The sequence below is a fragment of the Sceloporus occidentalis genome, unplaced genomic scaffold (genome assembly GCF_023333645.1).
Source record: "Sceloporus occidentalis isolate IW3139 unplaced genomic scaffold, rSceOcc1.0.p SCAF_50, whole genome shotgun sequence".
NCBI classification, from domain to species: Eukaryota; Metazoa; Chordata; class Lepidosauria; order Squamata; family Phrynosomatidae; genus Sceloporus; species Sceloporus occidentalis.
In genome coordinates, this window is record NW_028317030.1 from 3,275,283 (window position 1) to 3,383,731 (window position 108,449).

Below are 108,449 nucleotides of genomic sequence, written 5' to 3' on the forward strand. Positions count from 1 at the left end.
ATATGACGTAACTTTTCAGAACATCCTAGAGGTTCATATTCTTCTCCTTAAGGGAACATTCATTATTGACTTTGAAAATTGCTACAGGGGTTCTTTGGAGTTAGAAAATATGACTTTTGTCTCTATTTTCCTCCTGCCTGTGTCTGGACAACAAAAGGGGGATCAAGAAAATGAGACAGAAGTCTTATTTTCTAACACCAATACCAAAAAAAAAATAAAAAAATCCTATTACGGAATTATTGTATTTAAGTAAAATATTACAGGAAACATTTCAAACAGAAAAGTAAACTGGTTGTTAAAAAAAATACAAACAAGAAAAGAGAAAAACTTTTGGAAATAATATTTATTGTATTAATTTCCGATTTGCAAAAAATAAATCTTTCAAAAAAAAAAAATTGGCAAAAAAAATCCAAGCACAAGAGAGGTAGTGAGAGTGCGCATGCGTTATGAAGCGATCTTGAAAAGGACTGGACGGCAGTCTTCCTCAATGCGATTGTTACTTTATCTTAAAAGGCAGTATAGTAATTTTCCATGGTGCTCACAATATCGCTGTTATTCTCCAGGGCGCCTATAACCCTCTGTAATACCACCTCCCGTACGTTCGGGCCGAGGCTCTGCCGAACACAGTTTAGGATGTGCAGGAAGTGGCAGCCTTTTTCCGCATCTAATGGGAGGAAAAATATTTTAGTAAATACCAAAAATGCTTGGTTTCAATGAGATATTTAATTTATTGCAACATAAATGGATACCAAATGTATCACTGCTACATTATTTAAACATTTTCATGACTGGTTAATTAAGTCTTCTGATATAAAAGTTAATTATAATGGGTTATAAACTTTACTAGTTTATTTAACTCATTTAGAGAAGCATCTCATATGGAAGTAAATTTTTTTTCGGGGGAATACTCTCTATGGTGGGCGCACCGAATATAATTGTGTTATCAAACGGTGACACCTAGTGGCCAAGCTTGGAAGCACAAAAAAATCTTATTTTTTGATGACATTGTTTTTTTAAAAAAAAATGTATTTGCTAATAATAAAAATATCAGTTTGTAGGCATCATATGGGCAAAATGATGCAACATTCCAATTTTGGCAAGAAGTACTTGGCCCTTAGTGCCAAACTGGATATTCTCATTCAAAGGAATACATGGGAGTGGCCTGGACAGAATGACTAAATTCTAGACAATAAGTCCAAAATTATCCTATATCATAAGATACACAGCCCCCAAAACTTACGTTTCTGCCTTTTACAGTCCTCTTGAATGACATTCAGAGTTAGTTTGTATAATTCTTTATCATGATCAGTTACCTGCAAGAGAAGCAGACGCTGCCCAGTACATATCATATATTGATTTTCGTTAAGCTAAAGGAGTACAGCCCTGTAAGAGTTATAAATGTATACATAGCATTTTCCCAGGGATGTATAAAATTTACATATATTCCTTTCTCAGGCATATTGCCAAACGGAATGAGAAACTGCGGCCACATCCTTCCCTTATCTTCGTTTCGACTTCTGGGTGCACGTTCTGTTCACTAAGAAAGATAAAATCACTTCTTGTTTCTGCATCAGCTGAACTGGCTGAATGGGTTAACAAGCAAAAATTAACCAATCTCATCATATGGAAACCCAGCCAATGTAAAAAAAGCAACATCTTTACATCATTGCGTGTTTTGGGGGGATTTTATTTTCTTACTTGGTAAACATCTCGATTTTGTCCTTTCAGGAAGACGATGCCCTGCTCGAGAAGCAAGCGAATGGCTCCTTTAAATAGGTTATCAATTTCCTTGGCGCTGGAATTCATTTTTATGTCTGCCTGCAAAACCGAGAGACATTGTTACAACTTCTTCACCGCAAAGCCTCTTCCTTCTATATATACGGTTTAATAAACTAGTGTACAGAGGATCGCACACGTCTTATGATCCCTTTAACAAATGAAGTCAATGGCAATCCTATCTATAAACAGGCAACCTGAAGGCACAAACCTTGGCATCGGTACACGAACTCCTAGTGACTGCCAGCAAACAGGCAACACCTTCTAATTCCCTCTGATAGAAATTCTGGATTTTGTTCTCTGCGAGGAAGACTTTAATTTTTTCACTGAGCAGAGAGATGAGGCTTGACGTGGAAATGACGTCCTGATCACTGTAATATCAGAAATAAATAATCACTACTCGGGGGACTCGACTATTTTCATGCTGAAGAGTTTTTTGGGGGGCGCAAGGTGGAAAACCTTTTTTGCCACCACGTTTCCATTTTATAAATAGAGCCCATTCTCCAGCTAAAAAGATTCGGGAGGTTAGCAACCAAAAGGGTGAATGGCTTTTAGTTATGTGATAGAGCCACATATATATATATATATAATTGATCAGAAATCCAGCCCAGACGGGGTTAATGATTATTGAATAAATGACTATTGTAGCTGGAAATGGCTGATTTTTAATGGAATATCTTCTTACGTGTACAGAGGCATTTATCACTCCCATCACTCCTGTGTTCCAATGGCCCTTTATCACTCCCATCACTCCTGTGTTCCAACGGCACGCTGTGTTCAAAAGGCTAATTGCTCGTTAGAAAACCCTTTTGCAAATTATGTTACAAACATTTTTTTTCCCTTGATGTGCTCTCTTACTTTGCCCTCTCCCTCTAACGAATAATCTATTATTTTATTAGCTTTGTATCTGTACCGATTTGTTGTTGATACAAACTACCGTATAACCACATCCCATGCATACGTAAATAAATACATAAAAAGGGATAATAAACGTACGTTTTCTCCCCTGATGGATCCTTCAAGTGTTTGGGGATTTCAAAAACCTTGTCGTAGACATTTCTGTACAGATACAAAACATCAAACATCCTAGCGATCTGCATATTGAGCATCGGATCATCCACTTTGCCTAGAAAAAAAAAATATAAATATATAATAAATCTGTATAGTATATTAAACAAAAGATAAACGTCAAACTCAATACAACACAATCAGGATGTTAGTCATTGTTTCATGTAGATATTAAATATATCTCATTATATTAATATATTATATATTTATTCTTATAATACATTTTTGGATTGTTTAGTTAGCAAATCACAATTCCAAATTGTCAATAAAAAAAAATCATGTTAGTGAAGCTTTTAACACCACGTTGCGGAATTAGACAGATCAGTGGAGTTGAAATGATTACTTACAGAAACTCGATGCCACTATTTCTCTCTGGTTCCGGAACACCTTGATGTAACCCCGAACCCGGATAACATCCCCTATCTCCATCTTGGCTTGTTTGCTCTCCTCTCTGTACAGTTCTTGCATCAGGTCATCGAGACCCTTTGGTTCAGACGCGCTCTGGTGAGACGGGACCGCTGGGAAAACGTTAGGAGCATAAAAAATATTAGCGAGGCGGAAACCTAAGCCATACATAAAATTATGGAAAATCTCCATTAAAAATGATTTCCTGCATCATTGTATATTTTTGGGTCAAAGACGGTTATGATCCCAGCAAGAAACGTAATGGTAGATAAAAGGGAACCCTGTCTGAAGAAACATCATATAAGTTTGAGACTTTCATCATTTACTCATTAATGGAATGAATGCAACACTCAATGCTCCTCTATGAAAAGTAATCGTCCCCTCGGATTCAGCAGCCAGTTACGTCTCCTTTAGCGGCAATAACTGCAATCAAATGCTTCTCGGCCTTTTGGCTAAGATCAAGTGTAGTTCCTCTTTGGGAAGGGGGGGGACTATGCTGATCCTCTGGCCTTAGGGTTCGGGATAGCAGATGGAGCCTGAGGTGGAATTGCCCTGGCAGAAATGCTGGAGTCACCGTGTGTGGTATTGCGCGCCACTGCACACGGTGAGCGCACGTTCTCACTGGCGGCCTGTCAGCACTACCTTTTCCCCAGGTACCTTCTGGTCCTGGGGTTAAGACTTTATTTTTGAATCCGGCAGGCCAGCAATGGCCTGTCCCTAAATTATTTTTCTTAATTTATATATTCACTTCGTTTACACGAGTGCCAATTAATTTGCCCCCCTTTTGGAATTCACGGCTTTCAAATTCACGGCTTGGCCCTCACTATTCTATGGCACACGATTTTGTACTCACGTTTTGGACACTGTTTTCTTTTTAAGAGGCAGTGAAGCCTGGACTTTGCTGGAGGAGGATTGGGAGCCTTCCGGCCCCTTCCTCCCTTCCAAAAAAGCCAGCAAGGAGTCTTACTCTTCGGGGTGAGACTCAAGATCCGACCCTCCCATGGGGGGGGGGGGTTGGAATTTGTCCGAGTTCTCCGTGAGGGAACTCAGTATCGTAGTCTGGCTTCTGCTGCCTTGTGCACAGAATGCGGCACCTCGGGCTTCCAGAAAAAAAAACAAACAAAAAAAAAAAAAATCAAATGCTTCCTGAGCGTATCGATCGGTCTCACGGCGCAGTGAAGGCTCCCAACGTGGCTTTTACCCGGGGATGCTTGTGGGTTTCCAAGCACGAGGCGCTCTGGTTCCAGGTCTGCCACAAAGTAACGATGAGGTTTTGGCTGATTGTCAGATGGAATGACGTTCTCCTGAGGAAATTCTCCTCAGCCTTCAACGATGGCATGACGCGGCAAACACCGTGCTTGAACACGGGTATGAGGATTTTAATGTGAATTGCATGTGAATTGCAGTATTTGCAACAGATACCAGGGCCCATGGCACACAAACTTGTGACTTACTTGCCCATAGGACATAGTTGAAGGGTGTCTGAGGAGCTTTTTGGGAAACTCTAGATGAGCATCAAGGTTCTTCTTAAGGAGTAATGATTTCTACCTTGCTAATCTTGTGACTAGATAGGCCTGTAGATACCCGGATGCTGAGAAAATGACCGGTGGGCTGCTGGCCATACAGCTGGATATACCCGGCCATACACTAGATGTAAACGACCAGGACCATCGCCAGTCCGGCCCTGGTCTTAGGGATGTCCCAGGGCTGGCCCAGATCAAGCCTAAAATGTTTACTGAGGTCTAGCACAAAAGCACCAAACGCTGGTTTCATTTGTTCTCTCGGACGCTCTCTATCACTTTTTATTATTTAAAAAAAATAAATCTTTGCAATATATCTTTAGGACTGGTGCATGACTCAAGCCAAGGACATGGGTTAGATGTTAAATCTAGGTGCCCTGGTGCAGTGTGTCCCATGCCAGGAATGTGGATCTTACCGAAAAATATTCTCAAAACTGAATTTATTTTTTTTTTGTGTGTAAAATAATAGGTTATCAGGAAAATGTCAGTTTTTGAAACGCTCCGCTTGTGATTGATTCGCAGACGGGTTTATTTTTAGCCGCAGGAAATGGTCCGTGCGTAAAATCAGCAAAGAGCTTGTTTGCATCTGGACTCAAAACAAAGTGAGGAAGGACAGAAGCGCGCAAACATCTATTTGGTTTGTTACACAAACATTGTTCATGCAAACATAAATTAAAGACATTTAAAAAGAAATGACATCACTATAAAAGCCATCAATCTATCAAAAACGTGCGGAGTCATCGATACATTTAGCGGAGTAATTATCATTATTTAGGGGTTTTATATAGCGCCATCATATTCCGTAGCGCTGTACAATAGGTAGACAGGACATAACAAGTAGTATGTAACATAACAATTTGACTCGGAAGGCCCTACTCTAAATAATTTATAATCTAGAGGATTCTTATAAATAATACAAGCGACGCATGTGGTGGTCACAACTTAGGTTCTGGAAGAGCATGAACATTCAAGGGATTCTCACGCCATTAACATCGTCACCAATAGTTAATCTTTTCATTTTGTATTGTTCTTTACATAAACTGGTGGCTTAATACTACTTAAAGCAACAATCAAGAAAATCCATTTATGGGCTGATTTTTATTCTTATAAAAGCAGTTTCCTGGTGGATTCAGCACAAGGAGGTATTATGGAGGTGTATACACGAGCCCACCACTAGGTGGCAGGCTTTTTTCCCCCTTAGAGCATTACTTATAACAGTACAGGTACTTAGGAACATTGCTGGATTTTAATAAAGAAAAGCAAACATTGAGTTCGTACACGTTTGAAACGATACCCAGCTTGCCCTTCTGTACCAATAAGTCTTAAATGTTATTGTCATTTGAAATTGCCTGTTCGATTCACTGTCCCCCTATTGTAACAAAGCTTTGGAATCTGTTGGCAGTATATAAATTATTGTAATGTAGATTGTGAAAATGAGACAGGTTATGTTATCTAACCTGATGAGGACCCAATATTCATGGTGTTCTTCCAACAAGTGCAGCCGATAACCCCTGTGCTGTCATCCACTGTAAGAGACAGAAAAACACCTGTTGTTACTCCATAACTATACACATACAATTTTCTTTCTGCCTTGAGAATGCGTTGCTTTCTCTTAATGAGTTAACAACAATATTCCCTTTTAAAAGCCGGGAAGGTTGTAAAAAACATTCAGTTTTGCATATTAAGGTTATCCAGGCTATTTGCATACGGGGGTGATGCTACCATATATGGAGATTAAGAAGCGCCTTAGGCCCCCTAGTGGTCAAAAGGATAATCACAGGGATTCTTCATAAATGTATATCTCTGTAATGTATACATATATATATATTATTCATTAAAATTATTTGTGTTCCTCGGTTTACGAATAATTATTCTATGCCTTGCGTGTGTTAAAGTGCGGCCCCTGTAGGCTTATGATTAGGTATAAAAACAAGCTACGTTGTATTTTTTTCTATAAAACAAAGTAACCACCAAGCCTGTAAAGGCTCGTAAAGATGCGTTCAGCTTTTCTGCTTTCACTGGTAACATATAAACACGGCCGAGCAGGAAGTTATCCCATTAGCTGGCGTCGAAAAGAAAGAAGAGGAGGAAAAAGGACGGGCAGGGCAGCTTGGCGAGGGGCCTAAAAATATCAGGGAGGTGAAAGAAGGTTTTAAACAATGGCAACGCTACAAGTGTTTACGGGCAAGCATGGCCCGCCGTATGGCTCCATGCTGAGGTTTAAACGAGCTAATCCAGTTTAGCAATCTGATCCGATGAGTAGATTACGGTAAACCTGCGCATGGCTTCGAGAACACGGAGAAGGGAATCCATCGTACAATCTGTTTATTTACATGCAACAAAGTCGTGTTTAGAAAGATCAAGTAACACTCAGAGCAGAAGACTCAAGCAGAACCTTTCACCCCACTGGTGTAATATACAAGGGGCCACAGTCCCGGTCTATCAACAAGAAGAATCCAGATCCAATAAATAATCATTAATAATAATTAAGTAAACTTGTGTATTTGAAATGAATGGAAAAGAATTCAAGAAAGTATTTGTTATACAAGCAGAAATATATTTTTATGGACATAAAAGCAGATAATAACGTACTAAAGAAAATAATTTATAACGGTTAAATCTGCCCCCTCCTTCTAATATTCAGTTAATAATCATTTATTAAAATGAACTACAAGGAAGCAAATAGAATAATACATATAATAAAAACTACAAAAAAGTACCTCCATAGCTGTAAAAGTTCTCCTTCTCTCTAACACAGACCACCGTCCCTAAAATATCCACCTGCTTTATGGGGTGTCCCTTGTAGAAAAAAATACCTGTAAGTGTATGGATTAGAGAAAATTTTAAGAAATTAAACATAAAAAAGTAAAAAAAAAAGAAAAAACATACTAACAATAAGAAATGGCTGTATCAATGTACGGTGTGATATATTAGGAAATGAAAGGGGAGCTCACGCCACTTTCGGATTTTACGCAGCATATTTATAGTGTGAGTAGGGTACACGGCCCATGTGTACCAAGTAGGGTTTTGGTAATTGAAGCCAAAAACTTAAATCCAGGGTTGTGCGTCAGGCTTCGATCACTAAGTGGCCCGAGCTAATGTCAGACTCTGTACTTGAAGCCAGAGTATTGCGGCAAATAAAGAGGCACTTTTCTATTTTTGGGACAGTACGTGGCTTGCGTTCTGGGACGTTCAACCTAATTTGTGGCATAAATATTTATGTGTTGCAATGGCTGGAAGAGTACATAGTATTTAATTATAAAGCTACTAAAATAGCATATACGGTATTTATATATATATATATATATATATTAATATATTTAATATATACAAAAAATGGTGGGAGTTTCCCTTAAAACCTATAGTTACCCCTCTGGATTCTTTCCATCTGCTTTTTTGTAGGTACTTATTTTGTGTCCCTTAAATTATCCTCTGTACAGTATTGTGATATACTTCCTTAAAGGGACACAACTTTGAGGAATAATTAATTATGATTATATCTTGTGCTTCTCAATTTGTGGCAATGTGACGGGAGCCAGTTACTCACACAATCGGGTGCTAGGTTTAGTTTTTTCAAATATTTGGAATCCTCCTGCAGGAGGCCATTTTTTCTGTTGTGGGACCGCCCACCCCTTCCTCCCTGGTGAGAATACTCCAAGCTCCAAAGAATCATGGAACGTTTTCAGATCACATAAATCAGTTTAATTTGAGGGTATCTATTACAACAGAACAAAATGTCATTTTCAACACTTTAAGCACATAAGGATGACTACACATCCTCATTTCATACAGCACTAAATAAGTATATAAGATATATATATATATATATATATATATATATATATATATATATATATATATATATAACACTTTCAAAAAGATGGTCAGCACTCTAGGTCTTTAAATTGACAATTTCATTTTATTCAAAGTCAAGTCGACGTTTCAGTCATTACTGACTTTCATCAGGACATGATGAAAGTCAGTAATAACTGAAACGTCGACTTGACTTTGAATAAAATGAAATTGTCAATTTAAAGACCTAGAGTGCTGACCATCTTTTTGAAAGTGTTTTATATGGAAACTGCTGGTTACTAGCACCGGGCTTGGAATATTTGGAATGGTGTGCAATGGACTCTGTGAGTAAATATATATATATATATATATAAATGTGTGTGCAGAAACAGTTACCTGGAACTTGATGGGACTCCCTTAACTCCAGTATGTCTTTAATGTACAATTTGGCAAATGCTAGAAATACTGGATCTAGACCCCATAAAAGCGACGGGATCTCCTCCATAGACGCCGGCTGCAGTTGGATACCCAGTAGGAGTTATCTGCCAAGACGAAAGCCGGGCGTTATTCGGTGAGAATATATACAAAGGATGTTAGATGAAGGCAGTGGAAAGGCAAATATTTGAATGGATGGGAAAGTGAAGCAAATCCGGAATCCCTTTGGCTGGGAAGCAAATGATGGGACGTTCCTCTTGCGTCTTTTCTAATTTCATTTGTTCAATAAATGGCCCTGCGACATCCCAGCTGTTTAGATTCAGAGAGTGATCTTGGACCTGCTGGGGCAGATTTGGAGGTTCTGCCTTCCACGGATGTCACATCTGCTCTGGAAGGAGAGGGGGCAGGGGCATTGCTATCGAGCGGCTCATATGCGGCAACGGGGGGGGGGGCATATGCTCCTCTTACCCCATGCAGCCCAGTAGTCACCTTCTGCCACAGATCTAAGATGTGATGGGAAATATTAAAGATTTTAAAGCAAATATTTCCAAAACAATTGTGTTGATTGAGCATTAAAAAACCCCATAAAGTTACAGGTAGTTTTAATAAAACTATACTAAAAGTTACAAGGGCAACAGTTAAAAACGGTCCCGTTGACTAGTAGCGTTACGGTCGCACTCCCTATTTTGCGGCAGAGGGGCAACCATGGCAGGTACTGAGCGTAGCGGTACTATATCATAACCCAGATCACTCACGACATCATCACATTCTATGTCAATTACCCAAGACGGAATGTTGGTAAGCAAAGCCTAATAAAATAATAATAGATAAATTGCTTCTGTTTTCAGATTACTACATTGTTTCAAATTGTTAATGATACGTTCTGTTTAAAGATGTTGTATTTGCTCTTTCCCACACCCAATCATTATTGTGTATACAGAAGTACACCACCCAACATCAATTCAAATGGGAGGCCCAAAGCTAACCAGTTCTGCAACATTTAGCTAAATGCATTCAATAGATTTTAATTTTAGAAATGAAAAGTTATATAAACTCCTTGCCGATAACTCCCAAGTGTCCAGTTTTGCACGGGACAGTCCCAATTTCTATCCTGCTGAGCCGACTCACTGCCCATTTTTCAGGGCACTGCTGATTTTGGGCCAGTTGGGGAGATCAGAGGATCACTCCAGTCCAGACCGGTCCAAGGGTTTTTAGAATTGTTCTAGGACTTTATCCTAACGCTACCATATGGCGATATCTTTAAGTGAACAGATTTTTAAGGCGTCTCCAGACATTTCTACCCCTCTAACAGGGCTTGTGTTCCATAAACAGGTTGGAAACTCATCCAATATTAAAGACCATTATAAATTCTAGTACCAGAGGGCACAGCATTATAACCTATTACATACAAGTAACATAATGGAGTGTGTGTTTTTTAAAATTGGCTATCCACTGCAACATTAATGATCTAAAATAAAACATATTGTCTCAATTCATCAGGGTTGAACTGGGGTTTATTCACTAAGGGGAGAGTTGCGGCTTTAACGCTCCTACTTGGCTGTTAATTACAAAGCTTCTCCTGCAAGGACGGCTGAGCTGAACCTGCACAGCGAATAACTCAACAAGTGAGGAGACCGTGAAGAAATCTCACTGATTTAACTATACAGTATACAGGGCCGGCCAAGCTCTTCCTGCAGCAGAAGCTCACTGGGGTTGGACCTTCATAATTTGGTGAATAAACCCCAATGTGTTTGTACATCCGAGATGTGGCCGCTGCGATCAGATGTTCAGGTTGTCTTTGTGGCTACAACTAATGCCTTCGGCGCTGACTGTACTCTACCTGCCCTGACCTGAGGCTCACATGGAAGCCTGCTGCCCCTGAGCTCATAATCACATGCAATTAAAGCTTGTTTATCAACTCAATAATAGTTTGTGTTGCTCTGCATAAATAAAAAAAAAAAATATATATATATAGTTCTAATTTATAATTGATAAAAGTTATGATCTAGCTGAGCATCTCAGGAGCGGCCCTTAAACGGATCATTAACCCTAGCAGTGCTTACAGCCTCTTATAAGGCTTGGGATAAACCATCTTCTTACAGAACAAGTTTGTGTTCCACGTATAACTCCTCTCGAGCGACATCAGCCAAGACCACGCGGCTGAGCCTGAGCGCTTACAAAACGAGGATCTGCACTCCGACATGTATTGCGTTCAAAATCTATTTCTAGCGATGACAACATCCAGACGACTACAGCAATCGTCCTTAAGTGTTGAGAAATGCGCTTTGCTTCGCGTTTACTTCCTGTTTCATCACACGCATTCTACATTGTATTACATTAAAAGGGAACTGTTGCTGTCACAGTCTTAAAACTTTTTTTTTTTTTTAAGCTGTTTACAGAGAAGCTGCAGTTCCAGGGTTGTAAGGTTTAGGGGAAGGAGAAAGAAGACGACATCAAAACAAGAAATTGAAATAATTCTAATAATGTGACATTAATATAGAAACAATTTTAAACTTAATATCTCCAAAATAATTTTGGGAAAAAAAGTACAAGGTATAGTTTCCGTTTCTGCTGATACCTTTGACCTTTTTTGACAACAAAAGTAAAACTACAGCCTCCTTAATCAGTTCTATGTTTGCTGCTTTGTATCTATAGTAGATCCTCTTAACTAGGAATTCTCCTCGTCGCAGTCAGCGGCAACAATGGACCCCAGTAAATATTTACTATCACCTTCCCCCTGCTTTAAGTGTAATTAATCATCGGAGAACGTCTTCACATCCTTTTTCCAGTAATTCTTCTATTTATTTGCCGAGTCGGAGTTTATGCCGGACTATGTAGTAGTCTCCTACAGCTATTTTATATCCCTTTATTTTTTTTTCCGAAGGTCGTAAGGAATATGAATGTAATATTTTGTTGTGAATAGTCGCATAACTAGTGACCTTATAATGTATTTGTATGTATCACACAAGTACTTGCCAAGTCTTATTGACCTACTGCTTATGTTGCCGATACAACGCTGTATGTAGGTGGACGAGAACCTCTGAGTTTCCTCGCTATACTTCGGAACATCCTGTACTTAGAGCCTTTTTCAGCAGTTATTAAACTTCGAAGAGGAGCAAATAATCCTTAGACTTTCCCACAACAAGCTAAACAAAACTGCTCCAGTTATTGACCGATGGGGTAGAATCAACACAATATCCAAGTGTTGGTTTCTTGGGTGCAACCTGGACCAGGCCGGGGATGATGAAGTAGCGCTGGTGCTTTAAGGCCAGCGGCTGCCTGAGGACATATCCCGGGCGGCACGCTACTTAGGCATAAAAATGTAGAATGCGGCCTCGTATATCCAGCCACATCCACCACACGCCGCAGCACCCGGATTGCCTCTGGAGTGCGTTGCTCCGTCGGGCAGGAGCCCACCAGGTATTTGCATGGTGCGCCAGATGGTCTACATACCTGGTTTGACCCGGAGATCTCTGGGTGAAGAACCGCTTCTCCTGGTCAACACCCGAATCCTCCGGGTCGTGGGGTCTTGGCACACCCGCTCCCCGCCCATTAGCCCAGTGGACAGTCCTGGATAGTAGAGCATCACTCAAACTGGCAGAGCTACAGCACATGGCGCTGGAGAATGAATTCAGGACCACAATATCCTGCCGAAAAGCAGTACAGCGGTAGAGCTCGTCGGGGGAGTGGGATAGAGGGGCAAAATCAGGACTGTCCTGGGCAAAAAAAAAATCAAATCATCATCGAAAGACGATCACGTGGCTTTCCAAGAAATACCTTTTCCTGGAACATGTGGACATCAGTGAGCTCTTAGCTCTTTTTTGTCTGCATGAATAATTGTTTCAGTTGTCTTTGTGGAGCAATACCTGACCCATGACACCTGTCCTCTCGTACAAATACAACTAGATATACGGTAATCTCCTACACCTGGTAACCCAAAGGCACGTATGGTTGAGCATGAAAAACCTGAATACAGCTCTACAAAATATGCAGAGAGCAGCAGCACAGAACAAAAACTATAGAGCTAAACTACTGGAACAGACTCCCAGCAGAGGTGGGAATTCAAACATAGGCATAAAAGCTATCCTGATGAGACCAAGGACTGATCAGGGTTAAAGGGTTAAAGGTTTAACCGCGAAGGTTAAAGTCAAAAGTAGACAATACAGAAACGAAGATAATTTACAAAGCAAGCAGGGCATTTGATCTGGATCAAGGGGGTCTAAACCCTAGAAAACGTGGGGTCATCACGGCTGTTGGACCCCTGCAGCGTGTGATTTCACACATAGGTGTCCAGCTGCATGTCGAGAATGTGCCATTAATGCAGTTACACAAAGAACTTCGGCCGCCGCTCGCTTACACAAAGAGAGGAGTTACTTTGGCAAACAAATCCTAACGCGATCTATTAGCAGGTACTCAAAGTAGACGGCAGCCGCGCCGAGATGTGACGCTTAAGCCGTCCAGTCAGAATCTAAGAAAAATAAAGCAGGGGCAGTGGACTCGTTTATGGGGCCGCAAGGTACACAAGCACATATTCAACGTATATTAGCTAAAAATATTGATTGAAAAAAAGCCGGGAGGGTGCCGCGCATGCTCTGTGTGCGTGTAAATGTAACACTTTAGTCCCAGAACAAATATATGAGTGATCTCAGGGATACATGTATATGAGCTTTACATACAGTGACCCAGCTGCCTGCAAATACCATCGCTGCCACAGTCTGACCCCACAAACTGCGAGAGACTGTTGGCCGGTATGCTTAATATTGTGCGCTCACAACAGGTTGTCGGTTCCCGTTATGTTTGTTATAAAGTAATTGTGAATGAAGTGGAGATCTGATGAAAAAACACAAACACCCTTCTCCTAGAGCATAACCCCCCAGCACTCTATACAGTAACAACCCCCCAGTGCTGTATACAGTAATATAACCTCCCAGCACTGTATACAGTAACAACCCCCCAGTGCTGTATACAGTAATACAACCTCCCAGCGCTGTATACAGTAATATAACCCCCCAGCACTGTATACAGTAATATAACCCCCCAGCACTGTATACAGTAATATAACCCCCAGCACAGTATACAGTAATATAACCCCCCAGCACAGTATACAGTAATATAACCTCCCAGCGCTGTATACAGTAATATAACCCCCCCAGTGCTGTATACAATAATATAACCCCGGGCACTGTATACAATAATATAACCCCCAGGGCTGTATAACCTCCCAGTGCTGTATACAGTAATATAACCCCCAGCGCTATATACAGTAATATAACCCTCCAGTGCTGTATACAGTAATATAACCTCCCAGCACTGTACACAGTAATATAACCCCCCAATGCTGTATACAGTAATATAACCCCCAGCCCTGTATACAGTAATATAACCTCCCAGCGCTGCATACAGTAATAACCCCCAGCGCTATATACGGTTTTATCTCATTCTCCTCCAATAATCCCCCTTTATCTGCAGACCACCATTGTTAAGTCATGCAAAATTTTGGGTGACTTTGCCTGATCAAACACCACACTGAGCTGATGCTTTATGGCAATGCTAATGAAGTCCCTTCCTCCATAGACTGTCAGTCAGAGTTCCCAGCTGGGTCATTAAGACGTAGTCCTTGCCCTGTTTTCCATAGGTAGTATGACAAGATGCCAGGGTCTTTTAAAGCTTCCTATGGAGCCCGTGCTGCACCGGAACAATCCTCCATAGAGTAAATGGGTCGGTTATGTGGATCTCTCTTATAACAGCCCCACTGAGGATTTGCCCACATTGGGGCAAATCACCCTAGACTAGAGGACAATCTGCCCCCAGGCTTTAACAGAGGAACTGCTGCCCGCCTGGCCCTGTCACCCCAGGCCTCGTCAACGTGTTGTTAAATTAGAAGAAACATCCATAGGCTTTCCTATTCCCCCCCGGTTATTTCTCAGCAACTTGGGTTTTTTTTTTATCCTCAGGAATATCTCGGCCTCCTTCTCCCCTCTGTGACTAAAACCTCCCAGCCAGGTCCTCTTTATAAACCTGTTTAAAAATAGTAATGGGCGTATATCCAGCGGCTTATTGCACCATGCGCGAATGAGTAAAACAAGAGGGCACGGCAGAGGGATGTCTGTGACATTGTTAATAAAGCTCGATTGAAGAAAAAAAGGAAGACTCTGTTACTAGGGAAACTAGTGCGTGCGCGCGGCCCGTGGATAGTGGGGATGTGCATGAACGCGCGGCGCCAGGCCCGGAGGGTAAGAGGGAAGCGATAAGCGGTCTGGGAACAGCAGGCTCCGAATTATCCGTCGGGGAACGGCTTCACCGGCCTGGAGAATCTCCTACCTGCTCCGTGTTGCTCCGCCTGGTCCTAACGCCGCCTCCTCACAGGATATTGCGTGGCCGCGCCCGCTCTATGGGCTGGGCTAGTGTGCGGCTATCACACGGCTAGGAGGCCTGGTACCCGGGCGATCGCCGCGGGCTCCTGACAGCTGTCAAATCGGGTACCTGTTGCGGATGTGTTTTTGTGCCGCTTTGCCCGCCTTTTAGGCCTTTCCTTGGATCTCCGCAAAGAGAGGGGCGTCTGAGTGTTTTCTTTACCCCCTTCAGTGGGCGATATGAGGCCAGCTGCCCCCTGCTGACACAGACCGTCTGCAATCACAGCATCCGGAGGCTCCGAGCGTAGGCTCTGGTGAGGCTGCTTGGCCTCCCGCCGGTCACAGCCATGTCCTTCTTTAATTTCCGTAAGATCTTCAAGCTCGGCGGGGAGAAGAAGAAGAAGCAGTACGAGCATGTGAAGAGGGACCAGAACCCCGAGGAGTACTGGGAGATCATCGGGGAGCTGGGGGATGGAGCCTTCGGCAAGGTGTACAAGGTAAGCGCTGATGGGGGGGAAAGGAGTGCAGGAGAGACGTTTATGCCGAAGGAGGAGGAGAAATGTTAGAACAAGAGGCCATGATCTAAAACTAGAGGATCAGAGGCTTACATGGAACTATTTATTCACTGATGGGGTGGTAGGTGAGTGGAACAACCTCCCAGCAGAAGTGGTAGAGGTTGATACAGCGAGGGATTATAAGCATGCATGAGGTATGGATACGGCTCCCGAATCTAAGACAAGACCAACGTCTGATCATCAAATTCTGTATGAGATGATGTAGAGGAGAGCCAGAAAAGCATTGATTCTTAAAAAGATATGAGGGCGAGAGGTCATACTCTGAAACTAGAAAGTTTTATTTCAAAGAGTCGTAATTGGAGCAGCCTTCCAGCAGAAGTGGTAGAGGCTAATACAATGAGGATAGACGTAAGGATACCCAGAAGAGAGACAGATATTAGGAAATCCGAGTCGGTGGGCTGAACGGGGCTTTTATCTGCCATCAAATTCTGATTCAAGCCCAAAAACGAGGGTGATAAAAGCTCGATATACCGTGATCCATAATGTCCTGGATACGATGAGACGGTATGAGGGTATACTCGGCACTTCTCCCGGCATCATCCAGCTGCCACATTTATATGTATAATTCTTATTAACCTTTTGAAGCCATAGTGCATAGAATATTGTGTTTGGGGAAATATCTGAAGCTTGCGCCCCTGTGCCGGGGACGTTCGAATGCTTTATTCGCAGGGCTGTGGCCGAGATAAGCTAATATTGGTTGTTTTGGAGAAGCCGCTGGGCTGCCGCTCGTTCGGAGGAGGTGTTGGGGAAGAAAGGCTTGTCATGTATATTATTTTTCTATGAGTCACGGAACCTCTCCCTTATCACACCTGCCCCACTCCCAAAATTCACTCGATGAGCCGCACTGGCAGTGAGGGGGGAGATCCTTGTTATGTTGGCATGGATGAGATGTAAGGAAAAGATTTACTTTACTGAGTGGGTGGTAGATGCGTGGAACATCCTGCCAGTAGAAGTGGTAGAGGCTAATACAGACTGCTGAGCGATCTTGGTGTTTACGGAGAGACTAGATGCGCCGAATGGGTCTGATCTGCCCTCATTCTATGTTTTTATGCATTAAAATGCTGTGAATGTATAGATTTCAGGGCATTACGGGCCGGTGTGACGCTGGACGGGCTTTTCATGAATTGCTGCTGAATGTCGCCCGCTGACCCCGGTCCTGTTTGATTATGATGTCGTTTGGAAGGGTAGTTTTTTCCCCGTTTCCTGAAAGCCTGCTAAATGTCCCGAAAAGCGTGATTGGGGCGGTTGAGGAAGTGACGTTGCCCCCGGCCCCCTTGTCTCTGGATACGTCCTGCGACGCGCCCCCTGCAAGTAACTCGCGAGCGACTAATGAAAGTGTCTCTTGTTTTGGGAAAGCGGTGGAATGCGGTGCGACTGTCACTAGAAACCCGAAACCCGACCCCAGACAGAGGGTAGAGACTCACCCCCCCCCCACCGCTTCCTTCTCTCCCTTCCCTCCAACCAGCGCTGGAAGCCGTGCCTGCGCAGCCCTTGTGATCGTCTCCGCCAGCAGAGCCCGTCACATACTCTATAGACACATTTCCTTTGTAAAAGTAGATATTGATCTTTTTATTATTTATTTTAGAATTATTTTATGGAATTTTATTTTTTTAATTTATGGAACCAAGAAGGCTGCTGACACGGTGAATGATTTCCAGTTTAAACCCCCCCAGGAAGGACAAGGAAGGGGGTCTCGATAATAGAGCGCAGGGGAGAAGAAAGACGGGATAGAAGCGTTTAAATACTTAAAGGGATTCGGCGGAAGTTTATTACAGGAGGAGAAATGTTAAGACGAGAGGTCATAGTCTAAGACTAGAGGGTCAGAGGCTTAGATTAATGTAGGGATGTTTTAATATATGGGGAGGGTGGAGCAGGCTCCCAGCAGAAGCGGTAGAGGTTAACACAGCGAGGGGACTTAAACCTGCATGGGATCGGCATTCGGCTCCTGAATCTCAGACGAAACCAATGACTGATTAAGGTCTTTACAGCAGAGTTATGAAATAAATAAATAATAAGGTCGGATTCTGTTATCTGCCCGGCTGTTTTTTATTTTTTTTTGCGTTCTTTTTGCTCGTTACATTAATTGGTCGAAGAAAGAGAGTTTGGCATGAAATTGAAGCAGACGAATCGCAAATCTTACCAGCTGGCTGCTAATGTAAAATATGATAATCTAATGACCTGTAACCCCATCAGTAATAAACTACTCTGCAGTATATTTTGGGAATATGCCCACTGCTTGCATTCTGTATTACGGATCGCGAAGGTAGATGACTTCTTTCTCTCCGAGCCGGTGGAGATACGGGGAGCGGTTTCTTATTACTAAAGGCATCCCAGATCTCTTCCTGTCCAGACATTTCCTGTTCTGCTTTAAAACAAACACACTTGTTGTCATCGAGCATTTACATTTTATTAGTTAGTATGCAAATGTAATAGAACGCAGCTGCCTGCACCCTCCGACGTGTCCGGCCGCTGACCCGGAGCTCTCGTGAAATATCTGGAGAAGGATGTTCTGCGTCGCCGGCTGGGAGGATTCTGCAACGCTTGTCGCAATTGTATATGCTAATCAGGCCGGTCCTATTAGAGATTGTGGCCCCTCTGGGCCCTGCACCCGATAGAATGCAGAGTGTAAAAGCCGACGTCTCCATTTACAGAGCAGTATAAAAGCGATTGTCGGTCGTGGCCCCCTATGTAGTTATTCTGAAGAGTGACAGGGTTGGTTGTTGCTTGCGAAGGCAAATTCCTGCCTGGACCTTCACCCTTCAATGGACAGGCCTATGTTTGGCGTTTCGGTAAACATTTACTGAAGGGTAGAAGGGACTTCTTTCATGGACGCTCCTCAGAACTGCTACAAGAAGCGCTGATGTGCGAAATGCGGCAAGCGTGAAGTCTGCCGAGGCTGTCCATTGCTGCTGTCCAAGCTTTCTGATTACACCTCATTTGTTGCCGTATTGATCTCTGTGAATTTAGTTAATTAAAGGCCATGATCCACAGAGCGTGAAAACCGGGGTTCAATGGATGTATAATAAACACGCAGAGGGTTGCATATAAAATCTGTTTCAAATGGTATTTTATCATATAGCCACCAACTGAAATGTCCTTGCTAGCCACATAGAATTTGGTCTATAGATGGCATGGGTGCCGTCATGGTGCCGTAAACGCCCACCTAAAGTGCTTTACTTCCTGCACAGGGTCCTATATCCTTTAGAAAACCTTTTAAAAAGCTCTTAAATAGACAGGAAGGGGATGTGGGCTCTCCGCTGGATGCATCATCTTATCAGCGTAAGACAGGAAATGAAAATTCACACCTTTTTAATACAAATATATGTTCTTAAACTACTGTTTTTAGTACATTAATTCTACATATAGACGTTAGGCCTGTTCCGGTAGCTCCTGATGGCCTTGAGGTGACATCTGCCACATCGCGAGAAGTCAGCGGACGTTCCCCAGCTGTGCCGGCCGTGGCAGCGAGAGGCTTGGCCTGGGGTTGTAGACCCGTCCCTGGTGTCTCTGGGAAAGCTGGGGGAGGTTAGGAAGCTTCTTGTCCTCTATCCTCCTCAGCGGCGCATGGTTTTGGGATCGGTTACAGGTGGATCAAAAGTGTTTATCGCTCAGATCTATGGGAATTTAATAGCCATCCGTACACACGTTTCGCGAAAGTGTTAGAACTTGTGACTAGTGGAGCCGTTTTAGTCAAGTCTCAGTCCTTCGCGACTTTTAATATGCATTCATTAAATCTGGAGAAGCTGCAGCGCAATTCCGCCTCCACCAAAGTGCTCTCATTGACATCTGCTGCACGGGGGCTATCATTAGACAACGTGGTCTGTTGGAAATAGGTAACTGCTACCAACATGTATTGACATTCTATGTCTGAGCATGACCTGGTCCAGGTCCGAAGACCCTAATTGCTGATAAAAAAAAAAATAATTCTGATTATAAGAGCGTTCGCAAGGTAGAAGTAAGGAGTATTAGGAGCGATGCTGTGTATCGGCGCTTTGTATCCTCTTAGTGCTCCGGATGAAGAGGTATAAACTCTGTGTCATAGAGGCACCGTGCCCCCCCCCGGGGATTTTCACTAACGAGGGACAAGAAGACTTTGCCTGTTGGAAAGCGCTACGTTACACCAGATAAATCACCATGGAAGCCGAGTGCCGTTGTATCACTTAAGTTGTTTTACGCAGGACTGTAGTGGAAACATTACAGACTTTCTTCTACCTTCTTCCTTTTTCTGCCCGACCACGACCCACCAGTCTAGACCCTCATCAGGTCTTCATTAGTCTTAATATTTACATCGTAGATTTGTTTTACTTTCTCTTTTCAGATGAAAACGAATTCAGGAACCAGATTAATCCCGAACAAAGTAGTTATCAGATGACTCTCGCTAAGCGTAACCACAATTACTCCAAGAAAACTTCAGGCGGAAGCTGAGAATACAGATAGTCGCCGATAGTCCGCTTACCCCGGTCTCATGCTGCGATTCTTCCTTCGCTTTATTTCTTTTATCTTTTTGAAGTGAACTTTTATCTTTGTGACAATATCTGAAGTTCACATAGATTTGTGGCTAACACCGTGTGTCATCATAATGTAGCAGACAACACAATCGTGATGTAATGCAGACATTACGATGAAGTCGTATTGTTTGGGTTTTGTTGTAGCCGATACTCTGTGCTTTTTCCCTTTTGGTCCAAAGGAGGATTGCAACATTCCTGCAAGGAGCGCAGTTATTACAACATTTGTTATGTTGCCATGGCGAAAGCAGATATTTGCCGAGGCTTGCAGAAGTCGAGTAATAAGTACTCTGTCATTCTGGATGAGAGGGTGGGGATCTGATGAGAAATGATCGAGGAGTGTTAATTAAAAAGTAATATCTGTGTTCTAGACATCATCCCGTGTGTGTTTGAGTCGTGACGTTCCAGGAGGAGACACAGGAACAAAAGGGGGAAAACCATGTCACTGTGCAATATGATCTAGAACAGGGGTGTCCAACCTGTGGCCCCCCCTGCTGCTGCAGGACTACATCTCCCATAATGCTCTTTCAGCTAAGTGCCTGATAGAGGAGTATGGGAGATGTAGTACTGCAACAGCTGGAGGGCCGCAGGTTCGACAGCCCTGATCTAGAATGATAAAGACGACATATCCATAATCACACCAGTCAATAAAATACATGTAAGGCTCGGTTGCTGACATGGTCGTTGCTCTCTCTATATGAATGGCAGTTGGGTAACGTTGGGACGGTCTCTTCTGGCAGATGGCATCGTCATGCTTACTTACCTTTATTTTTTACGTCATTAAATGCTGCCCCCGTATGTCTGAATCTGAAATCCATCATGTGTTTAGATATAAATGTTAAAATCCATAAAATATCCGATCGGCTACATTAATTAATTATGCTTTTTTTTCAGGCTCAGAATAAAGAAACTGGTATTTTAGCAGCAGCGAAAGTTATCGATACAAAATCAGAAGATGAGCTGGAAGATTACATGGTGGAAATTGATATTTTGGCCTCATGCGATCATCCGCACATCGTGAAACTGCTGGATGCCTTTTACTATGAGAATAACCTGTGGGTGAGTGGTTTAGTAGATGGAGCCTTGTTTAGCAAGCTGATATATTTTTATATATTGATATTCGGAGAATTTAGACCATTGTAATATCAGGGCTCTTTAATCCATCTGGAGAAAAATACTTTATCTAATTTTTACCTATACATCATGTTGCTGACGAGCATTTAGAGATTTTCCAAATCTGCTGTTTTTTTATTTTTAATTTTTTTAAATTTTTTATATATTGAATTTTTTGTAACTGTTCCTTTTTGTTTGCTTGTAGATTCTTATTGAATTTTGTGCTGGGGGAGCAGTGGATGCAGTTATGTTGGGTAAGTCTGATCTTTCAAGTATTTTTTTAATCAACATACACACACACATACAGACACAGAGACACACACACACACTCCTGGAACTTCACGACTCGAACACACACTCCTGGAACTTCACGACTCGAACACACACACACACACACACACACACACACACACAGACACACTGCAATATTACGAGCCAAACCATTAAAATCATTTCTGTGCTCAGATTAAAGTAACTCCTTTTTATTGAATTTAAAGCCCTTTTCATCTGTATGATGATTATAGCCGCCACCTTAACACAAGCTCTATCCTAGTATTTTACCCATTATTCCAAACCATTAAGTCGTTCCTGCCCGTTGAAGCGGAGTAGAAGGAACGGACCGAGTATTCAGGTCAGGGAAGTGACTTGCTGTGTAATTCTTATCCTGCAAAACATAGGAATCTCATGTCGGCTATGATTTAAAAATCCCTGACTTCTTAAATAAACGTGTGCAGTTATCCTGCGTTGCCAGTTGACATATTTCAGATGGCAACGTTTGATGTGCTCAGTGACCCATGCTTGTGTAGCCGGAGAGGCTTAAAGTGGCAATCTAATGTCCCAGGGAGCCCCATAAATGAACAATGCATATAAAAACACTTTGTAAGTTATTTCGGATATGTTATTTAAGGTTTAAAAAGCAAAACTATAGTTAGTGAGACCTGCAGCTTCCCATCCCATCTGTGTCCTGACCTTTCACGCCACTGATTAGACCCCCGCAGCATTCACGGGGCCAGCGCTGCAGCTGACTGGGGTTGAGCACAACATGTAGAAGGAGATTTTCTCATGCATGGAAAATAGATGGCCGGAAGGGGCAAATGCATATGGGGGGGGGGGTTCTGCGTTTACAGGAGGGCCCCTACATACATTTAAAGGGACCTCTCGGCTGTCATACGCATGGAGGTGCACATGATGGATGAAGTGTCCCTTTAACATGCCATGACACTTCAAACCCGGTGGGAATTCAAGGCCAGGCATGGGGGCATTAGTTTTTTGTATTAAGAATAGTCCTGTGTGGGTAACTAAAGAGGGTAACTAGACCGTCTAGACCCACAGACAATATCGCTACAATTTTTTATTTCTTTTAATCTTTTTTTTTTTTTTTTTTTTCCCTTTTCTTTCCAGAGCTCGAGAGGCCTTTGACGGAGCCGCAGATACGGGTGGTTTGTAAGCAGACTTTGGAGGCCATGCTGTATTTACATGAAAATAAAATAATTCATCGAGATTTGAAGGCGGGAAATATACTTCTCTCGCTAGAGGGCGATGTCAAATTGGGTAAGTGTTGTAAAAGTATGAAACTCAAACTTTATCAAATAAACACCATCCTAAAAAATAAAGGGAAATTAACTGTAAGGTCACATGGGCTTCCACCATTTAATAGCCCGCCATTATAAAGCCCACCCCTCCGACGCTCTAAGGAATAGTGTTTAGGAAAACACCTTTGTCTGCTTTTTGTATTTTTTGCCTTTATTTGGGGGGAGTGTTGTTTTTTTGCGAGAGATGCAGTGTTCTGCTGTACTCCCCCCTCCTATTCATACGTTTATTAAAAGAGGATTCAAGAATGCGGGATAAAAACCTCAAACTGTGCACTTTGTGTTCTCTGCCCTGTGACTAATTCTGTGGGGGGTGGGGGGTGGGGATTGTAGCTGATAAAAAAAAATAAAAAAAAAATAAAAAAAGATATGGCAGGAACAGGTTAAACTAGAGATTTTAGAACACAGATTCTGTCACCGTAAAAGATTATTTGTGTCGAAAAAAATAATTCATTAGTGGGCTAAATTCAAATGGCTTTACCAACTAAGTTATGATATTTAATATGATATTTATTTTTTTTTTAAAGCTGATTTTGGAGTATCTGCTAAGAATACCCGAACCTTACAGAGAAGAGACTCCTTTATCGGTACACCGTACTGGTAAGGCTTGTTGTATTTTTTCTTTTTTTTTCTTTATTCTGACGGTGTTCTGTGAAAACTATACATTAATGGTTTTTCCCCTGAATTTCCAGGATGGCCCCGGAAGTTGTGATGTGCGAAACGTCAAAGGATAAGCCATATGATTTCAAAGCTGACGTTTGGTCTCTTGGAGTCACGTTGATCGAGATGGCTCAGATCGAACCTCCGCATCACGAGCTCAATCCAATGCGAGTTCTGTTAAAGATTGCGAAGTCCGATCCTCCTACCTTAGCTCAACCATCAAAGTGGTAAGTGTTCCACATCTTTAGTTCATGCTTTAGATGCCAGCAAAGTGCTTTTTTGGCCTTCTGAAAGGAAACTTTTTTTTTTTTTTTTCTTCCTACGTCTCTTGCATACCCCTTTCAGTGTTTCTGTGTGAAATACTCAGCAGGACACCAAAGCCCCGGTCTGCTTTATAATAGATTATCTTCAGATCGGTGCACAGTTTGCGTTGGATGTTTGTAAACAGGTGCTGACGTTCTTAGGACAAAGCAGCGGAGGAGAGGATCGCAGATAATAGTTGTGAACAGAAAACCAGTTTAAAATTGTACCCTTAACAAGACTACTGTTGTGCGGTACGCCTGTACTGCCGAATGCAGCTCACCGGGTCTGTATTAGACTTGTGCATTCGGATTCGTGCAAATCTGCAAGTCGTACAAAGCCCCAGAAACTCAGAAAGCTCAGAGTTTTCATCTGACATTCGTGGGTCCACATTCACGCACTCTCTCACGCTCTCTAAATGTTTCCTCACCTTCTCTGCCAACCACTTCCTCTTCCACATCTTCTATCCTTAATCTGGTATCCTCTTTCTTCATCGGCATCTCCGTGGACGTAACCCAGCCACTTCCGCTAAAATGGCAGCACTGCATCTTGCCCGATCCTCCAATCAAGGGAGAGGATGTCACCGCAAGCTCCTACTGAGGTCAATATGATGGCGATTGCGGTCCTCTCCCTCCAATGGAGGATCGGGGAATACGTCACCCCAGTGCCGCCATTTTGTCAGAAGTTGCTGAGTTATGTCTGCGGAGATGCAGAGGAACAAAGAAGATTAAGGATTGAAGAGAAGGGAGAAGATGATGCGGAAGTGGTCGGCAGAAAAGGTAGGGAAACGTTTAGACAGGGTGAAAATGAGAGTGAATGAGTGCACCGGGCAAAGAATTTCCTTCCCAAATTAAAAATGCCCCCAAATTTTCAGCCAAATTAAATGGGCAGGGAACAAACTCACAAATGTGTCCCAATCTTTTTGGCCCATTGGCACGTCTAGTCTGTAAATTAACACATCTAAAGTAATTTTGATTGTTCTCTTTTTTTTTTTTTGTCTGCTTTGACCACAAAAAATCTTCAGACATTATGTGATGTTATTTACCACTCCATTTCATAAAACATTGACAGATCTGCTCAATTCAGTGCTGTTCACAGAAAAAAAAAAATCCATTTGTGGTCAGGGCTTACATCATGGGTAAGATATGTTAGAGAATCATTAAGAAGATTGTCAGACAAATTGAAGAAAGCTCAGTGTGTTCTATTGTTTAATGAACAAACTGATGATTACTGCATTTCTAGTCGCTCCACTTGTAACATTGTCGTATAATCTGGGAATTGTGACTTTAATACGGCTTTTTATTATTATTTAAGGTCTCTAGATTTCAGTGATTTCCTAAAGAAATGTCTAGAGAAAAATCTTGATGCCCGATGGACTACAGCCCAGTTACTACAGGTAGTGGAACCAGAAAAAAAGCAATTTATTCTACCGCAAACCACCTTGTGTGCTTTACAAATGTTTGATTTTTTTATATTTAATATTTTTTTTGTTTGTTTAGCACCCTTTTGTGTCTACCGTGACTTCCAACAAACCCGTCCGAGAACTGATTGCAGAAGCCAAGGCTGAGGTACTGGAGGAAGTAGAAGATGCCAAGGAAGAGGAGGAAGATTTTTCAGAAGACCATTCTTTGGTAGGAGCTTTGGAGGCTGCGTATACCGATGTCTGTGCTGACCGACCGACGATGTTATTGGGGATTGGTAGCTAAAATATCACATGCAAAACATACTTACACATTTAAATGTAAAAGCAAACTAAATGGCACTGAATCTTCGATTGCTAGATACAGGATTCCACAATTATTTTATAATTAAATACTACAATGCGATTAAAACCATCATGTATTCTATTTGCTGTAGTTTTTTATTAGCTAACAGGAATTTTGCCTGGTATGCGTTTTTAGCTTGTATGCAAATAATTATGTACTGTAATTGATTAAGAGAACTTCCTATACTTTTATACCTATAACATTTTACTATTTGTTCTGTAGCCTGTCCCAGACAATAAGAGAGCTTCTTCAGACCTCAGCATTGCAAGCTTGGAAGACGACAAACTTTCCCAGAATGCTTCAAGTCTAGAACCGGTCTCAGAAAACGCAGCACCCGTTGAAGTTGAGAGTAAAGTGTCCGATCAAGATATAAAATCTAAACCAAATCAAGACGTACAACCTGAACCGACAAAGGAGGTCGAGAGCGCTGAAGACCTCTCCAAGAAACCGATCAGTCGAGAGGTCTCAGAGAATGGAATACCAGATGTTCCCACCGTACCGGCAAATGACGCTACCGTAACAATAAGCGAAGGGGAGAATGAGTTGCCTTCTGTGGATCCAACCAAAGAAAATGACGTTAAACCAGCGCACGAAGAAATACAAGCTGTTCCTGAACAAGATAACGAGGAGAGAACCCTTTCCGATAAAGATAAGAATGCAGTTGTTCCTCCTCAGGAATCTCATTCTCTAGTAACAGAGGAGATACAAAATGAAGTAAAACCAGAAAGTGTAACATCTGAGGTACCGTGTGAAGAAGAGGTTCCTGAAATGACAAATAATCTACCAAAAGAAGAACCTGTCGATGAAAAGAAAGACGGGGAGGAAGCAGTCAAAGAAGATATTCCAAGTGGAGAGGTAACTAATGAACTATCGGATTCTGTTGTTGCTAATGATGTCCGTGAACAACAGCCTGAGGTGTCTGAAGAGTTGCCTTTAGAGGAGAAGGTTAAAGTAGATCCTGGTGCAAAACATGCCTTGGCTGAATGGGTGGTTGACAGCGGAGACACCCCTAAAAAGACTGAAGCGGAGCCAGTTGTAAGCACTACCTCTGTAGATGAAGTTGCCCCGGCATCAGAAAAGCCAAGTGAAAACAGTGTCGCTGATCTGGTTGCTACATCTCAACCAACTGAACCTAAGATCTCAGAAAACACTATCCAAGTTCCTCAAGATCCTGTCCAAGAGAAGAATGAGGAAGCATCTACAGCTTCTCTGCCTGATAAAGAGAGCGTGCAGGGCCTACCCGAAGAAAACACTGTTCATGCCAGCGTTCCGACTGACCCTGCCATTGAAACAAAGCCAGAAGAACATCCAGCATCCGTGCCCAGCATCAGCGTGGTGACGGCTGAAAGCGAAGGAGAAAATCACGTGCCGTCTGCAGGCTCATCTGAAAACCCCCAAACAATCGGGGAGAATCCAAAGGAAAGCGACTCTGACTCTGGTACCGGCTCTACGGTTGACAGCGGGAGCATGGATTTGAACTTGTCTATATCCAGTTTTCTTACCAAAAGTAAAGAGTCCGGCTCATTATCTGTACAGGTTAGAATCTTACAATGTCTCCAGCCACTACTGCTAGCTCTCTGGCTATTGGGGGTTTTATATGTATTGTAGCATAACTAATTTTCAGAAAGAAATAGCGTAAAAAAGTCTGTGAATAAAAAAAAAAAGTATCCTTTGTTTTCCTCCAAATTCCCTTTTTTATTTTTTTTTTGATTGATTTTTTTTTTTTTTTTTTTACTATTTAAGACCGGGCTTTAGAAGTTAGCTTTCTTCCTTTAAATTGTGACCCTTCATGATTTTTTTGTTTTGTTTTATACGCATAGGAAAGCAAGAGACAGAAGAAAACTTTAAAGAAAACTCGCAAGTTTATGGTTGATGGCATTGAAGTAAGCGTCACAACCTCAAAAATAGTTACTGACAATGACTCCAAGAACGAAGAGATGAGATTCCTCCGGTATGTTTTAAGAAAATCTGTTTTGCCTTTTTTTTTTAATAAATAGTTAATAATTTAATAAGTATTTAAGCATCATCCTTAAATGAGAAAGTTGTCGATGTTCATATAAGTCCATGTTTGTTTTTTATCGAGCCTCATGGCAACTGCGGCTGCAGCTACCAGATCAAAATCAGCGGTTCGAGGGTAAAAAGTGAAAAATAGAAATAATTTTACTTCCTCTAAAGAACACACCTTGAGAAAGCTAAAAAGTGATAATGTCCCGCGGGGTCATCGCTCTTTGAATTGCTTTATTAAACGGCTATTCAGATTCTTCTTGTTACTTATTGTTTTTTTATAGCGCCGTGATATTCCGCAGCTACGTACAATGGGTAAACGGCAAATAACAAGTAGTATGTAATATAACAAATAGATTTACAGGAGCAAGAGGTAAGGAGGGCCCTGCTCAAAGAGCTTACAATCTAGAGAGTGCTCTAGCCCTACGTGTATTATTCCCATGCTGCCAGTATGTTTCTGATAATGATGCTAGTAATTGTGTTGTACGGGAAACTAGACATGAGGAATATCTTTGCTTGAAAGAGATGAGACGGGGTTAATATTCCTCTTGACCGTAATCGGGTACCAAATTTGAACCCCATCCTTGTATCTTTACACTTCATTTTGATTGTATAGTGTGTGTGTGTGGGGGGGGGGTACAATCCCTATATAAATAAATACATTTCATAAATAAATATTCTGACCGTATATTAAATTGGTGTTATTAAACATAATTTTTTTAAATATGTTAAAAAAACAACAACAGTAAGACCACGTAGTCCTGTCTTGTGTTATCAATGAAACTGCATATTCTCTTCCCTTTCTCATGTGACATTGCGGCTTGTGGTAACTCATTCATTCGCTTTTCTGAAGGCGGCAGGAACTGAGGGAGCTGCGGCTTTTACAGAAGGAAGAGCAGAGAGCCCAGCAGCTTCTTAGCAACAAGTTATTACAGCAGCGAGAGCAGATCTTCCGACGGTTTGAACAGGAAATGACGGTAACGCTACTTTTACTTCTTTTAGTGCAAAAATGTTTTGTTTTCCTGTTCTTCAAAAGTTCCCCTTTAAATGTACATTGGAAGCTTCTAAATGCTCAGCGTATGGGCTTTTTGTATGATTTATATAGCCTGAAATATAACAAATAGATAATCCAGCTATTGTGTGCCCCCCCCCAAAGAAAAAGACAAGTAGGAATAATGTAATCAATATGTCAGCAAACAAAAATAAGTAAGATAAGTGAATGCAGACAAACAGCTGTTCTATACTAAATACCCCAGCAAAAAAAGGACCAACGTTTTGCATCCCGCTAAACTAACCAGAAACAATGAAAAAAGAAGAAGCTGTGAACAAATAGTTTTCTATGACTTATTTTATCCTGGTGGATGATCCAGAATCTTCTCGCACTACCCTACAAAATAGTTTTGTTTGAGTGCAAATGTATGTTTTTGACAGTAATTTTCTTCTTTTTTTTTTTAAATTGGCGCTAATATTCACAACCAATCTAGCCTTGACAACTTTTATTGTTTTGGAGCAACCCCCATGATCCTCAGACAACCCATTTCTGGACACAGGGAAGCAAAGATTAATGGTCTTTTAAGTACAAAGATCTGCTAGCTAGCTATAAAGGGAGCAACTAAGCGCGTAGCGGAAACGGGACAAATTACCTTTTTTTCCTTTTTAGGGCAAGAAACGTCATTACGATCAGGACATTGAAAATCTGGAAAAGCAGCAGAAGCAAACCATTGAGCGCCTAGAACAGGAGCACACCACACGCCTGCGCGATGAAGCCAAGCGAATCAAATCCGAACAGGAAAAGGAACTCTCTAAATTCCAGAACGTGTTAAAAAACCGAAAGAAGGAGGTAAGGTCCCCGCTGAGAGGCATCTTTAATCTTAAATTCGCTGATCGGTATCCATTGTTGTACTGAGTTCTTTAAAACATGTTCTCGCTATTTAAAGTCACCCTCTGCTTCTGAGTTTGACTTGAATCTGAGATGACGTACCGGTCTGAAAAGTGGAACGGTGTTCATAATAATTTGGGCTATAATTCTCCAGATTTGGACAAGCAACGGGATCGAAGTAACTTTGACTTCTAAAAACCAAAGGATTTTAAATCCTCGTTAATATCCGTCTGCCCCTTTCTCCCGCGGATTAGTTTGTCTGATATGTGATAATATGACCGCCAATGAAAACCAGGCATGCCTTGAAGTGTTACCGATCCCTGTGTATTTTACTGTTTTAATTACTAAATTAATTTCACGTACCCTCTGATTGAGACAGTTTATACTCGAAATAGATACGTTCTATGTTCTCATTCTTTCACCTTACATGAATGTATGACATAAGCAGCGTATGTCTGTCAGTGGATATAAATGCTTTAATCAGCATATATTAATTTTATTTTATTTGTTTTTTAACTATCTATTACAAAATGGTGCCGTTTTTATTTTCTCAAAGGTTAATTACGATGTTCCTTTTTCTCCCCACCTCTTCACTATATTATACCGAGTTTGCTCTTTTTCCCTGGTGGCCGGGATCTATGGGTGTTGGTGACAAGTTTTCATCATAGCGTCATTTACAAAACTTTTTCGCGGTGAAATGGATAAAGGTGTTTTTTCCTCTCCTGGGATGGGGCTTGGAGGCTGTGTTCTCAGTACACAAGTTTAACTTAAGAAATCTTGATAGTCCTTTAGCTGGCCCTGTTATCAAGGTGATATATATATATATATATATATATATATATATATATATGTGTGTGTATATATATATATATATGTATATATATAATAAAGACAGATATCTTTAATAATACACCATTTCATAACTAACACCTGCTACAGAATCTCTCCCATTTCATACATCAGAAAGCCCTGCCTTAGAACATATTTGCCTTAATTGCACTTTTTAACTGAGCGTTTACTCAGTTCACGTTTATTGATATAGCGCTAGCAGATTCCGTAGCGCTGTTACGATAGCGGACGTTGAAGATATTTAAAATGGCAATAACATTATCTCGTTACGACATCTATACAGAGGAGGGCCCTGCTCCCGAGAGCTTATACTCTATTTTGCCGAATGGTTTCTATACGGGGAATTTATTTTCTTTTGTTAAACTTGGTGTACAATACATCTCAGGAGGCTGCTGAGATTCTCCTGCCTTTCTTCAGTCGGTATCGCTCCATAATCTTGCATGCGATCCGTTCATCTAGATCACTCATTACATCATACAGACTCTAGTAGGGTCACCAGCGTGTATATTATGACCCTTTTTTATTCTACTAATGTAGGCGCAGCACACAGCAGTTAAAGGTAACGTTAAACCGTTATCGGTCAACGGTTTCCATTTCCAGGTCAGCTCCCATCTAATCAGTCAATCACTTTAGACATCATTAGCACACACGGGCTACTCAACACGGGCTCGGGCTTCTGTCTCCCAACTACAGAGGTGCTCTCTGGTTTTGGCTTTACTCTGGCTGACGTGCTTCTTGTAAGCGCTTGCTCTACGAAAAAAAGGTCATTTTTTTCCCCACCTTCTGCATGCTCGTACTAGGTTTTAAATGACGTGGAGAAAGCACCAAAAGAGCTGAGAAAAGAGCTCACGAAACGCAGGAAAGAAGAGCTTGCGCAATCCCAGCACGCTCAGGTAACAGCCGTCGCTTTGTGCTACTAAACCCCCGAGAAGAAGCCTAATGCTTTCCCTGAGTGACTCGTAAAAGCCGTCTGTCGGCAAACCGTCGAGTGTTATGACTAACCCCGGACCGATTGCTGATCACGTAGCCTGCCGTAGCGCACTGACTGTCGGCTTAAAGTGGATCTGTCACAGAAAGCAATATGGACATATTTATCCTTATGTATATACCGGGGGAGCGGTCATCCCCCATGGTCCCCGCCTCGCGATTTTCATCACTTTCCCCTAAATTGTTACCTCCGTTTGGAGATGGAGACCAATAGCGGTTACATGGGCTGGAAAATAAAAGCTCCGTGCTACTTGGTTTTAATAAATCAAATTCTGCTAAAAGCTGGCCAGGTGACAGTTCCTCTTTGACCATTTAACATTCTTAGTGCTTCAAACTAGTTATACGATAAAATTGGGTTTCATTGATTTTCTGTTTTTTGGTTAAAATCTTAAAATGCGCCATACCTTTTAAGGAAGAATGAATGTCAGAATGTCTTTGTAATAAAACAAACGTCTGGTGAGAAGAAGACTACCCTCAGAAAGTAATGGTGCTTGTATTGAAGCAATTGTGTATAAAACACAGCACCCCCCACCCCCAACAGATGGTTTATTCACTAAGGGGGGAGTCAGTAGGGGAGTTGCAGTTTCATCGCACCGACTATACTTTATAGATTACGAAGAGCCAACGCCAGTGACCGCCTGCTGCCAGAATAGTTTGGATGACCAAACCATATAACCAAGCCTTGATTGAACTATACATTACACAGGGCCAGATCAGCCCTTCCTGCAGAGAAGTTTGCCTGGAATGGTCATTTATAATGCAGTGAATTCAGGGAGTTGGGACCATAACTGTCCTGGCAATAATTTCTCCTTTAGTGAATAAACTCCAATGTCTAACTTCGCTAATGGTTTAAACCAAGACCAGTGTGCATTATATCATTATTATTATTATTATTTTATATCGCAATCATATTCCATAGCGATGTACAATAAGGTCTAAAAAGTAGTAATGATTGGAAACATGACATCTAAGTGTTCTGCAGCAGCTGCTTTTTCTTTTTTTTTTTATTCAGAGGGTGAAATATCTAGAATTGTCTGTAGGTTTTTCTTAGCGGCATTAAAAAGCGCGTGGATTCTAAACATCAGCGATTTGGAAAGAAGACGCCTTTAAGGAAAACTCATTAGTTTGTAAATTGAATCTGGATGGTATTTTTTTCCTGCACCGTGAATACCTGTGTGTGATACTTTACTTTTCTATGTATTTTTACCCCAAATACTTGTCTGATGCGAGGTAAATACCGAGGATCAGAAATAAATGCTTGTTGGGGGGCTGTGTTCTGCTCCGCAGGGTGTAGCCCAGGTTATGGTTCAGACGTTTCAGTTGTCCTCGTGTACTCTGTTCAACGCTCAGATGCAGGATGTGAGTGGGCACTCGGAGGTCTGGGTCCGTTGCACGGGATTTTGTGTTTGGCCTGGTTGAGATTTAGGCGACGTTAATGCACGACCCTATCTCTATTACGTGTGTTTTCTGATGTGTGCCTAGGAGAGTCTGTCCGTTAAAATGTTCAGCCAATGTCCATTTCGCTGCATGTTCTCTTAGAACGTAAACTCTGGCCCCCCAAAAGGTTAGCTTAAGGAAAAGGGCCTTAATGCCCCGCGAAGAGGCAGTTGTGCCAACATGCTGTTGGGTTATTCCATGGCTGCTTGCGCAGGTCTCCACATAGTCATGTCCACCAAACCCCCCCGACGCTACTCCCTCGGCAGCCTGATCCTCCCCGTCAGCATGGTGGCAGCAAAGGAAGGGGGGCTTAGTATTCCCACAGACAATAAAATTTCTCCCCAATTTCAATATCCATCTCTAACACGATATAATATTTGTATCCGTGATATGCAGTAGGGGGTACTTGATACCTGCCCCCTAAGTTTGCAGTTTGCTGTGAAACAAAATCTTTGTGCCAAAATGAAAGTTTTCGGATTTCTACAGCCGTTCTTTTAAATAACGCAGATCTTAGAAGCAGCGATCTCTGTGGGGTGAGATGCCGCGCATGTCTCATGCATCTCTTGCTGCAACACAGAAAAAAATGGCTGCCGCAATGTATTTTTTCATTGTATTATTCGATTTGAGCCGACGTTTTTAGCGCAAAACTAAAAAATCTTGGGTTCCGTCCTTTAGTTGGTTTACCTTTTTTGGCGTTTTTAAGTGGTGTGTGGTGTGTGTTTTTGAATCTGGGAAAGGTCATTTAAACGCAGTCCCTAACTTATTCTATTCTAACAGGAGCAGGAATTTGTGCTGAAGCAGCAGCAGGAGCTCGATGGATCCCTGAAGAAGATTATTCACCAGCAGAAGACCGAGCTGGCCAACATTGAGCGAGATTGTCTGAATCACAAGCAGCAGCTTATGAGAGGTACGTCCCGAAGACCAAACATAGACTAGACTTCAACTGGGGGGCATAAACCCAAAAATAACCTGGAAGCCCCTCTGTAGCTAAAAAGCCTTTCAAAGCCTCATCTCGAGTAGGCAACATGTAGTGCTTCTGAGCATTCTTAGCCAGATGTAGGCAGGAGAGCTGCTATCTAGGCTTGATGTTCCACCTGGTGACCTTCGCTGCTTCTTGCCATCACTTGGCGATGGATCGTTGATCGTAAAGTAGTGCGGGAGGGCAGGTTAGTCGAGGAACCGAGCGAATCAAGAATGTTTCGGGCTTAGAGAACAGACAGGTGATGAGGTGGGCAGAGGACCTCTGTGTTCTGAAGATGAAGTGAAGGAGACCTGCCATGCCTGCTTTATTTCTTATGTATATTTTTTTTCTGACCAGCCCGGGAAGCTGCGATTTGGGAATTAGAAGAAAGACACCTACAAGAGAAGCATCAGCTGCTAAAACAGCAATTGAAGGATCAGTATTTTATGCAGCGGCACCAGTTACTGAAGAGACACGAGAAGGTTTGCATCTTCCTTTCAGGCTGTAGACCTTTAGAAGTTTTTTTCAGAGGAACACCAACCCCCCCCCCCCCCCCCCCTGTTAAAACGCTTTTTGTCAGCTTTCCAGCCTTTGGGGTGGAAGAAGCTTTTCCCTCCCGTCCTTTGCTGCGCGCATCACGTGTTATGTATTCTTTGCGGTGTAGGAGATGGAACAGATGCAGAGGTATAACCAGCGGCTCATCGAAGAGTTGAAGAATAAGCAGGCTCAAGAAAGGGGTCGGCTGCCGAAAATTCAACGCAGCGACGCAAAGACCCGCATGGCCATGTTCAAAAAAAGTCTACGGATTAATTCAGTCGGATCGCCCGAACAAGATAGAGAGAAGATTAAACAGGTACACTTTTCTTTAACCCTTTGTGTGACTGGGGGTCGACGTATATTTATCCACCGATAGGTTTTTGTTGTTTTGCTATAGTGATATACAGGAGTCAACTTTATAAACTGCTTACAATTTACCTAGGGGGAGATTAATATTTATATATATATATATATTACACAAACACTAACTTTTTTCTCTATTTTTTTTATACTGTTGGATCAATTAGCTGGCTTCTCTCCTCCTCAATAATATAAAAGTTTTAATGCAGTTTTCAGCCTGGGGGGGCTCGGAGAAGACTGCCCGACAGGCACTCCACAAAAAGGTGTTTTTGGCAATTTCTTATCCCAAAGCACAGGGCCCACGCCGTCTCTATGCAGGAGGCACGGAACTGGAATCCTAAGCCTTGGATTGCGTGCTACGCATCTCCTAGTGTTCTAGGGGTTAACGCTTTAATGTATAGGGTGTTTTCCATTGTGCTGAAGAGACCTATACCTTCCCTGTTTCTTTTCCCCCTTTCGGTTTGCGCCGTAGTTTGCCGTTCAAGAAGAAAAAAGACAGAAGAACGAAAGACTGGCTCAGCATCAAAAGCACGAGAACCAAATGCGAGATTTGCAGCTACAATGCGATGCCAACGTCCGGGAGCTTCAGCAGTTACAGGTCCGGTATATCGACACCGTGTATTAAAAGGGACGAGGTAACCCGTACTGACGGTCCCTTCCCAAATAAACCCACCTTATATTTATTCCATGGGAGCAGCGATCTTACCTTCCTCCGCAAATTAAGGGGCGGGTTGTTTATGGTTTGCCTTCCAGTATTTGACATATTGGCTGCCATTTTGAAATATGGTGCTTTTAAAATAACCAAGCTATTAATTACGGCAGACAGCCGGTATGTGTTCGATTTTCAGCCGCTAGCATGCGAGTTGGTATGTTGATGACAATGAGCGGCTATGAGAATGAAGGCATGATGTTGATCTTCTGTTGGTTATCGTGTTACCAACATTATGAAATGGTTTGGAAAATCTGGGCAGAATGGAGGATGCCGGTCAGGATGCACCATGACTGTATAACGGCCCCTCGAACCACTTTCTATAAAAACCTTCGTTATTACTCACGGATTGGCTTGAGGTTTTGAAATAATGGTCCTGTTGGTCGTGACCATGCTAACCAAAGTGGCCGCCATACTTTCATTGGGTGGAAATAAAACCTAATTCACGATATACGGTTTTAATTATTTAACTTTTGTTTTGCCAGAATGAGAAATGCCATCTGTTGATAGAACACGAAACGCAGAAGCTGAAAGAGTTGGACGAAGAACACGTTCTGGAGCTCAAGGAGTGGAGAGAGAAGCTAAGACCCAGGAAAAAGGTGACCACAAAATAAGAATTTTTATGTTTTCCCATAAAATATTTCATCCTCTAGGCTTGGACGGATCTTGTAGGTTCTTGCGGAGCGTTGGTAGAAATTTGTTCTTTGTTTTCCCGACAGGCCCTCGAAGAGGAGTTTACGCGGAAACTGCAGGAGCAGGAAATATTTTTTAAAATGAGCGGCGACTCTGAATGCCTTAACCCCGCCACGCACAGCCGCATCTCCAAGTTCTACCCCATCCCGAGCTTCGGTTCATCTGGAACATAACAACGCTATGCCTGGAGGTCTCTTCTGTGTCACTACAGCTCCAGAACACTGGCAGAGTCGTAGTTTTATTCTCCTTTTATACTATTTCACCGTAGATTAAAAAAAAAACAAAGGATGGAATTTTTTTTTTTATAAATTCCGTTTCGAGACTGATTTTTATTTTAATTATTTCAGATCATTTTATAGCATTTGCTGTAAGACAAAAAAAGCTTTAAAAAAAAAAAAAAAGTTTGTGAAAACCACTGCTTTTCGGTATGAAGATATTCCGCCATCTTTGAATACTATTTAATATGGAAAAAATACGAACGCTTATTTTTGGCCTACATTTCTTCGGATTCGGTATTTGACGCAATCCCTAAGCCTGAACGCAGCAAGTTTTCCAGTACCGCGACGTCAACGAGACTTGTGTGGCTGATTTGTACCACTAATGTTACAACGTTCCCCTTTTCTGAAAGTTTCTTTGCTTACAAATGTATTTTAGTTTTTTTAGACTACTTTATTGATGTATTATAATCCTCGGATTGATTTTGCGTCGTTGCATGTTCTGATCACGCAAACACCATCTTTCACCAAAATCTGCAAGATTGATGACGCGTCGCGATCCGTCGTGGACGGCACGTGAGGACGCCATTCTGTTCATTGGTACTTTTCAAGGCGCTTTTCCGGGGATCCTTGCGTTAATATTATATTTTTTAACCCCTTAGGCACAATGGGTTGTCGTTTAAACCCATCAAAAACAATGCATTGTGAGCTTGTCCATGTACGGGCTTTGTCACGAAGGGGTTAATATTGCTTAAGGACCTGGTGAAATGGTAAAGGTAAATGTATCTTCCATGGAAAAGTAATTAATTGGTTAATTCATTTGGTTATGTTACTACATGGACTATTCCGGGTCCACAGATCCACCTGCTCTCTCTAGATTATATTTAAATTTTTATTGTTTTATTATCTCCGAGCAGACAATTTAATTTTTTTTTCTTTTCCATGGCTTTGTCGTTACAAAATACTTTGGCTCATCGTTCTTTTTTTAGCTGCTTTCTATTTCGTTGTTGTGTCCTTCCAAAACGGTAGTCGTGTAATCGTATAATTATTATGTCTATCCTACCAAAAATTCACATACGACTCAAATTGTAGGGGAAGAAGAGTTTTTTTTTTTTGTTGTTTTTTTTTGTTGTTTTTTTTTGTTAATGGCTTCCAACGGGAGCATTTGATTCGGTTCAAATTGCTTCTATGAGAGCAAACCTCAAATTTTTGGTTTTATATTTATACCTATGGAGTATTGAATGAAATACGTCCTGATAATACACTCCCTTTAGGATTAACCATTTCTAGCCCAAGACTTCAATGATCCAGCGCCTAAAACGAGGAAACAAGTTTTAATGAGATGGTTTAGTTTTATTTAAAAATAATGTGTTTTTTTCTGGTAATTCTTCTCGTACGCAGAAAATAAGGAAAAAGCCACTGCCAGGGCAAGGATAATACTGTTTTTTTTTTTTTTTATGTTTTGCACTAATATCTTAACGGCAAGCACACCAGAGAACGGTTTTCCCCAAATCTAGTCCATATTTAATATCACTTATTAAGGGTGAGAAGCGTCTTACACTTTTTTTTTTAAGAGCTTTGAACCGTGTTACAGATCGCTAAGGTGCTCAAATGGTTAAATGAAGCTTTAGGCTCTTTCTTGGCAAACGCTTTCTGAACTGCCACATTCTGGACGCCATGTATATGTTGAACATTTTTTTTTTTCTCATTTGTTTTTCATTTTGCATATATATATATATCGTTACTTGGCTATATTACACCTGTATTGTATTTTTTTTTTTCCTGCAGTGGCATTAATAGGTTTATATTGTAGAAAATATTATCTAGTAGAAGTGAAGTCTGTGCTCTTGTAATTTCAGAGCTAAATTAAACTTTATGTGAACAGTATTATCCACTTGGATTTATATTATAAAATGCTCTTGCCCATGCACGGTTGCATCTGTGTCGTCTTCTTTTGTCATTATCGTCTGGTAAGAAGGTGTATGATGTCACAATCCTCCATAAGAAAAAATAATGAAGTAAACGGAGTAATTCTTATTGTCGTCACCATCATTCAGGTTTTAGAAAAATTGTCAAAAAATGCAATTTCCCATTTTTTTGGTTGGTTCCACAAGCTTATTCTTTAGGTAGGCTTATGGGGGATCACCATTCCCCCTGATGACGTTCTATGTAATCACACAACACAAAAATGTTATCAGATTTTTTATTTTTTTTGTGAAAGTCCCGTGAAGGAAATTATGTGATTAAGACATAAAGAATAAATTAAGAAGAAGAAATGCAGTCATTTTTGGTATTCTATTGGGTCTGCGTGTTATCTGTGAAACGGGAAAATATTTAACTAAGATGTGTCACAAGACTTATAATAAGTACATTTAATTTTATTGTAAACTTGCTAGTAAAAACCTAAATTCATATTTGTTTTTAGAAAAGATGGCCCAAGCGCCGTATTCTAAGGAAGAAGAGACGCAGAACTACGCAGGATATACGCAAGAATGAACAAATAGCCTCTGTCTATCTGATGTGGATAGTGGATGCGGATTTTGTGTCATTAGCAGGAAAAGCAGTATTTTTTTTTAAAAAGTTCCCTTTTAATGCCCTCCACAGGGGAGTTTTTCACCCTGTTGAGGGAGTAGATACCCAGAGGCCTCTTTTGAGTAGAAGGGCCACAGGTCCAAGTTACCCAGCAAAGGGCAACTTTCATGGGGTTGTAAAGTGGTCAGGGCTGAGACCATCCACCCACCACACCAAGAGCCCACATGGCAGCTGTGATGGAGGGCTGGGTTGTAAAAGCATAGGCATTGTTTTTACAGCTCTTGGGCCAGGCAGGGGAGATAAGATGATTCTTCCAACTGATCGCTGCCGCTCGCAAAAGATAGACGGTGCCCAAAATCTGGCGCTGTCCATAAGAACCCTGGCCGCTTGGTATGATGTTATGGAGGTTACACTGTTTTGTGATTGGATTTCATAGATTTAGGTGACCTGGAAGAGAGGTAATTGAGTCACTGCTGGCACCGCCTATGAAGGTTGTGGCCAGCTTTAGAGTGGAAATGACTCTTTTGTGGTAAAGACATTCTATTCTTTGGGTACGTATTTTATTTGAAAAGTGAATTATTCCCGTGTAATTTCTGAGGCCTTTATCTGAATTGGTGCAGTCATAGAAAGGTTGATGAATGTCATTCCGCATTGAAGTCCTGCCAACTGCCAGAGCAGGAAGTTGTAACTCACTTCCTGTGCTCCGCGGGCATTATTTCAGCAGACTTCACCAGACGCTATTCTTCACTTCCCTTGATCTTTCAATCTTTCAAGACTGTTTTGGAATCCTACGGACAGCCCAAGCAGGAAGTTGTAAAGAACTTCCTGTGCTCCGCATGCATTATTTTAGCAGACCGTAAAGGAACCTCCTGTAATAGTGTTAATTAGGAGTAAATCAGATTTAATGGACTCAAGTACATTTTCCACCGTAGCGTCCTGCACATGTACACAATATCTCTCTCACACACACACACTATCTCGCACGCACGCACGCACGCACACACAATCTCACTCTCGTTCTCACGCTTTCATTCTCGCTCTCTCTCACTGTGTGTGTGTTCTACTGATGTTTCTCCATAATTTGTTCTTACAACCCCTTGCTTTGTATGCACTGGTCCAAATACAAGTGTCCTCATCAGTTGTGTATGATTGACCTGTTGTGTGTTTTGTGGGCATACTCTTCATAAGTAGATCTCATTAAACCAAGCAATGGTTCAAAACCGTCCCTTCACAGCCATAAAGAAACGAGAAATATAATTCAATCAAGTTTATTGAACAAACTGTTGACACTTTTATATCAGGAGACAAAATCAAAGGGTTTTCTCTTACAGGTCTTGTCTTTCTAGAGAGAAAAATCTTAATTTAAAAGGAAACCATACCATCAACAATCACACTTATTGTGTAAAAAGCTAACAATATATATATATACGGTGTGTGTATATATATATATATGTATAGGTGTTATAACGAAACAGTGATGACCCATTTTGTTTTGTAAATTACATAATACGAGGCAATTTTAGTGTCCGTTATAAATGAATGCACAAAAACAGCAATTATTGATAGTTTTTGCTCCGAGGCATCTATTCTAGGTCTTCTTTGGCTTAAGTCTGGGGGCCTATGTAAAATTCCCCAGACCTTGTTCATAATGCCATATGTAATGCCTTCACCAACAGAGGGCAAAAGGTGGCATAAATCTCGCCTTCCATCAATAGATACCCAGGAAAGGGTCCACCAGGGGGTAGAGCAACCATGCCACCATTTGTTTAGAATGAACCAGTGAAAGCTGAAGTTGTTATTGCGCCAATTACTGGTTTTAATACTAATTTCACACAGTCGGAACTGAAGACTATGAAACACTCAGACCATCGCTGGAATAAAAGACTAGTCCACAGACAAAACGTTATTTAAAAAATATCTTTACATGTACAAAGTTTATTATAAACCAAAAATCTGTCAAATATAAATGGTATGAAGTTAAAAAATAAATCAAACAATCCTATAAAGATATTATTCTGTTAGACGGATCCACATAACCTTGGGGTGGAAGAAAGATGGATTTGAGGCTGCTGAGCTGCAGTTCCCATAAATCTAAGCCAACCCTTTGGCTGGTGGTCCACCTTATGGTTAGCTGAGGTTCATGAGGGATTTAGGTCGATCACTTCTGGAGGTCTACCTTTGGTCAACCCTCCATAGTGAGCTGATGCACTGTTACCTGGTCTATCACCTGGTTACCTGGTCTAGCCTCATGAGGAGCTCCCATGAACCTCAGCTAATGTTGACTGGAGGCCAGCCTAGGGCTAGCTGGGCTTTATGGGGGTTTTATGTCAATAACTGCTGGAGGTCTACCTTTGGCCAACACCTCTATAGCAAGCTGATGCACCCGATCTAGCACCAGGTCCCGTTTATGATGGTGCTGTGAGTGATACTCTGTATGTACATATATGTATGTATATATGTCTATATGTATATATATCTATATAGATATATATCTGTGAACATTAATCTAGATCATTTCGACCATGCAGTGATGCTCCAATTGTCTACTCATTTCACAGCAAAACACTGCAAAAAATGCGGCATTTAACAAATACACTAGTCACATATCTCAAATGAGTATCTTGAGTAAACTTTATGGTCACGACTGTAATTGCATAATCCCTGATAAATATAAATTAAGCATTGTCTTTGGAGGTGCTTGTGGGCCAGTATTTACAATTAATGTTTGTGGGAGGGGCTAATCTCAGCCAATGGTTATTCACAATTTAAGGTGAATCGTAGTTGATGTCACTTCAAATTCCGACGCTTCTTCTTTTACGTTTCCCCACATATATTTGTTCTCCTAAAATTAAAAAACAGAAAATATATATTTTGTTACAAAAACCCTGGTTAACACGTGCAAATAATCACATCGTAGATGCCCCAATGACACCTTACCTTTCTCTCCTTTTTGCCCCCTTGATCCTGGTTGTCCGCTAAAACCTTGAGGTCCCCTGTCACCTGTAAAGACGGGACAAGGACAGCGGTAATATCTTTTTTTAGAATGATGCACTGCAGGGGTAGCATCGTGACACCATTTTTACACAAAGTAAACCCTCTCTTGGAAAATATATACGGTACATATATATATATATATATATATATATATATATATATATACCCGATATCATTTCAGTATCCCTGCTTCATTATGGGGCCATGTTAATGTAGCTGTTCCAAATCAATAGGGTTCATTCATACCATCAGCGTATTATTTACCTTTGGCCCCTGGGAACCCTCTTTCTCCTTTTTGTCCTGGTGGACCTTGTATAGTTCCATAAGCTGTAAAGGGAAAACACATTTACTTTACATTAATTTCTTTAAGGAACACGACTACCACCCTGACTCCATGTCAAGCGTGGATAACAACCCTGTATCTCTTTCTTGTCTGCCACCCCAAAACATTGTGTTGCAGATACATGACATTCTAAGAATATCTTCTCTCTTTATTATGAAATTGTTTGTTCTTGGTCTTAGATTCGGGAGCCCATATCCCTATCCCGTGCATGTTTAAATCCCCTTACTGTAGTAATCCCTGCCACTTCAGCTGGGAGGCTTTTACACCTTTCCACCACCCTTTCAATAAAGTAAAATTAAAGTAACACTACATTTAGACCCTTCAGTTTTATGCCTAATTTTGCCACATATATATTTAGATCTGTTCCGGATTTTTTACTTACTTCTAAAGACCTCCATGAGATCGGTTGTTATGTTAGCATGAGTTGCATAGACTTGGCAGATTCCTGGTGGTCCGGGGGGTCCGGGGGGTCCTGGGATCACCGTCCTTTGCATGTTGAAAGAGACATCTTGCAGTAGGCCTTGACCTACAGAAAAAAAATGATCATTGTCAAGACTCTACATGTATATGTTGTATATCGCTCTTTGCATCTAGAGGGTCATTATTGTGCATTAAAACTGAGTGGGGTTTTAAATCGACCTTCATGGGGCATTTTTTTAGTTCAATAAATCTATGATATCTTAACTTTTTTCCCAAAAATGAGAAATTACCTTATCCATACAATCCTTAATTAAGCGAAATTGCTTAACCATTCTTACCGGCAACCTTTTTTAATAAAGATATATCAGATATTATTTAAAAAATGTTTAAAAATTCTTTTAAGGGGGTATTTCAGCTTAGACCCAAATATCCTAAAGCAATGATGCTTCTCAAATATATCTCCAGGTTTTAAGCTTTATAAATGAATTAGTGGTGACATGTCTAGAATAAATCAACAATAATTCAATATAACACTAGTTTTGTGAGCTAGCATTGCAGTTTTCGGGACATGGCTGATTCACTTTAAAGAACATGTTCCTGTTGGTACATGAATGGGTTAATTTGTTTCTTGTCGGTGCCATAGGTCAGGCAATCACACATTAATCAGATATCAAATAGTAACAATGTATTAGCTAGACTCACTCTGGATTTGTTCCGTCACACGGGAGGCCACTTCGTTGTAATCTATTGCGAATGAAGAAAATGATGACCCTGATGATGACCCTGATGATGACCCTGATGATGATAACCCTGATGATGACCCTGATGATGACCCTGATGATGACCCTGATGATGATAATCCTGATGATGATAACGACCCTGATGATAACGACCCTGACGATAACAATGAAGATGAAATAACGCCACTGTCTCCTTTAGCCCCTCGTAGGCCTTGAGGTCCTGGTGGTCCTGGTGGCCCTGGGGGTCCGGTGATATACCTCCGAATGCTGTCACCTGGATAAAATAACCACAGATTAAACTCACAGCCTGAGACCATCTTATCTTCTACACGTATATAGTTTCAAGTCAACTACTTTCTGAAATCCTACTTAATGAGAATAAAACTGATTCTGCGGAAATTGTTACTAGATACACTACCTATCTGATAGATCTATGAGGATAAAGGTGGGAATGTTAGAACAAAAGACGATGTACCTATATCAGTAAAGATCTCTCTAATGTCTCACTTATCTATAAATGGTTGTTCCAGTCATTGGAATGCTTAATACAATTGTTTCCAATAAAAAGAAATGTAGATGTTCTTACTTGTCAGGTACTCAATGAGTTCGGTGCGTAACCGATCACCATGAATGTTCTCAGCATAAGAGACCAAGCTGCCACCATTACCACCATTACCAGGGGGTCCCTGAGGTCCTGGGGGCCCTGGTGGTCCTGGTGGTCCTCCGATATAACCAACATCTGGAGCAAAAGATAAACATTATTTAATGCCGTCTCTTAATGAATCAGTTCTGTCAACATATGGAGCCATCATATAAGCAGCTGGAATATATCCTTAAACATTTCACCAAGGAAAATTGCTAAGTCAAAGGATCAATGTTATCAGTAGTGTTTGATGGCCAGAAATATTTCTTTAATAAAGAAAAAATATTGTCTTCCCAGGAACATAATTGTCATGCGACACAAAGCAGCTAAACTGTTGCTAAACTAAAAGACTTCTTAAAGGTTTCTGGGTTGTAATTAATCTTCAGAGGAAAGAATAAAATGTCCGATAGACTAAGGCTTATTTGCTTAACATTCTAAAGAGTGCGATTAAAGTGGAACAGCAGCTGTAGAAGATACATTTGGAGACACATAGACATTATGCCATTGTTGGCCAATGAAATTGGAGAGATGCTGGCTTTCCAATCACTTACTTTGTAAGTAGGCGGAAATTTCCTCTGTATCGAAGCTGGTTCTGCTGGTGGCTGGATTGCCAGGTGGTCCCATAGGACCAGGTGGCCCTGGCCGACCTGATGTCCCTGGACGGCCTGGTTGTCCCGGTGGGCCTGGTGGTCCAACAAGTCCTCGGAACTCAGAGGCTGGATTAAAAAAAAAAAATACACAACCATTCTAATGAGCTTCGTCATCATACGCTGCCAATTATCCATTATTATTTGTGTGAGATCCAACTGGATCCACAGGGGCGCTGGAAATTAGACTAGATCAACAGTGGTTCTGATCACCTTCACCTACCAAACCTAAATGTAACAATTAATTAACGAACATGCCAGAGGATGCAACTACTGCGTTGTCTAAGTGGAACTGCATCTTAAATAGATGTCAGTACAAGTCTTCTTGGATAAAATCAGAATGCTTTAAACTCCTTTTAAAGGCGCTAACAACATTGTCACCATGTCACCTATTATTTAGATTTAGGCTCAAGTAAACCGTACCTTGAAGTAAAGCTGTGATGTCTCCATAGCCAGACCCAGGTAGTCCTGGTAGTCCCGGTGGCCCCGGTGGTCCTGGAAGACCGATCTGCATCCCAGAGCCTAGAAGAAAGGTTAGACTTAACCCAAAGAGAAAATAATGGACTCCCTAAACCAAATCTAAAAGCTCTATGCTCTATGTCAGCCATGTATGAATACCACCTGGAAATTGTTAAACAGCATTCAAAAGTGTAGGAAGTTATGGCAGTGTTAGAAAAATGCTTATGTAATCATAAATATTATTGCTGACAAAGACAGTAGAAAATGTCTAGTCTATGATGTATCACGAGTTGCGCCAACATATCTACTAAGAGGCGTAACAACCAACAGGCAGTCTATGTTAAAAACGTCAGCTATGATTGGCTAATTCCAGCATCAGTAATAAAACTAAAGCTTCTGTCCCATTTCCCCCTCAACCGCCTAATCGTAGACTTCTTCTCTGTACCAGTGTGTCCTACCATGTCTTAACCATATTGTCAATTCCAATGTTGTTTAGAATTCACTCTCCCATCTTAGAGCTCCGGAATCTGCTGACGCTCTGTGAATAAAATGTAATTTAATGTGCGGTAAAACTTACTCTGCAGCATTGACAGGATTTCATCATAGGTGACGGCTGGACCCAAAAATCCTGCTTGGCTAGCCTCTCCAGAAGTGAATCCAGAGCCTGAGAAAAAATTTTACTCGGATTATCTCAATGAAATAATAAATACCGATAAATAACGTCAACATTTTTATTAAAAAATATAATAAAGCAGAATGCAGTAACATTGAATAACATTGAATAGCTCTGAGTCTGAGTGTTTTGGGGTCCCGTGGCACGCATTCAGAGTCACATTCCTATTTAGATGAAGCAGATCTTTAATACCATGATGCACCATGCCGGCGGCCATCTTTATTGCCAAAAAGGTTGACTGGTGATTGTAAACTTAATTGTAAACTTTATTTTTTAAGGTCTGCACTAAACAACTCTTTCATACAAACTAAGGTAATATTTTCTTTTTATTGCACAAATACAGAACAATGTTTCCAAGCCTCAGAGATCCCTTTCTCAGATCTAAATCCCATTGGATTATCTGGGATCCATTGAGCAATTTCATTTGTTTATATACAATATTATATGGATTGTATGAAATAAGAAAAAAGGTAGCAACTAATTTATTCTGCAAACGGCAAGTAGATCTTACCTCTTAAGTAGCTCATGACGCGACTTGCCAACTCGGCATAATCCACCTCTTGGCCGCTGTCTCCTTTAGGTCCAGGGGGGCCTTGGGGACCAACCAGATAATTTCGGACGTTTTCACCTTAATAAAAAAAGCAAAACGCATTAATTACTAAATAACAATAAAATAGCCAGGTTAAAAAAATGGCGTCTGCATTGGTGCTGTATTTTGTCCATGGAGTGAATATCCTGATGGAAGGCGTTCTACAGCCAACAACATTTTGGTATTAAAAAGGTTGATTTATGGACCATTTTAATCTTTTCTGTGTCCGAAAAAAATCAGCTATACAAAAAAGCGAAGACCCTAGGTTAGTATCACGTAACGTATCCAATGTGTACAGTAATACTGGACATATTACTTACTCTGAAGGTACTGAGCAATGTACTGTTGGACTTCTTCTGCGCCGCGTCCAGAGGTACCAGGTTGACCTGGAGGTCCGGCAGGTCCTGGAGGACCGGGAGGGCCTGGCGGGCCAGAAGTGCCTTGGCCAGGTCTTCCACTTGCTGGTGAACCTAAAGAGAGAAGCCGGTTAGAACACGAAACAGGTCTCTGGACCGGGTATCATCCTCCAACCGTAGCTACCTGGAATTACCAACCTGCTTTATGTCATACATTTGAAAATTACTCATTATGACGTAATTGACTTTAATTCATCATTATTATCTGTGGCTTTTGGCTCATTGCCATCATTTTAGAAAGTTTAACTAAATGACCATTTCCAAAGTGATTGTTTGCATACTGATAATGAAAGTACTCTGCTGTTATTGAATGAATGTATTTAATGGCTGGGTTACCGACAATTTAAAGAAATGCTAATTGTGTATATTTGGGAGTATTTTTTATATCCGAAACCATAACATGACTTATACAAACCTCGTGAACTTCCTGGAATACCGGGAGCTCCTGGAATACCGGCTTCACCTGTAAGTATTACAAAATATTGTTACATATATGAGAGCACGTAATATTTTCACATGTAATTTATGTAACGTTTTTGATAGCTGTGATATTTAAAAGGTTAAAAAGAGACTGAAACTATTATATTACATGTTTGGATGTCTACGGTACATTAGGACTAATAAAATCCTTTAAATCATTGCTTTTTCACTTCCTGCCAAACAGCTTCTTGTTCTTTTATAGAAACAAACCATCTTTTTGTTAGATTACGCTTCTAAATAATGGATAATTATCACTATTGGAGGAACCGTATACATTAAGAAAATTAGACCAATGCATCTAACGTAGAGCAACGTGCATCTAACGTCCTACACTCCGCTAGGATCCAGATAAACACAATTCAATCGATTAACTTGGAAAAAGGGCACTAATGGAATAAGTGGTAAAAAAATATATATATTTTGAGTCACAGCTGCGTACCTCTTTCTCCTGGTGGCCCGGGTTGTCCGGGTATTCCTGGGGAGCCTGGTGGACCTGCAGGCCCAACGGATGCTGGTCCTTTTAATGGCAACACATAAAAAAAATGTATTAAAATATTTATTTTAGCTGCGAAAGGAAACAGATTCAATGTGTCTGCGCAGGGGCTCACCATCACGTCCTGGAGCTCCGGGAAGTCCTGGTTGACCTGGATCACCGGGCTGACCTGAATGATCAAGAAATAGCGGTTAAAGTGGCAAATTCTTACATTTTCCACTCAGCCGTGAGAATATACATTATATACATGTATGCTGATGTTCTGCTGCTGCTTCTTTTTGATACCTTGTTACATTTATGGTTTTCTACAAATATTCTCCAGATCTTTAGCTGTTGAAGACCAACAAGCTTGACTGTATTTATTGCCTATGGGCAGACTGGACGGACCAAGCGGGTCTTACTTGCTGTCCAATACCAATGTTTCTGCGTTTGAAGAAAGTTTGTGGCTTTTTGTGGCATTTTAGGGATTAAGGATATATTTAAAACATTTTATTCATTTATTGTTTTAAGGATATGGGTGAAGAAGGATGATAGAAGTATAAAACTCGGGAAAGCTGGTAGCTATTTGCAGCATCCTTAGCCAGCAATACAAGTAAACCACGCTGAATCTGAATAATGTATATCACATCAGCTAACATTAAATATAATTCAATATAATATTGTTTTGTATTTACCTGGTTGGCCTCTGCTACCTGGATCACCTGTTGGAAAATAACATTTAAAAATCATATATATATATACAATTCCTGTCTTTGTACAGAAAGTTTTTATAAGAAAATGACTTTTACTACATTAAATGACACTAAATATTAAATTCACTTTTTCTCCGTTTTCAACGGTTTTCTCCGTTAATTTTTTTACCGTTGTCTCCCTTGGTTCCTGGTTGGCCTGGTAAACCTGGAGGTCCTGGTGGACCAGTGAAGAAGCTTTCTGTAGAGAAAACAAAAAAAACCAACATTTTTATGCTGTTCTGCCAATAACGTTTATGTAGAAGATGATCAGATCATATGGTATAGTGAAGTATTACCTGATGAGGGTACAAAGTTTCCTGGTGGACCCTGTGGTCCTGGTGGTCCAGGTGGTCCGGGTTGGCCAGAAGCGCCTGTTTTGGATTCACCTAAAAAGCACAACCGCAACATTCAGATACAAATATTGATCCGTTTACTGAGAAGTAGCAGCGACATAACTAATGTAGAGTTGAACAAAATACAATCCCAAAACTCTATTTTTACAATAATGTACTGAGAATGATCAAAGTCCTACCTGGTGGCCCTTGAGGACCAATTGGACCTGGTGGTCCCTGAGCACCTGATTGTCCGGGTGGTCCCTGAATTGAGGCTCCTGCACATACAGCAAACAAATAATGAAAGTCAACTAATTTTCATGAATACATTCTATCAAGAAATAGGATGAAATAAATGCAAGAAAGAAGGTTCAATTTGATGCCCAGATTATATTGTTCATAAGCCAAGAGTAATATAAGAACCATTTGGCCCATATAGTTGCCCATTTTTCCTGATGTAAGAACTCAGCCCTCAATCAGTCGTTGGTCTCGTCTTAGCTTCAGGAGCCGTATGTGTATCCCATGCATGATTAAATTCTTTCACTATATTAGTCTCTACCTCTGGGTCCTCCATTTTTCTGCTGCCCTCTTTGTGTCTCGCAGAATCCCAAGACAGAATCTACTTACCTGGGGGACCTGGTGGTCCGGGAGGTCCAGGGGCTCCAGGCATGCTCTGTGCTGCAAAAGTATCTAAGAAGAAAGAAAATATATTTCATATAGATATGCATAGACAGTGGATATTATATATATATATATATATATTACACATTCATAAATTGCATTGGTGTAAAGCGAAAAGATCACTACATTGCTACTAATACAATAACCAAATATGGGTTTTCAAGATTAAAATATTAAATCTTCTCTAAATCACTCGCACTTTCTAGAATGCTGACAAGTTGCTTCTGTTCATTTATTTATTGATATCTCTGAATTATTCTTGCAATAACTAGGCAATAGAAGTTTATAAAAACGGTAGAAATAGCCTTCCTCCCATGGCGAAAGAGACTTGGAAGAAAGAGAACGTTGAAATAAATCATATTTTTGTTTTTGGCCGTCGATATTCCCGTGGGGCGCGCATTCTTCTCCATCACCGTGCGTCTTTCTCTCTGGGTGCGTTGCCGGTCAGGTGAAACTCTACACTGTTTCACTGTTTTCTGTGTGTTGAGGAACTATTATAAATACTAAATTCTCTGAATATTCTCATCAGGGTCAGCAAGTTGACTTCAGAATCTGTTGGAACCTTATAAATATATGAAAGTGGAATTCATTATTAATCACGTACTTTCTGGTCGTGAAACAGTAATTCCTGGTTCACCGGGTTCTCCTCTGGCTCCTTTGGCACCTGAAATCAAGGATGTAGAATCAGGACGAGGTCATTGTGGCGGATGTAAGCTGGTGCATTGTGGATTTAGGTGGAAACTTTTTGAAATAATATTTACCTGGTTGTCCTGGAAGACCAGCCGGTCCAACTGGGCCTAGAGGGAACAAAAGGAAGAGATGATACGGATTTATCTGAGAAAATGGTGTATCGCTCTCTGCGGTCAAAGACCCCCAGCAGGTTCCACAACCTTCCAAGGTGGTCCTCAGGAAAACACAAGGAGTGCGAAGCAAAGCATTGGGGGGTTTGGAAGACAAATGCGCACAGGGAATAGAAAGAAGAAGAGGCCTGTTGATGGATAGGTTTGGCTCCTCCATGCACAAAACATATCAGAAACATGGAATTCAAGGACCCAAATGCCAATGGACCAATTTTGTTATTTTCTACCAGGGAAATATTAACGTTATACATTTTATCAAACATAAAATGTATAAAAAAAATACATATTTTTACAAATATAAATGTTATGGTTTATTATAACTTTTAAGAAACTTTTTTCAGTTATGTTTTCCTTGTGCCATGGCAAAGCAAGGCAGACAAAATAATTATGTATTGAATGAATGACCTGTACGACTTGACCTTCTTGAGGCCTGTACAAACCAAATGAAGGCGTTTCTACGTACCTGGGACACCTGGGGAACCTGGTGGTCCAACAGGTCCAGAAGGTCCGGGAGGTCCAGGCAGAGCATATGTGTTACCCTCTAAAAAGAAAAACAAATAATGGTTCCCCGTGAATTACTACGTAACAACGGACACATTTTTATCAAACTTGATCCTTTTGTGTCTATAAACAAGAGGAGAGGCCCTAGTAACTGCGGTATGTGGGTGGTTTATCAGTAATGGGGCAGATTTCGTGCTCAGTTCTAGGTATTTAAGGTGCTGTTCCACCTATTGTGATAAATATAACACTTTTTATTACTAAATGTCATTTTGCTGACTTCCAGAGCCCTTTCTAGGAATGATTCTTTCACCATGTAAAATGTTGCCTTTTTTCATAATTGTTGAGGGAATTCTTATCTGTCACATGACACCAAAGCAAGCACTTATATTGTGTTGCCATAACAACTGAAAAAAGGCTCTTTAAAATGTTGTTTTTATGTAATTAGAGCTTTAGAGGAGAATATCAGAGTGTCAGACATGCTAGGGTTCATTTGCTTAGCATGTTGAAGAGGGAAACTTATACTTAACTCATACTAAACAGCAACTTGTTTACTGATCTTTGCAAATAAATATCATTTGTATCATATATTAAAACCGTTCAGCGCAAGAGGAGCGAAGTGGCCCCTTTAACTGGTTTTGTTTTCTTAGCTCAAGTTCGTTAGCATCACAAACCTTGGCTGATGACTCTTCCTGGTTCTCCTGCATCACCTACAAGACATCAGTGGAGAACATGCGTGAATTGTCATACGGTCACGGACTACGTCACCAAGTCTTCTTCAAGTTAGTACACAGCCTGGCTTTATTTACAGAGTCTGTCATGGTTACCCTATCCTCCCCAAATTGGCTGGACCAACTTCTGCCAGTCTAGAAAACCTCCTATAATCATACTAGATGAGCAGAAGACATCTGACATCAGATTCTAGTCTACAGACCCCCCCCCAACTATTTCAATAACAGGATACACTTTGAGTTTAGATCCAAGACTATCAATCCTTGGAATTGGTACCCAAAAGTTTAAAGATCCAGTAACTAGGTAACCATAACAAATTATGGAAGCATCGATTTCCAAAGCTCCCTTCACTACATTTACACCAAAATCCTCTTTACCTTTAGCTCCTGCTCTGCCAGGGGTGCCGGGAGGTCCTGAAACACCAACAGATATGTTTGTTTAGATACCACTCTGATGTCACTAATTCTTCCTATGTATAGGAGAACAATCTCTATATATGGTGCTATGATGTAATCATAGTGTAGGCGCTGGAATTGATGATTTGCGTGTATGTGGAAGTCTATGGGGATGTAGCTACATTGCAGCTCAGCTCGAGGAGTACACTGTATTGATATATAAAAGAGCAGAATAAGTTAACTAATTTAGAGCCACTATATATATGTATATATATATATATATATATATATATAGTCCCTCTGGCCAGATTGCTATAAGAAGCAATGACCTCAGGACTGTCAACTATGTAACTTTTCATGTAATTACGGACACCTAAGATAGTTTTGATTGTTTTATTCAGTCAGTGGAGTTTTACCTGGTGGGCCCTGTGCTCCTGGAAGTCCTAAAAATACAGAAAAAAAAATAAACATGAAATATGAATTTATGTATTATCCAGGCGCTGCAGAGTAAAGGAAACATGGCCCTCGGAAAGTACAATCTTAAACAAGCATTCTGTTGGATCCTCTTACACGGAATGAATAATTGAGGGGACAGTGACACAAAAAGCATTATGTGGAATTGGATACAATCTGCTTTGTTAGTAAATTAATTATTTATGCTGTAAACTTTCACTGGCTTAATTCACGGCCCCCAAACTCCCTCCGGCGTCCCAAAGAAAATTGCCTTTAACTCGACATATATTACATTCCCATAAAACATGTGCCATAAATCGGGATCGCCGACTTGACTGCCTATATAAACGAAAACTGAATTTGCCGTGCGTGGAAGCAATCAGGCAATTATGAATTGTTAATGAATTAATGATCCCAGAATGACGTAGCATAACTACGTTTAATTTTTGGTATACGCTATTGGCCATAGGCTTGGATACGGTCTATTCCTGCGTTTCTGATGAGCTCAGGACTCATACACTGGACTTTTGCACCGTATGGAATAATTGTTGTCTAAATCAGCTTTTGGATAAAGCCCTCACCTGGCATGCCGGGATCCCCGGACGATCCTGGTGGTCCTCTTGCTCCTGGTAGTCCGATAGTTCCTTGTTCACCTTAAACGTGCACATCGTTAGTCAACATCACTTCATAACACATTGAGAGCAAATATTGGGGTTATTTCTAAATTGATATTTGCTGCACATCAACACCCGTTATCTAACTGCAACCCACGCTGGTCTCGCATGGATGATCACCATGTTTATGGGATCCTTATTCCCTGACCGGTGAACTCGACGTATAACGAGAACTGAGAGTTTTCTTTTAAATTATGTATCTGGAACTATTTTTTGCCATCACCACAACGAGGTCTGAGCAAGTTGTCGGCCAAAGCTGGACCCAAAGAGAGTTACGTATATGGAGCAAGACTTCACTGAACTTGTTCTGCCTTTCTGGCCCTACTCTCTCCTCTCTTTATTCCCGCCTTATCTTCTATCCACACCTGTTCGTTGCTTAGTCAACATCAGTTCACCTTTGCCATTATGGCATTACAGAGCTTACCTCTTGGACCTTGGTGACCATCTGGGCCTGGTGGACCTATAAGAAAATGCACAATTAGTCACTGTGTAAAATTAGACAAATAGATTCATTGGGGGTTTTCATTGCCTTCTATTAGATCAGGGATGCTCAAACTGCGGCCCTCCAGCTGCTGCAGGACTACATCTCCCATAATGCTCCTTCAGCTAAGGGGCTGGCTGAGGAGTATGGGAGATGTAGTCCTGCAGCAGCTGGAGGGCCGCAGTTTGAACACCCCTGTATTAGATCAAAAGCAAGAAGGATAGGTGGAAGGGTTGAACTTGATGGACTTAGGTCCTTTTTTTTTTTTAACCTAAATTACAATGTTACAATGTTATGTTATGTTTTGTTCGTGGACCTTGTTAAGTTCAGTTGATGAATTGGCCCAATTTGGAACTGGCGACATCCTTGGGATTTCCCTAAAGCAATAACTAAAATATTTTGCGTATACGTGGCTGGCTAATACTCCCATAAATGTTACCTGAATAGAAAATAATTATTCCACCTTGTAGAATTTGTTAATTTAATGTAATTTTTGGTATAACATTATAAGCTCTAACAAAAAGGCTTTTTATACAGTAAAAACAGAAAAAAAGTTATAATATCAATTTTAACTTTGGCATTTAACTACTGATAATAATAATAATAACAGGGAATTAAAAATGATGTGCGGTGTTGTAAGGGACTCTTAATAACAATCCTTTCATCTTACTAGAGCCTGGGATAAATATATAAAATATTGATGATCTTTTAGAAGAATAATCAGCACTTAGTCAGTAAGGTCTTTAAAATTGTGAGTATGGCTCCCCCTGCTGGCTAAAATGGATTTTGCAGGAAATCAGGTTTTTTGAGACCACAAACTGGAAATGGTCAATTAGGTCAATTAAGATACAAAATCACGCATTATGTCACTGCAGTAATACCAGCTACACAATCAACAGGCTAATTAGTGGTGTAAATATCAAGGCGTGTAATGATATAATAGCGGATCACTTAGGTATGCGAATTAAAGGCTATAATATGGGGGTGTGATAATATAACATAAAGTCATATTTTAATTTAAATACAATTTCGCACAAACCAACACCTGGAAGCAGCCTTACACTCATTAAAGGTGCAGTTCCACTTAGACAAGCATTCATTGCATGCTCTAGTATGTATAGTTAAGCATATAAATAACAAATCTGTCATTTGATTCCTTCCTCTGTAAAATATAAAAACAACTCAAAAACTTTTTTTAAAAAAGCTTTATTCAGTTGCTATGGAAATAACCTATGAATGCCTACTGTTGTACCACATGACAATTATGTTGTACAAGATAAAATATGTATTGTTGGATAGGGTTTTGGCAATAAGATGAGACTTATTTCTAATGATAATTTTCCTTCAAAATATAAATTTTTGATAATATTACACACACATGATGTCTTGTAACTGTGTATAATGTTTCATACAAAATAATTCATGTTTGCGAAGCATTGTACATGTTGGGAAGCTAACCTGCCGATCCTTTAGCGCCGGCCTCTCCAGTTGGACCTGGCAATCCCCGTGGTCCTGGTTCTCCTGAAAATATAAGGTAATAATGTTATATAAAAATATATATTATTTTATATGTTCAATAAAAGAAATCGAATCCAGCACCAAAACCGTATTTAGATCTTAAGCATTCATTGATGTTATCTGACCCCCGGCAATTAAATATATATAATAAGTGACATGTGCAAAGGGCTGTGTCTATCAGATCCTTCCAGCATTTGTTAAACTCCCAACACCCTCATCCAGCCAAAGCCGGTACGTTATTTGTAGTCAAACTATTACTTGTAGTTAAGAAACAGTAAGAAGGCTGTTCGGACCGATTCACTGGTACAGACTTTGCCTATTTACATAGCCGGGAACTCTCCGAGTGAAGCCCTGTATCCCCAGGTTACCGTTTCTTACTCACTCCCCGTCCGGCCCCCGCCTAATCTCCACCCATTACTGTCTATGTCCCACCCATTCGCCACCCTATGCACAGCTAGCCTCTTAGATATGCTCAAAGAGGGGGAGCTCCGGGTGGCCTTCCCTGGGATGTTGGCGGGTATGCCTATTAGTTTGTGATAATTTATCAGCATTTGGGGTTTTTTTATTTTCCTATGACTTCCTTACGTGCAATCGCTTTATTTACTGACCTGTAAGACCTCTGGATCCCTTTTCACCTTGGTCACCTAAAAAAAAAGGAACATTTACTTAATATCGACATGAAAACATAACTTTTGTTCGTTTAAAGTAAAACAGTAACAATTCATATTGAGAAATAACTTTTTCAAAGACAGCATGGGTTGGCTAAACAGATAAAGCAAGATGGAGGTTTGTCAAGGAGTGTAGGGCCAGGCAAGTCACGGTGGGGTGAAAGATGGTGGGCCCAAACTTGGTTTACTGCCTATGTCTACAAGAAACCAAGTTATTTCACTTCGATGTGTGGAAATAGCCGTACCTTTAATCCCTGGCACTCCCGTAGCTCCTTTATCACCTGGTTTAAAAATGAAAATATTATTGTTATTTCATGAGAAAGACAGAGAATGCAGAGTTTTATTCAGGGTTTCTGTCATTTTGTTTCCAATTAGAAAAAAGTAGCACAAACTTTGCGTTCTTAGAGCTAAGCGTTTGTACACAGGAAGTTGTCATATGTTGTCGGAAAACTCAGCAGGAAGTGAAGGAATGTAAAACAAAATGGCTTCCCCAAGGACACAGATTTACAAACCTATTTTCTGTTACACAAATTAATTCTCTATTAGTAGCTCATTTCTACATTTTTTCCAAAACTATAACATGAGATTGTCCATATGTTACATTTCCAAAGGGTCTCACCTTTAGGTCCTTGTACTCCGGGTTCTCCCCTATATCCCTGAAGACCTGGAGCACCTTTAAGGAGATAAGCCATTTTTTAAGCGTTCTAGTTACATAAATCAAGATTTTTTATTATGGCCTTCTTGTCCATTAGTCATCAGGCTGTATGTGCTTATCAATTAACTCTTTAATACTTTAATGGCGATCAAAGGTTTAAAACATAATGTGTGATATTTCACTGTAAGGAACTACTTCTATAAGCCAAGAATTGTTATTTTAACCCATCTCTATTACATTATACAAAGACACAGACACAAAAGTTCATAAATACATACATACCTGCAAGTCCTTGTGGACCTTGTGGACCCATTGAACCTGTAGACGTGAGCAAGAACAACACAATTATCCACCAATGGAGACGGCTACAGAATATGAATATATCACGAAAAGCTTGTTTTTCTTTTTTTTTTTTTTTTTTTGCTGTTCACTGTGTTTTTTTTCTTGGCAGTCCACAAGAACCAATCAGGGATATGGAACATAAACGTAATAAATAAAAATAATAAAATTTAAACAAATGTATTTTAATTATCTTAAATAAATTTAGTTCAATTATTTTAAATACATTTAGTTAAATTAAAAGCCGTGATGAAGACAGTTGCCCTTTATGTAAACTTATTTACCTTTAAGTCCCATTGACCCTGGCTGGCCTGCTGCCCCTGGCATTCCTGGTTCTCCAGCCATACCTACAAAACAAAAAACAGCACCACGCATTGAGAAAACCATGGCAACCATAATAAATACAATAAGCCATAAATATCAATGTTTACCTATAGCAAATCTGGTGAAAAGCATTAAACTTGGATTGATCAGCACACCCCCTATGGGTTGTGCTGATTGCTTTACATTTTACACTTTGCACAAAAATTGCTCTTTTTTTTGTCCCAAGATGTCTAGATATGAAATGCATTACGGGGTAATTATCACGAATAAAGTAGGGAATGTTGACCCAGGATGAGTCCGACGGCCTTGGAGCCAAGAAGGATTTTTTTGCCTTTGAGATGACATTATTGTCTCGGTGAGGTTTTTTTGCCTTCTTCTCGGTCAACTAATATGGGTTTGTGGAATCAAGATTGTAAGCTTGTGAGCCGAGCCTCTCCACCTGTGTGCATGTCTTAGTCTGTCGATTTTAGTCTTGTGAGACCCCTTGAATATATGTATTGTATTAAGCGCTGCGTAAACTGTTGGCGCTATATAAATAAAAGATAATAATAATAATAATGATCGTTGATCCTGATGGACTATATGTCTTTTTCTAACCTCTATGAGTAATATTGCCCCATGTAGCAACGACCATCTTAATAATTACTGTAGGTTTGCATTTATTACCCTTCGTATATTAACATTGGGGGGGTGATAAACATACCTCTGTCTCCTTTTTCTCCAATGCCTGGCAGACCAGGTTCACCGCGGGGCCCTGGAATCCCATCTCGTCCTCTTTGCCCAGCTGGGCCCTCGATACCAGTATCCCCTACGGAGAAACATTATTTAATATCCCATAGAAATAATAAGAAGAATACTCTCTCCATCATTAGGTCATTAGCTGGAGTTAAAGCTGAATTTACTTTATTTTAATTCAAAGTGAGCATTCCAGCCGACGATATAATAAAATATGATCCTCGTTAGGAGAAACTACAGACATGTACTAAATTTAATGGTCCTCTTCCATTTAGACTTCCATCTTAGTAGATCTGTAATTTTATCCTTTCTTCTGAAGGTTAAATTACATTTAAAAAAACCCACTTTTTTCATGGTTGCTTGGCAACAACCTATCAGTGTCTGCTTTTGTGTCACGTGACAATTAAATGTTCCCAGCAAAAATTACAAATGGAACAAAAATTTTACAAAAATTATTATTTTTTTCTGGGGAGGGTTGGGCAAAAGTGTGACAACAAGTAGCGTGGGGGGAACAGCATCTTTAAAGATGAATCTAGAATTTAGTACAAATTTAATTAAGGGATGTAAATGTAAAGGGACCTCTTGCTATTACTTCTAAGTATAATTAGAGATGACGGATAAGCTATGTATAAACCAGTTTAAAAAGGTCTCACCAGCACTGCCTTTCTGTCCTTTTGGTCCTTCTGGTCCAGGATGTCCGATAAGACCAGGAGCTCCTGTTAGAAAGAAAGACCAGGTCCAAATGACATTTGGAACAATAAAGGAATGGGGGGATCACAGCACAAACAGATAAATACAAATTTTGCATTAGTAAATAACTAGGAATTCATTATTGAAAATTAACCCTATCATAATTGATGAGACTCCATAGATCAAAGGCTCCCTGTGTCACTTTATCAGTGCATATGGTAGCGCCCCCTATAGGCAGTAGCAGTTTTCTACGGGAATCATTACAGATCATTGTCACAAATAATGTAAATGAAATTGTATTTCTTTTGTGCTTGCTGACGAGCTTCAATATTTTTAATAAATATAAAAAATATCCTATTTGGTACTTTTAATAAAATTATGCGCTATTTCCGTTGGCGTAACGGTTACAACAATTTCCTTACAATGTATCTCGCATATCGCGTTATCTCTTACCTTGTGGTCCGGGAAGGCCTCTCTCTCCTGTAAAAATAAATATCAATGATATCAGCAATTGGTCTTTTTTCTGATGAAGGCCCTGCTGGGTCGAAACGTTGGCTTCATTTTATATAAAACCAACTTTTAGTGAGTATCTAGTCATTTCTTTTAGGCTATTTTTTATAGGGATTTACAGGTCTATCCCCTCACCATTAACCCCTTTTATTTATTTTTTGTTTCCTTGGTTTGATTTCTCATATCAATCTGTAATCTGAGGTCATGATTCATTATTAACCTCTTAAATGCATGTTTAGTAATTTCATTCAGATTAATATAAAATACTATATTAGTATACTTGATGTTGATCAGGGGAATATACAATTAGGTTATGGTATAAATTGTGTTTGAATGCCATTGAGGCAAGATTATAATTTTTTTTGGTCTTCTGGATTAACAAAATTTAATTTAATTTTGAATTTAATGTGATTCTGATTACACTCACCTCTGTCTCCATGCATACCCATATCACCTAAACAAGTGAAAGAAAAAAGTTTACATGAGAACATAGAACTTGATGACAGATATGAATCTATATCAATTCTACCTTTTCAGCTACTATCTACCTTTTCTAAACTATCGACTAAACTATTATTTTTACTATAATTTCACGATCTCAACGTCATCGCTTTCCAGAAAGCAATCCTGTGTGCTGTCCATTAGCCGGTACGTCACCACCCCTTAGTGATCTCATCAAGTAGTACAAATGTGTAAAATATCTTCTATAGGGGGGATCAGGGGAGTGAGGACTGGAGATTAGTCCTCGCCGAGACTGTCAATGACGGAGTAGTCTCTTAGCAAGCTGAGGATCAGCCTACAACACTCTCGGACCCCCACACTCTCGGACCCCCCATCCTCCAGGTGCAAGTCCACTATATAAGCTCCCCTCGAACTGCTAAATGTTTTACAACGTATGACATGGCACATATTAAATACTAAAGCTCTGTATTCTTATCATTATTGCTCTTATTATTGTTGATTACATTTACATGATTTGGTAACACTAATGATTTATGGCTAAGGGATTCTCTTACCTTTCTGTCCCGGTTCACCCTTTTCACCAACAAACATTCCTGGAAAAACAATTGTACAGAATAACATTAATTAAGGGCAGCGGGGATCACTCTTTAATATTGTTACTTATCCATATTCCTATTTTTTTAATAATAAAATAATAATAACAGTTTTTACCTAAAAAAGAAAAAAAACACAAGTCTGTTTTTGTTGGAGGTACATTTAGCCGGAGTGATGGGAGTGATACTATTATGTCTCATGATCATTTTTCCGTAAGAAAATGTTAACTTTGTTTCCAGATGTTTTAAGCCAATAAAACCTGAATAAAACAGTTATGTTGGAACTAATGGTATAATTAAACAGTTCCGATGGCATGAATGAGGGTGTAATAAAAAGAAATAGGTATCAAACTTTAGTAAGATAAATATGTTACCTCTTTCCGTCTGCATTCTTTCCCTGACATATTGCCAAAACAGTGCTTTGTTCTGATCGCTGAGCGCTGCTGTGCCGGTACCGGTGCCGGTACCGGTGCCGGTGCTACTTGATAAGTCTATGGTGTTCGATGAACCGACCGGCGCGCTTCCTAACGCAGACACGCTTTCTCGAGACTGTAAGAATTCCGCTACGGCCCTGTTGGTCGGGCTGCTCTTTTCGAGGCTGTCTACACGGGACTGGAGATTTTTCACGTCCTGCCCTAAAAAGGCCAGAAAAAAATAAATTGGCAGACAAATGATTGATACATTTGGCAATATTAACAATTAAATTAGCGGATATTTAGCGGTGCGTTCAAATCATTTATACAATGATTTTTTCATATAAGTTTTTTTTGAAGATGATACATTGTTTTAATGGAGAATCTTATGCCATTTAATAATTATTCCCTACTAATAAATAATAAATCATAAATAAATAATACGTGTGCATTATAGTATTTATTGCTTTGAGACTGCACTGAGAATTTAATAGAATAAAAGCAAAATGTTTTTTTTTATTTTAAGCAGGCAGAGATTTATTGCTTCTGTCTGCATTGGGAAAAGGATTGTAATAAGAAAAGGGGCGCCCGGCTAATACTTACAAAGAGATATCAGCCCGAAGAGAAGACCGAGGAGGCACAGAAGTCCCAGAAGTAAACCGAGCATCCACATCCACCACCTGCAACAGGAGCCACAAGGTCCACAGATGGCATCTGCATCGCTCGTGGCCCGTCCGCCATCGTAGTGATCCACAGCTTTCAATGCATCAGCTCGGTGTATCTCTGATCCAAGATAAAAATATTGAGGGTTAATTAATATTTAATAATAATTAATATATATATATAGATATATATATATATATACACACATTTAACTGGTACAGCACTGTGTAATTTGTTGGCGCTTAATAAATAATAATAATAATAATAATAAATAATAATAATACATACTAATAAATAATAATAAAAGGTTATATATACATATATATATATATATATATATACAGAGAGAGAGAGAGAGAGATATGCTTACCTGCATACGTGGCTTTATCTTTAGTTACTTTCAATCCTCCTATAGCAAAAAAAAACGTCATTAGTGTCATAGTAATTCGAAATAATTAGAATTTGGATCTTTTAACCCCTTAATGACAAAGCCCGTACATGTACGGGCTCAAAATGCATTGTTTTCAATGGGTTTAGGGACCGCCCATTGTCCTTAAGGGGTTAATGGAACTACTTCTTACCATTAGCTTCAGCTTTATAAAACGTGTCTGCGCTTGTGGTCATTTGTTTCTCTTTCTTTATTGCATCTTCCCCATAGGAGCCTAGAACACAGATTTGCGGTGTTATATACGTTATATAGTAGGCTTGATGTTTTTGGATGTAATCAGAAGGTAAAGTGATGGCGACGTGTACCTGAAGTACCCCCGCTGGAGGCTGTGAAGACTTTGCCAGTGTCTTTGGACATTATTAGCATGTCTCCTTCTTTTTTGGAAGGGCTCTTCTCCTTCTCGAGAAGGAGGAACTTGTAATCCTTGCTGAGAATTTCATCACCTTGGGTCTTTCCAGTGGTAACTGTGCAGGAAGATATACGATAAAAAGTTTAAAGGGTAGATACAGATAAATAGAAAGTGCTACATTTGTACAAATAAATATACTGGAGGCTAAGATGTTTTTTTTCCGTCTTAGTGATAATAACGACAGCGGAGGGGAGCGGGTCACCATTAAATGTTGGGCAATATACATTACCGTTCTAAAGTTGGGGTCACTTGGCTTTTTTCATGGAGAACAAGAGAATTTCTGGCTGTAACATAATTGCAAAAGGGTTTCTAACGATCAATTAGCTTTTTAAACTTAAACTTGGATCAGCGAACACAACGTGCCATTGGAACACAGGAGTGATGGGAGTGATAAAGGGCCATTGGAGCACAGGAGTGATGGGAGTGATAAAGGGCCATTGGAACACAGGAGTGATGGGAGTGATAAAGGGCCATTGGAACACAGGAGTGATGGGAGTGATAAAGACCCATTGGAACACAGGAGTTATGGGAGTGATAAAGGCCCATTGGAACACAGGAGTGATGGGAGTGATAAAGGGCCATTGGAACACAGGAGTGATGGGAGTGATAAAGGCCCATTGGAACACAGGAGTTATGGGAGTGATAAAGGCCCATTGGAACACAGGAGTGATGGGAGTGATAAAGGGCCATTGGAACACAGGAGTGATGGGAGAGATAAAGGGCCATTGAAACACAGGAGTGATGGGAGTGATAAAGGGCCATTGGAACACAGGAGTGATGGGAGAGAAAAAGGGCCATTGGAACACAGGAGTGATGGGAGTGATAAAGGGCCACTGGAACACAGGAGTGATGGGAGTGATAAAGGGCCACTGGAACACAGGAGTAATGGGAGTGATAAAGGGCCATTGGAACACAGGAGTGATGGGAGTGATAAAGGGCCATTGGAACACATTTTTAAGTGACCCCAACCTTTGAACGGTAGTTAATAGGAAACTACATTTTCCTTCCAGATGGGTGAAAATTATGGGAGACGTAATTCATAAACAGACAGAAATACAAAAATCCACGAGCAGGCCTTGGCTAGCCATAGGAGACTGGTATACGGTACTCACCAGTTGATGTGGTAACTGTGGTACTCATCCCACCAGAACTCTGTGAAGCATTCTTCTTTACCCCGTATCCTGTATGAGAAAAAACATTTTGGTAATTAACCCTTCCTAAACAAGTGTCCAAACACTTTTCTGACGATGATAGTTTTGTGAGGGATATGTCGTTTTGGTCACACTTACCTGAAGTGGCGGTTGTACTGGTGGTGTTAGTGACTGGGCCTGGTCCTTGACCGGTCACAGAGATTGGGGCAAGATTGTTCTGAACACCATATACTGTGAAACAAGAAATATATGATGATTTACCTGTGAATGTAATTAATTGCCATGACTTGGTCAACGTAGTGATAATGGAACTTATGAGAAAGAACTGGATATTAAATATATTCTCTATGAGGCTTCTTTAATTGGCCGCTGACCAGAGTTCTAATTTAGAACGTTGGCACGGTCACATAAACTGTGAAGCTTTATTACAGAACACCTCTCAACTATGGCATCCTTGGCTAGCTTTTTATATAAAAGAAGTGAACTTATTGTTCTTTGTCAAGATAATTAATAAAAGCTGATTGCCGACACTTACGTGCAGAGGAAGAGTTATACCCGGAATTCAGAGATGGAGAGCTTGGTGCAAGGTTATTGGGCATTCCAAATACTACAAAAAGAAATAAAAATATCATAAAAACATCTTCTCAATAAAAAAAAGCCAATGTGGGGTTGATATTGACCCACCCACACACACCCATTGTCTCTTAATAGGCATGGTCTATGTACCTGATCCTGTAGACTGGGCATTCATCATAGATGCCCCATAGCTCATGTTGTTGTGATAACCCATGGATGATCCTGCTGGGAGCGTGGAGGTCCACATGTATGGGAGGGCAGCATCCAGTATCGTTGTGTCGTACGTTCCTGAAACTGAGATCAAAGAAAAGTTAGAAAACCCATCATGTGAAGAACAAGACTGTAAATGGGAGATGAGTACCAATGGATGACCAAAGGAAAGAGACAAGTCCAAAACATATCTGTCGATAGACCCTCACCTGACTGGGAGCTTTCTGTTACTATTTTTGTTTCCACGACAGGTTTTTTGGGAATAGGGAGGGTGTTTGTTGGAGATCTAGTGGGGCTGACACTGGTGGAACGTCCACCTTTCAGCAGTTTCTTCACATCATCAAGTTCTGTCCCTGGAGAAACAAGAAACATTGTGTTCATAGTCACAATCCCTTCAAATAACTGGAAATGGGACTTCTTTGCCTTTTGAACATTACTCTGTTGTTGTATTTTAGAAAAAGGCATGAAAGACAAGCAATAACAGTGGCAATAAATGATGGCAATAAAAACTTTTAGAAGGACATGCCAGATCGAAAACTCGGTTGCATTTTAGGACAATAGGTTGCAGTTGACGAACAGTAATGCCTTTGGCTTTTAGCATGCGTGGACACCGGTGATCCAAGCCTACATTTGATGTTTTAAGAAAAAAAAAACCTGGATGATGAGAATTATAGTTCAATAAGACCTGAGGGGAGCTAAAAACAATGTTTCACACCCATTCTGGTAACGCATTACTGTTACTCGGAATAGCGATGATACGTACATCTTGTGGAGGGTGATGCACTCTGGAGGCGAGTACGGATTTCAGTCTCTGTAAACAGAAAATCACAAATTACAAAACCAAAATATCAACTTTTTTTTTTTAACGAGATGATAACTTGTGGTTATTTATTTACATTGATTTTATAAGGATAGTAAATTGATGTTCATTGTTTTCTTTACTAACGTCTTAATTCAATCCAATAAATATTTAAGTCAAAGTTTCTAGAAGTTGCCTTTTTTTCCGATTAATGATAAATACGGTATAAGTGCTCACCTCTGCTCTGAGTGCGCCCCCTTGTGGAAGAAGATGCTATATAAAAAAATAAAAGAATACAATATATGAAAATCGGAAGAAGAAAGTTGCACAAAAATGTTAAGATAATTTTATACACAATACATATTTATGGCTTCATATTTTTGACTATCCCTGGGATGCCGTACTAGATAGACTATGGAACACCTTAAAGATGCCCTGTCCTATAGGACACGATGTTAATGCATGAGAGCACCATTATCTATAAAGTTAATATTGAAGGTGCTGTTCCACTTAGACAAAATATTATTTGCACTCTCTAGGATATAAACTTATCAGATATCTCATCAAATTATTTTATCACATAAAAACATAAACACGTAAAAAGCTTTTTCCGGTTCGTTGGCGACAGCCTATCAATGCTAGCTTTTGTGTCACATGATAATAAAAAAGTCCCCGGCAAAAAAAAAAAAAATTATCAATAAAATAAAACTTGATTAAACTATTATTTCTGGGAAGGATTTGGACATTTAACTACTAGGAATGATGTGCCTAGTGTTGCATTTGGTTGCAAAAGTGCTCAATTTAGCAGAAGAGGTGGAACAGCACCCCCAAAGAGGCTGGCTTTGGAACCCCTGGAAATGATATAATGCTTACCAAGGTTCAAAAACACTGATTTTTGCTAATTATATTTTTGTAGCTAATGATCTTTAAACATAAACATACCCATTTCTTTTCTAGTGTATTCCGGTGAAGAGTTCCCACTGGAACTTCCTAGGGTGGGGTAAAAGAAATACATTTGATTTGTGTTTTTTTTTTACAATATCTGTTGCAATAAGTTGCTCTTCTATATAGCAAAACACTTTATTTAGTACGTTTTTGTTGCTTTATATACCAGTTTGGACAAAAAATAATTTCTCAATCCGCATATTGGAAGTAAACAATTTGGAGAGAAAGAGGCGACCAGCATTATTTTATTATAATTTTTTTTGCTTATTCCGGGAAAGCACAGGGGAACCATATATCCCACGGAAAGCAAATGTTACAAATATATTACAAAAAAACTAAAATAAAAAGGTGTTGGCGGTGGTGGGAGTGATTTATTGATTGCCAAGCAGAGATACATGTTTATATTACAATTAGAAATGACAGCTTTGATCCCTTCATACCTTCGTATCCTCCCTGGCGAGAGGTGGAGGTGTAAGTTTTCCTTTCGAAGGTTGAATTTGGGGAGACGGTGAGCGTGGAACTTGGGGACTGAGGGTATCGGGATCCAGATGTGCTAGTGTTTAATCTTGAACTTCCACCTATTGCAGAATAGCAACCATGAACCATGTGTTATAAGGACATTACTCCAGATACGTACATAAGAAATTAAGGACTGCATGTAATGTTGAAAATATCAGAATTGTCCCTGTCCTTCCGCCTCTAAGACTGAGTCAACTGCTGAATGTTCTCGGGTACGTCCTACAGACACCTACCTGATGTGACGTAGCTGGTGCTGCTTTGAACCACGGACTTTTTTTCCATTCCACCCCCTCCGGTCTGGTAGGAAAGTTTGGAGCCACTACTGTTCGCCCCTTCTGTTCAGACACAAAATGGAGAGAGGGGACATTCACTATATTCATTTGGTATTTACTAAGCCGGGAGATTGCAGGAGACCTTCATCTTCCTGATATCACTTTGTATTATTAGGTCCAACTCAAGTGGGCTTCGCCTTCAAGAAGGACCAAGTTGGCCTTCAACGCATAGTGAGATGGGGAATTTGAGCTTCCACAAGCTCCCTGGTTAGTGAATATACCCGAGGATGGAAAAGGGGTGATTCGCTGATCGTCCTGCACCCTTATGAAGGAAATAAACATCTGAAATCACATATTAGTTGAATAGGGATAGTCGTAAATTCAGAATCAATCAAATAATTACAATTTGTTTTCCATGTGATAAGTCCCTTGGTGATTTAAAAAAATATATATAATAAATATAAAAAATATATATAAAAAATAAATATATTAATATTTAAATATATAATTTACTTAAATATTTAAATATTTAAATAAATCACACCTTAATTAGACCTTCATCTTATCTACCACCCTCTTAGTAAAGTAAAAATAAAAAATAGATATCCTTACTGGATGAATATCCTAGGACTGGCCTTTCATAATGTATGATTAACAAGCCACTTGTCCCTCACCATTCATATTTCATATTTTAATATGAAAAGGTGTCAACTTACTTGGTGGTAAAGATACAAGTCTTGATGAGGATGTTACGGTTTCCGTATAGGCTGTAAAATCAAAATTCTGTTATTGTAACCACATTTTGTTTTTCCATGAAATTTCAAGTACTTCAATATGGCAAATTGTAACATATATATTTTTGTTTTGTATTTAATATTTTTTGCAAGCTTGAAATATACATTTAAATATTACAATTAAATAAAATAAAAAAAATATATATAAAATAATAAAATTACATAAAAAGTGCCCTGTGCTAATCCATACATTTTTATAACTAATTCTGTGTTGGATTCACTCATTTTGGAACAATACTTGCTCGTTAATATATATTTAGAGTATAGTGTAGGAATGTTGAAACTCACTTCTTCCAGTGACTTCCCCGCCGTCGCGATAACTTTTCTTACTTATGCTATCCATTCCATAGTCACCTGAAATAAATCAAATTTTTTGAAACAAAATACCTTCAAATCAGGAGATTTTATAGACAAATATTATATGATAGACAGATTTAATAAACCTAATAATCTTGAGTTACAGACATTGCCTTATCTGGGAACTCATCAGGTTTGACCTGCTTCTCCGGGTCAACATCCGAATACTCCGGGTCGTGGGAGGAGGGTCTTGACACACCCCACTCCCTGCCCCTTTCCCCCTTAAATGGCGGTGTTTCCCACAATGTCAGCGGGAACGCCCACTGACATCAGCAGGACCGCCCACTGACATCATCAGGATTGCCCACCCGCAAGGGTAGGCTCCGGGTAGCCGGAGCCTAGAAGTTCCCAGGGATGATCACGACGAATGCATTAGCAACCTTTATTGTTCAAATTCTATGTCATTTTTTCATCTTACAGTTAAAAAAAAAATCATAACAGATTTCCTCTTAAAATTGTACTTCAGTAATAAAACACATATACAGGGCCTGAACTGGCCATCTGACCCACATAACAAATGCCCCGGTGGGCCGCTGCCCAACCATTCCATATACCCCCGAACTGCCGCTCTATGTGAGCTTAAAGAAGTAATGTGTGGCCTGTCATAAACAGCCGTCGGCCACCCTGACGCCATTGGGTGGCAGCTGGCCTTGAAGTGCCATGGCCTCATGGTTATACCCAGTCCGGCCCTATATTTCATTATTTGTGACTACAATATAAAGATTTTAAGTGAAATGACGCTTATATCTTATAGCCTCAACTGACTGAGGAAAATAAGACATTTCATACTTTAAACAAACAAGATAATTTCTATTGACCATATATGGTAAAAATTATATACTATTAAAAAGAAACTATTCTCCAACATGTCAGGACTTCATAGCTGGGTTATTCTGAATTTAGCTGCTATAAGCTGCACATTTTTGTCAAATCTTCCCCGAGGCGCAGAAAACACATTCCTTCTATTATCATTGGACCCAATTGCTTTCTTAATAGACACAGCGGACAAGGTGGGCCGTTGTCCCTGTCCCTTCTGGAATGAGCGTCAGATTTCAGGATTAACCAAACTGCCACGAAGAGCCAATGGGCTGTATTCACCATAACGAGACTTCATAATGAATCATGACGAGTGAACCTCAGTGAGCATCTCCTGCGTAAAGAACTTTGTCCTCTACAGTGCATAGTCATGTAGATTGGGATAGCCGTGTTAGTCCAGTAGTGTAAACTGGACTTGAGGTTGATATTCTTGAAAGCGCCCACCTTAAAATATGATAGTCCAATAAAAATGTATTATTTTATGATGCGTAGTTTAATCACTGAGGATTTTTGAAGATGACCTCACCAATTCAGCCATACATTATGCAGGCCTAGCTGGTGAAACCTATCTTGGTCACCCATTAATGATACTTTTGTCTTGGTTTTCAGGCCTGCAGTCCTATTAATCTGCTCCACTGTCCTGTTTTTCTGGGTAGCGGGGATCATGGACTAGTTGAGGAAATCCTGACCGGACAAGAGAGACGTAAAATCATAGCCCTGAATGTGGCCGCCTCGCAACACTCTGAAGCTGAGAGGGTCTGAGGTAGCTCTTCTGGCAAGGTCCTGTCCTGACCCTGCCTCTGACCACCTCCGGACCCAATAAAGATGCACTGGCCTGGACCTCCGAAATGTTGGAGGGGTATGCTTTATAAGACATAGCGAAGGTGAAACCACAACTTCCCAGCGAACTCCAGCGTTGGTGAATACACCCCAACTTTTTCCAACATTAAGACAAAGTTATGAATAACTTTTTGGGGTTGGTGAGATGTCTCACTTCTGTTGGACTCTCTTCTCCTGACATTCATAAAAAGCCAGCTGAACTTTCCAGTCTTTCGCAAACCTGACATTGATACTGATATTAACAACGGTCACCTTATGTTGACAACCAACCTGGTTCAAGGTAATCACTGTCTTTCCCTGCAAGTCAAATAGGTGGGTGTATTCCTAAGCATGCGTCACCAGTGATAAAGCAGGGCACCAGTGCGTACGTAACACTGAGACTCTATAGTGATCTTCATCCACAGTATACTCATAAAATAGGATTATTCTGCAAAATGCATTGGTCTTTCAAAAATATGCAAATCTTCATATCATATAATGTTAAAACAACCTTAACCATTGTAACCTGAAATAAAGGCGGACAGAGAAGGATACCGGATATGGAGAATAAATAATTAAATATTTCTCTTTAATGGAAATCTGAGATCCCAGATCCCTCCAGCTCTTGAAAAGTTAAAGGTTTTATTTTATCGATCAGTAAATCCATTCTTTTGATGAAAGAGACTAATAAGCTTTGTGGGTCTAAACATGGCTACTCTGACAATCACAGATTTAATGCCCAGGCTTTCTAATTTTGGAAGATTTACTCATAGGTCAAGCAATTTTATCAAATTATTTCTATTTATTGATCTTGAGAAGATGAGAGACCTTCTTGTTGCACTCCAGCTGCCGTCAAGTACAACTCCCACCATACCCTGGCTTACTGGCTTCTGTATTCTGAGACAGCAAGGACGGGAATATCTTATTTCACCCAATTTCAGAAATCCTTTTCATCAATGTACATGTAAATCGTGAACACAAATACAGATTTTACCAAAATTCTCAATAATCAACAAAAGGGAAGCAGGATAAAATATACCCATATGTGAACCAGAGTGCCTTGGTTAAAATGACTAATAGGACTAGGACCATGATCAGGCATCGCTGCAATAACGCCTGCTATATTTCTGATTTTTTTTCTAGATAGATTTTGTATTTGCCCAAAAAAAAAAACCACGCCAGAATTTTAACTACAAGTCATCACTAGTGCTAACGCGAGTCAAAGCAAAGTCAACTCTCACCTTGAGCAAAGACACATGGCTACACATGTCAAAACAAATATATATTCTCTTTGGATACTAAGTTAGCCAAAAGATATCAACTTGACTCTACTTGTCTCCTGTTTTTTTCCACTACTAATGCGGTAATATCATTGGATTTATAATCATTCCTGCCTCTTTCAGTAAAGAAAAAATCTCTTCAATGCTGAGTCCTAGAAAGACGGGGGCAACGTAGAGTCTGATAGCTCAACAGTGAAATGCGTCAAGTTAGAAGGTCGGCTTGCTCCCGGTAATTATCTGTCATATTATGAGATACACCAAAAGGGTTTTCTGCTCTTCTACTGCTAAATTTACAGAGGGACAATACAAAGATGGTCTCCATCACAAGATGCAGTCTTGGATTTAATTTAACTCTGCCGTGCAAAGCCATTAAATGCAATAAGTTCATAGTTTATTTAACTGGAAGAATCTGAAAAAGAGACCTCTTAGGTTCCAAAAGTTTATGTATCTTTATATCTGTGTTGGCCCAAATAAAATGTATTAACTTCAACTAAAGACTCTATGGCCTCTTGGGCTAATATGGCTATATCCATTTCGTATTATCAAAGCCTTGCCTGACTGATCTAAGATGACCCAACTTGGCTCCATTGGGGAATTAGCACCGGATGTATGTGGTTCCTATCGAGTTTCACTGTTCCATAGAACTCTTAGACTAACTTCCAGGTGCAGAACAATCATGCAAAGAATAATATCCCACTAAGTAGTTCCCCGAAGCATTATCACCTTAGAGATGCATTCTAAGTACCTTTGTCCTAAATTACACTTTTCACTTATTAAAAAAATAACTTCTCTTTGAATATTATTCTGCAAACTGTGATACATTTTACAATCTCTCTAAACCATAAAGACAGCAGTGACCCAAATGATAGAAATGTCATACAAATCTAAGTGAATGTTTAGAACCTCAAGACCATCAAGTAAGTAGATATACGGCAGTAGGTACTACTAGCCAGCATAGACCTCACCAATACAGTGATTTGCCCCTGGTAAGGTGGCACAGGGGCTACAACCCCCTGTCTGATGCCCTAGACTAGTTTACTGGTGTAACCCTTTAAACCAAAAAAAGATGGATCAAGAGAAACTTGACGCATGGTTTTTGGATGCCAGCAAGGATCATTGTGAAAACTTGGAAACCAAGATGCACAGTAAATCAATCAGACCCCGCGAATCCCTATCTTTGTAAATTGCCTTGCAAGACCTGAGTATAGGCCAGAATGGCCAACATGACCAAGAATGATAAAAAAACATCAGATCTCCTCAAATTGCTGATCATTTAAGAGAAAAAAAAAAGCTCTGGATGCCCATTAATTTATTAATAAAGTCGGGTTACTTGAGCCACAGAATGATAGATGTTCTTCAAAACCCTTTTGAAACCCTCTTGGAATAATCCATGACCAGTGCATCTGGTTTCCATGATGTTTATTGCTAGCGTTTGTTTTTATATATATCTTGCTTCCCTTTCTAAAAATTGTCAGCCTGTAAAGGAACGTATATTATGGTCCAATAAGAGTCATTGATCGGTAAAATGATCATTACTTTCTTGTTAACAAGGAATTATGTGTATGTCGGGGCTGAGGTCTTGGTGCCGGAGCAGATAGAGGACCATTGTCCCAGTACACCTTTATATGGGGGGGTTTAGGGTTTGTCTTGAGTTCCATAAGTCCTACTTCAGACGTATTAACTTTTCTGGTTAGGTAGACCCATTATTTAGTGTCCTACTGAAATAGTATTTGTCTCTCATCTAAATCATATTTGTATCGCTCCGTTGACATCCCATTTTCCGAACAGTGCTTTTAAGAGCAGTACCTACCTCTTACAGTATCTGCCAGATAATCAATTTGTACAAGCCATGGATATAAATGTTCCAAAATCTATTAGCTGACAGGAGGTCCATTTTTATAACGAGTAATCAGGGTCACAGAGGTAACAAGCAGAGTGTCAAGATTAGACAGTCTACGGTGATTTAATTTCTAGTGTGCCCTTCCTAAATCGATGCTTGAATACAGGTGATCCACTCCCTATTTAACAGAGATCCAGCTGTGACATTCATTTGCTGCCATAGAAAACACAAGGGTTAATAGGGTACATTTCCTATATTTTTGTGATTGTATCAGAAGGAAATAATCCGCAAAACAGAAACTGCTTCCTTTTGCTCAGCATTCATTGCTTTTTTTCATATCAAGCGTTCAGAATATTAACTAAAATTCAGTAAGTTAATATTATCAGATAATAAACACACGGAAAGTCCAATAGTCCGCTGACTCACTTGGCTTCATAACAAGTAATAAGACGTGAAAACAATCCGAAAACTAACTTGAGTAACCTCAGCAACATATACTTTCTGGGGCAAAGATATAGATATATATTAACTTATATAGCAATTAATCATATGGCAAATGTGATAATACTGTCAGTATACTCAATACTCACTGATACTATTACCATAAAATCATATTTCTATTCTAATCACACTACAAGAATATACTTTGTCCTGAATACAAATTCTATAGATGAAACACCTATAATATATATATATATATATATATATATATATATATATATATATATTTATATATATATACAGAAATATATATATATATATATAGATACAGCAATATATATATATTTACAGAAATATATATACATATATATATATATACAGAAATATATATATATCTCTAAATATATAAATATACAGGGGAAAAAAATATATATATACAAAAATTAAAAATTCACATAATTTGTATCACTTGCCAATGTTCCCAAAATTCAATGAAACGGGGGTATATATATATATTTATGTTTACATACCTGGTGTATATCCACAAGAGAAGAACCTCTGGAAACAATTGAGGCCAAATTAATGTCTTCTTCTCCCAAACTTTTCCTTTTTATAAATGTTTGCCCTCCTACACCTATTTACACGTCCTCCAAGGTGTGTTGACGCTGACTGATTCTTTAAGAATGTTGAATTTTTCTTTTTATTGAATGACTGTATCCCATGTTCCCTGCAGTCCCTTCTTTTGCAGACAAGTCTTGACAAAGGTGTGGCATGGTTTTAAGTTTTTTTTCGCCCCACCCAATAAACTTTCAACAAAAAAAAAAATCTGCCTCCAGGTTGCAAACTCTGAGCGGAGTTGCACCTGCCTGTATAGACAGATTAAATATACAAAGAAAGGCTGGAGAAGAGAAGAAAACCTATACACTAAGGGAATGAGTTTTATTCTACTTAAACATTTAAGGGAGCCTTAACACAATGCAGCGTCTAGAGATGTCACGCAAAGTTATTTTATATCGTCACTTTAAATTGACAAGCACATTGATGATGTCATTCATATGACCTCATGCGCATGTACCTGGATATGGGTTTTTTTGAGCAGTCTGCCTTTATCCATTAAAAAAAATTATAATTACAAATTAGTAGTGGTATTTGGTTGCCGTGGTAATGTTCTATCATGCACAAAATATGTATTTTGGGATGGGACTTGCAGAATAGGCAGAGCCTAAATGTTAAGGGGTTGTAATGTTGAGGGTGTTCCGTAAACTCCCTCTAGGAACAAGTTGTAGCAAATGAAATTGTCATCATCAGTTTGTCATTAAAGATTGTTACGTGTTTCATTGTGATGATTGGCTAAAGTTTGCCATGGAGCCCTGCTTGCTGATCACAGTGTGATGGCACCCACGATATAGGAAAAATTTTAAGCACAAATTTTACTACAGGTTCTTTTTATCTATCATCGCTGATTATTATTATGCTTTATGTATTTATATGATTTTAAAAGAAGGCCCTACTTCTAAAATGATGTAGAATTTTCGCCGGCTTCATCAAATATGGAAAAGGGGAATATTGGTTTAACAAACATTTGGTAAAAATGGCAAAAATAAATCTGGTCCTTATTTCTTGAAAACCCCCAGGCCTGAAGGGGTTATAGAGACTTTTATTACAGATTATCTAGCAGGAAAAGTATTTTGCAGCATCTAAATGTTCCTTCTCACCTCCCTAATAATCACGCACATTTACGCAGACACACCCTGGCAAACCACACACTGACACAGACACTCTCAGTTTTCTGGGCTTTGCAAGAGGGCAGGAGAGTGGGTTATACATTGTAGCGAGGCAGACAAGCACTTTGCTCAATCATTTTTAAATAAACTTAAAAAAAAAAAATTTTATGCTTCAATTACATAAGACCCTAAACTTGACCATTGTGCTTATAATGGCAACCACTATTCAACCTTCGATGCAAAGGAAATATGCACTGCAAAGTACATGTATGATCGTTCCTGCTCCGTGTTCAAGCACATGTGACTGCTGACCTAATATTAACAGTCATCCCAGAGATGGAAGCACTTGGACAGAATTAGTAAAAATCAAAAACATATTTTTCATTGTTCCATTTAAAAAAAGGTGAGTGCAACTGTCTCTTTAAGAAGAAATAATAACATAGAACATAATCATAGGAGAAACATAGAATTTTACAGCAGATAAGACTCATTCGGCCCGTCTAGTCTGCCCGTCGTTCGTATACATCGCATTCTAAATACATAGACATTAATATAAGTTTGGTCCCCCCTTTGCAGCCACTGTTCTGGGAAGAGTTTTTCCAGAAGATTCTGTGTGATTTTTTGGCCATTCATCCAGTAATGGGGTTGAGGTCAGGGCTATATATATATATATTTAATTAATGTCACAAAATGCTTTTTTTCATATGTAGCATTTAATATTTAATTGAATTTAAAGTAACTTCAATATCAAAAACACATTAAAACATTTTTTTTTGCATTTAGGGTCGTTTAGTACCGGTACATTACATAACATCTTCAAATATATTATAGAACACTCTTCTTGGGATGGAAGCCGGAAACGATTGCTCCAGACCCCCGGGTTATTTGAGTCATTACATTTTTTTTTTATGAACTATTTGACGTCGGTAAAAGGTGGGACTAGAAAAAATATGCTAGAACTTTTCCTCAACCATAAATGGGAACCGGAACTTTTTGTAATGGAATTGATTGTAATCGAACAGAAGGGCTTCTCTAAACACCCTGGTTTGGTAGTTATAATGAAAATGTTTTTGGGGTAACAGAATGTGTGATAAAGATAATCAAAAGGGAAAAACGGGAAAAGTTCCCCTAAATAACATTAAAATGTTGAAAAATTAGTGTTTAGTTATTATTTATACAGGTTAATATTGTTTATAAGGGGTGAGCCTAGGGCTAGTGGTGCATGGATGCTGTATTTCTTTGGCACCCCCTGGGACGTAAAAGACATGCACATACTAACATGTAAGCTCGCTCTAACACCCACTCATTCTCGTACCATACACTAAAACATACACACATTGTCTTCATCCTTTCTTTCCCCTAAATCTAGGTCACCTCTTACACTCTAACACAAAACACTGACACACAATCATCATGCACTAACATAAACACACTGAAATCAAATACTAAGACACATATGCTAACGGAATTCACTAACATACACACAAACACTCTAACACCATTTGCTGACACACATGCTAACATCATACACTAACACACACCCTAACACCCCATACTAACACAGTAACACATGCACACTCTAACACCTTACACTTACACATTCAGACACTACACAATGTACTTGCACATACATACACACATACACTCTAACACCATACACTTAAACATATGTACATACACATACCCACTATAACACCATATGCTTACACATACATACATACAGGCATTATCACTTATACATACATACATACAGACACACACACACTCTACCCTGCTCTATGCCCCCCCCACATTGTGCGGACGTCTAGATGCCACGCATGTGTGGCACCCACCTAAGCGCTGGTGGGACCTGCCTGAAGTCACTTGTCCTTTTAAAGCCTTTATTTCGAGAAGCAGATGTCACATCAGCGTGAGAAGAGACCTCTGACCCCATTCGCAAAGATCCCTACTTGGGGCTCTGCATTACAATAGGATGGGACAAAAGTGTGAACAAAAGAAAATATACATGTCTGTATTCAAATAAAAAATGTCTAATGTTAAAAGAACTGGACATGAAAAAAATGTTTTAATGCGTTTTTCCCACTTCGGGGGGCACGATGAAGCTTGCAGTCCTCGCTTATATACAAGATGTATGTATGCTGTCATGTTTGGTAATAATTACTATGAAGACTGTGCTGTGACACGAGCCTCTGTACAGAACAGGCTCTGACATGATTATATTGCTTGTGTCTTACGGGAGAAGATGATTAAAAATACTCTTTGTTAATTTATCGCTATATTTGCTAAGGGATGAGTGCACTTAGGGTAATTCCATAAAATATTTAAACAGCCATTACAGTGTCCACTAGTTCTGTAGAGATTTCATTTAGTTCAGCACCTTGTTGTTCAACCTCGAGCAACGAAGGATGGGGGTCAACAGAGGACAATGTACGGAAGGTTGATGAATTGCGAATTCACCATGAACTCCAACTCGGTACCTGCAATTTACTGCATACACTGTCTTTCAAATTTAGCATATGTAATACTTGGAGGTTAGTGAACAGCTCCCATACCCTCCTCTGTAAGACAGCTTGGCCCCTCAGCTGAGGATACAATCAGTAAACCACAAAAGGCTGTGGACCTCACAGCTGTGCTTCCACCCGTGACCACTGCAGAAGAAAGGAGCCAGTGTCGAAGATCTACAGGGTCCCTTCACACAGGACCAACCAGAACAACCAAAAAGCAGAAGAACTTGCGCACAGGGTTCAGCGCAAGAGTAAGCGCCATGGATACTAGCGCTGGCATATCCATAAAATATACCCGCGTCGGACACTTGTGTGCAAGGTCTTCTTTTGCATTTTGGCAGAAGATAATGTAATCTTATTTTGGCTATTTTTGATAGCTGGGTATGTAGCAGGGAGGAAAAATAAATAGCTTGGTCCAAAACTGCACACAGCTATGTACACATAAAGGCTTAAGGTATTATAAAGCCATTAAAATGAGTTATCAGGTAACAGAGGAACGAGAAATCTATGCTAACAGAGGCATGGATTTCTTTCTATCCTTTGGTCACCCAGCACACTGGTTGTATTTGTATTAGAATACATTTCTAGTATGTAGAGAATCTACGGGACCTGATTAACTGTGGAGTACATGGTCCTTCAGGAATTGCCCCATGGCCTCGGAGTTCAGGGCCTTGCTTATTTACCTAACCCTACCCGTGGTCAGCTACATGGACCTGAATCATTGATACCCCATGCATGTGGTTATAAGGGATGAATCATGAGCATTATTATTAATCATATTCGATTACTTTGCTTCTGCTAACCCCAGGCTATGTTTTGAATGCCAGAAAATGTCCTATGTTCAGATGAGTCACCTCTGAAATGATTTAACCTATGTAAGAGGAATGCAGCGAGGGAAACATGGTGATAAAAGGCTGCGGCATTGGTAACATTAGGGAAATATGATTAAAATGTAACCAGCTGTAATAAAATATAATGTGGAACATGATGATCGACAGAGAGCATTGAGTTTATACACCTATTGTAGTTCTGCCTGGACATGATAGGTAAAATGTATCAGTCATGAAAGTTTATTAACACAGAACGATAATTAGGGCTTTTCCGGAAATCCAAGTTGCCCTCACTATCAGATTATATCATTTGCTACCCCCTCAATTGACCAGCAGTGTAAATTAGGTTTGTGCCTCTGGTTCAGGCCCAAAAACTCCACTTAGTTTAATAAAATAGCAACAAGTGATATACTGTAGCACCAATATTAATATCTGTACGCAAAACTTTAGTGAAATATCCGGACTTAACTTCTCTTCAAGGACAACCAGGTGGAGGAACCCTCTCTCCTTACAATAAAAGTGATTGATGGTCACTGGAGCCCAAACACTCTCCTACCATGACATCTGAAATCAAGTCTCCATTTGTAAATACTAACTCCAGAACAGCATCCTTCCTTGTGGGCTTCCCTACCAATTGCCTAAGAGACAGTCCCTGTAAGTAATTTAGGATGTCTCTACTCCTGACTGACCCTGCTGCGTGGTTCCTCCTATTATACTTAGCTTAATATGCAATCAGATGATGTTTATGAAGACTTCATAACTACATCTCGTCCTACGAGCATCTTCACGGATTGCACCAAGCTTTGGGCTTGACTATAGCTCATTGCTTATTGGCATTCTGTATGCTCCCTAGACATATCTTGCCATAAAGAGCCAGCTCGGTGTGGTGATTGTTCAGGAAATTCCAGTAGCATATCACATGACTGACAACAATGGCCGCCTCCTGGTTTGCGGACAAAGGATGTTTATTGGAACTAAATAAGATAAAACCAGGTTTTTGTGAATACTGACCAACATTACTGAATGCGGTACTGGCGTTTATTGCTCGAGGACTTCCCCTTAAAAGAACTTTGGGACGGTAAATTGTATCCAAACCACCTTTGTTATTTTTCCTCTCAAAATGTTAAACAAAAATCTATTCTACTATTAGTTTTCAGGCTTTGTTTTCCTTTTCCCTACAACGTGTGTATTTGTAATCAATAAGGATAAAATGTTTGAAGGATGACACATCTTCTGGAGATGCGCTACTGGTGATTAACCGAAAGTATGCATTTTTTAAAATATCTCTGATAAAAATCAAAAGTATCTTGATTCTTGACATATTTTACCATTGTTGCACCTGCGCTCCTAAGGCGTTTACTCTATTTCCAGTAGAGACTTGTAGGAAAAACCAGTGACAGTCATTATAATGAGAAAACACATTCCACAAAGTATCACAAGATAGCAACATAACTTTAAAACCTGAAAAAGCTCTTATTATTGTTAATTAATAATTTATCAGTGTCCCTATGCCACTGGTCCTATACCTTTCATCCAAGCATTTTTTAATGGTGGTATTGAACCTACTCTGCTGCATTCCCAGTACTGTTGAATGACCAAACCCTCCCAAGAAATAATTATTTAAGCACATAAGATTTTATTTAATTGCAGGGAAAACGTCATTGTCATGTGACAATGAAGAGCTCATAGAATGTCTTGACACTTGGGACGAATCTGTGGTTAATGGAAAGTCTATTGATAACCTTGCAGGAACTCGTACAAGAACACATGCTGAGCCATTGTTGAAGTCTGTATATTTTTTCGATGGGTCAAGCTTTTAGAAGTTGCAGAACTGACCAGTTTAGAGTCTGCAGGGAAGTCTGTGCTTGACGGAAAGCAAAGTGGATTCATGGCCAAAATAAATGCCAGTTTAGGATAGCTGGCATTTATTTTATGATTGACAGGTACCATCAGCAAAAAAAAATGTCTCTTACATTTCTGAAGGTCTAGTTCTCAAACTGTTTGACCGCAAATCAGTTAAATGGAGAGAAAATATAACCTACTGGGCAGAGCTGCCATCAGGCTGCCATCAGGGCCAAACAAGGGGGCTCTCACGCAGGGCCGCATTGAGGCGGGTGACACGGCACCCAGTAAAAGGGGCACCCAGTGCAAGTGTGACCCCCACGTAGCAGGGAGACAGCAGTGGGTGGGTGTCAATTTATGGCGTTATCATGAGTGTATGTGTCAGCTTATGGTGTTGGAGTGTCGGTGGTGAGGCTAGGATTAGGAGAGGAAGAGAAGGAGAAAGAATGTGAGTGTGTATGTATGAATGTATGTATGTATGTGTACAGTGTTAGCGTGAATAGGTGTTAGAGCGAGTTAGTATGTATGCGTGTTAAAAGCATAAGGTGTGCTAATGAGAGGAATATAAGGCTGGGTGATGGAGCATGGGCAGAGCAATGGGCGAAATAATGGGATAGACATAGGGGCCCCAGCTTTTAGTCTGTACTGGATCCCAAGATTTCTTATCGCTGCCCTGTAACCGGAGTTTGGCATTTTCTGTATATATAAGATTCCATGCGACCAACAAAGAAAGAGATCTGTCATTCCCAGTAACGGTATGAAGGGAAGTGACAATTGTGCAGCTTTGGATAAGTACATTTTGCGTACAAATATAGAGTTGTATTTTTTTTGTATGAGTCTTGCTAAGGTATTTATACAGCTTTCAAAGCACTGACTCGGAGCCAAATAAAAGGACATTTATGAAAAAAGAATGAAATGTGATACCTCCAAACACAGAGCTGCTGAACTTCCATATGATCCACAAAAAGAAGAGCATCAGGTTACTGAGAAATACGCTCTGTAGTCTGAACAACAATAATTGACTCTATGCAAAGACCTTTATACAAAACCTGGTTTGATCTAATATGAAGTAGTATTCTTTACAGAGAAACTTACAGAGGAAACAGGCAGACTTGATGGGGCCGAATGGGTCAGATCAGTCGTCAAATTCACATTTACATTTAATATGTTTTTCAGCAACAGCGTATCCGTGTCTGGTTTTTATCTCACATGACCAGTGTCCCCAGCAAAAATACAAATCAAGCAATATTTTACATGATTTTATTTAGTCTAAAGGTTTGGGCAATAATGTTTGGTGTTTCTAATGTGGTATCTGGTTACAAAAGTAACAGAGTGCGTAGAACTGCAACTTGAAGTATTAGACAATCGTTTCTTTTAAGGCTAAACAAAAATCTTGTATTCGTTTAGGATGAATATGAATGAGAACCTTGCGCAAGCACAGTCCTGAGAATGAGACTTATTCAGCCGAACCTAATGTGGATTTGTCATTTGGATTTTTCCCTTAATATTTATAAAAAATAAGTATAGTTATAATAATACTAAATTGTTGTTTCTGCTGCTGTAGAAAGTATTTAACCCTGTATTCGTATGACATCTATATATATATCTTAGTAGAGAGTTATCACTTATTGCAGTACCATTTCAACCAAAAAAAAACATGTTTTACTATAAAAAGCTTCTTGTAAAGTCTTTTTTTAAACAGGTATATTTTAGATACATCAGAGCTTCAAAGTACCAAAATTTAAATCGTCATCTCTCAAATTAAAACAGTTCCCTGTGTGTTTTTGTCCTGAAGGCGAGAAAAACTTGTAGTCAAACTAAGTATAGGTTCCTTTTTTTATCAGATTTTAATGAGTCGCTCTAAGCACGTGTTACATACTGCTTTGTGCGCATTCCCTTTAACAATTAACCCTTTATACGGGGTTGTCCCCGGCACTGAAAGATGTCATTGTGTGACTGATTTTCTGCTTGCCAAGGTGGGGTAAAAAAACACGACTTCAAAGCGTATGAACTGAAAGGAGGGTGTGTATTCTTCTCTTTCATAACAAAAGGTTTGAGAGAGATCACATGTATGATATCAAAGAGTTTGGCGTATGAGAGGTATGGTGGTCTGGGCTTTAGCAGGGGTGCCTTTGTGAATGCTTGGCGTACCAGGCCAGTATTTGGCATCGGCAGACCAACTGATCTCCAAGTACACAATTGGAACCTATGCATTATACTTTCAAACATTAAAGGGACTGCCTGAGACCCCCCGCCATAGAACAATGCATATTAAGTGTTTAAATTGAGTATGGATTAGCACATCAGCACCTTTAAGCATTAGAGAATCGATTCTTTAAAGGGGACAGTCCACTGCTCCCCAAGAACCTTGCATCGGTGCTGTGGCTGGATGGAGATGAATGCAACTACTACAAAGTAAAGGACTCAGGGGGCCAAATGTCTAGATAAGATCCATCTATACATTTGGATGCAAAAACTGTAATTACAATGCAATACTTAGCCAGGACCGGAAAGGCAATCACGAGACGGTCCTGCCACTTTAAGGCCAGCGGCCGCCTTATGATGTTGATGTTGTTGACGGATACATTTGCACGGCAACAAACTACATTTTAATGCTCACCTAGCGTACAGACGGGCATTCCCAGCTTCTGGCCGCACATCTGCCGCTAGGGCGAGTATGGTGTGTCGATGGCCAGCTGCCCACTTGGCATTTGCCTGGTGCGCCAGTCTTGGCCTGCACTAAACTATCATATGCACTAAAGTTCATATGAGGGCCGGCATTTGGCTATGATTGTAGTTCCCGGAGTTATCTGCACTTTACTGCATGTTTTTGTACAGAATTGGGAGGTACAAGCAAAATAATAGACTGCATCTTAAAAAAAAGATGAATCCATCAAGTTAAATATGAAACATGTTTGTTCTAAGAATAAGGGTGTTTCCCTATTACACAAACAAGGCAAAGGTTTACGAATGGATAACCATTCTACGTTCACTGCCTTTTGGGCATGTGAATAATCGGGAGCCCTTTTCGCAGGTAAGTCTTACTAAGTGTACGGGGAGGAAGAATATAAAAGTCTCGGTTTTTCACGTTGCCCGCGGCTGCTTCTGAGATCGCTTTATTGCAAGACGCATCACGCCAAGGCATTGTACTCAGGTAATCGTCTCGGCGAAGTCCCGAACTTGTAACTGCAGGTACGGAATAGTCTCGTATTTTGGGTTTAATGCCAGCATCAAAAGCTGTGCCAAGTTGATGAGCAGACTTCCCGGCAGTGGAGATTTAACACTATCAGGCAGGCATCCAAATGGGCACAGAGAGGTCTGTAGAAGTACCTATAATATGTAGCCACAATTTTCCGACGAATAAACGTAAAAACGTCATAAATTACACAGTTGTTTTCCATTGTTGGTGAATATTTAATAATCTGATATTACACAAAAACATTTTGCTTATAAAACTATAAAATGTACTGTGTAATGTGGACAAGAAGAAGAGAACAGTTGCAACAGATACCAAGATTAATAAAAAATGGACTTTATAAGCATCAACGTGCTTATCTTTGACACTGCTCTAGGGCTGGCTGAGGGTAGCGCACCATACAAATCTACCGTCATTACTGCGTCGTGCTGGGATATGACATCATGCCTTCACGGCACAATCTCTATTGGTCATTAATACATTAGGAAGGAATGTTATCTAATTAGTAATCAGAGAGAGAAATCCCCACCTGCACATAGAGAGAGACAATATCCCGGGATATAAATCTTCCTGGACACACATTCATTAACACCCACTAATTAACAAATTGGAATGTTTGCTTCCTTATCTATGATGACCATCTTGTGACAGCATCTTGAGACAAGCTTGGTTTTGACCGAGTTTAATAAGTCTTTTATTGGACTTAAGGTATATTTCCATCTACAAGAAATTTTTTTGACTTTGGTCATTTGGGATGTGGGGAGAAGCTCGCTGGGGTTTGCCCATCATAAGGCGTTGTGGTGTCTGGGAGTTGGAACATCTTGAGTATCTTGGCTTCCATGATCTGTGCGAAGCGTTCTTCTTAAACTTTCTCATCTGACAGATACGTTGTTACATCTTGGCTTTTCATGTTATAACTTTCATTCTGCTCTACGTGAACAAAAAACGTATTTGGTACCCCTGGTTTTGTCTGCGGTCCCCTACATGTCCCCTTCATTCTTGGGGAAGGAATTTACTGGGACTTTCTAATGCCAGGCAGAAACAGTGCTGTGACGTCTGAATCTTATCAGATACTTTTTATTTCTTTGGCTTCCCTGCTGATCCGCAACTGAAGCTTCTGCCTGGATATCAAAACGTCTGAATGTCTGCACAAGAAATGTATCCCATATTTATTTGCAACAAGAAATCACGTTGAATGAGTTGAATTAGTATCTATTATATATATATATATATATATAGCTGGGCATATTTCCAGTGGGATCTTATTTGACATCCTAATTTATTTATTTTATATACCGTATTTGCTCGATTATAAGACGAGGTTTTTTTCAGAGCAAATGCTCTGAAAAATACCCCTCGTCTTCTAATCGGGGTCGTCTTCTAATCAGACCTCAAATAGAGGTCTGATTATGAGACTAAGATCCAGATCCCCCGCACCGCTGCAGGGGACCTGGATCCTCCTGTCTCCCCCCCCCACACTTACTTACCGGTGCTTCCTGCTGTATTGCCGGGGCAGCGGGTTGACGTCTACGCGATCCGCGTAGACAACGTCCGCTGCAGCCGGAAGGAGGTGTGGCTAGCAGCGGGGGTTGTCTGCGTCCGTCGCGGATACCTTCCCCGACTGTCAGAAATCAGAGTTCCCCGCACAGGTGCCGGAACTCTGATCTCTGACAGCCGGGAAAGGTATCCGCGACGGACGCAGACAACCCCCCGCTGCCAACTCCACCTCCTTCCGGCTGCAGCGGAAGGAGACGTCAACCCGCTGCCCCGGCAATACAGCAGGAATTTGGAAGCACCGGTAAGTGTGTGTGCGTGTGTGTGTTAAATGGGGGACATAGGGCATTTCTGGAATGCCTTATACCCCTATATGCCACTCTGGCACTTAGGGGGTTAAAAGGCATATTATGGGGCAGAGTGGCATATAGGGAGTTATAAGGCATTTCAGGAAGCAGAGTGGCGTTAAGGGGGCATTTAATAGAGCACTCTGCCTCCTGAAATGCCTTATAGAGTGCTCTATACAATGCCTTTTAACTCCCTTAATGCCACTGCCTCCTGGAATGCCTTATACCTCCCTATATGCCACTCTGCCCCATAATATGCATTTTAACCCCCTAAATGCCAGAATGGGATATAGGGGTATAAGGCATTTCTGGAGGCAGAGTGGCACATAGGGGGTCAAAAGGCATACCATGGGGCACAGTGGCATATAGAGGGTTAAAAGGCATATCATGGGCCACAGTGCCATATTGGTGTGGCAAGCCTGGGGGCAGATGTGCGTAACTGGGGGACAGGTTGGAAAATACAAGGAAATAAAAACAAAAAAAATATTTTTCTCAATCATAGCTTTTATTTAAAAAAATAGTTTACATGAATTAACATTTACTGGTAAAACTTTTTTCCTTTAGGGTCGTCTTATATTCAGGCTTTTTCTTTTTTTCCTAAGTTAATATTCAGATTTTGGGGGGTCGTCTTATAATCAGGGTCGTCTTATAATCGAGCAAATACGGTAATTTATACCTGTCTCAAGCGGACGGATATAACTACTTAAATGGGTGCGGCTGTATGACTAACAGACCACTGGCTGGGCTTCTCGGTTCTTGCTGGCGGCATATGTCTAGTGACTAACGATCAGAACCGTAAGTGTTTGGTAACCAACCATGATCTTGCCATGCTTATGGCATTTCTACAGAAAAGGCAAAATGCAGACGCACCTCGGGGTTATAATTATTTGCCCCGGCATTGATATTAACCGGAATTCACTGCATGACATCATTTAGATACAAATGGCTAGCACACGTGACTGCTTATCACTTAATATGTTATTTATTTTTTTGTGAGTTGGAGTAGAGTTCTGATTTTGAAGGGGCTCTTGATGCCTCATTGCCAGATCCAAAATGCAAATCATTGAAACATGATAACAATCTATTGTAGGTACATTCTACAATTCTCTTTATAACATTTGAGGCACTTTAATAGCCAGTGGGAGAGGATTTTAGGTTTAGATCAACAATAAAATTGGAAATTTTTTTTTTGGGGGGGATAATATACAGTGCTTGTCTGTTTTACAGTACAGTTGGTTAATGTCATTTTAGACTCCCTGATGGGTCTACTGAAGAAGAAAGCATATTAAAGTTCTCTTTGAGCATTATCATAGGTATTCCTCAAACACCAAAAAATAAATAAAACAGCTTTCCTGAGCTGGAAGCTGCAGCTCTGCAGCTGCCTTCCTCCTACGCTGTCCGATGATTCTTGTACTGATTGGCCGCTTGCCGACTGTAGCTGACTGGCGGCAATTATATCACGTGTAGACACATGCGTTCCACCAAAAACATCTCTGGCACAGAAAATAGTTAGGGGGACAGGCAAAAGGGCAAATGCATATGGGGGGATTCTGCAAAATACCCCCTGGTGTTTGCAGGGGGCATCATGAAAATTTAAAGGGACCTATCACCTATCATAAGCATTAAAGTCCATATGATGGCTAACGTGTCCCTTTAAGAATGTTTTTAAAATAAATCTCTGATTCTAGTTGTAAATTACTTTAATTATCCATAGAACTCAGCATAGATTATGGGTGTAATTTCACAGCTGGCACCCTCTCCTTGGCACAGAGAATAATATAACAGCATTTCAGGGCATGGAAGTCTGAGAACATTAAAATAAAAAGGTCAGTGGATGATAGTAATTATTTTTAATAATTCATATGAATGTTGATGGTTGTTTCTGTTTTAGGTGTATTTTTGGAAAATGGTTAATATTCTTGCAAGCAGATGAGTAAAAGTTTTGTGCTTAAAATAGTTTAATCAAACCTTGAATATGTATATATATATATATATATATATATATATATATATGTATATGTATATATATATATATATATATATATATATATATATATACAGGAAAACAAGTCAGCTGAAATGCTCACTAAAATTGTCTTAAAAGGGATGTGCCTTAAGGCTTCAAGTTCAAACAAAGAAAGAGCGCGTAATAGGCAAGTTTCATAAATCTTAATATTCGGATCGTGATTTATTGCCTTTTTAAGATCACGTTTCCATCCAGATCACCATTGTGGCAAGTGTTTGTAAAGAAGTAAGAAAGAAATTATTATTTTTAATCGTTATGGACAATAGCATGGTGGCAGGTCCAGAGGGACTTGCTGCTGAATGGGTCGGTTACATGAGAGATCTTTGATCTCCCCAACTAAGCTGGCACAACCTCCATACAACACTTTAAAATGTGCTTCAGAGAGCGTAGAGATATGACATCATATCCTGGCACTCCGCAGAGAGGATGGCGGCTGTGGAGGGGTAGTGCCCGGGGTAAGTACGTCACTGGGCACTTGTAAATATACATTTATCTACACCGCTTAACATTTGGAGAAGACAAAGGGAAAAACATCTGGGAGGAAACTGAGTGAGGAGGAGCCTCTAGTGGGAGGGAACTGAGTGAGGAGTAGGCAAAACATACAATGGGAGTAGGTGGGATGTGGGAGGGGAGTGGGCGTGACCACATGTCACAACTCTGTTCAGAGAAAGGAGATATTGACCTGGAGACCAGGGTAAGCAGGGCTTTATCTGGAGACTCTAGGTTAAAGCCACAGAGTTTCCAGGTATGTAAATGTAGTGTATTGTGTATACTATTGTGTGTACCTGAGATGTTACATAAAAGAACATCAGTGTACACTATGTGTTACAGTACACAACCTACAATCCATAGAATATAGTTACAGGAACAGGAAACTGAATGAAACGTGGTCTGATCTTCCCAATTCCAGAACATTTAGGAAAAATTGGTGCAAAGACACAATTCTAAAACCCACATGAGGAACAATTAACTGTAGGCTCACAACCCTAGTTGTTTCTTTCAGAAATCCCAAATAATTATTTGAGGAATCTCTATCAAAGGCGTATTATTTAGCTTGTATCTGGTAGTCAAGAAAGATTCCAGCAAAAAAACCCAAAAAACGAAAGCAAGATTAGCTACTTAAGAGACAACCCTGTAGGAGCAGAGGTCATGCTAAGATCATCAGACGTCAAGAGGGACTGGGCAAGGTGTTTATTTAGGGATAAGAGAGTAGATATAGGTAGAGAAACCACCATGAAGAGCTTTGTAGGTGAAAGTCAAGATGTTGAACCCTGAAGCGTACAGGCAGACAGTGAAGAGGCTGGAAGAGCGGAGAGGTGTTAGCGGAACGATAGGTAAGGAAGATAAGCCTGGCAGCAACATTCATGATGCATTGTAAGGGGCAAGACAGGTATGAGGGACACCAACTAAGACTAAGTTGCAATGGTCAAGACACTAGACGGCATGGACAAGAGCTTTAGTTACATCATGTGATACAAAAGAGCGAATACAGAACAGAAATGGAGTACATGTCTGTTTCCAGTGTTAAAATGTTAAAAATCCACACTTAGCCACAGAAAGGACTGGAAAGAGAACAAAGATTCACCGATACTGGAAAAAATGGCGCATGTTTGCTTCTTTAACAGAAGAAGATCATTAATCAGGTTTCTCGATAACACAAGATTCTGGTGTTGTTTCCAAAATATTACACACTCTGTGTCTATCAGTCCCGGTGTTCTAAAAGAGCTTTGTTTTGTTTTGTAAGGGCAGAAATAAAGTGTTCTGTGTCGCAGATCAGCTATCAAAGGTTATAAGCAAGTCAGAACATTTGAGAAGACTTGTTTGGAAGTCTGCTGCCAGCAAAAACGCCGCCTTAGGGGAAAGCTCAGGAGTTACAGGGTGACCGCGGCAGCTGGTAAGGCATAAAAAACACTCCACCTTGAGCCTCAAGCTCTTAAAAAATGTGCAGCGTCTGCACTATGCTCTACGCATCACCATATATCACAGGCCTTCACAACATCACCAGGGTCTTCACAAAAAACGTGAAATAAGGTAACTTCTATCACACGCCTCTCAGGTTCAAAAAACAATAGCTGAAGAAAATCCCCTGCCCTGTTTTATCATTTCTGATGTTCATACCTGGAATAGGATTGGATATACTTTAAAAAGGGGGGCCTTTTCACTAAAAATAAATACCGGTAGGATGATATAATTGACCCAGGGAGAACCAAAAAGGCATCAGATAAGTGTTAAAAATACAATCGCGCCTCCTATTGTGACATTTTTTTATAGAACTACTTGCTATTTTTACACATTTAGACATTTGTTTCATGCTTTGTACAAAACCGTGCGCATGGAATTTCACGTTTCTCCACGTGATATACGGTCCCACCAGCAACAATTATACCATTATTCACACGGAGGACCGCAGGCATGTTACAACTAAACGCTGCACCGCGTGGAACACGTGAAGTTCCGACTACTGAAAAAAAAACAGAACTTGACGGCATAAAAGAACCCCAGCCCATCCGGTCTGCCTAATGCTCCTTCATAGGTATTGCCGTAGATTATAGATATATAGACATATCCATGTTTAACCCCTTCCTGACCAAGGTTTTTTAACGTTGGGTTTTTTTTACAATTAAGGACCAAAGTATTTTAGCACTTTTGCTATGTCTTTGTTCACCTGTGATTTCGCTCTCACTCGTTTAGAATACTAACGTAAATTATAATTTATTTTTTTGTAGAATCAGAGCTTTTTAAGTGGAACCCTATTTACACATATAAAACTATATTTGATAGAGCTAATACATAAAATGGTGAACAAAATGGCAAAGAAAACCATTTATTGCTTTGGATTTATTTCACAGGATTCGTGTTACTGCTAAGTAAACACCCAACTTATATTCAGCAACATACCCCATGGACAGGAATATCTCACAGGAGTACGAGATTTTGAGTAGCATTTTTTCGTTTTAATTAACTTTTTAGTTTTTTTTATTGGTTTTTTTTTGAAGTTTTTATTATTTTGTTTTTACTTCTTTCAACTCTTTTTTGCACTGGTCTCATGGAAAAGTAGTGCAATGTGGCTTCAGATTCTTCTGCGGTCTTCATAAACTTCAGGGATCTCTCTTGTAAATAGCAGTTACCCCAAATTTGTGGGAGCAACTCGAAGTAGGAGACCTCTAATTATTTACTTTTGTGGGGTTTTTTTGTTTTTTTTAAGGAGGCCCGTATACTCTAATCAGCGACCAGGGAGTTCCTGATGACACCTTGTGTGATCAGGGACAGGAGGACTTATCTGAGGCCCCAGAAGGTCTTATTTACTATATCCAATGCTTCCCACAGTAAACGAACGCCTGAACGTCTGTTCAGGTATATACATGCTGCCAGTGTAACAGTGCTCGCGCCACACTATCTCTCTCAGCTTAGAGCCAATGCTGGCTGCCCTGACCGAAGGGAGACTTGCGCAGACGACTCTCACTGTCACGAAAAAACTCTTTTTTAAGGATGGCATAGTAAATTGTGTCTACCTTAAATGCTGATCTTGATACATACAACTACAATAAGGTTGTATGAAAAAATGTTCCTATGTATTAGATCGCATGGGAAATGTTGTATTGCTTGACAAAATTTTGAGATAGATTTATGGGGAAAAAAAAATTATATAGTGTTTTGTTTTTTTACACAATGCTGCCTCCAACCTCATGTTTGGTAATGTTGGAGAGTTCTATGGACAGTTATGGGCTTCGCTGCATTTTGGGGGAACCAAGACCTCAATATGTTCTAGATGATTCCTCTACGTCAAGGTTCTAAAATCTTAAAGACAAATTATTATGATTTCATTATACTGCCATATGTTCTAAAATCAGAATTCTATAAAATATTTTCATTGTAATCTTTAAGATATCTGAAGCCACGTTAATTAAAAGCAAGGTTGAACTTGATGGACATGTGACTTCTTTTTGCCTAAAGAGTACCTAATGTTTCTATGATTAAAGGCACATAGGGTTCATTTACTTAACCGTGAGTTTAGTGAGATAGTAGTAGTTAAACTCAGTTCAGGTTAAGTGAGAGCTCGAAATTAATTGGAGAAGCGCGGAGCAGTTGGACCTCTGCTGGTTTCTATGGAGGACATGTCTCCGTGGCTGTAGTAGTAGTTGTGACATGCTCGTCTTCCAATGATGTGCTATAGGAGCCCCCTATATACTTGTCAAATGTTTTACCTTATTTTACTAGTACATGTCTACTATATATATATATATATATATATACAGATTACTTGTTGGATTGGGAACCCCAGTAACTACCATGTAGTTTTTTCATTGTTTTTTCAACCTCTCGCACCTGCCGCATGCATTTTGGAGCGCCCAAATTATCATACCCTTCTTTATCACTAATTTGTTGAAAATATTTGCCATATAAACTGAGAATGTTTCCTAAAATGACAAGTGGTTTTATGTTATGAAAGAATAAAATTCCACATATGCTAAGGCTTAAGTGGACCAGCACCTTTAAAGTTTATATTCTACTGAGTTTATACTATTAGGGCCCAGAGCCAGCTAACAGGTTGCCCAATATACTGTACATTCCATGACTCTAAGCAGTGCCAGAAAGCAAGATTCCTCAACAGATAGAACAGCTACATACAGCTGAACTACATCTCCCATGACCCAGCCTACAGTTCGCAACCCAGATCGAGCTAAACTACATCCCCCATGATTCTTAGCAGCGCCAGCCCACGGATTGCTATACAGATATGGCTGAACTACATTTCCCATGATTCTTAGCAGTACCAGGCAACGACACGATTAAAGTAACGCCTAGCAACCAATCGAAAATACGTTTTCATGCTGAGCACAACTGCATATCTAAAATCTGCTCGGGGATTGGTCGTTTTTAAACCGCATAGTAATTGGCGGTGATTGTGGATATGGGCGGAGATTAGAGGGAGCGGGAAAGGTTTTTTGACACTAGTTGTGTTTGTGAGCAGACCCTTGGGGGGCAGTAAACTGTGCCGCACGTATACCTACTGCGCATGTCTCATATGATGGGGACGTTCTGAGGGAGAATCTTCTTAGTCTCTCGGTAACGTTAGCTTTTTACTAGCCATTTACTAAAAGGGGCAGTTACTGAAGCTTTAGATTGAGTTTAATTATTCTGGTGAGGCACGTTGACTGTTCGTTTAGGACAGGTAAGAGCTTCATAGTAGTCCAGGCTATGAAGGCAAATGTAGTCAGAGCAGACTGCGGAATGAAATAACCTCAGCTGCTGCAGAACATCTTCTGGTAAATCCACATGGAATCGTTTGTTTTGTATTTTAAATTTGAATGGAGGGAGAATAGGTGACAAGATCTAAATCATCAGTCTGATTCACTCGCTATTTGTAGAACAAATCCAGTCCTCTAATGTATCATTTATAAATATAGTTAAATGTGTATAAAGTCATAATATATACATATTTTTGGTCTGAAATAATATATTTCAGTAGTGTTTATATATATATATGCAACCTTGAATCTCCTGATTTCTATATGTTCAGCAATTTTTTTCACCTTAAGCGTCAATCTCAATCAATCATTTTAGGTCACTTACAGAAAATGTCAGTGTGTTCACATGTGTCTGTTTTGGAATAAATTTTTTTTTTCTTCTATAAAAATAGCATGAAATGGATCAGAAATCCAGCGCAGAGTTAATGTTGTAAATGACGATTGTAGCTGGAAACGGCTGATTTTCAATGGAATATTTTCATAGGCGTACAGAGGCCTCATCACTCCCATCACTCCTGTGTTCCAACGGCCCTTTATCACTCCCATCACTCCTGTGTCCCAATGGCCCTTTATCACTCCCATCGCTCCTGTGTCCCAATGGCCCTTTATCACTCCCATCACTCCTGTGTTCCAACGGCCCTTTATCACGCCCATCACTCCTGTGTTCCAATGGCACGTTGTGTTTGAAGATCCAAGTTTAAGTTTAAAAGGCTAATTGATCGTTAGTAACCCTTTTGTAATTATGTTACAGACAGAAATGTAGGTGACCCGAAACGATTGAACGGTAGTGAAGTTTATGTGCAGTGTGCGAACCGATACTATGTATATTGCTGCTCTGCGACAGCAAATAATGTGGCTTTAAAGTTCTTTTTTCACCTATAGGTAGTTGCAGCATATACTTTGAATATGGAAATACCGGTGACAGGTTCTGTACCCGTCTGCGTGGCAGTAAATTATATAGGATCACCAGACCCTCAAAACAACATAGTGAATAAACAGGTCAGTGCAAACAATTCTGTGTCTATTGCTGTGTTCCCATTTTCTTTTCCATTTTTTTTTTCCCCACACTTTTATTTGGAGGGGTTTTCTATAATAACATAACATAGTAATTAGGTTGAAAATAAAAAATTGTGCTCCACTAGGGTAAAAAAAATTCCCAGTCTAAAACAGGCAAATTCCTTCTTGACTCCAAAATTACAATCTGATTCCTTAAGGGTTCAGCAAGCAATTGTGTCTTCAGCAAGCAATTGTGTCTTTATTTACCTTTTATATTCCCCTATATTCTTCTTTGCTAAATAATAAAATCATCCATTCCATTTTAAAGGCATCAGGTGGATTTAATGATGCTGTTACTGTAAGGAACCATTTTTAATTTAGGTGAAAACAAACCTTTTTCAAGTCAGACCTTTTGACTATTAATGAACGGGTCTTTGGAGAGTGGGTTGTATTATACCTTAATTTGTACTCAAATTCACCTTTTTTTTAGCCATTCTTCATAACTACGTTTCCCCATTCCCCTTGTTTAATTTTCAAGCCGCCCCTACCTTTTTTTCTTCTTCAAGCTCCATAATGCCCTTATTAAGGTGCCCAGACTTGTTCTGCATATGTGAGGTGGGGTCTTACGGTTGAGTTATACCGAGGCAAAATTATGTATGAATTTTATATACATGACAATGTCTTATTGGCCGCTGCTGCAGCTGAATTATGTTTTATGACTAAACACTGATGCATCCGAATAAACATTTTATTTAAAAAAAAAAAAAATGTCACTTCCCAGAATGAGTCAGTTTTGGGCTTGTTGAAAACATGATTGTACATTAAAGGAATGATGGAGATGTTTTCTTGGCTTGTTGACCTGTGGCACCAAAATGACAGGACACCCAGGCTTCTTTAAATGTTAAAATATTGACATGGTAGCTGTGAATTTAAAGCCTCTCAGAGAGATCTCTCATAAGAAACAGCAGCCGCTTTCATATTTTTCCTCGGTTTAATAATATTTCAAATGTAGGCTACTCCGAGAGCCAGCAGTGTTTTCTGTGTTCCCGTAATAAATCATTATGCCGCTAACGAGTCTGTCTACACACTGCTTCTGTATATGAATTAAGGTGGAAATAGTGTTAATTCAAAAGGCAAATCTTTCTTGAACACCAAGGTGTCAGAGCAGGGTGTAGGTGATGTCCCCCGCATTGGTGCTGTGACACGTTTTATGTTATAGATAATGGAAGCCAAATGTTAGCTCTTTGTATCTATGTATAACGCATTAGCAGCATTGGTTAAGTGAAATGTTTACCATGATAGTTTGAAAACATGCAAAGTTACTTTATTAGAAATCAGTATTCCTGTATAAATGGTGAATTGTTTTTTTTTTTTTTGTTTTTTTTTTTTTATTTGAAGCCCATGAGTGCATCACTACGGGAGCGTCTTAGAAAAACAAGAAGGTCTTTTAGTTCCTCGTGCAGTGTGGTAAAGAGACTTAAAGTAGATTGTGAAGAAAATGAGGGATCTGATCCTGCACAGCAACCATATAGAGACTCTCTGGAAAGCCCAGTGAAAACATCTTTGCCTCCAAGTCCTGTCTCTTCGGGGGATGCACACGGTCCGGATGTCAGAATTTCAGCAGAATCTTCACTGCAGACCACTGCAAAGAGCTCGTGCAGTAACCAGGAGCTTGTTCAAGAGAGGGACAGATTACTGAAGCAAGTGGAGGAGAAGGAAGACATTTTGAGAAGACTTAAAATGGTCAAGCTGTACAGATCGAAGGTAATGAGGAATTTCAGTGGAGCCATTTAGTCATGGCTGCAAGAATGACAGAACTGTATCTGATAGGAGGGTATGTTCCTATGCAGCCAACGACTCTCCAGCTGTTACAAGTAGAATACCAATGATGTTGAACCAGAGGCATAAACAAAAAGGAGTATGGCTGGCTAAACATTGTGGGATTTCTAGTACCCAACAGCTAGAGAAAAATTCCCAAGTATCCCCTCTGGTTTGGGGTGCTGTACTGTCCTTGTGGGCAGTGGGGGTTATAGGCCTGCTGGGGAGATCATCTGTTGCTACTCGTTGACTTAATTATGCATTGTGAAGGGTCAGCCCTGACAAGCTTCTCCTGCAAGGGCTGAGCCATCTCTGTATAATGCATAGCTCATCTGTGAGGTGCCCTGCAAGAATGTTCATATATAATTATGCATAATACAGGGCCAACCAAGCTCTTCTTGCCAGAGACCCTCACTTGGATTGACCCTTTTTTAATGCATAATGAGGTCGCCAAGTGCCACTGTCTTAAACTCCCTTCATGCAGCTGCTTTTTGGTATTCCTAATTTAAGTCTCATGGGAGCCAGGAAAGGATACAGTGATGGAGATCACTATATTAGGTATATAATGGTATAGCTAGTAACATTTGAGCAGTAATGGTTGCCAAGTGCCTGGGGTTATATACTGTATACATTTTTAATACATTTAATGATGCTTCATTTCCCCCCTGGTTTAGAACAATGTGACAGAGCTACAGTCTCTAATTGAAAAATGGAGGAAAAGCAGCCAGCTGATAGTCTACGAGCTTCAAACAACGTTATCGTCCCAGAATACAAAGATCAGCCTCGCGCAGCTCATGGATACCTGTGGGTTGGATGACAAGTTGTTACATTATAATAGAGCTGAAGAGGATTTTGAGAATCCCTGAAAATGTGAAGAAATACATTTAAAAAAAAAATGCTGTCTGTAAATTCAAATGTTGTTTATATTTATATATGAGTTTGCCTTAATTTCATTTGACTGCAGCGAGTACATCGGTATTGGGTTATCTATTTTGTTCGATGCAGTTCTGTTTTATGGAAAATATTCCATTGTCTGCCTAATAAGATGGATTCTGTATCTAGTTGTATTTGTCATTATCTTATTAGAATATGCATTCTAAATTCCTTGAAATAATGTGTAGCTATAATATTTACTGTATTATATTTCCAGTTGGGAAATTGAACAACATTTTATTTGCCGTACTATCACTTTCAAAGGTTTTAATGAGCAGCGTCTGTATTTTTGTGTTAAGTTGAAAATTTGGCTTTTTGTTTGACAAAAAAAAGACAAAGGTGTTAAAATGTTTTGTCTTGGTTCCTGTGCTAACCCTATATAGTGTAGGTGTGATTTGCCGTTGACCTGGTTACCCTGTGCTGTTTAACATTGCTGGTCGCACACACACTTCTCTATATGGTGTGGTCACGGAAATCAACACAATTAATAATCTATAAAACCAGTAGCTATGTGTAAGTTTGTGGTACCATTGTGCGCAGCAGTGATAACGGATTAAGGTGCAGTCACGGAAGCTTTTAAGTCCTCAGGTGTCCTTTCTGAAGAAGGGAGGGCTCACGTCTTAAATGCTTATGCAGTTTTACATTTAAGGACAATGTTTCCTATAAGGAAAACATTTTTACTTACGTGAATATGAAAACTGACATTACTTGAATCTTTCTAAAAATGTCTGTATGAGTAAATGCCCCAATCTCTACGCAGATGCTGCTCTTCAGTTTGTTACATGTATGGGAGGAATGTGCTTTTGGGCTGTTTGTACATCTCCTACCCGCTGTTAGTTCTTGTTTACTCTCTAATATCGATTTCTGAATTATATTACAATCCTTCCATCCTTTGCTTTATTTCTGAGCCCACCTTTAATGCCTCCCCAATATGTATTAGGGCAACTAATCATATCTACTGTTGCATTATGTGTACCCCCTCCATCTCCACAGGTTAAAGCTTATGGGATTTATTGGCTTAACTGTGGGTTGAAATGAAACAATTTCACCCGATTGGCCCTATGAGGAGCCGTGGTCGGGGAGGAAGAAAACCAGAACTCAGCCTATATTAACTCCTTTACAGCTTTGTGATGTTCCATGACTTCATAAACACAATGTCAGGCGATGGTACCAGTGAGCACCCTACTGCTCACCGGTGCCTAGGGGCTAGATGTTTTATGTTGGACCAATTATATCCCCACACTCTATAGTCTACAAGAAGAGAGGCCTAGGGGCTTTGTAATGGAGAACAGTAATTGATGGCAAATTATTCTTTTGGGCACAGTGATCTATTTCTAGAACCAAACACCAGCGCAAAAGTGAAACAGATGAGTTCAAGTTGAACATGCCAGACAGATATCAGTTGACTTTTATACCATATTCTTGCGAGACAATAATACTTTCATAGCTAGCTGGGTGTGATGGTCTGAGTATAATAGTATTATATTTCTTTATAAGTAATAAAGGGAAAATCCTTCAATAGAAAACATACAAAAACAAACCTTAAAACAGTACTGGAGGATTTTAAAATATAAGCCTTGGAGCGAATAGTTTCTCTGTTAGCCTTCTAACAAAAAATACAGATCAGGTTTGAACCGGAGTTATTGCATTCTGTCTCCAGGCAAATACTTCTTAGCCATTTACATTTTTCTAAGATTATGCGGAGTAATATTTTTTTGTTTGTTTTTATTTTACTTCTACATTAGCATCCTGAGCAAATGTCGCGTGAAAACTTATATAATATAATATATTTCTATTGTGTAGCGTAGGCAAAAACGTATTGTTATTTAAAGGGACATTCCACCTTGACGCATGTACCCTTTAAATTAATAGTTGCATTGCATTTTCACTCTTATCTGACCCCGGCTATTGGGCTTACATGAGATGCGTTCAGCCAAACACATCTGTTGCTTGGCCCTGGTCCTGTTCCTTTATTGGCTTGCTCAAGGTGTCCAAAGGGGTGTCACAAGACTAATTAGGAGTGCTTTCCTGCCAAGGGTTGTCTGCTTTAAACAGCCAAAACATAGGGGGTGGTGCACTGCTACTCTGGAGCTGCATCTTCTCCTAAAGGTAGATGATAGCTAAATAATGTACAATAACCCCTTAAGGGCCGGGCTGTTTTTTCCTTTTTGTACCCTTTTTGACCAAGGCTGTTTTAACGTTTTTGCGGTGCTCGTGTAATTTGTCCAATCCAGCCATTACATCTAAAATCGCTTTCTAAGCTTATTTAATGCCGTGACGTGCCAGGTACGTCATTGGTCGTTAGCTGAGCATTTTGACCTGACACCTCTGTCACACCACTGGTTGTTAAGGGGTTAAATTACTTACAATGTACAATTCCATTGGTGGGGCTGCATGGTGGCACTGGCTTCTTCAACCTGCACCTTAATCCCTTAACCCACATATGGATGATCTCAAGCTGGAAACAGTCGGGAAAAAACACCGAACAATGTAGATGCTGTTGCTATGGCACCTTCAAATTGTGGAGTTTTTTTCAGAAAATACGTAATTCTGAAATCCTTAAACTTTAGTAACGAGGGCCTGTCTGGAAACCATTGTCCTACAGAACTACACTTCAATTAATATCAAACTAGACCATCCTTAAAGTCAATTCTCTCAAGGAGAATAATTTTTTCCAAGGATTGTGAAATAAATGCAATCCCTGTCATTCAGCCGTAAACATTGCTTGGTTACTGACCTGATAGGCGGCACGATTTTGCGTAACTTCATTCTGTCCTATCAACTGGATCGTCCGGATTGAATAAAGTGAAATGGCAATTTTAGATCTATGAGGCTGATTTTATACATCACATCTCCATGCTTATCTTTCATTAGGAATGTTACAATTAGTAGACGGAAGAATGGGAACAATGAGGGTTATGCATAAGAACTTGTTCTGGTTCTTGACTCTCCTCCTTACTTCGCCTTTTCCCGATTACAAGACTTCACACGGGCCGCCCCGTATCTCTGGAATCTACTTCCACCGAACCTTCAGCATTCACCCTCCCAACAATCAAGAAACATCTCAAAACCCACTTCTTCTGAGAAGCCGCCCCATAACTCCCCTGTCACTGATACCCCCCACACTACCTCTCACCCTTTCTCTGCTCCTTATGTTTGTCCCCCCATTCCCTCAAGATTGTAAGCTTGCGAGCCTAGCCTCTCCACCTAATGTATCGGTCTGTCTTAGTCTGTCAATTCTCGTCTTCTATTGTAAGAAGCGCTGCGTAAATTGTTGGGGCTATATAAATAAAAGATAATAATAATCCTGATTCACTATTCTTTTGCTGGATCATATCTCAGTTTACTCTTGGCTGAATAATGGTAGGGCTACTTCAGGGGCTTAAATACAAATGTGTAAGAGCTTTAATAATGTGTCCAGATTTCAAAACTTTCAGGGGCCCGTTGACAAACAGGATGAAGTGCGGGGAAAAGCGCGTTGGGCGCTCATTCAGCTCTTAGTCCGACACTTTATTGGTATCAGCAGCCTGGCGTCAGGACCCGGGCCAGCATGCACAATACAGACCTCTTTTCTCTCTTGAGTTTTTTACACGTTGTTTTTTGCATTTTTAGGTAGCACTGATAACACCGGCAGGTTACCTCCATTTTCTACGCTTAGGGTAGAAACCCTTACCTGTTTTACGGCTTTTTTGGTCATTAGATGGGGGTGAAAAAGCCTGTAGCGAGACCACCAGCGTCACTTTATGTGCTGAACTAGAAAGCTGTGTGAACGCGCGCGCCTTTGCCGCCCCCTAGTGGCTATATTAGGAACTAGAGGTCAGAATATTATTATTATTATTAATATTATCTTTTATCTAAATAGTGCCAACAATCTATGCAGCGCTTAATACAATACATATATTCAAGGGGTCTGACAAGACGAGAATTGACAGACTAAGACAAACCGATACATTAGGTGGCGAGAACCCAAGCTTACAGTAATCCTCAACTGTTTGTGCCAGAAGGGAAATAGCTCAGTGCCAATATAAAAGCTAAATGGCAAGAAACAGAGATTTATACATTGCATGGGATAAACATACGGCTCCTGAATAGCTAAAAGTTAATGTTGATTCAGAAAAAATAAATATTTATATATACACACACACAATAATTGACCTTATTTAAATAATTATATAAATAATTGTATCTTATTATCTTAATTGTAAAAAATACAGTGCTGCATTGAAAAATAGCATATATTTCCCAACATGTATCCAAAGTATGGACAGCATCCCACATCCCACATACACGTTTATAGTCAAATACGTTTCCAGCCGGCCAAGGAACCGAAGCAGAGCGGCAAATGCATGAAGCGGGATGAAGCAGAATCCCTCGACACATTTAGCACGGAGAAAATGATGATTTCGAGGGACACCCAGGTATCATATACATGCACGTATATTCCATTAAATTAGATTGACAGACTTTGTGGGTGTAGGACAGGGACCAAATATAGCCCTATTATATAGCGCTACGGAATATGATGGCGCTATATAAAACAATAATAATAATATTATAGAGAAGCGCATTGCTCGTCACATCGAGAGATCGAGACCAATCCAGGGTTTCCTTTTCACTTCTCATTTATAACAAAACACATTATGCACGTTAGGAATTCAGAGTCATTCATTATATGTCACCCATCCAAGGTCTGTTTGTCGTTAAAAGCCCCACCCTTATGACGATGACTAAGTATATGATTTGCAGCAGCCAAACCCAACTGTCTCACTCTGTCGCAGTTGGGTTACTTCCTGCGGAGTTAAATAACTCGAAGAAGATGCTGAGTCAGGTTCCAAGTCAGATGGAACAGAAGTTATATAACAGAAGAAATATGTGAGGTTATCAGCAGATAAGACTCATTAAGCCCTGTCCTTAGATTCAGGAGCCGTATGCCCATCCCAAGCGTGTTTGAATTCCCTCGCTGTATTAAGCTCTACCACTTCTGCTGGGAGGCTGTTCCAAAAGGTGTAGGTGCTACAGACAGCCACATCCATCCTTTGGAGTTTGGCTAGAGTTGTGGTGGCAGAAGCTCAAAAGACAGATTGAAGGTTGGGCAGGAGTTTTTGTGATAAAATGAACGCAGTTCCTAATTATAATGGGAGGTTCTGGTGCAAACTGGGCACATGGGAGGAATCTCCAAAGTCATTCTGTGTAAAATTGCATTCATAAAAAAGAAAAACATAGAAAACCCAGGAATTGAGTGCTGGAGGCAGAGTGCTGGGGCGTGAAGAAGAAGCCCAGGATAAGAGGACAGTCCCGGGCGAGGGGGGATGGGAGTTGGGACTGTGCCCCCCATAATATTTTAGGCCATGACCATACCTACACTTTAGGGCATTAAAGAGACACTGCGGCGTCATATGTAGCTTCACCAATGAAGAATGCATACTATAGTTACTATAGTACATTGTAAGTAATTTAATGTGTATTCTTTAACATGTAATGGGGAAAAAAAAACCTTTAGGAGAAGCTGCAGTTCAGTTTTCCATACCAGGAAAGTGCCCCTCATTGAGGTTCTTCTTATGGGGGTCTCATTAGACCCAGGGTCTGTCTTAGTGCCAGGCAGCCCTTATGATGAAACATAAAATTCTGCACGGAATGAGAAAAAAAATAAAATGCATGAGCCAGCAGGATCTTATCTGACATCATAAGTTACCTTTAACTGTATCAGCGAAGGGAAACGCATACAATCGGTAAACAAAGAAATGGTGAATAAGTGATTTATAAATAAGTGATTTGTAACCAGCGTCTGAAAATATCACCCTTCCTTCTCTGGACGTTTTTGTGCAAATCACTCCAGCTGTATAATGACATTTACATTGTATACATTGTAACGCTGAGTCACGCTGAACCGGCATTGGCTCAGATTATTAAAGGGACACTCCAGTGTCACAGGAAGCCCCCCCGGAACAACAAATGCACAGGAAAGGACATTTTAAGTACATTCATATGCATTGTAAAGTAAAAAAAAAAATTGTGCTTGCCTTAAGGAGAAGCTGCAGCCCCCCATCCCAGCCCCCCCCGTGGTCCATGTGTGTGCAACTCCCTGTGAAATCTATTACAGCGCTTGGGCACAGGGGTCTTGGACCCACCCGTTTTGCCAAATGCATCTTCTGCGTAGGTGGTGGCTAGGTGGTGGGGAAAGGGGCAAATGCACGTGGGTCTTATTTTACAGACCCCTCCCCCCCAATGCACTTGTAAGAAGGAAAGCTGTGATCTGTCATAAGCATTAAAACATATATGATGACAAGAGTGTCCCTTTAAATTTGTGACACCAACGAACCGCTTTAATGAATTATTATTATTTCTTAATATTATTATTTCTTCTTATTATTATTATTATTATCTCCAAATCGCAATTAGTTTGTTTTTGTAAACACAGCTTATTGAGTCTGTGGTCTGTATGCAAACACTTTATGCCACTTTACGGGTCGGTTAGACATTCAGTAAACATAATGGGATCCAATGATCCAGGCGTTAGGAAGCAACATAGCCTTAGTAAAGAAGGGTAAATATTATTCTATAATAATCCCTAATTATCGCACAGTAAGGAGATCTACGATTTAAAGGGACTCTCCTACCGCCATCACACGCACGTGGCTGTAATGCATGGTGATAGCTCACAGGTCCTTTTAAATGTACACAATGTATGGGGCCCCCATTCTGCAGTATGGAAAAGGGGGGATCTTGATTAAACTCACATCTCTAGATTGTAAGCTCCTTTGGCTCAAAGGAGTTTACAATCTAGAGATGTGAGTTTAATCGAGATCCCCCCTTTTCCATACTGCAGAATGGGGGCCCCATACAGGACCCGCCTCACCTGTTGTCTCTGTAAGTCAATTTGTTCTGTTACATACTACTTGTTATGTCCTGTCTACCCATTGTACAACGCTACGGAATTTGATGGCGCTATATAAAACAAATAGTAATAGGGTAAAAATGTCCCCCAAAAATGTACGTGGGGTACTAAAAAATCCTTGGTAAGGAAGGGGTTAAAATAGGGCACTCACACGTTGGCCTGTAGCGTTGCAGAAACGTGTAGCTGTTGCAAAACACAGACTCGCCCTCACCCCTATCCACTATGGCGTGTGAGTGAGTGTGTATGTGCGTGAGTGCGTGTGATCTTTACACAGGAGGGGAGGAGGCGGGGAGGGTAACGCCTCGGCCGGTAAAACCTCCTTCCTGGGCTTATAAAACACACACAGGGGCCGCCTGCACCCTCAGCCACCATGACCGGATCGCAGAAGAGTTTGGCAAAAGGTAAAACCCTCTATGGCTGCCGAGGGGCGAGGCGTGCGGTGCCTGCAAACGGAAGGCTGTGTGGCGTTAACCCCTTCAGTGAATCCACACCGATGCTTACAACAAGGGCGCTTTCATGTTGCATGCATGGCTGTAAAGGCTAAGACGTATACATATGCCTTAACCCTCTCAGTGCCACGGGAAGACCTAGACATAGCATGTTGATATTGGTACGTAGGGGCCCTTAAAGCTTACCCGTCTCCCTATAGGGATTTATAAGGGATGAAAGTACGTTAACTAGCAGCAGAAGTTCGGGGTTATTATTTATTGATTTATATAGCACCGTCATGTTCCATAGCGCTGTACTATAGGATTATAGTGTTAATGGAGTACTGCTGGCAGGCATAGCGCCGTACCAGAATAAAGAGTTGGATTCAGGGGGCTGAACGTGTTATGTACGAACACAAGTGACTACGGGTAAGGAGAGACCCTGTGTGCTTTTCCAATGGGGACTGATAAGGGTAGCTGTGTTGTAATGTTTGCCAGTACTACTTCCACTGGATGTCTGTTCAAGGCATCTACTACCCTTTAAGCTAGCTTTTTATAACATTGACCTTCCATCTTTTTTAAATGTCCTTGCTCTGGTGGTTTTACTCCTCTTTCTAGGCACATAATATGTATATCGTATTTGTACTCGCTATATAACATGATATAATATGTCATTTATATAATGCATATATTTATTTCTGTTTAGGCTCCCCTGTTCCAGGGCTGGTGCCAGAAGGAATAATTCGTCTCTACAGCATGCGATTCTGCCCCTTTGCACAGAGACCAAGATTGGTTTTAGTGGCCAAGGGCATTAAGTAAGTATCTCAAGAATAATATATATATATATATATATATAATGTGTGTGTATATAGATATATTTTATATTAGTATGGGGAGTTGTTTAAAGGGACACTCCAGCAATAATACACACATTAGTGCATGCGATTTTTAGTTTGCTCAAACTTTAAGGCAGGATCTGTGATACGGGTTTTCCTTTCTGTGGTTATGATCTCCAGCAGTAGCAATTCGTCACTCTTCCAATCCAACTCTCCCCCCGGAGATCAGAAACCGTAATAAACAGAGGAGAGAGGGGTTACAATGTAGTGTTGTAACATTTCATCAAAAACACCAGTATGCGCGTATTAAACTGTCCAGAATGATGTTGGCAGACACGACGCGTTTCGCCCTATCGCAGCGCTTCCTCGAGTGAAATGCGTCGGTGGACCCCGACATCATTACTCCCACCCAGAAGTGTATCCCCTGCTGCTGCGTCGCTGATCGCGGTGCACAATGGATACTGTCTGGGCGTAATTATTCTTAATAATCTGTATATTGGCATAGGATGATAATAGCGCTAAATGTCGTAGACATAGACCATTGTTCTGAACGAATCGATCCCTGTCATTTTCCATCATCCTACAAAATATAAACAAACCAACCTGTGAGATACGACATCCCCTAATAGTTACAATTAAAACATGGTGTCAAAGTATTTCCCAAACCGTTACTTTATAGAACACTGAAATCATTGTATCCCTCTGGGGTGGGGGTGGGGTGTAGTGTAATCATTAATTATCATTATTAATTATCATTAATAGAGGATCCCGAGCGATGAACAAGGTTTGATGCTCTGGTGATGCTCGGCGGATCCCTGTTTAGCTCTCGTACCTTTTAACTCTATTTAAATTCAGATTTCCAAGAAAATCCTTAAATGCTACTTATTTATTATATTTATGATTTTTTTATTTATTGTTTTCTCAAGGCACGAAGTGATCAACATCAATTTAAAGAATAAACCCGAGTGGCTGTTTGAGAAAAATCCCTTTGGCTTGGTCCCTATTCTGGAGACTAGTAGGGGTGAGATTATCTACGAGTCGTCGGTGGTTTGTGATTACCTTGACGAGGTCTATCCTGGAAAGAAGCTGACCCCAGAAGACCCCTACCAAAAGGCGCTGCAGAAGATGACGCTGGAACGTTTCTCTGGGGTAAGAACGGTTGGACGTTTACTCGCGTTTGGCGTTTTTTGTTTTTTTTTTGCGACGTTCTCCTTACTAATGCATGGGGGTTCGGCTGAATCTCCCCCATATTCACTTGCCCCGCTTCCCACCCTCTAGCCGTTTTCTGTGCAGGAGATGTGTTTGGAGGAGGAGGACCGCTGCAGTTCCTCAAGCATATGGTTTTATTATTTCCTTTTAATAAAGAATGCGTATTAAAGAGTAAGTTAATATCCATTCTTCTTAGTGGGGCTGCCAAGGACATTAAACTGTCCTTTTCAATCCAAGTGGGGTCTTGATATGACTGCGGCTGTGAATGAAGTGCTCCATCCACCCAACCGCTGTATGTGGCAGATTTGCTTCTAATTTTATCAATTGAAAATTGGTATTTTCAGACCCCATTTCTATTTTGGGGTGTGTTTGCTCAATTGTTTGTTGTAATGCGATGAAACACCCAACCCTCCTGGCAAGAGACAAGGGCTTGCGCATGCATACACATGGAAATGAGACGGCCTATTTAAGAATGGGGAAGGAGACAAAAAGCCATGAACCTTATGACCTTATCTCAAGCCCTTGTGGCTGACTAGAATTCTTAAAGTGCATTGAAAACTATCAACGCTTAAAGGGACACTCGAGCCGCCATACGCGCTCTAATGCTTTGTTGTCTTTCTAGTTTTTCATGGTTTCCCGTCATACCCCCGGCTACGTTCAGTGCAGCAGATATGTTCAGCAGACACATGGTATACTTGCCACCAGTCAGACCCAACGCTGGCTCAACAAACCCATGGGAAGGTCTAATGAGACCCCCACCCCTCGTGGGCATGCACAGAAAACTATCCCCAATCCCATTCACTTCAATGGGAGTGTTTCTCTGCTGCTGATTGGCTACTTCGTGCAGCAGGAGATGGGAAGCTGCAGCTTCACCCTAAGTTAAGCAATAGGTTTTTTTCCCCATTTTAAAGAATGCATGTTACAGTGAAGCTGCCTGCGATGTTAAGCTGTCCCTTTAACTTTGTATTTATTTTCATAGCTAAGTTTTATTGATAATGAGATCTGTTTTTGGAATGTAATAAATGTTATGCAGTTAACTAACCCCTCTCTATCCTCTTCAGGTCCTGCCCACGTTCTATAAAATTGTCAACGCAAACAAGGTAAACCAGGATATAACGGAATTAAAGGGAGAGCTTGTGGGAAAACTCGAGAAACTGGGTGAGGTAATAACACCTTTCGACTAGAAACGGCTATATGTGTGTGTATGTATGTATATGTGTGTGTATGATGTGTGTGTGTGTATGTATATGTGTGTGTTTGTTTTATTTATATTTATGTTTCCCCCGCCGTTCGTTTCGGATGAAATTCGGGAGGCCTTTTTTAGTTTATTTTTTATTATAACAATCTGGGGGGGGGGGTCCAAAAGGAGGAGGTCTTTGACACCTTCTGGACTCACTTTTTATTATAGAATTTAAAAAAAAAAAAAAAGGTTCCCCCAGGTCAAAGGGGTGCAGAAGGAGGCACATACAGGACTGAATTTCTCCGATTTATCAATGAAGAAGAATAATAGATATGATGAAAATTTAACTTGCCCAAAAATTACAGGTTTGGCTCGTAGCATAAATGGCCAACTGTGTTAGTGAACTAAACTCTACTCAGAAACTGCTGCAGTCCCTGTAATCACTACTGCAGTCACTCCAGCTTCTCCGAGCCACCCCACAACAGCACATTTTCTGCACTAAAATAAACTATTCACTAACTGGCGGTATTGTATATAAGTAACCAGCATCAATCTCAGCCTCTTATAAGCAAAAATGTCCAATTGGTCCTTTATTAAACACTGCTTTTAACGTCTGTACGATCTAAACGTATACCTTTTTCGTTAGCTATAAGTAATTTTATATTAATATTTTCATTTTTTTTTCATCCACTAGAGCTTGGCTAAAAGGAACACCGCTTTCTTTGGAGGAGATTCAGTGTCCATGATAGACTACATGATTTGGCCTTGGTTTGAACGCATAGTTGCTTTTGACATGAAGGAGTAAGATACATTTTATTATATATGTATATTATATATATATTTTCTTATATATTCTGTTATATCGTAGGACTTGCTATGTTCAACCACTGAGACAGGTGTAACTACATATGTGGCCCCCAGGGTATGGTTGGGGCCGTGTTGGCAGTCACAGGAAAATCAAGTCCTTAGAACATTCCTTAGAGCTGTGAAATGTTGTTTCTGGAACCCTTCTCCCCCAAATTACCCGTTAGGAGTTTATTTTTGGGGGCAAAAAAAGAAACTACTGAAATCATTGGCAATACCCGTATTTATTATTAAGGAGGCTAGGTGTTCATCTCTGTGGCTTATTTGCTTCCAGACTAAAGTAGATACAAACAATTGTAATTGTTACAGTAGTCGTTGCCTTCCCAGACCCTGAATTTAATTCTTTTTTGTTGCTTTGGTTTTCTGTCTATAGAGCCATCACTGGAGTACTTGGCCAGTGGTACGAGAACATGCTGCAGGACCCGGCCGTGAAAGAGACGTTCACCGAGCCTGATCAGTTCCGAGGCTTTTTTAAGCTATACAATGAAGACAGCGTGGACGCTGTGGATTATGGACTTTAACCTACCGGCACCCGTATTCGCCACTGTAGATTTATTATGCGTTATGTGTTTACATTGGAGCTTATAATACAAAAAGCACTTAACTTCACCAATTGTGTAATAAATGCTACAAGCAGTCTGATGTGTGTGTTGGCTTCAGTTTTGGAGGATGGAGTTGAGGTTTGATTTTATACATGAGAGGGGAATTTGGCTGCGTTTTTTATTAATATATACAGATTTATTTTAAATTTAGATGCCTACTGACCGTGCACAGAAAGTGTATTGCGGAGAAGTGACTGAAATACAGAACTCATTCCACAATAGGTGCGGATTTTATTTTTTGATCACTCTGGGGTTATCACATTTGCCATGTTAAATATGGAGCCCCCGTCTGTCGTAGCAAGTTTAAGAAGCGATCGACCATGCACGGCTGGTATCGCTCGGAAGATGTTACCGTATTGAGGTGTTTGGCGGTGGCGCTTATCAGGAGCTGTAAAATCGTACCCGAAGTAGTGTGTGTGTGTGTGTGTGTGTGTGTGTGTGTGTGTGTGTGTGTAGGGGGGGGGGGTGTTGAACTC

The 108,449-nt window shown here is 40.2% G+C and overlaps 5 protein-coding genes across 5 annotated transcripts; 3 read left to right on the forward strand and 2 right to left on the reverse strand.

Annotated features, from left to right (window-relative positions):
• Window positions 1-506: 506 nt before the first annotated feature.
• Window positions 507-9,075, reverse strand: LOC149288657 (CST complex subunit STN1-like). The gene is made up of 9 exons (XM_089491581.1): window positions 8,958-9,075; window positions 7,490-7,585; window positions 6,227-6,295; window positions 3,192-3,362; window positions 2,773-2,902; window positions 1,988-2,147; window positions 1,699-1,818; window positions 1,241-1,313; window positions 507-664 (listed from the first exon to the last, which is right to left on the reverse strand). Exons 1-9 carry the CDS (start codon window positions 9,064-9,066, stop codon window positions 507-509), a joined length of 1,086 nt encoding a protein of 361 aa, XP_089347707.1. The 5' UTR covers window positions 9,067-9,075.
• Window positions 9,076-15,696: 6,621 nt separating this feature from the next.
• On the forward strand, window positions 15,697-36,446 carry LOC149288658 (STE20-like serine/threonine-protein kinase). The gene is made up of 19 exons (XM_089491373.1): window positions 15,697-15,846; window positions 21,324-21,488; window positions 21,748-21,796; window positions 22,944-23,093; window positions 23,659-23,731; window positions 23,824-24,018; window positions 25,406-25,487; window positions 25,591-25,722; window positions 26,080-27,393; window positions 27,678-27,808; window positions 28,715-28,838; window positions 29,522-29,701; window positions 31,390-31,482; window positions 33,791-33,920; window positions 34,332-34,456; window positions 34,639-34,827; window positions 35,344-35,469; window positions 36,066-36,179; window positions 36,300-36,446. The coding sequence occupies exons 1-19, from the start codon at window positions 15,697-15,699 to the stop codon at window positions 36,444-36,446; spliced, it is 3,669 nt and encodes a 1,222-aa protein (XP_089347499.1).
• A 5,366-nt stretch (window positions 36,447-41,812) lies between these two features.
• Window positions 41,813-67,790, reverse strand: LOC149288659 (uncharacterized). Its single transcript, XM_089491374.1, has 55 exons — window positions 67,736-67,790; window positions 67,370-67,420; window positions 66,615-66,716; window positions 66,303-66,440; window positions 65,860-65,907; window positions 65,155-65,190; window positions 64,882-64,929; window positions 64,328-64,471; window positions 64,059-64,202; window positions 63,868-63,939; window positions 63,471-63,563; window positions 63,294-63,362; window positions 62,078-62,236; window positions 61,906-61,986; window positions 61,695-61,733; window positions 61,265-61,444; window positions 60,623-60,883; window positions 60,210-60,248; window positions 59,621-59,647; window positions 59,137-59,163; window positions 58,647-58,709; window positions 57,962-58,066; window positions 57,219-57,281; window positions 56,878-56,913; window positions 56,560-56,613; window positions 56,186-56,221; window positions 55,881-55,916; window positions 55,213-55,275; window positions 53,698-53,733; window positions 53,181-53,252; window positions 52,563-52,589; window positions 52,028-52,164; window positions 50,985-51,062; window positions 50,423-50,458; window positions 50,266-50,325; window positions 49,608-49,670; window positions 49,181-49,258; window positions 48,945-49,034; window positions 48,779-48,847; window positions 48,592-48,618; window positions 48,033-48,086; window positions 47,864-47,941; window positions 47,360-47,407; window positions 46,872-46,998; window positions 46,451-46,567; window positions 45,844-45,930; window positions 45,231-45,329; window positions 44,808-44,876; window positions 44,712-44,735; window positions 44,104-44,256; window positions 43,480-43,791; window positions 42,740-42,883; window positions 42,279-42,341; window positions 41,958-42,020; window positions 41,813-41,862 (listed from the first exon to the last, which is right to left on the reverse strand). The coding sequence occupies exons 1-55, from the start codon at window positions 67,788-67,790 to the stop codon at window positions 41,813-41,815; spliced, it is 4,530 nt and encodes a 1,509-aa protein (XP_089347500.1).
• Window positions 67,791-82,811: 15,021 nt separating this feature from the next.
• On the forward strand, window positions 82,812-95,892 carry LOC149288660 (swi5-dependent recombination DNA repair protein 1 homolog). Its single transcript, XM_089491376.1, has 4 exons — window positions 82,812-82,934; window positions 93,095-93,211; window positions 94,607-94,972; window positions 95,701-95,892. Exons 1-4 carry the CDS (start codon window positions 82,812-82,814, stop codon window positions 95,890-95,892), a joined length of 798 nt encoding a protein of 265 aa, XP_089347502.1.
• A 7,332-nt stretch (window positions 95,893-103,224) lies between these two features.
• LOC149288661 (glutathione S-transferase omega-1-like) lies at window positions 103,225-107,892 on the forward strand. Its single transcript, XM_089491551.1, has 6 exons — window positions 103,225-103,255; window positions 103,989-104,097; window positions 105,045-105,267; window positions 106,389-106,490; window positions 107,202-107,308; window positions 107,745-107,892. The coding sequence occupies exons 1-6, from the start codon at window positions 103,225-103,227 to the stop codon at window positions 107,890-107,892; spliced, it is 720 nt and encodes a 239-aa protein (XP_089347677.1).
• Window positions 107,893-108,449: the final 557 nt, after the last annotated feature.

Excerpts from the sequence above, each read along its gene's own strand:
- LOC149288657 (XM_089491581.1), bottom strand. The coding sequence starts at position 9,066 with ATGGAGGAGATCCCGTCGCTTTTATGGGGTCTAGATCCAGTATTTCTA. Across the intron at positions 7,586-8,957 it reads GGAGTCCCATCAAGTTCCAG|GTATTTTTTTCTACAAGGGA; the intron begins GTAACTGTTTCT and ends ATACACTTACAG. Across the intron at positions 2,148-2,772 it reads GATCCATCAGGGGAGAAAAC|TGATCAGGACGTCATTTCCA; the intron begins GTACGTTTATTA and ends CTGATATTACAG.
- LOC149288659 (XM_089491374.1), bottom strand. The coding sequence starts at position 67,790 with ATGGATAGCATAAGTAAGAAAAGTTATCGCGACGGCGGGGAAGTCACT. Across the intron at positions 64,930-65,154 it reads GGGGCGCACTCAGAGCAGAG|AGACTGAAATCCGTACTCGC; the intron begins GTGAGCACTTAT and ends TTCTGTTTACAG. Across the intron at positions 61,445-61,694 it reads AGATAAAGCCACGTATGCAG|AGATACACCGAGCTGATGCA; the intron begins GTAAGCATATCT and ends ATCTTGGATCAG.
- LOC149288660 (XM_089491376.1), top strand. The coding sequence starts at position 82,812 with ATGTTTGTTCTAAGAATAAGGGTGTTTCCCTATTACACAAACAAGGCA. Across the intron at positions 93,212-94,606 it reads ACAACATAGTGAATAAACAG|CCCATGAGTGCATCACTACG; the intron begins GTCAGTGCAAAC and ends TTTTATTTGAAG. Across the intron at positions 94,973-95,700 it reads TCAAGCTGTACAGATCGAAG|AACAATGTGACAGAGCTACA; the intron begins GTAATGAGGAAT and ends CCCCTGGTTTAG.
- LOC149288661 (XM_089491551.1), top strand. The coding sequence starts at position 103,225 with ATGACCGGATCGCAGAAGAGTTTGGCAAAAG. Across the intron at positions 105,268-106,388 it reads CGCTGGAACGTTTCTCTGGG|GTCCTGCCCACGTTCTATAA; the intron begins GTAAGAACGGTT and ends TATCCTCTTCAG. Across the intron at positions 106,491-107,201 it reads AACTCGAGAAACTGGGTGAG|AGCTTGGCTAAAAGGAACAC; the intron begins GTAATAACACCT and ends TTCATCCACTAG.
- LOC149288658 (XM_089491373.1), top strand. The coding sequence starts at position 15,697 with ATGTCCTTCTTTAATTTCCGTAAGATCTTCAAGCTCGGCGGGGAGAAG. Across the intron at positions 21,489-21,747 it reads ACTATGAGAATAACCTGTGG|ATTCTTATTGAATTTTGTGC; the intron begins GTGAGTGGTTTA and ends GTTTGCTTGTAG. Across the intron at positions 28,839-29,521 it reads GGTTTGAACAGGAAATGACG|GGCAAGAAACGTCATTACGA; the intron begins GTAACGCTACTT and ends TTTCCTTTTTAG.